The 144,179-nt window shown below is 48.2% G+C and overlaps 1 pseudogene; it reads right to left on the bottom strand.

Moving 5' to 3' along the window:
* Positions 1-57,651: 57,651 nt before the first annotated feature.
* Positions 57,652-108,831, bottom strand: LOC147707514 (uncharacterized; annotated as a pseudogene).
* Positions 108,832-144,179: the final 35,348 nt, after the last annotated feature.

The following is a 144,179-nucleotide window of genomic DNA, read 5'->3' as shown; positions in this document are numbered from 1 at the left end:
TTCTGCAAGACATCTCCGCCTTTCTGACTATAGCCAGAATATCGTCTAATTTTGAATCCCCATTAATCCAAAGTAAGGGTGGGCGTAAAATCCGTTTCGCGGGCGAATTTGCAGATTTTCCACGATTTCGCGATCCGCGAATCTCGCGAAATCGCGGTAAAATCCCCGAATCAGCGGGGACGAATTTTCAGCCAAGCAAGGGTTACAGCAGCAGGTGCAAAAGTTTGAAACTAATTTCTTTGTAACCTTTTACAAAAGGGTTACAAACAAATTAACTTCAACTTGGACACCTGCTGCTAATTGCTTCCTGGCGCCTCGTTGCCTACTTGCAACTATTCTCTGACCCTGCTCTGACCCTTGAAGCAGGGTCAGAGAATAGTTACAAGTAGGCAACGAGGCACCTGTCCAATGAATTAAACCTCATCAGGAAGCACTTACAGATATAAAATACAGGAAGCAGGGAGAGGATGGCAAATACACCCATTTTGAGTTGTCAGGAGGGGTTAAACTAAAAGAGACCTTTACAGCACAATTTTCATATGCATTTTGCTAAAAATAAAAAGCTGTATGTTCTGTAGGGGCAACTCAGGAATCTGGCCCTTCAGAGATCCGGCCTCTCTTTCTTTCTCTCGTTCTCTCTCTCCCTCTCTCTTTCTCTCTCTTTGTATCTATCTAATAATCTATCTATCTATCTATCTATCTATCTATCTATCTATCTATCTATCTATCTATCTATCTATCTATCTATCTATCTATCTCTCTATCTATCGCTCTCTCCCTCTCCCATAAACGACTGCATGGGTAACTTCCCTATGCAAGCGACTCGCAAAGATGCAAAAATCCCCGCGAACACGCAAAAAACCCCGCGAACACGCAAAAAACCCTGCGAACGCGCAAAAAAACCAAAGATCCGCAAATTCGCACAAATTCGCGAATTTTGCGGATCGCGAATTTGCAAAATTGCAAATTCGCAGATTGCGAATTCGCAAAATTCGCCCATGCTTAATCCAAAGTCTATCTTGAATAGATGAGTCTTTTACATGCATAACGAGTTGATCTCTTATTAAATCCTCTTGTAATGTGCCAAATTGACAGTCCAAAGATAATGTCCTTAGAGCAGAAACGTAATTATCCACAGACTAATCTGAATTTTGTTTCCTTTGAAAAAATGGATATCGCAAAATGCCAATACACACTTTTGGTGCAAAATAACGATCGAAATCATCAACGGCAGCTGTAAAAATATTCTGATCACTGCCTCCACTGACTCTTGGCATTTGGTTATACGCTTTAAGTCCTTCAGGACCAACTGAATGCAAGAAAATACCTTTCTTTTCTGCTGCGGACATTTTACCTTTAGCATCCAAAGTGTCTATATAGTTAATAAAATAAGCCTTCCATTCTGGCCATTGCATACATGGTGTGCCTCCAGCAGGCCAAAAACACTGAGGTGGAGCCAAATTGTAGTTTTGCGCAGTTGGCATTCTTGATATATAAAAAAAATGGAATGAAGAATAGTTACTCAGGATAAAAGCAACCTATAGTACTCCAGTTTGGAAAAGGAAAAAAAAAATATATGTTGCTCTTCCACAATCGTAGTTGAAATAGCTCACGATTAAAACAATATCATCATAGTATAAATAATTTATGCTCACCAATTGTTGAAATAACTCATTAACTGTCGTTCGATAATTTGTTAAATCACATAAATTACCTTAAACGAAGTATCACGGTCACGAAACTCAGTACAGTTACAGCAGTGAGTTGATAAACAAAACAAACTGGTGGCACGTCTTGCACGTTAATAAAAACGTGCGTAATGACAAAAGCGGAAACTCAGCCCCGAGAATTTGTGACGTGTAGGCTATTTCCAAGAAGAATGAAGGAGAACTCACAGAAGACTGCACATTCCAAATGCCGAAGATTCCAGTGACGTTCTCGCCTTCTTTAAAACGTTGCGGTGAGCATTTATCAAACTACGATTCCAAACGATCAAGTGGGCTGCTCCAAAATTATAAATAATTCACCATAAGAAAAAATACAAGAATGACGGATGTCCAAAACGATGTTTCCTCATATGATCGATCCTATTCTTTAAAGTTGAAATCCAAATCAACAAAATGAGAAATACATGAAAAATAAATATTCTCCAAATCAGCGTAGGTTCATGGAGGTGATGCTGCTTCCCGTCGTCGCCAATATTGTTATGAAGAGTCGTAGACAAATGTAGATTAAAGGTAGTTTATTCCTTAATAAGGCAGCATCACGAACTGGCATCCATCAGCGCAGAACAGGCTCGGACTCGGATTCTAGAACACCTGTGGAGAACCGAGGTCCAAGGTCCGTGCCATGACTATATTGAAAGTAAACACCAAACACATGTACAAATGATACATAACACACAGGCAAACACTGTTGGTGTTACTCCCCATGCAGACCTCTGAGATAACCCATTGTTGTGAGCTAAATGTCCCATCATTAATTACAATCTTTCAGGAAGCCCAATAATATTTTTTGCAGGTCAGGAAGGGCAATCCTCCTACGTTATGTTGTTATGTTAGTTAATTTATAAAGCGCATCTGTTACCCGAAGGTGTCCTGGTGCTATCTGCTATCTCTACTGGAAGAAAAGGGTTGCTGGATAAAAAGAAGATCTAAAACAACCAGGTTTTAAGCATTTTTCTGAAAGGGAGTAATTCAGTACGGCTCCTCAGATGGGCGGGGAGCTGATTCCAAAGTCTTGCTGCACCTACCACAAAGCTCTTACCACCCCACCGAGCCTTTTTCACTGGTGGTACTCTTATTAATTTGTGAGCTGATGAGCACAGGGTTCTAGAATGTAAATACCATTGAAATCGGTCCTGAAGATAGTGGGGGCCCTGATTGTGAAGTGACCTAAAAACAAGGCACAATGATTTGAAATGTATCCGTTGTCTCACCGGTAACCAATGAACTTTCCGAATCTCACTAGAGATGGGGGAAAATGTAGGCAGGCCGGAAATTAGCCTGGCAGCTGTGTTCTGCAGCAGCTGAAGCCTCCGCAACAGCCTCTCTTGGATGTTTAGATAGAGGCTGTTGCAATAATCAAGTCTTGACATGACCCGTGCCTTGACCACTGTCTGTCGGCTCTCCTTGGGCAGGAAAGGGAGAATTTTCTTAGTAGTTCTAATGGTAAACATAGTGGAGGAGACCACCGCATTAATTTGTTTCCTCATGTCCAGTCTCTCATCCAGATAAACCCCCAGATTTTTCACCTGTGTGGAGGGGACAGGTAGGGGTCCCAAGGAGACTGGCCAACATTTTGGGGTCCAGATATTTATATCATTACCAAATAAGATAACCTCAGTTTTGTCTGAGTTTAATTTTAGACAATTACTGGCCATCCAAAGTCCAACTGCTTCATTGCAATCGTGTAAATTGTGGCTAACTGCCCCTTCTAGTCCAGGAAGGAGGGATACCACAATCTGTGTATCCCCCGCATAAAATGTAAGCTGGAACTCATAAGATCTTATCAATGGTGCCAGGGATGATACATACACATTGAATAAGGTTGGACTCAGTGATGATCCCTGAGGGACCCCACAAGACAGATGAAAAGGAGCTGAGCAGAAGTCTCCAAGGGCTACTATCTGCCTACGTGCCGTAAGGAATGAATTTACGACCTTCCAGGCAAAAAATTTTATTCCGCAGGCAGACAAACGATCCATCAAAAGTGCATGATGGACCATGTCAAACGCTGCAGAAAGGTCAAGCATAATCATTGCTGCTTTACCCCCCTGATCTAGCGTTTTCCTAATCTTATCAGTCGATTTTATGAGAGCAGTTTCCGTACTATGACCCTCTTGAAATCCATATTGTGTACAGTCAAGTACCTCAGCCTCATACAAATAGCTGCTCAGATGTCTATTTATCCATTTTTCCAGCATTTTCGCTGGGAAGGGTAGGCGAGAGATAGGCCTAAAGTTAAGGACATCTGTAGAGTCCAAATTTGGTTTCTTTAGCAGCGGAATCAAGGAAGCCGTCTTCCAATCTACTGGGAAGATGCCCTCCCCCAATTCCCTGTTAAAAAGGGGAGTCAGTGCTGAGGTAATTACACGAGGAATCATTTTGGCTATTTTGACAGGACAGGGGTCCTGATGATCCTCTATACAGATTCACCTTTGTAATTCTATCACTGTCACCAGCCTATTAAAAGACTCCAGTCACATTTTTCTACTTTTTACTATCTAGTATTATATAAGATGTGTTCTGGAGCATGCAAATAATCTTAGGAGTGCTATAATTGTGTAGAAAGCTGCCCTCCGCATAAGGGAGATATGCAGCATTCACCAGTGACTTACATCAGATTAATAAATGTTCAGTAGGGTTATCAGATTCTGGTTTATAAAGCTGGCCCTATCCTTGGGTATATGACGAAGTACATGTAACAATTTGAAATTCTCCATGACAAGCATTGACAGGCATTTCATTTGGGGTTGGGGCCATGAATCTGTAAGCAGGAGCGTCATCGATTTCTGTTGAAATGATATACATGAATGTGATGAGTTCTGTGAATGCATCTTTCATGCTCTTGGTGACAGAGTGTGTCTATCTTCCGTTAAAGATCCTGGAAGCCTTAGAAGTGTACTCCTGTGTATGTTTAGGCACCAAAAAAATGTGATAAATTTAAAAAACTTTTCCTATGCCTCTCTAGTTAGAACCACAGGAAAAAGAATCAGTCCGGCAGTTCCACGGCATCTCACAGAATTTCAGCTTCGTCTGGCTCCCATTCTGTGTTGAAACTTGGAAAACTGTCAAAGAAATCTCTAAAGTTATAGATGTCCAGTGGGATCAACCTGCATTAAGGAATTTTTACTTCAGTTCCACTGCAGTGGCTACATTTTCATTAGTGGCCCACCCAGGGAAGATTATTATACTCACAAAGTGACACGTCTCCTTCTCGGTTGGGACATTGAAAAAATGTCAACCCTTCATTTAAAAGCAGAATAAAGTACCTTTCTGGAATGGGATTTTGAGATTTTTTCATTTTTTTTATTCAGGGACCAGTCCACTTGCTGTATCCAACCTGGGATCAATGATGGTAAGCCATAATTCATGCCTAAGTCCTGGTCCACCACTACAACAGAATATATTTGGCTCTTTGTTCTTTTGGTTGGTATTGCAACTTAAAAATTCACATCTCCAATTGGATTTTTGTTGTTTTGTTTCATTTTGTTTATTACATTTTCCTTTTGGGTTTGGGTTTTTATTGCTGTGTATTTCTCAACTTCATTACTGTGTTGGCACTGAACAGATACTTTACACGAATATGTGACGTTATTCCGCAAACTATAATCCCGAATACCATGACTCCGCATTTATTACAACGCATGAGACATTACTCCGCAGTACTATTACTCCTCAATCTTTTACCCCGCATATAACTTTACCACGCATGCCTTTACAATGCAAAGGCATGTGTGGTGAAGTTATAAACTTAGTAAATATACTTACCACATATATATACCTAATAATGCATATGTATATAAATAAATATATATTTTACATTTTTTACAAATATTTTTAAATATATATATTTTTTCAATTACTCTTTTTACCCTAAATACTAATTCCACCCTGCTCCCTTAAAAGACCCCAGCACCCCAAAATCATAACCCATCCTCACAATACCCCAGCACCCTTAACCACTAACCCATCCTGACCCTAGAAATACCCCAGTACCCCAAAACCTAGCCCTGAACCCTAAAAATACTCCTGTACCCCAAAACTCAAACCTAGCCCTGAACCCTAAAAATACCCCTCTACCCCAAAATTCAAACCTAGCCCTGAACCCTAAAAATACCCCTGTACCCCAAAACCCAAACCTAGCCCTGAACCCTAAAAATACCCCTGTACCCCAAACCCAAACCTATCCCTGAAATCTAAATTACCCCTGTACCCCTACCCTACCCCTGAACCCTAAAAATACCCCGGGACCCCCAAACCTAGCCCTGAACTCTAATACCCCTGAACCCCAAAACCCAAACTTAGCACTGAACCCTAAAATACCCCATCACCCCAAAACTCAAACATACTCCTGAACCCTAAAAATACCCCTGAACCCAAACATACCCCTGAACCCTAAAAATACCCCTGTACCCCAAAACCCAAACATAGCCCTGAACCCTAAAAATACACCTGTACCCCAAAACCCAAACCTAGCCCTTAACCCTAAAAATACCCCTGTACCCCAAACCCCAAACCTAGCCCTGAACCCTAAAAATACCCCTGTGCCCCAAAAACCCAAACCTAGCCCTGAACCCTAAAAATAGCCCTATACCCCAGAACCCAAACTTAGCCATGTACCCTAAAAATGCCCCTGTACCCCAAGACCCAAACCTAGCCCCGAAGCCTAAAAATACCCATGTACCCCAATACCCAAACCTATCCCTTAACCCTTAAATACCCCTGTACCCCATAACCCAAACCCACCCTTAAAATACCCCTGAACCCCTAAACATATACCCCAACACCCCCAAACTAAAACCATATACTTGCCTTACACTTAAATATTAAAAATATATGCTTTTACCATTCATTCTTTTACAATGAATTTTGTTGTAAAAGCATGCGTGGTAAAAGCATATAAGATGTAATGGCATGCGTTGTAATATTTTGCGGAGTAAAGGTACTTGCGTTGTAATGGAATGAGGAGTGAAGATATGTGGAGTGAAAGTTGCGGAGTGAAGGTGTTTTACCGTTACCAACAGAAACAAATGTCCAACTCATCAGCACATGTTACTTTTATGAACTGTTGTTGCTCCAATAAGCTAAAGTTCCCCCAAGCCATTGTACGTTTGATGCATCAGCACATGATTAGCATGTATTTAAAACCCTTTATCCAACTATACTATAGTAGCGTATGCTTTAATCTTTCACACATTCCCTGAGATCACCCTCATATCACATTATCTAAGTATATGATCCTAAATATATCAGCAAGCCTGTTTTCCACATATGAACTCATGTTACCTGCAAAGGCCTCTGACCTTTCTCTCAAACATTGATTTGTCATTGGATAAAGTGATCAGACTTAGACACTATGCCTGAATCATGTAATGAATATTCATCTCTTTTATGGCCCAAAAGTGTGTAAGTTGAAAAAAGAGATTGCCTTCTATTGCACACTCATGATATGCAGATAGGTAACTAGCTATGTGATGAACATTTAAAAACAATTATGTTTCTGTTCCAGTTAAAACAAACATGTGTTTGGGTATGTAAGGCTAATGTTCTATATTAGCAACATGCAAACACATGGGCACACATGGCCTTCAGTTTTGCAATGGACTTTCTATTAAGAAAAATGCATCTCAAGATGGATGCTGATGTGTATGCGGGTGTTATAACACATGCATGCATATGCATAGTGGGTTTGTTATTTCCTGATTTAGCATGGGCGATGACCACTGTTGGAAATGTGGTTTCTGGAAGTCAGAGTAGGCACCCTGTACAAGCAGGCACCACCACTCTAGTCAGGGTAAGATAGATACACACTAAAAGATAAACTGTGCTCCCCCTTTGCTAACTTGGGACAGAGCAGTTATACGTATCTAAAGAGGCAAAGTGTAAATTGTTTGCTCAACGCCCACACACAAGAACACTATGAAAACACCACAAAAATACTCCTCAAAGGGTTAGAAGAATAGATGATATTTGTATGAGTAAAACAAGACCACAATTATAACAATCCAATAAATAGAACCGGAGTTATCTATTTTCAAAGTTTAAATCAAAATGTAGTGCTTAGAAGCAAATAGCACTTAGGAGTTACTTAAGGTTGTGCTGGACCAGGGTAACTCCAAAGTTCAGGCCGACTGTGATGGAGAGCAGGCCAGCTACAAGACTCACTCAGATTCCACTGAAAATTGGATGCATGATGCATCGACGTCCAAACTCAATGCATCAGTTCTGATCTGTGCAGGCGATGAAGGCTTCATCAACAAACACCTTTACAATGCGGGCGATGCATTGTCTTCGAGCATCGCTTGATGTCATTGAGCCATGCTGTCCATCGAACTCAATGTCGTCAATCAGTTCCTGCATTGGCATCGAAGGGCAAGACGTCAGTCTAGATTGGTGCAAAGTCCTCACTGCATTGATTTGTATTGTTCTGCACGGCAGAAGCTCACTTTTAGGGGCCCTGGCCTGATAGGCCCCACTTGGCAAGGCAGGACTAATTAATGACAAAGTTTAAGTGTTGTTGCAAAGTTGAAGGAAGTATTTGATGGCCCTGAGACCTCAGAACAGGTGGTAAGCAAGCAAACCCTTGTATTCACTCTGGATTCAAGTGAAATGGGTCCAGCTCTTGTCCTCAGCAGGGCATAGATCAGCAGGCAGCAGGACAGCACAACAAGCAGAAAAGCAGATTTTTCACAGCAGCAGTAAAACACAGTGGCAATCCTTGCATGAAGCAGCAGCATTTACTCCTGCCAGAGGTCTTCACAGGTTAAGTAGTGTACTGTATTGGTAGAGCCAGAGCCCCAGTACACATACCCAGTTGTGCCTTTGAAATGGGGGTGACTTCAAAGCAGGCCCTTCAAGTGCACAGATCCCCCTTTCTCCCCAGCCTTGGCTCCAAACTATCAGTAGGCAGGTAATAGGCCCTTTGTGAGGGAAACATGACACTGCCTATTTGGGGGAGTCGTGTCGGCCCCTCTCCCTCTGAATGCAGATGAGTTCTTTGTCACACCTACTCTTTCTGTGTTTGTGGCTCTCTAAAGTGAATGCACAAAAGGCATTTCTAAAATAGTAATGGTAAATCCAACTTTACCTTTAAAGAGGATTTATCATTACCATTTCAAAGATACGAGACAAGATGGAGCCACTCTCTAAGCATCAGGAATTACGGCTTAAAGGGGTATTAAGGAATTCCCAATGTTAACCTGTGAGAGGATTAGGCATCACAGTAGTGAAAAATTAATTTGAGTGTTTGTCACTACCAGGACCTGCAAAAATTTTAAGGACTTGTCCAACCTTTTACTTACACTGCAGGCTGCCCTAGGAGATATCTGGGGCCTACCATAGTGGTGACCTATGTGTAATAAAAGGAGAGTTTAAGGCTTGGCAAATAAATGCCACATTTAAGTGGCAATAAACTGCACACACAGGCCCTTCAATAGCAGACATGCAACAGGTTTGGAAGGCTACTTGTGTGGGTGGCACTATCAGTGATGCAAGCCTAATAGTAGCATTTAATTCACAAGCAATGGGTATAGGGTATGTCCCTTTATAAGGAGCCTACAAGTAAATTAAATATGCCAAACAGGTGTAAACAGTTATTCCATGTTTAGAGGCAAAATCACTTACACTTTAGCACTGGTTAACAGTGGTAAAGTGCTCAGAGTCCTAAATCCAACAAAAAGAAGGTCAGAAAAAGCAGAAGAGGAAGTCAAAAAGTTTGGGCTGACCTATCAGAGAGGGACATTTTCCAACCGCCATGTTAGACCAGCAAGTTAAAAGTAAAAAAAAACATGAAAGTATGAAAGTGCTAAAAAGAAAGCATGGCAGCACAATGCAGCTGCTGAGCCCTTGTAAAATAAAAAGTAGGGTAAAAAATGAAAGCGGCAGAGGGAGTGAGGAGGAGGAGAAAATAGAACACGTGTATGGGGCTACAAAAAAAGGATATGAAAGAGCAGCATATTAAAATAAAGGAAGGAATTGCCCATTAGCACTGTGTAGCTGATTGACTCACAAAAAATAATTAAATAAAAACATGTAAAGCAGGCAGCCTACTCTTCACCCTCTGAGGCAGAAGCCGGAGGTTCTCTCGCTCTGTTTTTTTCCCTATACTGCCAGCAGAACTACGCTTGACTAAAAAGGCATTTTAGGACTGTTTTAATAGTTACTCGTGTAATACTTTCCGCTTGATTTAAAAAAGGGTTTTAACTACGAATCGACTCCTCCTACCTCCCTCTACCGCCTGGGCCACTCTCAGCTGAGTGTTGACGCTGAGAGTTGGTCCCGGGGAGGCGAGGGTGTGACAGCGGCCATATTGGATGTGGGTCTGCCCTGACGCGCTCTAGCTGCCTACAAAAGGGGGCTTGTTTCACGCACGCTGAACTCTACTCTTCACCCTCTGAGGCGGAAGCCGGAGGTTCTCTCGCTCTGTCTTTTTCCCTATACTGCCAGCAGAACTACGCTTGACTAAAAAGGCATTTTAGGACTGTTTTAATAGTTACTCGTGTAATACTTGCCGCTTGATTTAAAAAAGCGTTTTAACTACGAATCGACTCCTCCTACCTCCCTCTACCGCCTGGGCCACTCTCAGTTGAGTGTTGACGCTGAGAGTTGGTCCCGGGGAGGTGAGGGTGTGACAGCGGCCATATTGGATGTGGGTCCGCCCTGACGCGCTCTAGCTGCCTACAAAAGGGGGCTTGTTTCACGCGCTCTGAACTCTACTCTTCACCCTTTGAGGGGGAAGCCGGAGGTTCTCTCGCTCTGTCTTTTTCCCTATAATGCCAGCAGAACTACGCTTGACTAAAAAGGCATTTTAGGACTGTTTTAATAGTTACTCGTGTAATACTTTCCGCTTGATTTTAAAAAGCGTTTTAACTACGAATCGACTCCTCCTACCTCCCTCTACCGCCTGGGCCACTCTCAGCTGAGTGTTGACGCTGATAGTTGGTCCCGGGGAGGCGAGGGTGTGACATCGGCCATATTGGATGTGGGTCCGCCCTGACGCGCTCTAGCTGCCTACAAAAGGGGGCTTGTTTCACGCGCGCTGAACTCTACTATTCACCCTCTGAGGCGGAAGCCGGAGGTTCTCTCGCTCTGTCTTTTTCCCTATGCTGCCAGCAGAACTACGCTTGACTAAAAAGGCATTTTAGGACTGTTTTAATAGTTACTCGTGTAATACTTTCCGCTTGATTTAAAAAAGCGTTTTAACTACGAATCGACTCCTCCTACCTCCCTCTACCACCTGGGCCACTCTCAGCTGAGTGTTGATGCTGAGAGTTGGTCCCGGGGAGGCGAGGGTGTGACAGCGGCCATATTGGATTTGGGTCCGCCCTGACGCGCTCTAGCTGCCTACAAAAGGGGGCTTGTTTCACGCGCGCTGAACTCTACTCTTCACCCTCTGAGGGGGAAGCCGGAGGTTCTCTCGCTCTGTCTTTTTCCCTATACTGCCAGCAGAACTACGCTTGACTAAAAAGGCATTTTAGGATTGTTTTAATAGTTACTCGTGTAATACTTTCCGCTTGATTTAAAAAAGCGTTTTAACTACGAATTGACTCCTCCTACCTCCCTCTACTGCCTGGGCCACTCTCAGCTGAGTGTTGACGCTGAGAGTTGGTCCCGGGGAGGCGAGGGTGTGACAGCGGCCATATTGGATGTGGGTCCGCCCTGACGCGCTCTAGCTGCCTACAAAAGGGGGCTTGTTTCACGCGCGCTGAACTCTACTCTTCACCCTCTGAAGCGGAAGCCGGATGTTCTCTCGCTCTGTCTTTTTCCCTATACTGCAAGCAGAACTACGCTTGACTAAAAAGGCATTTTAGGACTGTTTTAATAGTTACTCGTGTAATACTTTCCGCTTGATTTAAAAAAGCATTTTAACTACGAATCGACTCCTCCTACCCCCCTCTACCGCCTGGGCCACTCTCAGCTGAGTGTTGACGCTGAGAGTTGGTCCCGGGGAGGCGGGGGTGTGACAGCGGCCATATTGGATGTGGGGCCGCCCTGACGCGCTCTAGCTGCCTACAAAAGGGGGCTTGTTTCACGCGCGCTGAACTCTACTCTTCACCCTCTGAGGCGGAAGCCGGAGGTTCTCTCGCTCTGTCTTTTTCCCTATACTGCCAGCAGAACTACGCTTGACTAAAAAGGCATTTTAGGACTGTTTTAATAGTTACTCGTGTAATACTTTCCGCTTGATTTAAAAAAGCGTTTTAACTACGAATCGACTCCTCCTACCTCCCTCTACCGCCTGGGCCACTCTCAGCTGAGTGTTGACGCTGAGAGTTGGTCCCGGGGAGGCGGGGGTGTGACAGCGGCCATATTGGATGTGGGGCCGCCCTGACGCGCTCTAGCTGCCTACAAAAGGGGGCTTGTTTCACGCGCGCTGAACTCTACTCTTCACCCTCTGAGGCGGAAGCCGGAGGTTCTCTCGCTCTGTCTTTTTCCCTATACTGCCAGCAGAACTACGCTTGACTAAAAAGGCATTTTAGGACTGTTTTAATAGTTACTCGTGTAATACTTTCCGCTTGATTTAAAAAAGCGTTTTAACTACGAATCGACTCCTCCTACCTCCCTCTACCGCCTGGGCCACTCTCAGCTGAGTGTTGACGCTGAGAGTTGGTCCCGGGGAGGGGAGGGTGTGACAGCGGCCATATTGGATGTGGGTCCGTCCTGACGCGCTCTAGCTGCCTACAAAAGGGGGCTTGTTTCACGCGCGCTGAACTCTACTATTCGCCCTCTGAGGCGGAAGCCGGAGGTTCTCTCGCTCTGTCTTTTTCCCTATGCTGCCAGCAGAACTACGCTTGACTAAAAAGGCATTTTAGGACTGTTTTAATAGTTACTCGTGTAATACTTTCCGCTTGATTTAAAAATGTGTTTTAACTACGAATCGACTCCTCCTACCTCCCTCTACCGCCTGGGCCACTCTCAGCTGAGTGTTGACGCTGAGAGTTGGTCCCGGGGAGGCGAGGGTGTGACATCGGCCATATTGGATGTGGGTCCGCCCTGACGCGCTCTAGCTGCCTACAAAAGGGGGCTTGTTTCACGCGCGCTGAACTCTACTATTCACCCTCTGAGGGGGAAGCCGGAGGTTCTCTCGCTCTGTCTTTTTCCCTATACTGCCAGCAGAACTACGCTTGACTAAAAAGGCATTTTAGGACTGTTTTAATAGTTACTCGTGTAATACTTTCCGCTTGATTTAAAAAAGCGTTTTAACTACGAATCGACTCCTCCTACCTCCCTTTACCGCCTGGGCCACTCTCAGCTGAGTGTTGATGCTGAGAGTTGGTCCCGGGGAGGAGAAGGTGGGACAGCGGCCATATTGGATGTGGGTCCGCCCTGACGCGCTCTAGCTGCCTACAAAAGGGGGCTTGTTTCACGCGCGCTGAACTCTACTCTTCACCCTCTGAGGGGGAAGCCGGAGGTTTTCTCGCTCTGTCTTTTTCCCTATACTGCCAGCAGAACTACGCTTGACTAAAAAGGCATTTTAGGACTGTTTTAATAGTTACTCGTGTAATACTTTCCGCTTGATTTAAAAAAGCATTTTAACTACGAATCGACTCCTCCTACCCCCCTCTACCGCCTGGGCCACTCTCAGCTGAGTGTTGACGCTGAGAGTTGGTCCCGGGGAGGCGAGGGTGTGACAGCGGCCATATTGGATGTGGGTCCGCCCTGACGCGCTCTAGCTGCCTACAAAAGGGGGCTTGTTTCACGCGCGCTGAGCTCTACTTTTCACCCTCTGAGGCGGAAGCCGGAGGTTCTCTCGCTCTGTCTTTTTCCCTACACTGCCAGCAGAACTACGCTTGACTAAAAAGGCATTTTAGGACTGTTTTAATAGTTACTCGTGTAATACTTTCCGCTTGATTTAAAAAAGCGTTTTAACTACGAATCGACTCCTCCTACCTCCCTCTACCGCCTGGGCCACTCTCAGCTGAGTGTTGACGCTGAGAGTTGGTCCCGGGGAGGCGAGGGTGTGACAGCGGCCATATTGGATGTGGGTCCACCCTGACGCGCTCTAGCTGCCTACAAAAGGGGGCTTGTTTCACGCACGCTGAACTCTACTATTCGCCCTCTGAGGCGGAAGCCGGAGGTTCTCTCGCTCTGTCTTTTTCCCTATGCTGCCAGCAGAACTACGCTTGACTAAAAAGGCATTTTAGGACTGTTTTAATAGTTACTCGTGTAATACTTTCCGCTTGATTTAAAAAAGTGTTTTAACTACAAATCGACTCCTCCTACCTCCCTCTACCGCCTGAGCCACTCTCAGCTGAGTGTTGACGCTGAGCGTTGGTCCCGGGGAGGCGAGGGTGTGACATCGGCCATATTGGATGTGGGTCCGCCCTGACGCGCTCTAGCTGCCTACAAAAGGGGGCTTGTTTCACGCGCGCTGAACTCTACTCTTCACCCTCTGAGGGGGAAGCCGGAGGTTCTCTCGCTCTGTCTTTTTCCCTATACTGCAAGCAGAACTACGCTTGACTAAAAAGGCATTTTAGGACTGTTTTAATAGTTACTCGTGTAATACTTTCCGCTTGATTTAAAAAAGCATTTTAACTACGAATCGACTCCTCCTACCCCCCTCTACCGCCTGGGCCACTCTCAGCTGAGTGTTGACGCTGAGAGTTGGTCCCGGGGAGGCGAGGGTGTGACAGCGGCCATATTGGATGTGGGTCCGCCCTGACGCGCTCTAGCTGCCTACAAAAGGGGGCTTGTTTCACGCGCGCTGAACTCTACTCTTCACCCTCTGAGGCGGAAGCCGGAGGTTCTCTCGCTCTGTCTTTTTCCCTATACTACCAGCAGAACTACGCTTGACTAAAAAGGCATTTTAGGACTGTTTTAATAGTTACTCGTGTAATACTTTCCGCTTGATTTAAAAAAGCGTTTTAACTATGAATCGACTCCTCCTACCTCCCTCTACCGCCTGGGCCACTCTCAGCTGAGTGTTGACGCTGAGAGTTGGTCCCGGGGAGGCGAGGGTGTGACAGCGGCCATATTGGATGTGGGTCCGCCCTGACGCGCTCTAGCTGCCTACAAAAGGGGGCTTGTTTCACGCGCGCTGAACTCTACTATTCACCCTCTGAGGCGGAAGCCGGAGGTTCTCTCGCTCTGTCTTTTTCCCTATGCTGCCAGCAGAACTACGCTTGACTAAAAAGGCATTTTAGGACTGTTTTAATAGTTACTCGTGTAATACTTTCCGCTTGATTTAAAAAAGTGTTTTAACTACGAATCGACTCCTCCTACCGCCCTCTACCGCCTGGGCCACTCTCAGCTGAGTGTTGACGCTGAGAGTTGGTCCCGGGGAGGCGAGGGTGTGACATTGGCCATATTGGATGTGGGTCCGCCCTGACGCGCTCTAGCTGCCTACAAAAGGGGGCTTGTTTCACGCGCGCTGAACTCTACTATTCACCCTCTGAGGGGGAAGCCGGAGGTTCTCTCGCTCTGTCTTTTTCCCTATACTGTTAGCAGAACTACGCTTGACTAAAAAGGCATTTTAGGACTGTTTTAATAGTTACTCGTGTAATACTTTCCGCTTGATTTAAAAAAGCGTTTTAACTACGAATCGACTCCTCCTACCTCCCTCTACCGCCTGAGCCACTCTCAGCTGAGTGTTGACGCTGAGCGTTGGTCCCGGGGAGGCGAGGGTGTGACATCGGCCATATTGGATGTGGGTCCGCCCTGACGCGCTCTAGCTGCCTACAAAAGGGGGCTTGTTTCACGCGCGCTGAACTCTACTCTTCACCCTCTGAGGGGGAAGCCGGAGGTTCTCTCGCTCTGTCTTTTTCCCTATACTGCAAGCAGAACTACGCTTGACTAAAAAGGCATTTTAGGACTGTTTTAATAGTTACTCGTGTAATACTTTCCGCTTGATTTAAAAAAGCATTTTAACTACGAATCGACTCCTCCTACCCCCCTCTACCGCCTGGGCCACTCTCAGCTGAGTGTTGACGCTGAGAGTTGGTCCCGGGGAGGCGAGGGTGTGACAGCGGCCATATTGGATGTGGGTCCGCCCTGACGCGCTCTAGCTGCCTACAAAAGGGGGCTTGTTTCACGCGCGCTGAACTCTACTATTCACCCTCTGAGGCGGAAGCCGGAGGTTCTCTCGCTGAGTGTTGACGCTGAGAGTTGGTCCCGGGGAGGCGGGGGTGTGACAGCGGCCATATTGGATGTGGGGCCGCCCTGACGCGCTCTAGCTGCCTACAAAAGGGGGCTTGTTTCACGCGCGCTGAACTCTACTCTTCACCCTCTGAGGCGGAAGCCGGAGGTTCTCTCGCTCTGTCTTTTTCCCTATACTGCCAGCAGAACTACGCTTGACTAAAAAGGCATTTTAGGACTGTTTTAATAGTTACTCGTGTAATACTTTCCGCTTGATTTAAAAAAGCGTTTTAACTACGAATCGACTCCTCCTACCTCCCTCTACCGCCTGGGCCACTCTCAGCTGTGTGTTGACGCTGAGAGTTGGTCCCGGGGAGGCGGGGGTGTGACAGCGGCCATATTGGATGTGGGGCCGCCCTGACGCGCTCTAGCTGCCTACAAAAGGGGGCTTGTTTCACGCGCGCTGAACTCTACTCTTCACCCTCTGAGGCGGAAGCCGGAGGTTCTCTCGCTCTGTCTTTTTCCCTATACTGCCAGCAGAACTACGCTTGACTAAAAAGGCATTTTAGGACTGTTTTAATAGTTACTCGTGTAATACTTTCCGCTTGATTTAAAAAAGCGTTTTAACTACGAATCGACTCCTCCTACCTCCCTCTACCGCCTGGGCCACTCTCAGCTGAGTGTTGACGCTGAGAGTTGGTCCCGGGGAGCCGAGGGTGTGACAGCGGCCATATTGGATGTGGGTCCGTCCTGACGCGCTCTAGCTGCCTACAAAAGGGGGCTTGTTTCACGCGCGCTGAACTCTACTATTCGCCCTCTGAGGCGGAAGCCGGAGGTTCTCTCGCTCTGTCTTTTTCCCTATGCTGCCAGCAGAACTACGCTTGACTAAAAAGGCATTTTAGGACTGTTTTAATAGTTACTCGTGTAATACTTTCCGCTTGATTTAAAAAAGTGTTTTAACTACGAATCGACTCCTCCTACCTCCCTCTACCGCCTGGGCCACTCTCAGCTGAGTGTTGACGCTGAGAGTTGGTCCCGGGGAGGCGAGGGTGTGACATCGGCCATATTGGATGTGGGTCCGCCCTGACGCGCTCTAGCTGCCTACAAAAGGGGGCTTGTTTCACGCGCGCTGAACTCTACTATTCACCCTCTGAGGGGGAAGCCGGAGGTTCTCTCGCTCTGTCTTTTTCCCTATACTGCAAGCAGAACTACGCTTGACTAAAAAGGCATTTTAGGACTGTTTTAATAGTTACTCGTGTAATACTTTCCGCTTGATTTAAAAAAGCATTTTAACTACGAATCGACTCCTCCTACCCCCCTCTACCGCCTGGGCCACTCTCAGCTGAGTGTTGACGCTGAGAGTTGGTCCCGGGGAGGCGAGGGTGTGACAGCGGCCATATTGGATGTGGGTCCGCCCTGACGCGCTCTAGCTGCCTACAAAAGGGGGCTTGTTTCACGCGCGCTGAACTCTACTATTCACCCTCTGAGGCGGAAGCCGGAGGTTCTCTCGCTGAGTGTTGATGCTGAGAGTTGGTCCCGGGGAGGCGGGGGTGTGACAGCGGCCATATTGGATGTGGGGCCGCCCTGACGCGCTCTAGCTGCCTACAAAAGGGGGCTTGTTTCACGCGCGCTGAACTCTACTCTTCACCCTCTGAGGCGGAAGCCGGAGGTTCTCTCGCTCTGTCTTTTTCCCTATACTGCCAGCAGAACTACGCTTGACTAAAAAGGCATTTTAGGACTGTTTTAATAGTTACTCGTGTAATACTTTCCGCTTGATTTAAAAAAGCGTTTTAACTACGAATCGACTCCTCCTACCTCCCTCTACCGCCTGGGCCACTCTCAGCTGAGTGTTGACGCTGAGAGTTGGTCCCGGGGAGGCGGGGGTGTGACAGCGGCCATATTGGATGTGGGGCCGCCCTGACGCGCTCTAGCTGCCTACAAAAGGGGGCTTGTTTCACGCGCGCTGAACTCTACTCTTCACCCTCTGAGGCGGAAGCCGGAGGTTCTCTCGCTCTGTCTTTTTCCCTATACTGCCAGCAGAACTACGCTTGACTAAAAAGGCATTTTAGGACTGTTTTAATAGTTACTCGTGTAATACTTTCCGCTTGATTTAAAAAAGCGTTTTAACTACGAATCGACTCCTCCTACCTCCCTCTACCGCCTGGGCCACTCTCAGCTGAGTGTTGACGCTGAGAGTTGGTCCCGGGGAGGCGAGGGTGTGACAGCGGCCATATTGGATGTGGGTCCGTCCTGACGCGCTCTAGCTGCCTACAAAAGGGGGCTTGTTTCACGCGCGCTGAACTCTACTATTCGCCCTCTGAGGCGGAAGCCGGAGGTTCTCTCGCTCTGTCTTTTTCCCTATGCTGCCAGCAGAACTACGCTTGACTAAAAAGGCATTTTAGGACTGTTTTAATAGTTACTCGTGTAATACTTTCCGCTTGATTTAAAAAAGTGTTTTAACTACGAATCGACTCCTCCTACCTCCCTCTACCGCCTGGGCCACTCTCAGCTGAGTGTTGACGCTGAGAGTTGGTCCCGGGGAGGCGAGGGTGTGACATCGGCCATATTGGATGTGGGTCCGCCCTGACGCGCTCTAGCTGCCTACAAAAGGGGGCTTGTTTCACGCGCGCTGAACTCTACTATTCACCCTCTGAGGGGGAAGCCGGAGGTTCTCTCGCTCTGTCTTTTTCCCTATACTGCCAGCAGAACTACGCTTGACTAAAAAGGCATTTTAGGACTGTTTTAATAGTTACTCGTGTAATACTTTCCGCTTGATTTAAAAAAGCGTTTTAACTACGAATCGACTCCTCCTACCTCCCTTTACCGCCTGGGCCACTCTCAGCTGAGTGTTGATGCTGAGAGTTGGTCCCGGGGAGGAGAAGGTGGGACAGCGGCCATATTGGATGTGGGTCCGCCCTGACGCGCTCTAGCTGCCTACAAAAGGGGGCTTGTTTCACGCGCGCTGAACTCTACTCTTCACCCTCTGAGGGGGAAGCCGGAGGTTTTCTCGCTCTGTCTTTTTCCCTATACTGCCAGCAGAACTACGCTTGACTAAAAAGGCATTTTAGGACTGTTTTAATAGTTACTCGTGTAATACTTTCCGCTTGATTTAAAAAAGCATTTTAACTACGAATCGACTCCTCCTACCCCCCTCTACCGCCTGGGCCACTCTCAGCTGAGTGTTGACGCTGAGAGTTGGTCCCGGGGAGGCGAGGGTGTGACAGCGGCCATATTGGATGTGGGTCCGCCCTGACGCGCTCTAGCTGCCTACAAAAGGGGGCTTGTTTCACGCGCGCTGAGCTCTACTTTTCACCCTCTGAGGCGGAAGCCGGAGGTTCTCTCGCTCTGTCTTTTTCCCTACACTGCCAGCAGAACTACGCTTGACTAAAAAGGCATTTTAGGACTGTTTTAATAGTTACTCGTGTAATACTTTCCGCTTGATTTAAAAAAGCGTTTTAACTACGAATCGACTCCTCCTACCTCCCTCTACCGCCTGGGCCACTCTCAGCTGAGTGTTGACGCTGAGAGTTGGTCCCGGGGAGGCGAGGGTGTGACAGCGGCCATATTGGATGTGGGTCCACCCTGACGCGCTCTAGCTGCCTACAAAAGGGGGCTTGTTTCACGCACGCTGAACTCTACTATTCGCCCTCTGAGGCGGAAGCCGGAGGTTCTCTCGCTCTGTCTTTTTCCCTATGCTGCCAGCAGAACTACGCTTGACTAAAAAGGCATTTTAGGACTGTTTTAATAGTTACTCGTGTAATACTTTCCGCTTGATTTAAAAAAGTGTTTTAACTACAAATCGACTCCTCCTACCTCCCTCTACCGCCTGAGCCACTCTCAGCTGAGTGTTGACGCTGAGCGTTGGTCCCGGGGAGGCGAGGGTGTGACATCGGCCATATTGGATGTGGGTCCGCCCTGACGCGCTCTAGCTGCCTACAAAAGGGGGCTTGTTTCACGCGCGCTGAACTCTACTCTTCACCCTCTGAGGGGGAAGCCGGAGGTTCTCTCGCTCTGTCTTTTTCCCTATACTGCAAGCAGAACTACGCTTGACTAAAAAGGCATTTTAGGACTGTTTTAATAGTTACTCGTGTAATACTTTCCGCTTGATTTAAAAAAGCATTTTAACTACGAATCGACTCCTCCTACCCCCCTCTACCGCCTGGGCCACTCTCAGCTGAGTGTTGACGCTGAGAGTTGGTCCCGGGGAGGCGAGGGTGTGACAGCGGCCATATTGGATGTGGGTCCGCCCTGACGCGCTCTAGCTGCCTACAAAAGGGGGCTTGTTTCACGCGCGCTGAACTCTACTCTTCACCCTCTGAGGCGGAAGCCGGAGGTTCTCTCGCTCTGTCTTTTTCCCTATACTACCAGCAGAACTACGCTTGACTAAAAAGGCATTTTAGGACTGTTTTAATAGTTACTCGTGTAATACTTTCCGCTTGATTTAAAAAAGCGTTTTAACTATGAATCGACTCCTCCTACCTCCCTCTACCGCCTGGGCCACTCTCAGCTGAGTGTTGACGCTGAGAGTTGGTCCCGGGGAGGCGAGGGTGTGACAGCGGCCATATTGGATGTGGGTCCGCCCTGACGCGCTCTAGCTGCCTACAAAAGGGGGCTTGTTTCACGCGCGCTGAACTCTACTATTCACCCTCTGAGGCGGAAGCCGGAGGTTCTCTCGCTCTGTCTTTTTCCCTATGCTGCCAGCAGAACTACGCTTGACTAAAAAGGCATTTTAGGACTGTTTTAATAGTTACTCGTGTAATACTTTCCGCTTGATTTAAAAAAGTGTTTTAACTACGAATCGACTCCTCCTACCTCCCTCTACCGCCTGGGCCACTCTCAGCTGAGTGTTGACGCTGAGAGTTGGTCCCGGGGAGGCGAGGGTGTGACATCGGCCATATTGGATGTGGGTCCGCCCTGACGCGCTCTAGCTGCCTACAAAAGGGGGCTTGTTTCACGCGCGCTGAACTCTACTATTCACCCTCTGAGGGGGAAGCCGGAGGTTCTCTCGCTCTGTCTTTTTCCCTATACTGTTAGCAGAACTACGCTTGACTAAAAAGGCATTTTAGGACTGTTTTAATAGTTACTCGTGTAATACTTTCCGCTTGATTTAAAAAAGCGTTTTAACTACGAATCGACTCCTCCTACCTCCCTTTACCGCCTGGGCCACTCTCAGCTGAGTGTTGATGCTGAGAGTTGGTCCCGGGGAGGAGAAGGTGGGACAGCGGCCATATTGGATGTGGGTCCGCCCTGACGCGCTCTAGCTGCCTACAAAAGGGGGCTTGTTTCACGCGCGCTGAACTCTACTCTTCACCCTCTGAGGGGGAAGCCGGAGGTTCTCTCGCTCTGTCTTTTTCCCTATACTGCCAGCAGATCTACGCTTGACTAAAAAGGCATTTTAGGACTGTTTTAATAGTTACTCGTGTAATACTTTCCGCTTGATTTAAAAAAGCGTTTTAACTACGAATTGACTCCTCCTACCTCCCTCTACTGCCTGGGCCACTCTCAGCTGAGTGTTGACGCTGAGAGTTGGTCCCGGGGAGGCGAGGGTGTGACAGCGGCCATATTGGATGTGGGTCCGCCCTGACGCGCTCTAGCTGCCTACAAAAGGGGGCTTGTTTCACGCGCGCTGAACTCTACTCTTCACCCTCTGAAGCGGAAGCCGGAGGTTCTCTCGCTCTGTCTTTTTCCCTATACTGCAAGCAGAACTACGCTTGACTAAAAAGGCATTTTAGGACTGTTTTAATAGTTACTCGTGTAATACTTTCTGCTTGATTTAAAAAAGCATTTTAACTACGAATCGACTCCTCCTACCCCCCTCTACCGCCTGGGCCACTCTCAGCTGAGTGTTGACGCTGAGAGTTGGTCCCGGGGAGGCGAGGGTGTGACAGCGGCCATATTGGATGTGGGTCCGCCCTGACGCGCTCTAGCTGCCTACAAAAGGGGGCTTGTTTCATGCGCGCTGAACTCTACTCTTCACCCTCTGAGGCGGAAGCCGGAGGTTCTCTCGCTCTGTCTTTTTCCCTATACTGCCAGCAGAACTACGCTTGACTAAAAAGGCATTTTAGGACTGTTTTAATAGTTACTCGTGTAATACTTTCCGCTTGATTTAAAAAAGTGTTTTAACTACAAATCGACTCCTCCTACCTCCCTCTACCGCCTGGGCCACTCTCAGCTGAGTGTTGACGCTGAGCGTTGGTCCCGGGGAGGCGAGGGTGTGACATCGGCCATATTGGATGTGGGTCCGCCCTGACGCGCTCTAGCTGCCTACAAAAGGGGGCTTGTTTCACGCGCGCTGAACTCTACTATTCACCCTCTGAGGGGGAAGCCGGAGGTTCTCTCGCTCTCTCTTTTTCCCTATACTGCCAGCAGAACTACGCTTGACTAAAAAGGCATTTTGGGACTGTTTTAATAGTTACTTGTGTAATACTTTCCGCTTGATTTAAAAAAGCGTTTTAACTACGAATCGACACCTCCTACCTCCCTCTACTGCCTGGGCCACTCTCAGCTGAGTGTTGACGCTGAGAGTTGGTCCCGGGGAGGCAAGGGTGTGACAGCGGCCATATTGGATGTGGGTCCGCCCTGACGCGCTCTAGCTGCCTACAAAAGGGGGCTTGTTTCACGCGCGCTGAACTCTACTATTCACCCTCTGAGGGGGAAGCCGGAGGTTCTCTCGCTCTGTCTTTTTCCCTATACTGCCAGCAGAACTACGCTTGACTAAAAAGGCATTTTAGGACTGTTTTAATAGTTACTCGTGTAATACTTTCCGCTTGATTTAAAAAAGCGTTTTAACTACGAATCGACTCCTCCTACCTCCCTCTACTGCCTGGGCCACTCTCAGCTGAGTGTTGACGCTGAGAGTTGGTCCCGGGGAGGCGAGGTGTAGTTAAAACGCTTTTTTAAATCAAGCGGAAAGTATTACACGAGTAACTATTAAAACAGTCCTAAAATGCGGCCATATTGGATGTGGGTCCGCCCTGACGCGCTCTAGCTGCCTACAAAAAGGGACGGACATACTCCGCGTAGCGGACGCGTTTGCGGACGCGCCGGATGCCCGCCGGAGTCACGCCAGAGTCCAGCCCGTCTGCGCCCGTCCGCGCTGAGGACGGGCTGGACAGCTGGACGTCTGGCCAAGCTACCTCCAACCCCCCATATCTGAAATATGCCCCTCAGACTCTGCTCGCATTTAAACCCCTGAGTCTCATATGCTCGCACACCTACTCCCCTGAGGACCTGCTACGCCCACTCACCTGTAGCTGCAGGACTCTTAACGCGGGTAGCCCTATCCCTTTTCCACCTAGGTTCCGACCCAAAGCATTTAATACTAATTCGGTAAACCCGTTCGAGACAGAAAGGGGTGTCCTTCTGAATGCCCGCTCACTTATCAAAAATAATGTTATATTTAAAGAATTTGTTTCCCTTAGAAAGCCCTCTATGGTCTTCATCACCGAAACTTGGGCCAAGGAATCCTCTGGTCCGGATCTTATCGAAGCAATACCTGAAGGTTATTGCCTGTCCCGTTACGACAGATCTGGTCGGGTGGGTGGAGGACTCGCCATTCTATGTAGGGACCATCTCCACTGCCACACGGTCGCCATCACGGACCCTAAAGACAGCTTTCAGGCCCTCTCCTTTGCCATAAAAAGTGGCCACAGAACCCTCCTAAATGGTATCTTGGTATACCGCCCCCCAGGCCCCTGTACCAATTTCGGACAACAGCTGTTCCAAGTCCTTGAACCCTTCTTCGGCCGAAAAGATTTCACCATACTAGGAGACTTTAATTTTCATTTAGAAAGGTCCGATAATAAAGATACTATTTCACTGCTGGATAGTATGTCAGCCTGCGGCTTTAACCAGTTGGTCAAAGGCACCATTCACCGAGCTGGTCATACGCTCGACGGCATTTTTACCAATGATGAGAGGATATCGATTGAGGAATCCATCCATCTGTCTTGGTCTGATCATATGGCCGTCCCTTTCCTACTTAGGTATCCTAGTACACCTTTGCCCCCTAACATACCGAGCAAACAGGAACTTCGTAGGAACTACAAAGCCATTTCGAATAGCTCCCTCTCCAAGTGGGCATCTAAATGGTGCCCCTCTCAGGAAGAAAGTGCCCCCTCAGCCGCAACACAGTTTGATAGTACCCTGACAGAAGCCTTAGACGAACTAGCCCCCCTTCAACTCTGCCGACGTACCAGAAAAAGGCTCTCAGCTCCTTGGTTCTCGGAACATCTGAGACGCCTCATACAGGAGGTCAGGAGACAGGAGCGCCTCAGGCATACAGGATGGAACCTAAAAGATAAGGAAGCTCATAAGATCTTGCTTAGAAAATACAAGGCCGAAATTATCAAAGCCAAACAAGAACACTTCACGACTCTGACCACCTCATTGTCCTCCCCTAAATAGCTCTTTAGGGTTGTAGATTCCCTCATAACCCTTCAATCCCCTGATCCTGTAATGGCGTCCCAAGAGCTCTGCAATAACATCGCCTCTTTCTTTCAGACCAAAATATCTGTTATATACACAGCTCTGGAACTACAAAAATCGCTTATGAGTGGGCCCCCCTCTCTAGGGCCTATAGACCCCGCCCGACAGTATCAACTCTCTCGAGTACCTTAGACTCTTTTCCCCCTCTCTCCGTGGACACGCTTGATTGTCTACTCAATAAGACCAAGTCTGGCTCACCTCTGGATGTATGTCCCCTAAGGATCCTTAAACAGTGCAGGGAAACCCTCCTGCCTCCTCTGGTGGACATCATGAACAGAGCCATGAGAGATGGGGTTTTTCCCACTCAGTGGAAAAGAGCGGTTGTAAAACCCCTCCTAAAAAAGGCCTCCCTGGATCCATTGGTCTTAAAAAATTTCCGGCCAATCTCCCTATTCCCTGCCCCAGCAAAGATGCTAGAGGCGCACCTCAACTCGCACCTTGCCGCTTTCATTGAAAGCTCGGAATGCCTCGATTTCTCCCAACACGGCTTCAGGAGGGATCACAACACTGAGTCAGCCCTCACCATTGTGTTGGATAACATACGCACACGGGTTGATGAGGGCCAGACCACCCTCCTGATCCTCCTAGATCTGACAGCGGCTTTCGATACCCTCTCTCCCTCAGTACTAACAACTCGGCTGAGGGAGATTGGGGTGCATGGAGCAGCCCTGGATCTTCTCACGTCTTTTCTCACCCACCGAGTACAAAGAGTGAAGCTGGGGGAGTATCTGTCTCCATCCCTGCCTGTGCAATGTGGGGTCCCTCAGGGGTCGGCTTTAAGCCCGACCCTATTTAACATTTATGTGACCCCACTTGCCAGGCTTATTAGATCTTATGGGATGGAGATAGTTTCCTATGCAGACGACACCCAGATCCTTGTCTCTCTCTCCCATGCTAGCGCCCCGACTGCCTCCAATTTTAGATCCTGTATGGAGGCGGTCGGTAAATGGATGATCACAAACTCGCTTAAACTAAATGGAGAGAAGACAAAGGTGATGGTGATCGGAGGGAAAGAGGAAATATGGTCTTCCAGCTGGTGGCCAGACTCACTAGGAGCCTGTCCCACCCCCACCGCCTCCGCCAAAAACCTGGGGGTCATGATAGACCCTGCCCTTGACATGAGCAAGCAGGTCAGCCGTACCATCTCTACCTGCTGGGGTATTATCCATATCCTGAGAAGGATTAGGAACTACCTCTCCCCTCAGGCCAGGAAACAACTAGCAGTTGCCCTTATAGGCTCAAGAATAGACTACTGCAATGCGCTGTATGCGGGCCTGAAAAAGAGCCTACTGCAGCGCTTGCAGGTAGTCCAAAATGCCGCTGCCAGGTTCGTCCTGGACCTTCCCAAGCGCTCCTCAACCACAGCGGCCAGAAAGCTGCTACACTGGCTCCCTGTCGAGGCACGGATTCATTTTAAGATCGTATGCTTGACATACAAGGCCTTGGCCAGAAATAGCCCCTCTGGTCTAGGCTCTATCCTGTCCCGCTACTCTCCCACTAGGAATCTACGGTCCTCCAGCAGACTCCTGCTAGCGACCCCCCATTTCAGGAGAGCAAAATGGGGTGGCAGGGCCTTTTCCACCCTGGCCCCTACGTGGTGGAATGCTCTTCCCCTGGAAATAAGATCACTGCCTACCCTTCAGGCTTTCAAAAGGGCCCTGAAAACTCACCTTTTTACGCAAGCGTACCTGTAGCGATGTAGCAAATTTCTTTTTGAGTTGTTCTGTTAGGCGCCTTGATACCTTTGGGTTATTGTCTGCGCATTATACATTTTACTCATTCATTCATTCATTCATTCATTCAAAGAGAAGGTAAAGCACATCCACTTCCCTTTTATACTAAATGCAGACTAAGAAAGTAGTGACATCAAGTCAGCAGTAGAAGGATACAACGTATGCAATCAGAGCACTGTCAGATTGGAATGCTCATTGGCAGGCAAACCACAGGAAAGGAGATAAAAGCAACGGAATCAGAAACAGACACCAGAGAGTGACAACAAAGAAATCCAATCACGAAGAAGGGGCTGCCCGAAGTCCATTCTATGTATATGTTATCTATTGGAAACAACAGGTCTTGCCAACAGTCAGCTAAAGCCATGTCCAACAGCTTTAGGCATGTAGCACCGTCTCATGACCCACAGAGAGAGCACTGGGTCTGTGTGATGTGAAGAGCAATGCCGGGAGAGCTTTCTTAGAGGGCCCATGAGGCTAATAAAGGCTTTGCAGATTTTCTATCATTTAACATTTCCACTATGGTACTGGTATCAGCAAGGATTCCATTCCCTCTAGTACGCCAAAAATCCAATTTTCCATTTTGATTCAGATATGTAGCAGTGAATTCCTGAAGTACAGAGTTGTCACGTTGTGACATTTTTGACAGCAGTTGAGCCAGCAATACATCTCACTACACTTGAAGTGTTTTTGCCATTTTCACAGGCTCTTTTAGCAAGCAAAGCCCACTGCGTTTCCCTTGGCCCGGCTGTACAACAGTTCTAATTTCAATTTCGATTGAATCTAGCCTTAGGGAATTTGCAGCATACGGAGTGAAATGGGAACTTTTAACACTTCTACCCTGATGTTGTGTACACTTTGCCAATTCAAAGAAATAAACAACAGGTTTATTTCAATCCAAGCTAACAACAAAACTTTGCTTTTCGAGCTGCGTAGAGAAAAGCAAGTCTCAAAGATTTGGATTCTGCATTTATCAGTATGATTAATTTGTAACTTGATTTACCTCACATGCACGCAATAAATAAAGCACGTGAAATGTCACCGTAATGAAGAACGGCAAATAGACGTCCCCTCTCTCAATGGCCTCACTAACATTGGTAGATAGAAACAATCCACTTTTGGCTCAGTGGGCCTCTCCATATCAACAGAAAGGTGCATAATAGTGACAAATGTTTATTAGGAAGTGTGTGCCTTATCATGAAACCAGTTATCTCTAGGGATGTTTAACGAGTAAACATATGTTAATTAGTAAACATGTGATACAGCATTCAACTACAACAGGCAAATCATGAAGCTAATGAAACACAGTCATAAGCATGTGAATTATAATTGGGAGACAGTGAATAACTGTAAATTTCACTTATGTGCTTTCCCATAATTGAGTACTCTCAGGACACCAGTTTTTTGCATATGTATTAGCAGAGCTCTATCCAGTGGTATCACGCAAAATGAAGGGCGACCCATCAGAATGCGGCGAGGTGCTCTTGAGACTCCCATATCTCCTGGATATTCATAGGTGGCAGACTGAATGGGGGACCTGGAATGGTGGGGGCTACCGGTGCCAAATGTGCTACCTGGCCTTTTTTATGTCCCTGGCTCTAAGCAACACTACGATCTCATGCCGACCTCATGCTCTCATATATCAGGCGGATTTCGTTGTTAAGACCGGTGATATGTTACACAAAATCCACAATTGCCTTTTCTTAATAAAGTTTTAAAAATATCATAGTCAAGGTGGATGCAGCACACTCCTTCAACTTGTTCAATTAAAACCCATTTCATGTCACTTTTGAGTGATCCGATTGTAATCTGTCATTTAGGTGGTGATGCAGCTACTTTCTAGAGTGTGGCTTGCTCCAGGAAAGGGGTCTCTCTTGACTTCATTGGTTGTCATTTCAATATAGTTCATATTGCTAGGGCACAAGGGTCATATAAATGGCATTGTCTCCATTGAAACAAGTGTGCCAAGGTGACCTAAGGCGCAGTCCTAAATCATGTTTTTTTTACTGTGACCCCATAAAGACTCCATAAAGACTTCAATAACCACAATAAAAGTGACCACTTGCAAAGGTTAACACCATTAGTTGTTGACAACTTGCTCTTAGACATCTGAGTCTTGTGTTGATCAGCATATAGCATATGTTATTACCTATTTTAAATGTGAACAGGGTTTGTCACATTTCTTTGGTACAAGAGTAAAATTCCTCAGTTCTTATTAATCACTCTCTTAACTTCATTTGATACTTAAGAAAATGAGTAACCCAAATGATTAATTTCTGTTTAAGCTTACAGTGTTTAGCTAGAAGTTCTGCTCGGGCCAGTTGTTTAATGTCCAGTTTAACCTCCTCGAGAATCAAGTGGTCGTCCAGCTCTGCAAGGGCTTGAGAAGGGGGTCTCAATAGATCCCAGATAGGTGGAGATCGCCTTTTGGTCCATTACCACTGGGGTTTGGTTTAGTGCCCTGTAGTAGGCCTCAAATTCCCCATTAATAGCTAACTGAGAGTTCACCATTTGGCCTTTCGTCGAGTGGATTGGCCCAATAGGGGTGGACGGGGGTTCAGATTCCAACAACCAGGCAAATGGTCCACTGGCCTTGTCCCCCAGCTCATATTGACATTTAACATATTCTTTATAATCTAAGGTAGATAAACATATTGATGCTTCCGTGTAGTCTATATCAATGTCCTCCAGTGAATGAAACAAAGCTGGTTTGGATGCCCATTCTCTTTCTGCTGTTTTCAATCTACCTTCCAGATCCAACATTTCTGCCTATAGAACCCGTTTCATGCCATACTGTGTAGTTTGACATACACCTTGCACAACCATTTTGAATGCATCCTACTTCACCACTGCATCCATGGCAGAACCTTCATTTCAGGTAAAGTATGTATTCATGTGTTCCCCCACGTGTTCGAAATGGTGTGACTGCCAGTTCCAATGTCAGTTGTTGTAAGTACCATGTGGGTATCACTGGGATGGCTGCCCCCACTTTAAAAAGTTACCATCAAGGGGGTATGGTCAGACAATGTCCTACCTAAATACTCTGCTCTCTTACAATTACTCGCAAATACCCACTTCTATATATCAGCTCAATCCTCATGTGGCGAGCGTGTAGTGCAGAATAGTCAGAGTGCTCTCATTGGTGTGGGTGCAAGGTGCAACAAACATCTATTGCATATATATTATGGGCCCACTGTCGTAAATGCCTGGCAGTGGTGTGCAACTGCGCCCCTGTTACAGGAAGTGTAGATATATCACCCACCAAGTCTGGAATGCAATTGAAATCCCTGCACCAATAAATTGGGGACAGCGCGAATCGGAGGAGATCCAGCTTCAGTGAGGTAAGAAAAAGAGGTTGACCAACATTTGGAACATACAACACCACCAACGTGAGGGACTCACCATCCAAAGAACCTTCTGATATACAATAATGGTCCTCTGGGTCTACCAAGTTGTGCTCTGTCACAAATGGGACCCCGGGAGCCACCCACAGCAAGACACCCCTGGCATAAGCAGAATAAGTAGTGCCAAATAGTGAGCCATGACAGCTCTTGTGTAACTTAGAGAGTTCCCCCATGCCGTCAGGTGCATCTCCTGAAGGCAGGCAAACTAGACCCAGTTCCATTTTAGGTATGAATGAATCCTGTACCATTTACTATATGTGCCCACACCCCTCACAGTCCACGTCACTATGTGTTATTCAGGTGTTGTCATGTGAGCAGCATGCATCATGGAGCCCCCATATCTACATCAACGATGGGGGCTGGTGTAGGAGAGAGCAGGATGAGCAAAGAGAAACCAAACAGGGAAACATTGTGAACAATCCCCAACAAACTCACAACCCAGGTTGCACTCTTAATCGGTCACAGCCAACCAATGCCATCATCGATTCGGCAACTAGTACATAGTCTACTCAGTAACGCGGGTGGTCCAAGTTAGCCTGCATCTTACATTGCTGTCTGGTTCAACGCTGACATTACTGCAAAGTTTTCACCCATCAAAAGTGCTACCCCCCCCCCCCCCCCCCCCCTCCTGACAGGCAGTCATGCAATAGAACCATCAGAAAAAGGGCCCACGTTTAAAGTTTGGCGCTCTTCTTTTTCAGCAAAGTGCAGAGCATTCAACATTCTTCTAGGGAGGCTGGGTGGGGCGGACTCTCTCAGCTTATCACCCACCTGTTACCATCAGTTTCTGAGGACTTTACTACTACAGACACCACTCCTGCCCACCAGACACTGGACGCTTATGATGCCCTGGACCTGCCTTTATTTGTGTCCCTGGCACAAGCCACGAGATCGGGCTCTCCCAAAGACCCTCTTACCCCAGCCAAGCACTGCCTCCTGAATCCTGACATCATGCTTCTTTTTGTAAGACTCCTCAACTGTTTATTAGAGGAGGGGTCATACCTCAGCCTTAGAAGCATGCCATGGTCCTTCCCCTTTTAAAAAAACCCAATCTGGATCCTTTCATTTGGTCCAATTATAGACTAATTTCTCGTGTCCCCATCCCGACTAAAATCATAAAATAAACGTGTTTGTAAATAACTGCACAGCACTGAATCCACCCTCATCGGGGTCACAGAACATCTCAGTTGGCTCCTAGATGAGGGTGAGACAGCAGTGCTGATTTTAATTGATCTAAGCGCTGCCTTCGATACTGTGTTCTTTGATATGCTGTTTTTGAGACTGACACAGCTGGGGCTCCAGGCAATGGCTCTTGCCTAATTGTCCTCTTTCTTAAAGGGCAGAACCTTCCAGGTCTCCTCAGGCAGCTCCTCCTCCACGTGTCATGCACTGAACTCAAGGGCCCTGTAAAGATCTGCTCTAAGTCAGGCACTTTTCAACATCTATAATTGTCACCATACCAACTTTGTGGAACACTGTGATCTCAAACTATTCTCCTATGCAGATGATACTTAAATCATCTTTTGCCTATCATTCTCTCAGGACCACAACTCTGGGTCACTGAAGTCCTGCCTGGCTTATGTAACCTCAAGGTGCACAATGCATTGAAACTGTACGGAGAGAATACAGAGGTACTGGTACTTGGAAAGAACCCGTCCCTTCCTGTACCACAACACTGGCCAGATTCTCTGAGCTAATACTACTTTCCCTGCCCTCAAAGTAAATAATCTTGGCATTTTATGGGACACTAAGGTCTCAATCAAGCCTCAGGTATCTGCAAAATGTTTCCTGACCCAAAAAAGGAAACAGGAATTTATCTGGATTCTTCCTGTATCTACCCAAAGAATTGTCACCCAGGCACTTATGTTGTCCCAACTGGAGTATGGCACCATCCTTTACCTGGAGGTTGATAAAGCCATCATGAGACCTATGCAGGTGGTGCAGAACACAGCCACCAGGTTGATTCATAGACTGCCTAAAAATGCATCAGTTAAGTTTCTCCTCTGTGGGCTTGGCTGGTTAAGGGTGGAAAAGCATATACAATTCAAGGCTCTTTGCTATGTCTTCAAAGCAAGGCCAGAGGTTGTCCCCCACCATATCAATGGCCTTATAAAACTGCACCAGCCTGCTTGTCACTTGTGCTCCAGCAACCTCTCCCTGCGCACTGTATCCACAGTCAAACAGACTCACATGGGAAGTCACTCCTTTGTGTACCTCAGCCCTAAGCCATGGAACACTTTACCAGAATATCTGAGATCCTGCTCTTCATTGATCACCTTTAGCAGACCGTTGAAAACATTGCTGTTCTGAGCTAGTTGGACCTAAGTAACCTTATCTGTTGCTAAAGCACCTGGAAACAACGAGTGGGAATCTGCCGTGCTACATAAGCACCATAACATAACATAACATATTATAATATGACATAACATGACATAACATAACATAACCTTCAAGTGCACACTAATAGTTCCGCTGTCATTGGAGTGACCAGTGGGCCATCCCGCAGCTCCTCTGGGAGCTTGATCACCTGTGAGGCATCCACCAGTGCCCTTGCATCCTCCTCAGATTCCCAGCTATACAGATCGGCCAAGGCAAATTGGTCCACAGCATCCAGCACCTCTGCTCTGCCTAGGGCTGCCTGCACCTTTGTTGGTTTGCTACAAATGTTCCCAGCAGATCCCCATGGGGTCCACTGAGCTGTCCATTGTCCTCCCCGTTCATGTGGGGATGTGCATTGAAAATCTACCCATGTCTCAAGGCAGGACTACACTTCCTTCAGTGACAAGAAGAAAAGAGTCTTGTTACCTGAGATGACCCTTAGTTTTGCTGGGTATAACAGCGCATAATTGATGTCCATGGTGCGGAGAAGCTGTTTTACGTGCTGAAATGATTCCCATTGTTTGCCCACATTAAAGGTGTAGTTTGGTAAGATTGTGACAGTATTGTTGTTAACTGTCCATGGGCCCCTAGCACTTGCAATCTGTAGTTTATTTTCTCTTTCTCTAAAGTTGAACAGTCTTGCCACTTACAAGTGATGTGGGGCCCCCGGTTCAGGAGGGCGGCCAGACTCTCTACACCTACTCTCTACTGAGAAGAACATGGAGGTCTTTCCCCCAGCACTGGCTCAGCCAGGGATGTTTCCATGTATAAGTCCATGCTCAGCTCTTCTACACTTTCATGCAGCCTCACCACCCTGAGGTTACCCATAACACTGCCACCTCTTTTTGAAGGGGGTGTTGTTCCCAGTTGAGACCCAGTCTGATTCTCTATTGTCTGTTTAGGTGTGTGTGCTGTTCAGAAGCATGCTCACTGGCATCATGTCTCAGTATCCTTATAGGCCGATCATCTCACCCCCGTGCAGCCCAGGGTCACAATCAATGGTGACGCACTAGGTGTTGTGTCACATGGGTATATCCTAGTGTAGTGCTACTCCTCAAGCTCGGGTCTCAAGGCCCCCATGACCTTCTCTTGCGCATCTGTCCACATGGGCACTGGCATGAGTGCTAGTGGGGCGTGGTTCCAGCATCCCTGTGTTCATGGTCTCCCGCAGAGACAGTGGGGACCACCTCTTAGGTCTACCAAATGGTGAGGGCTGCAACACTCAGGTTAGCGCCACCCACAGGGCACGTTCCACAAAACATCTACTGCCTTGTCAGTGTGGGGCTAGTGGTAGCCAACGATTGCACTCGGGTCACGCTCGTTATGCCCCTATGTTGCCAATACCATGCCTCGCCCGGTTGAGCGAGAGGTAAGTAATTCACATTAAACAGGGATATTTGTTGGTCGCAAGGTGTGGTGCACCGCCCCCCTCTGTGCTAAGGCATTGTCAAGGAGAGTCTCTACTCACCCCCACAGCTTCAATTGCTCACTAAGGGATAGATGTAGGTAATTTAAATTTACTGGTTCTAAAATACCAAATTTTACCGATTCGGTATTTTAGAATCGGTAATTGAGATGTTGGTAAAAAAATCTGTATTTTTTTCCGATTCAGTAAAATTCGGTATCTGCCATTCGGAATTTACCAAATCGGTATTTACCGATTCGGTATTGATTAGATATTTACCGAATCGGTACTTGCCATTCAATCCTATGGGCCTTTTGGACTATAGGAATGAATGGGAATGAATGGGAAATTCCGATTCGGTAAATACCGAATCGGTAAATACCGATTTGGTAAATACCGAATCGGAAAGAAAAGAAAAGTGAAACTTAGGAGTCAGCCAATCAAGTGCTAACACCCACCCCCTCCCAACCAGGAAGTGGCTACACCCAGGCAGCTGGAAGTAATTAGAAGCTTCTGGAGAGGATGTGAAAGCAGAGCTGAGTCCCTGAGCCACAGGAAAACATTTGTGCTTTTAAAGTTTGAAAATGGCAAGCAGCAGTGAAAAGGAACTTACAGAGAGGAAGCAAAAAATAAAATTTAGCACCATGGAGCTGCAGGTCCTCGTGGAGGAGGTGGTTAAACAACACCAGAAATTGTTTGAAAAGCAGTCTCTGACTGTGGCTGAATCTGCCAAAAGAAAGATTTGGCTGGAAATACAGTCGAAGGTGAATGCTGTAGGAGTGACTCCAAGGGACATAGATGACCTGAAAAAGAGGTGGTATGACCTCAGGAGCATGACTAAGAAGAAAATTGCAGAGCTCCACAAAGAGGCAAACAAAACTGGAGGAGTAAAGAACCGTGCACCTCCTCTGACTGAGCTGGAGGAGCTGGTGGGGTCCACCATTGAACCAGAGAGCGTCTGTGGACTGGGAGATGCAGACAGCTCAGCCAGAGCTGCCACCAGAAAAGGTAAGAAGCATGCACAGCAATCATCCCCACCCCATCACCTCCCCTTTTTCCCTAGGTGGCAAAGTTTACCCCACTCCAGTAGAGGTAGCACTATACAGGAGCAATGCATTATGGGACATGTAGTCATTGAAAGACCTACCATGTCATACAGCAAAGCAAGCAACAAGTTAGGCAAAACATATCAGTCATAGTCAAGCTGAGGCAATATGTACAGTGTTTCAGTGAGAATAATTTAATTGTAGAAGCAGTGAGGCAGGAGCACAGAGCTAATGTGAGCTTTTATGTCCACAGGCGAGACATCTCGCAGGCGTACCAGGGAGAAGGAAGGCACTGCACCACAGAGGGATGACAGCCAGGAGGCAGGCACAAGTGTAGACAATGTCACAGAGGATACTGGTGCATCAACACCACTGTCCTAACCTGAACTGCCTGCACCACTGCCGCAAACAACACCTGCACCTCAAAAGAGCAGGAGGCATGCAGGAACTCCACTGGAAATGGAAACTTCAGCAGGTGAAATGGAGGGGGATTACACTGAAACCTTGGACACGGAGGAGCAGCAGGCACCATGGTGAGCCAACAGCCCAAACACCCAGTGAAGACAGCCAGCCACTTTCATCTGGCACTGGTAGGCATGGCCGTAAATGACTTGTACAGCCCACACTCCATGACCTTAAATGGGGAAGTGAGCCAGGACTACCATTATTAAATGGATGACATTTGTGTTGCACATTTGTGCTTTTGGGTACCGGCGTAGTGCCAAATATTAAACTACGTTGGGTGCATACTCCACCTGTCTGTGTCTCTTTACTTACTCAAAAAAGGTTCCATGTGATCTCTGCCCGTCTCTGTCTGCCATCTGTTGGTGTCGCAACCCCTGCTGTGTTTGGTTCAGGCAGTGCATGTTCATCATCGTGGTCCTCATAGTCGCTCAATTCCACCTATGTGCCCTTCTTTGTAGCAAGGTTGTGCAACATTGCACAAGTTGCAATTATCTTACAGCAGATGATTGGTGAGTACTGCCGTGCCCCTCCACTTTTTGGGAGGCAGCAGAACCTGCTTTTTAACACCCCAAAGGTGCGCTCCACAATGTTCCTAGTGGATTTGTGTGCCACGTTGTATCGTCTCTGGCTGGGGTTTGAACGGTTGAGGTAGGGTGTCATGATGAATGAGCGGACGGCATATGCACTATCCCCTTTTTGTAAATGAGAAAGCCATTACTCACAGGCACACATACACATGCATCTGCAATATCTATCAGGGTGTGTCACAGTGTTTTACCTAGCAGGTATCCTTCACCAAATTCCCCCGCTGTCAGGCGTGTGTAGATCCCACTGTTCTGAAATATGTGGGAGTCGTGGGTACTTCCTAGGACCTTGGCCACAATATCTGTGATTATGTAGTTGGCATCACAGATTCCCTGTACATTGATAGAGTGGGTTGACTTCCTGTTTCTGTAAATGTACTCTGTGGCAGCAGGTGGGCATATAAGGATGTGGGTGCTATCAATTTGATAAAAGTCAGTCTTGGTCTTCAGCAGTTCCACGTGTGTTTTAGGGAAGTAGATGTAATGATGCATCCTCTGCATCATGGCCTCTAGGAACTTCCTGAAGAAACGGGATGGGACAGGCAGCTCTGAGACATCCCAACTACCACAGCAATTACCCCCTGTTAACTCCCAGATGCAATCAGGTGTAAGCTACAGAGCACCTGCCTATGGGGTGGGATGGCATGTGCCCTTGGGGCTGGGTGGTCCAAAAGTGGGTGCAGGTCCCTGATCAAGTCCAGGATGGTTTAGGTGTATAGCCTGTACCTTTGCAATATCTCTGGCTCAGTGAGTTGAAATTGCTTTATCTTCTCTCTGTAGACTTGCTCCTCCCTTCTCCAGACCCTCTTTCCTGTTGCCTGTAGCCGTAGCCGCCTTGCTATCACATAGAATGCCGCCATTCTGGTCACACTGTTGCAGGACTCCTAAATACAGAATTTCAGGAAATTTGGTATTTTAGTAGTTTCCTACATCTCAAAATTCATTTTTTACCATTTCTTATTCGCCGATTCGGTAAATAAGTATTCGGTAATTTCTGAATCGGTAAATACCAAATCGGAAAATTCCGATTCGGTAAATTCTGATTCGGTAAATTACCGTCTCGTATTTACCGAATCAGTCTTTTTTGGGCCCCTACATCTCAATATCGAAATACCTGTAGGTAACGGCCAACATTCGGTATTTTCGGCCATTACCGACCGGTATTTGGCTACCTACATCTGGCCCTATGTGTGGTAGGGGCCCTCCTCGGTCCCACAGGATGATGAAGGCCGATCTCATGTAGGCCAGGATCACCTCACAAGTTGATCACACTCTCACTCTCTGATCACACTGGCAACGAGATCCCACCAGAGCTGCCGGTGTGGTGGGAAAGCCAGATGGGGTGCGCCTGTCCCTGTTGCTCCCCACTCATCAAATCACTAGTGTGCGAGAGGACGGAACCGGATAAAAAATTGTGTTGGTTCAGAGCTCGCAATCAGGCAATTTTCCAATCCGCCTTCTTGGACAAGCTCCCTACCATGAGCTATATATGTCCGCAAATATGACAAGATTATTAACACTCTATGGTAATGTCTTAATTACATCAGCCGAAAAACTGCTTAAAAAAACACGGGCATGCTGCTATATCTTCTACATTTTTTCTGGCAAATGATTACTTTTTCAAGATTCAGCGGCAAAAATATTTGCTTCTTGCAATCTATGCACAAAATCAGAAGAGGCAGACGCACTTTTCGAAAAAAAACTAGACTCAAGATGCTGAAAGTTGATAAACAGCTTAACTTTGTGCATGTAATGTATTTCCATGTCTTAAGATTTGACAGCCACCCTTCACGTTTAGTTAAATTGCCCTATTTATAGTTTCTACTCAACTTATCATCCAACAAAACTGCTGACGTCCGGCAACAACTTAATTCTAATTGAGAATTTATCACTTTCTTATAACCGCATGGAAACCGGTGCTTGATGTTCTGTTGTATCCTACGATCGACCCTCCACGATGCAAAGGAAGATTCACTCCATGGTGGGACCGAACATGATACTAGAGGGCAACAGTGCGTACTCAATTCAATACCCACCTAATCTGTCGAAAACTGCCTCTAAAACCTTCAGGCACAATCTACTCCGAAAAAACCCTGATACCTTTTTACTAGATCTCTCCTTCAATGTAAAAAACAGGCACCATACTCAATAACCTCATATTTTTCACAAGAAAAATTGCTAAATGGCGTCTGACCTTTTCCAAGTTATTAAACATCCAGGAACATAAAAATATCCCTTACGGAACTAGGATTACTACGACTACCTCGCAAAACATCGGAGCTACACTGAACATTACATCCTACAAAAATGGCACTGTGCTCATTCAAGCATCTAACAAGGATCTAGAACTATTTGATAATTACTTCCTCACCCTAAAAACTCACACCACCACCACTCATAGGGGCCGATTCCGATCCGGGAAAAAACGCTTCGAATTTCCGCACGGAGCATTTTTCCCCGTGCGAATTGTACACGTACACGTCTCCGTACGAATCTGCAAGTACGATCACAACTCAAAGCATCACTCCGTACGACTCGTAACAAACTCCGTACAAATCGAAAGTCGACACGAATGGCATTCGGCTGACGCTTCACGCTACATCCGAATGTAAATATACCGCGTCATCCGTACCAGGAAGTACGTTCCGTGTTGAAGACACTCCGTACGGCTTTTTTGCTACGAGAGTCAAAAACTGCCGTAAAAGCAGAGACAAAGTCCAACATACCTGTACGTGGTGCCACACGCGCACATCTCCATTGCACGCCTGTAATGTCGGGGTACGTTGCGCCACACGCACCACAAATCACCTGTGTAATAGTGAGAAGTGCCGCACCTACGTCATCGATCTCGGGGTGCGGGACGGTACCGCATATCAACAGTGAAATAGTGAAACGTGCCGCACCTACGTCCTCGACCTCGGGAAACGGTACGGTACCGCATATCACCAGTGCAATAGTGAGACGTGCCGCACCTACGCCATCAGCCTCGGGGTACGGTACGGTACCGCATATCACCAGTGTAATAGTGAGACGTGCCGCACCTACGTCATCGACCTCGGGGTACGGTACGCTACCGCATATCACCAGTGTAATAGTGAGACGTGCCGCACCTACGTCATCGACCTCGGGGTATGGTACACTACCGCATATCACTAGTGTAATAGTGAGATGTGCCACACCTACGTCATCGACCTCGGGGTACGGTACGCTATCGCATGTCACCAGTGTAATAGTGAGACATGCCGCACCTACGTCATCGATTCAGAAAAGGGGGTGGTGATGGACAGAGTATCTGAATTAAACAGAACACTCGTACCCAGTCAACAGATCAGGGCTTGATCCATCACCGTTTTTTAGCTCACTGCACCATCCCAGCTCAGAACCTGGCTACATGCAAATTAGTCTGTCCCTGGCCCAGTGCATCATGGGAACAGGGCAGACCAAACTACCAAGCCAATTCTTATACTGGAAAGGAAACAAGCTTCCGGGGACCGGTTTCTGGCATTACAGCCGTCTTCGGCGCGGCTTGCTTGAATCCTGATGGTGCAGTGAGCAAGGGACTCACATCTGAGTATACCCTTCCACGCTTATGGTGGACAAAACGATTCAGAAAAGGGGGTGGTGATTGACAGAGTATCTGAATTAAACAGAACACTCGTACCCAGTCAACAGATCAGGGCTTCATCCATCACCGTTTTTTAGCTCACTGCACCATCCCAGCTCAGAACCTGACTACATGCAAATTAGTCTGTCCCTGGCCCAGTGCATCATGGGAACAGGGCAGACCAAACTACCAAGCCAATTCTTATACTGGAAAGGAAACAAGCTTCCGGGGACCGGTTTCTGGCATTACAGCCGTCTTCGGCCCGGCTTGCTTGAATCCTGATGGTGCAGTGAGCAAGGGACACACACCTGAGTATACCCTTCCACGCTTATGGTGGACAAAACGATTCAGAAAAGGGGGTGGTGATGGACAGAGTATCTGAATTAAACAGAACACTTGTACCCAGTCAACAGATCAGGGCTTGATCCATCACCGTTTTTTAGCTCACTGCACCATCCCAGCTCAGAACCTGGCTACAATCAAATTAGTCTGTCCCTGGCCCAGTGCATCATGGGAACAGGGCAGACAAAACTACCAAGCCAATTCTTATACTGGAAAGGAAACAAGCTTCCGGGGACCGGTTTCTGGCATTACAGCCGTCTTCGGCCCGGCTTGCTTGAATCCTGATGGTGCAGTGAGCAAGGGACTCACATCTGAGTATACCCTTCCACGCTTATGGTGGACAAAACGATTCAGAAAAGGGGGTGGTGATGGACAGAGTATCTGAATTAAACAGAACACTCGTACCCAGTCAACAGATCAGGGCTTGATCCATCACCGTTTTTTAGCTCACTGCACCATCCCAGCTCAGAACCTGGCTACATGTAAATTAGTCTGTCCCTGGCCCAGTGCATCATTGGAACAGGGCAGACCAAACTACCAAGCCAATTCTTATACTGGAAAGGAAACAAGCTTCCGGGGGGCGGTTTCTGGCATTACAGTCGTCTTCGGCCCGGCTTGCTTGAATCCTGATGGTGCAGTGAGCAAGGGACACACATCTGAGTATAGCCTTCCACGCTTATGGTGGACAAAACAATTCAGAAAAGTGGGTGGTGATGAACAGAGTATCTGAATTAAACAGAACACTCGTACCCAATGAACAGATCAGGGCTTGATCCATCACCGTTTTTTAGCTCACTGCACCATCCCAGCTCAGAACCTGGCTACATGCAAATTAGTCTGTCCCTGGCCCATTGCATCATGGGAACAGGGCAGACCAAACTACCAAGCCAATTCTTATACTGGAAAGGAAACAAGCTTCCGGGGACCGGTTTCTGGCATTACAGCCGTCTTCGGCCCGGCTTGCTTGAATCCTGATGGTGCAGTGAGCAAGGGACACACATCTGAGTATAGCCTTCCACGCTTATGGTGGACAAAACGATTCAGAAAAGGGGGTGGTGATGGACAGAGTATCTAAATTAAACAGAACACTCGTACCCAGTCAACAGATCAGGGCTTGATCCATCACCGTTTTTTAGCTCACTGCACCATCCCAGCTCAGAACCTGGCTACATGCAAATTAGTCTGTCCCTGGCTCAGTGCATCATGGGAACAGGGCAGACCAAACTACCAAGCCAATTCTTATACTGGAAAGGAAACAAGCTTCCGGGGACCGGTTTCTGGCATTACAGCCGTCTTCGGCCTGGCTTGCTTGAATCCTGATGTTGCAGTGAGCAAGGGACTCACATCTGAGTATACCCTTCCATGTTTATGGTGGACAAAACGATTCAGAAAAGGGGGTGGTGATGGACAGAGTATCTGAATTAAACAGAACACTCGTACCCAGTCAACAGATCAGGGCTTGATCCATCACGTTTTTTAGCTCACTGCACCATCCCAGCTCAGAGCCTGGCTACATGCAAATTAGTCTGTCCCTGGCCCAGTGCATCATGGGAACAGGGCAGACCAAACTACCAAGCCAATTCTTATACTGGAAAGGAAACAAGCTTCCGGGGACCGGTTTCTGGCATTACAGCCGTCTTCGGCCCGGCTTGCTTGAATCCTGATGGTGCAGTGAGCAAGGGACTCACATCTGAGTATACCCTTCCACGCTTATGGTGGACAAAACGATTCAGAAAAGGGGGTGGTGATGGACAGAGTATCTGAATTAAACAGAACACTCTTACCCAGTCAACAGATCAGGGCGTGATCCATCACCGTTTTTTAGCTCACTGCACCATCCCAGCTCAGAACCTGGCTACATGCAAATTAGTCTGTCCCTGGCCCAGTGCATCATGGGAACAGGGCAGACCAAACTACCAAGCCAATTCTTATACTGGAAAGGAAACAAGCTTCCGGGGACCGGTTTCTGGCATTACAGCCGTCTACGGCCCGGCTTGCTTGAATCCTGATGGTGCAGTGAGCAAGGGACTCACATCTGAGTATACCCTTCCACGCTTATGGTGGACAAAACGATTCAGAAAAGGGGGTAGTGATGGACAGAGTATCTGAATTAAACAGAACACTCGTACCCAGTCAACAGATCAGGGCTTGATCCGTCACCGTTTTTTAGCTCACTGCACCATCCCTGCTCAGAACCTGGCTACATGCAAATTAGTCTGTCCCTGGCCCAGTGCATCATGGGAACAGGGCAGACCAAACTACCAAGCCAATTCTTATACTGGAAAGGAAACAAGCTTCCGGGGACCGGTTTCTGGCATTACAGCCGTCTTCGGCCCGGCTTGCTTGAATCCTGATGGTGCAGTGAGCAAGGGACTCACATCTGAGTATACCCTTCCACGCTTATGGTGGACAAAACGATTCAGAAAAGGGGGTGGTGATGGACAGAGTATCTGAATTAAACAGAACACTCGTACCCAGTCAACAGATCAGGGCTTGATCCATCACCGTTTTTTAGCACACTGCACCATCCCAGCTCAGAACCTGGCTACATGCAAATTAGTCAGTCCCTGGCCCTACGTCATCGACCTCAGGGTACGGTACGCTACCGCATATCACCAGTGTAATAGTGAGACATGCCGCACCTATGTCATCGACCTCGGGGTGCGGTACGGTACCGCATATCACCTGTGTAACAGTGAGACGTGTGGGACATACGTCTGCAATGTCTGTGTAAGTCTTTGTGATGTGTAGAAAAAACACCCAGCAGTGCCCAGCAGCATAGGGTGTGTGGCCTAGACCCCCACCAGTGCCCAGCAGTGCCCAGCATTAGAGTGTGTGTGTGGCTAAGACCCCCACCAGTGTGCCCAGCAGCACATACCATTGTTAACCTCATTACCATCAGGAAATAGACACATGTTACTATACCCAAATTTGAACATCACACCAGCTCCCAGGCACACAGCAGTCAAAGCCATTATCAGACAAACTAAAGTGCAGGATCAAAAATAAATAGCTTTATTCAGCTGGATCCAAATTTAAAACGCAAATAAGAGTCCTTGCTCACAGAATGCCAATGGCCAGTCCAAACAAGTGAGAAAAACAGTTTGTGCTACATGGATGTTGTCACACCAAAACTTGCCTGCACAATGATTTCAATCCACAGTGGAAACAGTGGGGGCATCATCTGTGGATTACTCTGGCACCTCATGGACAGGAGAGGGAAGGACAGGTGTAGTGGGTGCAGGTGGTGTGGATTCATCCACACTGGCCGGTGCATCGCAAAAAGTTGCTTGATAAACTTGGCTGCACACTTCAGCCAGTTTTGAAAAACTACCACCTGAACCCGGGGACACATTGGGGGTGGAGGTAGAGGGTTGTGAGCCTGTTGTTGTGGGTCTGTGGATGCGTGTGTTATGTCTGTCCCCTCTCCCTTGGGTGTGCCTACATCCTCTTGAGATTGGGTGCGTGGTGATTTGTGCTTCGCCTGCCGTGTGGGTGTGCTGGGTGTGTCTGTTGTGGTGTCTGACCTGTGGCGTCTGCGTGTACGTTGGGAAGGTATGGGAGAGGCTGAGGTGGATGGGTCTGAAGGATGGGGGGGCAAATGCTGCTGGGTGGACAGAGCACAGTGTTGACTCTATGGCAGCCACACTCCGATGTAGATCAGACATGCCAGATGACATGCCCTCCATGAACGACAACAACTGTGTAATTAGTTGTGTATGTCCATGGAGGACAGTCAACATGGATGTCTGAGCTACTACAATCTGCCGGAGTAGGTCCACAGACTCTGCACTGAGGGCAGCAGGGGACACAGAGGCAGGTGCTGCGGTGCCAGGAACAAAGGAGACACGGGAGCTAGCACGGACCCTAGGGACCCTAACAACTGGGAGGGTGAAGATGGTACTGGAGGAGGAGAGGCCAGCCAAAGATGAAGAAGAGGCCATTTCTGCATATTCCCCCTCCTCCTGAGAGTCTGATTCCGAGCCGTCTGCATGGTAGGAGGTGTCGTGCACATGGGGTCCGTCCCGTAGACTCTCCTCACCCTCCGTGCCACTGCCTCCCTCTGACTCCTCAAAGCAGGTGGCACTGTCGCTGGGTCCCTCTGTTTGGTCCGGGCCTGTGTCTCCTCCAGATTGTGGTGATGATGCTGTTGGCAAGGAGAATAAGAAAAACATATCAGTCACCTGTACACATCTGACATTTCACCTAGAAATCATATGGCCACATTTCTAAACATGGCATGCATCATGAGTCACAAGCCACTGAACTCTGCACAATGCTAAGCCTAGTCTTGGCCAATTGGAATAGAAACTATGTTCAATGTATAGTAGGATAGAAGTAACAGGCAAGGCAACAACTTGTATGAGAGACACATTGATGAGCCACTGCCTGACAACCGGATAGCTGATGATGATTCACTGTTCATTTGCCCACCCTGCCACACAAAACCAGACCTGGTCATGTTTGAACTGCTGTGACCCTGTGCCACATGGGAAAAGTCCTTCATGAACTGCCATGTGATGCCATCCTGGGACCTGGACCAAGTGTACCGTCACCTCACACTGGCATTACAGCTGTCTACACCCAAAGTCACATTGTGTGGCTGACCATCATTAAGATTTTCAAACAACATGCAACATATTTTGAGTATATGCACACACACACTGCACAGTGTGTGTATGCACAAGCCAAAATTAGTTTACATGTACAGTGTGCACCTGTAGCTAACACATGACAATTAGAAAGTACACCATGGACAAAGGCCACTGAGGCTGACTCGTGCAGACAACACATGTTGAGGCTACTGATCAGTGCAAAAATATGAAGAAGGGCAAACACAGTGCACATGTGGTGCTACATGTAAGGTACCAACAGGTGTCACAGACCTCCCTCCAACATGATGATGTGCTAAGGAATATGCATACTAAGACATTGCACCTTAGGAGTACCTGTGAAAGAAAATGTGTTGGCAAAGCGCTGGGCAAATATTGAGTAGGGCAAGGCATGTAAACAAGCATCTGCTGAAACTTGGCCATTCTCATGCCAATGCATTAAGTGCCTGTCTGACAACACCACTCCAACTGTGGAAGTGTTAGCATGCCTTGGAGCACTGCAGGTAGCATGTGACACACATGACAACAAACGGACATGTACCTACCCCCTTCTTGCTGCTCTCTCCCCTGCAACTGCCCATGGAGGTCTAGGAACACCACTTCCAGGACCTGGAGCATGTGGGGGGTGAGGTGGCGGTTGCCGCCATGCCGGCGTGGAGCTTCCAGCTTCAGCTGTACCCTGGCGATGCGGCGGGTCCAGCACCGGATGTCCTGCCACCTCTTCTGATGTTACTGAGCCTCCTGCGAGGCCCGTCCTCATTCCTGACAGCCCTGGCGATGGCCAGCCAGATGTCACCCTTCTCATAGGCAGATACCTGTCATAAATGTAAAGTTAAAGAACATCAGTACACCTGGTCCATTTCCCAAAGACACACATTTGCACAAAATACTTGAGGACAACAGGGCATAGGATGTTCAACACACTTGCATCATTGTCCAGTAGTATGTGGCCTGTGAGCAAACAGAAATGCACTACATGCCATTGAAAGCCTACAGATGACATAAGGGGTGCAAACCACTCTTTGAGCATGGCACTCACTGAGCAATATATGCTACATCAGGGTTCACAGCAGCACGTGACATGCTGTCACACACCCCACTACAACAAATAACCCTCTTCAGACTTCACACTGTACACACCGGCACTCACTCCCAACAACATAGCATCTCTCAACTATACATACACAATGGCTGTAGTGTCACACACACAACAGGTGCACACTCCAAGGTAGTGCACACATCACTCACCTGCTCCTCTGGTCTCCCATACAGCTTGCTGTAGTTAGGCAGGAGGGCATCCAGCACGGCCTTGTTTTCACCATCACTGAATGCAGGTGCCCTCTCCATGCTCAGCTAATCAGGGTCCAGAGGATACAGAGACAGCAGCTGTGTTTTCCACTCTAATGTTGTGCAGGCAAGTGCTGTCCCACAGCCACATGCTGCCTTATATCTGTGCTGCAGAGGGTCTGTGAGTCCAAGGAGTAGTGTGTGATAGGCCACAATAGTTTGCATCCTATGTTTCATTCAATCCCATGACACATAAGACCATGACACACATATGCATGGTTTGAAAACTGAGCCAGAGCTGAACAACAACTTTTGCAACATTGTATACTTTTGCCCAACTGAATTTTCCAGAAGACCTGTAGGACACTCTAAAATCTCTGTGTCCATGACAACCTGGCTGCATTCTAATCATTCCACTGTTCCCCTAGATGTTCCCCATTTATTTTTTTGAATCCCCACACAATTATGGTGCGATTGCAGTCGCAAATGCAACTCATTCAATGGTGAAACGACCCGTAAACACGCACGTACCATTGGGGTACGCTGTGCTCGCGTATGTCTACAATGCAATAGGGAAACAAGGCGAACACACTCACGTACCATTGGGGTGCGCTATGCTCGCGTATGTCTACAATGCAATAGGGAACGACCCGTACACACGCACGTACCATTGGGGTACGCTATGCTCGCGTATGTCTACAATGCAATAGTGAAACGAGGCGTACACACGCAGATACCATTGGGGTATACTCTGCTCGTGTATGTCTACAATGCAATAGTGAAACGACCCGTACACACGCACGTACCATTGGGGTACGCTATGCTCACGTATGTCTACAATGCAATAGGGAAACAAGGCGTACACACGCACGTACCATTGGGGTACGCTATGCTCGCGTATGTCTACAATGCAATAGGGAAATGAGGCGTACATACGCACGTACCATTGGGGTATGCACTGCTCGCGTATGGCTACAATGCAATAGGGAAATGTCCCGTACACACGCACGTTCACTTGGGGTACAGTGCGTTAGGTGTGGCAGACAGTGAAGAAGCACAGGTACTGTGATCTTGTGGCTCAGTTGATGTGTGAAGAGCTGTTGAGACATGCCATTAATCATGGTGCACATGTGTTTCACATACTTTCAACACTTCTCACCTGAGTAACGTCTTCAACATATTGTGATGCACATCAACACTGGAATGGCACACCATTCAGTACAGGGAACTGTCACATGATGACAGCAACATGCCCACTGTCACAGATGTCTAATTGTCGCACAGCATGACCCTGTGTAACCACGTCATGTGTGTGCCATGTGCGACATTGTGCATGCTGTTTGTATATAAAAAAAACAGGTCAGTATTATATTCCTCACATTGGAATATCCCCAAGCGTCAGAATGGATCTGCCAATTTGTGCTTAGCAGTACCTTTGTGCGTCGGTAGGCGTCCTCTGCGGCTCCTCGTGTGTCGTTGGCGTTGTGTGCGCCGTGATGATGTTGTCTGAGTACTTAGACGCCGCCGCCGCGTGCTGACGTCAGGTCCTCTTTTTTCACACCAGCAGCGCAGTTCCCGTATAAGTGTTACCGTAGTCATTTTGTTTCAAAACTTTGTACGATCCCTTTTGATCATTTTACGTGAGTCTTCGACTCTGGACGGTGCCAATAGGGATGGCTGTTTTCAAGCCTGTGAGGATTGCGACCGACTGATGTCGGTGACTGACCCTCAACGACGGTGTCTCCACTGTCTCGACGTCAACCACGACAACAAGAGCTGCTCCAACAGCCGGGCCCTGACTTTGGAAGCTAGGCGGGAGTGGTCCCACAAGCGGCTCGGACTCCAGCAGTTGGCCCTGCACCGCAAGAGATCATGGTCTGGAAGGAGGTTAAGGGACCGGGCGCGGGGTTTGAGCCCACAGAGTTCCGGGAGTCGACATCACTCCTCTGGGGCAAAGTCGTCAGGTAACCACAAGAAGTCAAAGAGACGTCATCGCTCTTCCAAGTCCCCACGATGCACGTGCAATGCGGCAGGGGATTTGGGTGACACCGCCCACGCGGCTCCGTCAGAGTCGCGGGCGTCGTAGCCTGCCCCACAACCTCCGATCCCTGGGCAGCATGCGATGCAGAAGGAGTTAGAGCGCTTCCTCATGGCCATGATGTCCCTAACTCCTGCGACGGGCTATGCCATGGCTCTGGGCCCAGCGGACCCGTCTGGGGGCCCTAGCGGATCTGGTGCTTCGGCCCCAATGCTGTCTGGTGCTTTGGCTCATACGCCGCCGGCGCCTTCGGGCCAGCACCGCTGGGCCACACTGGATCCAAGTGCTGATCCTGTCCTCGCTGGTTGACCTCACGACCTCACCGGCAACAGTCCACCAGGTGTCACCCTCACTGCTGTCCTCGGGTGGTGCCGTCCCCGATACCACACTCTATACGGCTCCGGTGTGGGAACAGCGCTGCTGAACGCCGCATTTGATGCCGCATGGGGAGTTTAACTTCAACGAGCCGGGCACATCTTTTGACAACCCTGATTATCAGGGAATGGGTGATAAGGAGTATTGGAAGGGGTCTGAAGACCCTCAGACACCTGCGTGTCAGTCCCAAGACGACTGGACAGGTGGACTGGACACCTCGCCAGACACTGGTTATGTCTCAAATCCAACCGTGTTTTTGGAGAAGGGGGCAACCTACAGTGTGGTGTTGACGCGGGCGGCCAAAGCCTTGCCCCTTCATCTCCCCGTCGCGGCCGTGAGGACCAACCTCCTCACTGAGGTCCTTAAACTGCAGTCAAGCTCGGCTGGGCCTCTGCAGCCGTTTCATGAGGCATTGACTGACGCTATTTTGGCCACTAGGTCCAGGCCCGCTGCAGGTTTGGCTGTAGATAGGCACGTGGCCAGACGCCCACACCCGTCCCCGGATGACCCATGTTTCCTGTCCTCCCACCCCACCCCAGAGAGCCTGGGCAACCAGGCCTCCAATTCACAGACCGCATTCCCATTTGGTCCGCCGGACAGTGTAACCAAGAGGTATGAGCAGTACGGCAAGATGTTATCATCCTCCCTGAGTCTGGGACTGCGGTCTTCCAACATCACATGCCTCTCCGCTAGACACACTCTCTGTGGGACACGGTTGCAGAACTGCTGCCAGAGTGCCTGTTGTAGGTATGGGCAAAACTTGGCCAAGCCCTTGTAGAAGGCCGAGCTGTGGCACAGTATTTGATCCGGTGTGGGCTGGATAGCACCGACTCACTGGGCAGAGCGATGGCAACCACGGAGGCGATTTGTTGCAAAGCCTGGTTGAAGTCCACCCAATTTTTTGCCGATGTCCAGAATACACTCATGGACATGCCGTTTGATGTCCGTTGCCTTTTTGGCTACAAGGCAGACCAAGCGCTTGAGCACATTAAGGACTCCAGGGCTACGGCCAGGTCCATGGGCCTGTCGGCCCCGCACCAGCAAACTGGTACCTTTTGCTCATTTCGTGGCCAAGGAAGTGGCACATACACACATGTTCTGCCAGCCAAGCAACGCTGACTAACATCCAACACGGTGGCGGCGGTGGTAACCGCCGTGGCGGCGGTCAGGGACAACGGCGAGGTCAGTCCACACCTTCCCCTGCAACATCTGCCTACAAACCCTCCTAGTCTGTGCTTTCAGGGCCATGTGACGCCAGTGGGGGGCAGGGTTCGCCATCACCTCCACCACTGGCGTACTGTCACATTGGACAGGAGGGTGCTGCAAATCGTCCCAAGGGGCTATTCCCTCACCCTTGAGGCGACCCCTCAAGCCATGCCAACACAATACCAACGCGTATCGGGGATCATTTGCAACTTCAGCATGCAGAAGTTATAGCCCTCTTGGCCAAGGGGGTCATTGTGCCCGTTACTGGGCCAGAAATAGGGTGTGGTTGTTACCCCCACTACTTACTGCTACCCAAGAAGGCCAATGGGGGCCTACGCCCTATCTTGCACACAAGGAACGTCATTGGCTTCCTCCGGAAGGAGAAGCTCAAAATGCCAACAGTGGCTCAGGTCCTACCTACCCTGGACCAAGGACACTGGATGGTAGCGTTGGACTTGCAGGATGGTAATTTCCACATTGCCGTCCTGCCGGCCCACCGGCACTACCCGGGCTTCACGTTCGGCCACAAGCACTTTCACTTTACCCTGCTCCAATTCGGCCTTACCAGCGCACCACGGATGTTCACCTAGGTACTGGTATCCTGAGTTCATCATTATGTCAGTTGATCCCCCTTCTGGAGGACCTTATGTCGCAGCTGCAGGGGACGGTCCTCCACCCGTACCTGTACAGTCTCCACCTCCATGCTTAGAGATTGAGAGGCGACAGTAGAGGCCATTTGCCTTTCATCCTGAAGTCTGTAATATCATCCATATTGCCAGGCGTCCCTCCACAAAGTCGGTATACTCCTGCAGGTGGAGCAGATTTGTGGCATGGTGCACACACTGAAGGCTGTGGACCCTCTTTCTGCACCTCTTCATGAATTTCATCTCTTCCTTCTTTCTCATGCCCAGCAGGGCTCTGCTCTGGGCACTATCAAGGGCTACGTTCCTGCCCTTTCAGCCTTACCAAGGCTGCCTGATCAACCTTCTTTGTTCTAGTCCCCTATTGTGACTCGTTTTTTGAAAGGCATCAGACACACTTTTTCACATGTTCCGTATGTGATGCCTCAGTGGGACTTGAACCTGGTTCTTACATATCTGATGTGTGCTCCCTTTGACCGACTTCACAATTTTCCTCTCCGCCTTCTTACTTAGAAGACTGCTTTCCTGTTTGCCATCACCTCTGCCAGGAGAGTGAGTGAGCTCCAGGCTCTTTCTCCATGACCTCCTGACATTTCAGTCCATCCGGACAAGTTTGCGTTGAGGACAATACCCTATTTCCGGCACAAGTTTGACACGCACTTCCACATCGGGCACACTTTCACCTTCTCCACCTAATTTCCGCATACGCATCCCTCAAAGGAGATAGAGCAGCTACACCGTCTGTACCCAAAACGTGCCCTCTCATACTATCTGGATCGCACACGCCAGTTCCGGGTGGATGAACAACTTTTAGTTGGTTACATGGCCGCTTAAACGGGAAGGCCGGTACACAAGCAGACCATCTCTCTGTGTGTTGTCTTGTGTATGAAGGCTTGGTCCCCCCTGCCAAAGAAGGAGCCTCCTGTTGGCCTGAGGGCCCATTCCACTCGGGCCACGGTGGCTACTACTGCCCTAGGTCAGGGAGTCCCCTTGCAGGACATTTGTCAGGCAGCTACGTGGGCCTCGATGCACACGTTTGCAAGATACTAGTGCCTGGACAGCCAAGTCCAGAGGGATGTCTTCTTTGGACGTTCCGTCCTCCAGGACTTTCTGGTGTGATTATTGGTTTGAAGACCCACCACAGGGCTTGGTCTTGCTGGGGTATGTATTCCAAGGTAGGAATATGGTACTAACTACTGTTTCTTACAGATATTTCATTACAAAAGGTAAGTAACTTGTTCATACTGTTAAGTATATCTGCTGTAGGAGCATCTATGATGGGTCCTTGCCGTGATGACAGGGTTTCACATGTACGCACACCATGCCATTTGTGCAAATGAACCGCTCATATGTGTGATGGCATCATAGACCATTTGTCACAAATCAAAAATTTCTGCTGTCTGATGATGTCCATGTATTAGTATTTGAAATAACACACCACAATAAGAATATGTCATATCTGTGCAAATGATGGCACATGTGATGTGGGTGTGTGCATTGCTGTCAGCTGTCTGGATGTGCAGGCAACCTCCTAATGCAAGTCACGTGACGTGTGTCACTGACGTGATACGTTGTCCTGCTCACTCAGACCTTCCTATCAGATCATTTGTATGCATGTCATATCCATTCCACAGACCACAGGTCTTTTACTTTTCATGGAGGAGTGGCTGCCAGCTGGCACATGTTTCCTCAGTGTGTAGCCCACGCCACGCTCAAAATTGTATAGATATGTTGAAGCAGTGTTGCTTGTGCCATGTACATTGTAATTGTCTTTGTCTGACAGTTGTACACATTTTCTCCTATATATGTTTTGCAGGGCACCCCCTCTGCCAAGGCCGTTGCCAGACTTGGATGCCATGAGGGAACGTGATTGCATACGGCGTTACCGCTTCATGCAACAGTTGATTCAGGACCTGACGGACAGGCTGGAACCACATCTGAAACCACGACACAGGTATCCAGCTGCACTGACACCCAAGGTAAAGGTGATGGCAGCCGTACATTTCTTTGCCACAGGTACGTTCCAATTTACCATAGGTGATGTGGGAGGGATGTCACAAACCATGTTTAGCCGGGTATTAAGTGATGTATTGGGTGCTATGTTGCTGCACATTGATGAATTCATTACATTCCCTACTCCAGAACAGTTGACAGATGTCAAGGGGGAATTCTATGCCCTGGGACCCATGCCACATGTAATTGGTGCAATTGATGGTACACATGTTACTCTGGTGCCACCACAGGCTCAGGAGCAAGCGTACGGCAACAGGAAACATTACCACTCGATAAATGCCCTGGTGGTGTGTCTTGCCAACATGCTTATCTCACATGTTTGTGCACGTTTTCCAGGAACGTGCCAGGATGCATTCATCATGAGGCGTAGCAGGGTACCACAGATGATGCTGCAGCTGCACAACCATTGGGCATGTCTTGTTGGTGGGTAAACTCTGTTAGCCATGTATGCCAGTATGTCATTACCTCATGAACTGCATCATATTACACACTCATTTCCATGATGTCAATTTGCAGGAGACGCAGGATATCCAAACATGCTGTGGCTAATGACTCCGCTACGCAACCCCAGGACAGCTGCAGACCAGCGGTACAACAATGCTCATGGGAAGACCAGGCGGGTGATCGAGCGAACATTTGAACTCCTGAAGAGCCGGTTCAGGTGCCTGGACAGGACAGGCGGAGCCCTCCAATACACCCCACTCAAGGTGTGTAACATCTTCATGGTGTGCTGCATGCTACACAACATGGCAGTGGAGAAGGCCGTGCCACTCATCCTTGATCCTGATGAGCTGGAACATCCGCCCGTTGAGGAGGAAGGCCTTGCCCAGGATGCCAGTGATGAGGAGGTTGAAGATGATATCCGGAGTCACCTCATCCGCATCTTTTTTTCATAATGGTGAGTCATAGGTGCATTTTGTTCAAACATGTACTATAGAGTTGCATGGGTAGCATGCTGTGTATGCAGCTGACTGTATGCAATGTCACTTTGATGTTTGTTGTGCAGTGTCACACAGGTGCAGATGTAATGCAACACACATACGTGCTATGTGTGTACTTGGAATGTACAAGTGTACTACAACATCAGGCTATTCAACATGTCAAAGTCAGAATGACATTATACGGAACTTGACCCCTTGTGTGCCTCTCATCCTCAGCTCGCCCTGCCTTTTGTCCGTTGGTGTCATCTTGGTCAGCCTGCTATTGCTCATTATGATTGCAACGTCAGCCAAACCAACGGAGCATGCATGGACATGTGGAAAAGTCACTTTGGGTAAGGACTCCTATGAGGCTGTTTAGCGTTGGTATGCTTTCAATTGTGTGGTACATGTTCATGCGCATGTTGTTAGACCATGCATACATGCAACAACATCATGTTTCTCATTACATGTAGGCCCACTCCCATGACAGGATAGTCACCCCATCTGACAGTCATCTGTTGTAGTTTTAGACTCTGGTGAATGCATCAATGTGTGTAGACATTGACACTGAAACATTGCATATACCATGGTTTGACATTGTGTTTGAGGTCACAACCACAGACTCTGTGGGGGATTGCAGCCTCACTGTGTGCATTAGAATGTGTCTGGATCATCACCTCCACCTTGTGGGCCACTCCAGTTTTGTTACCAAAGAACCATGTCGTGTAGGTGTGGCCCTGTGTATGTTCCACATGTTAAGACAACTGTCCTGTGATTCTGTTCGCATGGATGCATTGCCCCTTGTTGCAGTATGTCACGTCACTGTCATGTCGTTACCTCAGTGCAGGTTGAGAATACCGCTACGCCAGCCTTCACAGTGAGTAGAAGTTCTGTTTTCATTGACATGATGCCACGTATGTTTTGCTGAAGACATCACAATGGTGGGATAATGCATGTGTAAATTATTCTGTGGCACCAGTGGAGTGCCGTCATTCACATGATTCTCTTGTCCCGTGCAGCATTTCTGAGCGACATTAGGGTTCTTTATGTGGCTTGGCTCCTTATTACTTGCTCTTGACTTATTTTCAACCTGCTTGTCATGTTTAGCATATTGAGGCGCAGTTGCTAGAGCAAAAGACTGGCTACAGAGTGTCTTCATTGCATTTAGGTCATTAGCTTCCTCTTCATATGTGATGCTTACAGCTGTTATGGGTGATGTCAAGTTTGCCTTCATGGCCCTTACCGGTACACATAAACAAATACAGATATTACACTTTGCATAAGTAGCACTTCCATATATTTTCATTTGTTTGTAGGGTACACATCATCATACACTGTGAATTAGTTATTGTCCACATGGATCTCATTGCATAGTAGCAGACTTATGAGCGTTACACAAGACTCAAATAGGTAACAGACTGTCCAAGTCAAGTCAAGTCATAAAATTTATATAGTGCACTACATACCCAGAGGGTTTCAAGGCGCTTAGGAAGGGGAGGAGGATTATTTGTCAAATATCCACGTTTTAAGCTGCTTTCTGAACGCTAGGTGATTCTGGGTGAGGCGAAGGTAAGCGGGGAGTGAGTTCCATGTTTTGGCAGCCAGGTATGAGAAGGATCTGCCTCCCATGGTGGTCTTGTTGATCAAAGGTACAGTGGCGAAGGCTTGGCTGGAAGAGCGAAGTTGGCGGGAGGGGGTGTAGAAGGACAGTCGAGAGTTGAGGCAATCTGGTCCGATGTCGTAGAGTGATTTGTGTGCGTGGGTAAGCAGTCGGAAAGTAATCCTCTTGTTGACGGGTAGCCAGTGGAGGTCTTTAAGGTGACCAGAGATGTGTTCGTTGCGTGGGATGTCTAATATCAACCTGGCTGAGGCGTTTTGGATTCGTTGTAGTTTCTTCTGGAGTTTAGCGGTGGTACCTGCGTAGAGGGTGTTTCCGTAGTCCAGTCGGCTCGTGACTAGAGCGTGGGTGACTGTTTTCCTTGTTTCGGTGGGGATCCAGCGAAATGTTTTTCTGAGCATGCGAAGAATGTTAAAGCAGGAAGAGGATACGGCGCTGACTTGTCTGTTCATTGAGAGTGAAGAATCCAGGATGACGCCAAGGTTCCGTGCGTGGTCTGTCGGGATGGGTGCATTTCCGAGGGCTTCCGGCCACCACAGCATCTGATCTTATGTGATAGCATAATCAGTGATCTCAAATTGGCTACAGTCGTTACACTTCACAGGTGTGACTGGTACAGTGTATCTCATGAGGTATTTGTACTGTCAGTGACATGAGAAAGTACTCCTAATGCTTGTTTGCCTCTGTTTCAGGTCTCCCTCCCTGCAGTTCCCATCCTCTCCTTCCCTCGCCTGATCACCCTTTTGTTTCTGTCATTTGTACTCAGACCAAGGGGCTATTTGGAGGGGGAACCCTTTGAGCACCACACCACTCTGATGAAGAAAGGTACGGCCAGTCCCTGGCAGTCTTGTTGCGAAGCTTTCTGCTGCATTACAGGTGACATCATTCAATGACTTGTTTTGTTTTCTGGCCAATGCCACTGACCATGTATGTTTGATAATGCTCCATGGCCTCCAAAGGTAAATCATCATGTTGTGCATGACGTGTGATTCCCACAGAACATTGTGCCTCCTTGATGTCAACGCACATGTCCTTCTAATGTGCATGTGTTATATATGAATGAATGAATGAGTACGCTCTTGTGTAGCGCATGGCTACCCTGAGGCATCCCAGCGCTGCAAGACCATAGGCAGAAGAAGACACTCAGTGAAACAAAAATGTCTTCAATCGCTTCCTGAATACGAGATGGTTCATTTCCAGCCTGATGTTATCTGGGAGTTGGTTCCAGCCCTTGGCTACATGAAAGGAGAGCTGGCGGCCACCCATCCGGGCTCGCTTCACCCTGGGTACCACCAACAGATTTTGCTGATTAGATCTCAAGGATCTAGAGGCATGATGCCGGTGAAACAAGGGCTGGAGGATGGTAGAACCAACATTAATTATTGACTTATGCGCCATACAGAATGTTTTAAACATTATCCTTTCCTGGATCAGAAGCCAGTGAAGGGACCGAAGTGCCTCCTTTGCCGAGCAGCTTCTGGGAAGATTCATAAGCAGCCGAGCTGCACAGTTTTGTACTGATTAGAGAATCTGGATAGGGCCAACTGGAGCTCCCAGATAAACGGCATTTGCATAATCCAGACGCGATAAAATCAGCGACTGGACCAGCACGCGTCTGGCCTTAAAAGGTAGGAGAGACAGGACTTTCCTAAGGACCCTAAGCAGTCCATAACAAGTCACCGCCACCTTCTTGGCCTGAACCTGAAACCCCAAGGTGGTATCTAGCCAGACCCCCAGACTCTTTATTTGTGTCTTTGGGGTGGGAGGGGGGCCCAGACACTGCGGCCACCATGGGTCGAGGTTAATGGGAGCTTTATTCCCCAGGAGCATGATGTCAGTTTTTGCCCTGTTTAGCTTTAAAAATGATGTCGTCATCCACTCCGAAACCTTGGTGAGACAGGGGGTCAAGTTTTTACTCCCCTGATCTCCGGCGTAATCGCTAGCCAGAGAGACGACCAACTGCGTGTCATCGGCGTAGGTAATAAGCTGAATTCCCCAGGGACGCACCACCTCAGCCAAAGCACTCATGTAGATGTTAAATAAGGTTAATATGGCCTAAAGTAAGGTCATTGTTGATAGGTGTTTACGTGTAAAGTGACAACGTGCATGGTGTTGGTTAAGGCTAAAGTAATATATTGTGTGGGAGGTAGATGGCTGTGTAGCTGCTGTTTAGCTTGGAACGCACTACCTGTAGACTACACCTGCTGACGCTGTGTGTCCTGTGCCCCACTTGTCCCTAAGGGGCCGGATCCTGTGACCTTGATCTTTGGTGATTACTGTGCCATTTTATTTGCAGTGACCCTGAGTGAAGCAGACACTCCTGCATTCACATACACATGTCAGTTTGTGGCTTGCCAATGCCCTTGTGGTATGTGCTTGTTTAGCAAGTTGTCACATCCCTTCTGCCGTCATGTCTTCACTCATTCCTGCTGCTGCATACACAGCCACTATGCAGCACAGACTAGCCAGATCCAGGACCACACACGCCTACAGGATACCCCTCCTTCCATCCATTTGTAGAGCATGCTCCAGCCATCCTACACACAGAGAACACCAGACAATCATCCACCTGTTATCACGATACCTCAAACTCACCCATAACAGCTTCTATGCCTGTGTGTGCAACACATACTGGCAAGACTATGCTGAGCCACATGACAGTGTGTCTACGTACCACCAGGTCATGTGCCTCGTACAGCACACACACACCTTCCATAAGCACAATATTGTACAGCGTTACCTTGTCAACACCACAGCAGCACACCTTGCCTTCCTTACAGTAACGTGGCAGTACACAACCTTGTCACACCACTTCAACATAGCCGTCACAGTCAGTCAAGTAGCCACCAGGGACACACACCATTACCACCTCTCTTGGGTGTGGTGTAATGTGGCTGTTCTGGTGAAGATCATTGTCAGACATGGCTAGGTGTTCTGGATGCGTTGCACCCATCACAGGAGTTTTGTACTTGTAGCTCCATAGGGGGAGGTCACGTAATCAGGTGAGCTTGTGTAGAGTGCTACAGCCCATTGCCCACAGTCTGCCCTGCGACCCTTGGCCTGTGCGCCATTCATCACTTCCACAGTACAGCAGCATGATGATGATATTTCACATACCTGTGGACACAGATGTAGGTACTCCCTACGTGGACACCTAGCTTTTTACCCCTGATCTATACACCTCCAAGTGACTATCCTGTGCCTGTCTGAAATTGCAGTTTGTCAGCCAAACCCCCCTCCAGCATTTACTAACCATCACAGGTGTGTATTTCCATCCATGTATCTAGATGTTAGAATATTGTGACCTATGTGTGTCCTCACCCGGACTCAGATCCAAGTGTGTGGATGGCTGCAGTTTGTTAAATACTCTTGCATTTCATACATTTGCACACACATATTTCTTATACTGTGAGTACAAGATGACTACACAAATGCGTATGATGTTTCTTATATTTATTAGGTGATCTTGTGCAGGAAACGTGAGTAGGTGCTGTACAGAAAGGGGGGGAATCCAAAGTTCACTGCTGGAGATGAGATGCCTTACAGTTTGAGTCAACAGAGTCCAGGCCACAGTGCTTGGCATTATTGGAAGACTGTGACCAGCAAGTCCATGTGGGAGAGTCTAATAGGGGATGCTGTTGCACCCAAGGGAAATATGCCAGGTCAGGTGTCCTGGGAGTTGTGCATGACCCACTGCCTCTCAACGTCTTAGCCGTGGACGACCCTTCTTCCTTGGGGGACCCTCACGTGCAGGCATGGGCGATGCATGGGACGCTACGTCAGACAGTTCCTCCTCCTCCTCCTCCCTCCCTGTGGCTGGTGTTTTACTTTGCTTTGATGTTTCTGGCCTGGTGACACAGGGAGGGTGCTGCATGTTGCCAGCAATCTGATGTAGTGATTGGCTCATATCCCGATGCACTGTCAAGAGCTCAGCCAGTATTGCCTCCACCCGTCCATAATGTCGTTCTTGCCGGGCATGTTGCTCAGCCTGCTGTTGTTTCATCTCATTGAGGGCCTCCACTACCTGGCTTACATCCCTTGTGTCCCGCCGGTATGCCTCCAGGATGGTACTCAGTTCAGTCATACCGGGCCCTGCAGCTGACTGGCCAGAATCTCGCCTCCGCCTTACACCACTACCACCACCCTAACCCACACGAGCATGGCCTGCGCTTGTGGGCACATCCGATCGACGGGACCCCGGAGTGCTGGTAGGGTGGATGTTGTCTGCCACCTCAAGGGTGCCCGCCAAAGGCTGTCCCTCATTTTCAGACTGGCTCTCGGGTGGATCATGGGCAGGGCTCTGACCTGTTTGCTGGGATGTGGTGGGATTGGGTCCAGTGGTTGGCACAGATGTAGCTGGTACAGTTGCTGCAGGGGTATGGGATCCAGAGGGGCCAGGTTGGTTGGGGTCATCCACAGTGCATTGAGTGGCGTCGCAGTTAGTGGGGTCAGGGTCCTGCTGAGCCTGGGACTGGGATCCTTCTCCCCCCTGGTTGGGGGTGGTGTCCACACGTTGCCCTGTGTGTGTGAGGGAGAGACACTGTTAATGCACTATCAAGAACCATCTTAATTTGGTATCCATTATCAGCATCACAGTTCCACCAGCTTAACATTGTTGTCATTGTTCAGTTGTGTATGTAGAGGTAGCAAATTGACATGTACTCAGGGGTATTTTCCTTCTTCCATTCTCTTGATAATGAGTGACACAGCCATTGCTCTGTCTTGTCTTGCTGGCACAACACATATAAGGCAGTGCTCTGTTTCACGCAACATTCAGGATACAGTGTTGATCCTTATTCCTGCGTCAAGCATGCACAGAGTTTAGATGCAGCATGTTCATGTAAGAGACAGAGCGGAATTGTAAAGGATAAATTCATCTACTTTGGATAGGTGTCCCTGTTTCGTGATGGCCAACCAATGGCAACCCCCCAGGACCTGTACACCCACTTCTAGATCATGGCTTTAGGACGTGGCACTTCTCCAAGATGCATCACCTTGTCAATACCCATGTCCATGTTGGTACTTAAGTGCATCCACAACGTTCATAAGATGGGGCAAGTGCATTGTGTGAGAGGCACAATGGACTGGAGCATCTGCACTGTGCATGTTAAAGTTGTATGTGTATTCATATGAGTGAGTGTTTAGTTGTGGTACATGACAATTGTGACAGTGTTGCACTCCATTGCCTGTCCCCAGGGGATAAGTTTCTGTAAGGGGTGTGTGTGACAGGTCATGCTAGTGGTTTGAGTGTGATTTGCAAGCTTCCATCCTTCGTGGTTTGGCTTTGCCCTCATGAACCATGTTGCCATGATCGTGGTTGTGGGTTCCTCCACAGGATGTCTGACCTTGTCCTGGTGTTTGTGTTTGCAATGATCACAGGAGGGCCTTGTTCTGCCTACACCAGGGTCCATTGTCTACTACAGAGCTTGACAGTACTGTGTCACCTGCAAATGCTGGGTGTGTCGCAGGCACTTACAGCCTGATTCATCATTCTCCCGTTTTGCGAGCCCCTAATAGCGATTCATATTAAGGACTCGCAAAACGGGATTCATGTAGAAATTGCATAAAGAAATGCGATTCCTACATATTCCTTATTTGCGATTAGCAAATTGCTAATCGCAAATAAGGAATAACTCGCCATTCATTCCAATGGGCCAAAAGGCCCATAGGAATGAATGGGGAGTATTCCTTATTTGCGATTAGCAATTTGCTAATCGCAAATAAGATAGCGATTTGAAGGGTGCCAGGGGTGTCCAAAGTACACCCTGTAGCACCCCTCAAATGAAATTTTACACAGGTGTTGCACACACACATGTCCAAAGGACATGTGTGTGTGTAACATGCAACTCAGAAAAATGCATTTAAATGCATTTTTCTGAGTTTTCGCAATTTACCACGAGGTCTGACCTCGCGGTAAATTGCGGCCAGAAATTGCGAATTCGCAAAAAAAAAATTGGATGATGAATTGCATTTAAGGAATCTCAAATAGAGATTCCTTAAATGTAATTCATCGCTAAATAGCGAAATCGCTATTACCTATTTTTGCTTTTGGGATGCTGAATCCCAAATGCAAAAATCGCACTCGCAAAGGGCCAGATTCTCAGAATCTGGCCCTTTGCGAGCGCAATTTTGTTTGATGAATCAGGCGGTTAGCACATAACTGCTGGTAATTAAGAGACATCCCTAGACACTCTGTTCTATGGTCTTTAATAGACCGGTGGAGTGCTCGGGTGCAACTGTGTGTGTGCCCAGGGAGCTGGGGTGAGGTGACAGAGGCAGGAAAACTGAGGGTGGGACACAGAGGGAGGAGGGTGACAGGGGGAGGGAGCCAGACCTAGGGAGAGAGACAGACAGAGGGAGACCGAGGGGGACGGAAATAGAGGGGGACGGAGACAGAGGGACGGAGACAGTGGGTGACAGACAGAGGGAGACAGTCAGAGGGAGGGAGACAGGTGGTTTGGGCTTGCTCGCTTGCTACACTGCCTTACTGTGTCACCAAATGATGCATCTACAAAACGTGTGTCAACAACATGAAAAGTTAGGAAAGCTGTGGTCTACTATCTTGTCTGTAATTTCACACTGCCTGTGCATTGAGCATGGTGCTTGGGTGTGTACCTGGGACATATGGGATGAGAGCAGCCTCCTACCCTACAAATTCCACCCTTTCAGCCTCCCCCTTGCAACTACCCCCATACTGTTGGGTACTGCTGGGACTCATGGCCACCCACACCCATACTGTTGGGCACTGCTGGGACTCATGGCCACCCACCCCCGTACTGCTGGGCACTGTTGTAAGTTCCACCATATTACATGTTTTTTTGTGTACTCATCAGGCTCAATGACTCCTTCTATTCCGTGTGCTCCCACCGGTGGCAGCAGGGTCATGACTTTCTCCTCCCAGGGATGGTATACTGGAGGTCTGCGGGGACCACCACCGCCAGTGTGGTGTGCAGCGGCGTAGTCCTGGTCCATCTTCTTCTTGACCATCCTCCGCAGATCATACCACCTGGACTGCGCCTGATGGGTGCAACAGCATTGACCTTGTCAATGATCCTCTCTCACATGCGAGTTTTTTCAGCTATGCTGGTCTGTCTGACCAATGCGCCAAACAGCTGTGGTCGACTCTGATGACTTCATCTGTAAGGATCTCATTTTCCAGGTTAGTGAACTTTGGATTCTTTGGTGTGGTCATGGTGTGGGGTGTATGTGATTTAGGGGGTGATGGTGTGTATGGAAGAGGGTGTGTGGGTCTGATTGTGAAGGGGGTGGTGTGGGTGTAGATGTGATAGGTTGTATGTGTGAAGGTTAATGGGTGCAGTTGTTGATGTGCTGGCAGGCTATTCTTTTTGCAAATAGGTATGTTGCAAAGGATGTTGGGTTGTATGTGTGGACCCTTTTATTGGTCCATTTGTGGGTGTGGCTTAGTTTGAATTGGTGGTGTGTGTGTTATATGGGGTGGGTGTGACTTTTTCCCTCTGTTTACCAGTTTGGATATGGCCAGGAGTTTGTTTCTCAATGGTGTGTACCAGGAGACATGTTTAGTGGTGTTGTGCGACTCGTTTGCAAATTCCTTGTGCTGGTTTAGGGGTTTGCGTTATGTGTGCGGGTCATACTTGTTTGTGCGAGTGACTTGTACGGGCCATTGGGGGTGTGGGGGGGTTCACGTAGGCTTGATCGGGGTGTGTGCGTGTCGTATTTGTGCATGCGGGTGACTTGTATGGGCCGTTGGGGGTGTGGGAGGGTTCGCGGAGGCTTGATCGGGGTGTGGGCGTGTCGTACTTGTGCGTGCGGGTGACTTGTACGGGCCGTTGGTTAGGGGTGTGGGGGGGTTCGTTTACGCTTGATGGGGGGGTGTGCATATCGTATTTGTGTGTGCGGGTGACTTGTACGGGTCGTTGGCGGGTGGGGGGTTCGCGGTCGCTTGAGGGGGGGTGAGCGTGTCGTATTTGTGCGTGTGGGTGACTTGTACGGGCCATTGGCAGGTGGGGGGGTTCGAGGTCGCTTGAGGGGGGGTATGCGTGTCATATTTGTGCGTGCGGGTGACTTGTACAGGAGTTGGCAGGTGGGGGGGTTCGCCATCGCTTGAGGGGGTGTGCGTGTCGGATTTTTGCGTGCGGGTGACTTGTACGGGCCGTTGGTGGGTGGGGGGGGGTTCGCGTAGGCTTGATCGGGGTGTGTGCGTGTCGTACTTGTGCGTGCGGGTGACTTGTACGGGCCGTTGGTGGGTGGGGGGTTTCGCGGTCGCTTGAGGGGGGGTGCATGTCGTATTTGTGCGTGCAGGTGACTTGTACAAGCCGTTAGCGGGTGGGGGGGTTTGCGGGCGCTTGAGGGTGTGTGTGCGTGTCGTATTTGTGCGTGCGGGTGACTTGTATGGGCCTTTGGCGGGTGGGGGGGGGTTCGCGGTCGCTTGAGGGTGGGTGTTCGTGTCATACTTGTGCGTGCGGGTGACTTGTACGGGTCGTTGGCGGGTGGGGGGTTCGCGGTCGCTTGAGGGGGGGTGAGCGTGTCGTATTTGTGCGTGTGGGTGACTTGTACGGGCCATTGGCAGGTGGGGGGGTTCGAGGTCGCTTGAGGGGGGGTATGCGTGTCATATTTGTGCGTGCGGGTGACTTGTACAGGAGTTGGCAGGTGGGGGGGTTCGCCATCGCTTGAGGGGGTGTGCGTGTCGGATTTTTGCGTGCGGGTGACTTGTACGGGCCGTTGGTGGGTGGGGGGGTTCGCGGTCGCTTAAAGGGGGGTGTGCGTGTCATACTTGTGCGTGCGGGTGACTTTTACGGGCCGTTGTGGGTGTGGGGGGGTTCGCGTAGGCTTGATCGGGGTGTGTGCGTGTCGTACTTGTGCGTGCGGGTGACTTGTACGGGCCGTTGGTGGGTGGGGGGGTTCGCGGTCGCTTGAGGGGGGGTGCATGTCGTATTTGTGCGTGCAGATGACTTGTACAAGCCGTTAGCGGGTGGGGGGGTTTGCGGGCGCTTGAGGGTGTGTGTGCGTGTCGTATTTGTGCGTGCGGGTGACTTGTATGGGCCTTTGGCGGGTGGGGGGGGGTTCGCGGTCGCTTGAGGGTGGGTGTTCGTGTCATACTTGTGCGTGCGGGTGACTTGTACGGGCCGTTGGGGGTGTGGGGGGGTTTGCGTAGGCTTGATCGGGGTATGTGCGTGTTGTACTTGTGCATGCCGGTGACTTGTACGGGCCATTGGCGCGTAGGGAGGTTCGCGGTCGCTTGAGGGGGGTGCGTGTCGTATTTGTGTGTGCGGGTGACTTGTACAGGCCGTTGGCAGGTGGGGGGGTTCGCGGTGGCTTGAGGGAGGGTGTGCGTGTCTTATTTGTGCGTGCAGCTGACTTGTACGGGCCGTTGGCGGGTGGGGGGTTTCGCGGTTGCTTGAGGGGGGTGTGCGTGTCATACTTGTGCGTGCGAGAGACTTGTATGGGCCCTTGGTGGGTGGGGGGGTCACGTACGCTTCATTGAGGGGTACACGGGTGGTATGTGTTGATGCCGCTTGCTGTGAGGCGATAATTTCTGTATAAATCATTCTTCATGCGCGACTACTTTGGGCCGTACGAATCGCGTACAGGCTTTCCAAACCGGATCGTACTAGTGTGGTTGTACGGCATGTTAACAAATCGTACGGTAGGATTTCAGATGCTAATTCGTACGGTTCTTCGACTGTGGTTCGTATGGTTCGCTGATATTCGTACGGAAATCGACGGGAATGGATCGTACTACGCAGGTCGGACGGTAGTTTCCCATTTTTACGGATTCGGCTACAAATACGAATCGTACGGCGAATTTTTTTACCGGATCGGAATCGAGCCCTTAGTGTCTCGAGGACCTTACCACACTTACTACGTTTTCATCTACGGATGATCAACGACCCCCTACTCTACTCAGAACTAAGCATGGGCGAATTTTGTGAATCTGGCGTTTGCGAATGTGCGTATTTACGAACTCGCAATCCGCAAAAACCGCAAATTCTCACGAATTTGCGGATTTTTTTTTGTGTTCGCAAGGGTTTCTGCCAGTTCGCGAGGGTTTGGTACCAGTTCGCAATTGCGAACTTACTTGTCGCCTCGCAACGGTTGCGACTATGTTGTTTCTATGTCTGGTTCATCATCACAGGTTCCCAGCACCCTCTGTTTCACCACTGCCATCCTCTGTTTCACCCATGCCACCCTCTGTTACATCAATGCCACCCTCTGGTTCATCATCACTGTAGATTATGGGGGCGAAAAGCAAGCACACCTGCCCTGCTTCAACTGACATGAATTAATTTGGGGTTAGTTTATTAATGTGTCACTGTTTTAAAATTCCAGGTCTGGCACCTGCTTCCTTATCAGTAATTTGCTTTCTGTTGCAGTGCAATTCTTTTTTTCCAGGACCTTAGTGGCCTACTTGTAGCTATTCTATGAGCCTGCTGTGAGGGTCAGAGCAGGGTCATACAATTGTTGCAACTAGCAACTGAACTCTGGAGGGGCCCCAGTCAGGAAGCACTACAGGGAATGGTTACTAATGATGAGTTTGAACTCTTGCACCTGCTGAGTGCTTTCAGTTTTGCAAAACTCGTTTTTCTGCAATTTCGCGGGATTCGCGGGGCGCAAACTTGCGCGAGATCGGATTCGGAAGCCGCAAATTCGTGCGAATATACGATTTATTTTTTTGCAGCGTGTTAGTTCGCAAGGTTTTGTGCATTTTAGCGAGCCGCTTGTAGCGCAAGGCGCGAAGTTACCCTCGCGGTCGTTCAAGGGCGCGGCCATCTTGTTTGCACGACGTATTTCCGTTTCCGGACGCGAAGTATAATCTCTCAAAGTGTGCGGCTCGCTAGTACAATTTCGCGGGTGTTCGCGAGGAAAATCTCGCGCCAACTTACCCGCGCCGTTGTGAACGGGCGCAGCCATCTTGTTTCTCATTCATTGCTATGGTTCTGGGCATGCTTTTGGTATCCTCTCTGTATCTCTGCCATCCTTTGCTTGTTTGAAGTTTTTTTTAATCTATTTTACTTATCTCTCTATTTTTCTTGCTCTATATTTTTGTGTTTTCTGCTACTTTTGGTTAATTTACTTTTTTCAACTCTTTACTTTTCTTCTCTTCCCTATTCTATTTTCTTTATTATTTAGCTTCCTTTCTGCCCAGACCATGGTGAAGGGAGCAGGGAAGCATCCTGAGAAGGGGAAGGGTCCCGCACCCCGTGCCCGGCTCCTGTGTGGGCGTTTGAGGGGTTAGCAGGTTGTACCCCGGGAGATCTTCAGCCCGGAGGAGGTGGCCGCACTAATTTTTTATGTTTAGCACCGCCTCCCCAGGACCATCATGGCAGGCGGCAGGATCAGTAGCGGGTACGGGATCCGGGAGCGCCGGAAGCGGTGGGAGAAGGTGTGCCGGGCCATGTACCACCACTCTCGGGTCCGGCGCACCTACAACCAGGCCACCCACCACTGGACGGATGTCCTGGACCGTGAACGCGATCTGCTCGACATGCTTGGCCTTGAGATCCCCGGGCTTGGTGAGTAATAGTAGCTATTTCTTTACTACTCTGTTTTCTCCTGCTGTGTGTTATTATATTGCAAATTTTTGTTTTTTCCCAAGAGCAATAATGCTGCTCATTACATTGTAGGTAAATTATATTTCATACAGGTGCACTGCTCTCCTTCTCAGTAGTGTTGCTACTATGCTTATTGGTTTTCGATTTTGTGTTCATTTCATTGGCCTGTGAAATTATGTATGAGTGTAGTTTAAAGAACTGCATAATGCTAGACACTAAGGTTCAGATTTTTAATTACTGGCGCATCCCTGCAAAGTAGCAGTGATGCGCCAGTAATTGTGCGCCATGCCACCATCACCCATGGTGCGCCGTACTTACAATGCGGCGCACCATGGGCCCAAAACGTCACCAAAGCGTTACGCATCTGTGCCGTAAAGGCGGCGCATTGCTGGAGTTGCGTTGCAACGATGGCGCAGCTCCATCAATGCTCTGGGGTGCCCTATCTCCCCAATGCTGCGTCAAGCCGTACATCTGCTTCAAGCAGGCGCAGGGTTTGAGTCACGCATCATTGTAGTTAAAGTGAGTGATTGAAATCTTGTAGATTTCCCTCAGCCACTTTTAGGATGCGTTCCTGTGCAGGAACGCCCTCCCTTGCGCAAGAACGCCCCCTGATGGCGCAGGGCTTTACAACGTGATGCATCTCCCATATGCGTCACGTTGTTAATATACGCCGCACCATTGCGCCTCTTTTGTTCTGCCGCTGCGTCACAAAAGTCACGCAACAATGGAGCAAAAGAGCCGCAAGGGGCTACTAAATCAGCCCCTACAGACTCAAGTCCAGTCCTTCCTTTGTACACATGGCGATAAGAAGAAATAGTGGTGGTAGATTGATAGTTTGAGTATTTTAATGACTGGTTAATGTAGTAGTAGGAAACTTTAGTGTTGTCGCTAATCTGCAATCACGATGGACTTTGTCTGTCACTTCGCGTGCTGCGGACTGCTGCCTGCCAATCCCTTTCTCACTGCACCATCAGGATTCAAGCAAGCCGGGCCGAAGACGGCTGAAATGCCAGAAACCGGTCCCCGGTAGCTTGTCTCCTTTCTGGTGAAGAATTGGCTTGGTAGTTTAGTCTGCCCTGTTCCCATGATGCACTGGGCCAGGGACAGACTGATTTGCATATAGCCAGGTTCTGAGCTGGGATGGTGCAGTGAGATAAATAACGGTGATGGATCAAGCCCTGATCTTTGGACTGGGTAAGAGTGGTCTGCTTAATTCAGACACTCTGTTCATCACCACCCCCTTTTCTGAATCGTTTTTGGCCACTATAAGTGTGGCAGGGTATACTCAGACATGAGTCCCTTTCTCACTGCACCATCAGGATTCAAGCAAGCCGGGCCGAAGACGGCTGAAATGCCAGAAACCGGTCCCCAGTAGCTTGTCTCCTTTCAGGTGAAGAATTGGCTTGGTAGTTTAGTCTGCCCTGTTCCCATGATGCACTGGGCCAGGGACAGACTGATTTGCATATAGCCAGGTTCTGAGCTGAGATGGTGCAGTGAGATAAATAATGGTGATGGATCAAGCCCTGATCTTTGGACTGGGTAAGAGTGGTCTGCTTAATTCAGACACTCTGTTCATCACCACCCCCTTTTCTGAATCGTTTTTGGCCACTATAGGTGTGGCAGGGTATACTCAGACATGAGTCCCTTTCTCACTGCACCATCAGGATTCAAGCAAGCCGGGCCGAAGACGGCTGAAATGCCAGAAACCGGTCCCCGGTAGCTTGTCTCCTTTCAGGTGAAGAATTGGCTTGGTAGTTTAGTCTGCCCTGTTCCCATGATGCACTGGGCCAGGGACAGACTGATTTGCATATAGCCAGATTCTGAGCTGGGATGGTGCAGTGAGATAAATAACGGTGATGGATCAAGCCCTGATCTTTGGACTGGGTAAGAGTGGTCTGCTTAATTCAGACACTCTGTTCATCAACACCCCCTTTTCTGAATCGTTTTTGGCCACTATAGGTGTGGCAGGGTATACTCAGACATGAGTCCCTTTCTCACTGCACCATCAGGATTCAAGCAAGCCGGGCCGAAGACGGCTGAAATGCCAGAAACCGGTCCCCGGTAGCTTGTCTCCTTTCTGGTGAAGAATTGGCTTGGTAGTTTAGTCTGTGTTCCCATGATACACTGGGCCAGGGACAGACTGATTTGCATATAGCCAGGTTCTGAGCTGGGATGGTGCAGTGAGATAAATAACGGTGATGGATCAAGCCCTGATCTTTGGACTGGGTAAGAGTGGTCTGCCTAATTCAGACACTCTGTTCATCACCACCCCCCTTTTCTGAATCACCTGCCAATCCTAGGCAAACCTTTTTAGTACTTTGTTTAGTGAGTTACATAAGAAGTTTCCAATTCGACGGTCCGCAAATCAAGCAATACAAATAACGTAGTAGACTACATGAGAGCGGTCAATATATCCAGTGGAATAGTTGTCTATTTGCTATTTCGCCAAAATATTTTGTTATTGTTCTTTTGAAATGTTTGATTTGGTTGACAAATATCATCCATGTTTTCTAGTCTTTCTTTCTTTCATGTTGTACATCAGCTCCCCCCAGGGGCAAGAGGACACAGGAGGAGGAGGAGGAGGGTGCTGTTCAGGATGCAGGCCAGGATCGGGCAGGCGAGGGCTCCTTTCCTGGCCCCAGGAAGTTTTAATTTTAATATAGAGTACTTATTTTTTCCTAGCGTTCCTCATTCGATTTTTTCTAAATCGTCTTTGATCTTCTTGTAGACTGGATCTAAATTCTTATCCTGCCTCAACTATGACTCCCTGTGGTATTACTAGATTATTCTTATTAGTCTGTCTGTGTAGCTAACTAAGATTGCACATTTGGCAATTCCATTGGACTCCCATTCTAGTCAGCAATAGCTCTATGCACTGAGTGCAGTGCTCTGGGATTGTCCATAATGTCTTTTCAAGTCTTCTAAATGTTTATGCTTTGACAATTGCCAACAATAAAAAGGTGAATGACCACCAAGACAGAATAAGATACTACTTTACTTTTGGTTTGGATAGTAGGACAATCCATTCTACTACTGTTGCAGGGACAAATCTGCACAAACAGAACTATGGACACTAAATAAGGCATTGCTTAGCTTATCAATTATAATAGGTGCTGTTAGACTTTCCACATACCTCAGTGATAACAGACTTTGTAGTTGAACCCCCAATCTCCTTACTGACTAGATAGTGTGGCAGAGTCATTTAGCTCCCAAAGTCACCGATGATTGATCCCCAATGATGTCAGAGGTACGGACTCATGCTTGCAAAAATTCTAAAACCTTTAGCTCATCCACTCTAGTCTGGAGGACCAAAAACCACAGAGTCTATTTAAGTTTAAAAGCTTTATTAAAAGTAAACACATTTATTAAAATCAAGTTTGTCATAAAAGTAAACGTTTACCTGAAAATGGAAAAGGGCTTAGTGCTGACGATTAATTGGACACATTTCTTGTGGTCGAGCCGAGCTCTCACCTGGTTTGAACTTGATCCTGCTCGTGTTCTTAGAAGTCAAGCTTCTGTCTGTTAGGAGAAAAAGTGGTGCGTGTTAAAAATAAAAAGAAAGCATTCATCACTTGTGCCAAAAAGGTGCAGCAAGACAACACCCTTCCCTGGAAAAAGGGACATTTTTACTAGAGAGTAGACAGTCACAAATTATTACATTGTATTCTGTTTTTTTCACATTTCTTTCTTCCTCCTAGACCAAATATTATATAGTAGTGAGTGGTGTATTCTAACATTCTTAAATGTACTTTGTAGGTGGAACATCTGGAGGCGGGGCCAGTGCGGAGGTGCTGGTATTGGACGAGGGGAACAACTCTGGGGAGGAGGCGGTGCAAGTGCCGGACAATCCTGTGAGGGATAACACGGTGGTGGCGGGCAGAGGTAAGCTATATATTCCTTACTTATTGAGATTGAAGACTGCAGAGTGTGCTTTCTGCACGGGTGTATTATAAATCAACCAGGTAGTAGCCTCCTCTAAATGTACTTCAACTTAGCTGTGAAGTTCAGATCTGAGATGAACTTGATGGATGGGATGAACGAAAAGTGAAAGAAGGGTGTAAGTAAGTGTGGAATGACGAGAAATGTAATGATGACTGGCAAAGAAGAATGATATGTGTTTGCTTGGTCCCCGAGGTGGCTGGGAAGGAAAGAATATGGTATGGTGAATGGCTGGGTGGATGATGAAGCAAGGATGGGTGGAAGGAGAACAGCCTGGGTGGGTGAAACAGAAACTGTATGTGTGCATATACTTTGAATGGATGGATGCCTGGATCATGGTACTATCTGACTCTTAGATAGCATATGTGTATCTAGAGAGAGTAGACGGTCACTGGATGAACTAAGTGTTACTTTGAAGAGCATGTAACACCGCACCCGCACGTCCGTTCCAGTGTAGGAAAGGCAAGGAAAAGAAGTTGTAATTTTGTTCAAATACTACCATGAATAGTAGCAGTAGTTTGTATTGCAACTGCAAGCACAGCATATATCCGGTTATTACGGTGGACACTCCCTACCTTTCTTAATAACTTTAGTTTAGTAGTAGTACGTCATTCATGTATGGGTGTATCACTGTTCACTCAATAATAGGCAAAGCACCTAAAGTCATCCCATATGTCATCAAATACATCCCATGTGAAGTGATAGATAATCAGAGTATTTAGCTACTTCATTTTCCTTTTCTAGTACTCATTTGCACTGTAGGGTGAAAGCTAAATTAATTAAGCAGTAGCCCTTTTAACAGAGTATTCTCAGTGCCACCCGTAATAGAAAAATAAGAGCTTCACCACCTGCATGTACTCGACCGGTACAGTAACGCAAGTCTGTCTCACTCATCATGGTGTGCGTCTGTTTTTCTCGGGTGCAAGTTCACTGCGCTGGCATTATGCCGGCTTGCATAAGATAACGTACCAATTTTCCTAAACAAGAGAGAAGAAAAAGAATAAGACTGGTGTACTGTCATAGTCGACTGTAATGGAAGTCCATAGTGCTCGTAGAATTTGTTCCTTAAACTCCCACTAATGTTAGAGCAAGGATGAAGAAGTCGGAGGTTACATAGATACTGTCCTCAATAGTTATGTACTGTGCTTTCAATTTGCAGGAGGTCCTAACCTATAAGAACTTGGTGGAGGGCCTCCGCTTCGACCATGCTACCCTCCGCAAGGAGCATGATACCCTGGCCGCTAAAGTCAACAGCACCCTGCCGTAGTGTCCCTTGCCCCTTTTTTAGAGACTTTTGGGGGGTGGGAATTGGGAGTTGGGTTGTTTTTGGGACTTTTGAAGGACAATCGTTGGGGTTAGGGAGGGTCTTGCGGGAGATTATTTTGTTAGGGCTACAAAAGTATACTTTTTGAAACTTTATCTGACCATACCTGTTTTTTACTGCTTTTGAGTCTGGTGGGTGGGGGTTTAACAGTAAGTTTGTTTTCCTGAATAGTCCTAGGACTTTAGTAGTACTACTGTCAATCTCTCGTCTCTCCTAATACTCCATTATACTACCTCCAACCAAACGCTTATCTTACCTGTAATTTGTGTTTGAAAGTAGGGCTAGGCCCAGGGCTGGCTCCACGGGAAATGGCGATTAAGGTTGGCAATCCAGGGCGGATGAAATTTCCTCCTCATTGCGGTGGTACTAGTGGTGTGACACAGTGGCAGTTGCATGCCTATGGAAAAAAAGAAAATGAAACCTGGTTTGTCCTTACTGTAGCATTACAACGGTACAATAGAGAATATAGCAGGTGACAGTACACTAGAACAGTGCCACAATGTAGCCTAACAAATGGTAAAGTATTGAAAGTATAACTTGTACTTGTGTTGGATTTCTTTGACATTGGCCACTACTACAAGAAATAGTACTGAAGCTGAGTAAGTCTAGAATATATCCTCGGATTCCTTCACCAGCCTGTTGCTATGACCTTATCCTCCCCAGCAAGTGTGTGGAATTATTGATGTCATTTAGTCACACATCAAGCAAAACCACACAGCCCGGGGGAAGAGGGTTAGGGTTTGGAAAATGGATGGGAATGGGGGTTTCTTTTTGGGTAGGTTTTGTTGAGAAAAAAAAAAAGCACAGCATGGACAAACAATAATTGAACATAAAGAAATTTTTGGGTACAAAGCTAACCATAAATCTTTTACGTGACATAAAGGAAGTGCATGCACTACTGAATGCATTGTTACTGAAAAGTAAGTAGTACTTTCGACAACCGTGAATGACAGAATGCAACAGTACAGGGCTACATTAAATTAGGTTTAAAAAATAGCTGAAGTAAAACCTATAGAATGGCTGTAGGGATCAATTTAGAAGCAGAGAGAGATCCAAGAAATGCAGTCACACTCATAGAAGAAAACAATGGATACTGTATCTGTATGTTGTTTTAGTTGTCCTGTTGAATTTGGTAAGTAAGTTGCATGCAGCAAACAATTCCTCTTATTAGCGGCACTCCTCCATTCCAGCTGACGCTTCGTCCATCAATGTTGGTGACCAGAAGACACCCTGTCCACTGCCTGCCTGGCGGATGCTGAATTGCGGCTCGCTAATGTGAAGCCTGACTCCATCCTTTTTTCCCCATTGCACAGAGTGAAACCCGGCCTCTAATTATTGAACAAAAACAGGAAGTGATATAATATTACAACACCACTGATAGATAAATATAAGGTATGTACGCTGTGTAGTGCAAAAAGTCACACTTTGATTTTCCTAATAGACAGTACAATATTTTTGAAAGTGCGTACGCTGTCTGAGTCACCTTTTGAAGGATAAATAAGTATGGGCAAATTAATTTAGCGGATCTTTCCCCTCAAGCTAGGTGTACTGTAAACTGTGTTTTAGAAAAAAATTAGACCTTCCCAGCAGTGCTCCCACCCAGACCCTTACTAAAGCCTGTCGCAAAAATGTAGAAGACCCCCAATCAGATTTCAAAAAACGAGGCCTACCAGAAAACTGGTGACAAAACGTACTTTGAAAGTAAAAGTAGGCCCAAATACCCCCTTTCCCACTGTGGATTGTATTCAAACCACTTGCAAGCAAGCAAAAGTATCCATTGCCAGCATCGCTCCAAGACTCAAAAACCCCCACACCCAAACACATGCAATAGAAATACTGCTAACCCTAACGAGCCCTAAGTTAAGAATAGTGGCAAAGGCTTTCTTTAACTATTCCAAATCCCCCCTTTCCCACCATGGATTTTCTTCAAATGACTTGCAACCAAAATTACACATTCTCACGAGTGCTCTAAGACCCCAGAACTCAGTTGCAAAAATCTAGAACACCCCGAAACACATACAATCCTGCTGCTAGGGCTAACCCTAACGAACCCTAAGTTACAAAAAGTGCCAAAAGGCTTTTCCTTATGGATTTTGTCCCAACCACTTCTATCCGGTATTAGACCTTCCCAGGAATGCCCCAAGACCCGCCAACCCACCCGCCAAAAAGCACAACACCCCCAAACAGCCAAAAAGGAAAATCTCATACTTATATTTCTCGGCCTTCGGTCCAAACACGCTGTGCAGCTAGTTCATAACTCCCGTTTTCCACCACGGATTTCCTGAAAAGCAAATGCAATCAAGATTAGACTGTCCCAGCAGTGCTCCCAGACCCCAAAACTCACTCACAAACACTCGGAACCCCCCCAAAGAGCACCTCAAAGGCAAGCAAGTCCGCAAAAACACACAAAAAATTCTGCCTCCGATTTGGTCCAAACCACTTTTATCCGGTATTAGAGCTTCCCAGCAATGGCCCCAGAGCCGTCAACCCAGGAGAAAACTAGTAGAAGACCCCCAAACAGCCAAAAAGCAAAAGTAGAAAAATGGGGACTTAGTCATTTTCTTGCCAATTTCCCAAATCACTCCGCGCACGCTCTGCAGCTAGGCCCTAACTCCCCTCTGCCACCATGGATTTGCTTCAAACCTCTTGCAAACTAAAGTATCCATAGCCAGCAGTGCTCCCAGACCCCGAAACCCACCCACAAACACCAGGAAGCCCCCCAAACAGGCCCCCAAAAACGCTACACTGAGCAAAATGTCAGAAATAGCAAAAAAATATTCTGCATGGATTTTGTCCCAACCACTTCTATCCGGTATTAGACCTTCCCAGGAATGCCCCAAGACCCGCCAACCCACCCACCAAAAAGCACAACACCCCCAAACAGCCAAAAAGGAAAATCTCATACTTACAATATTTCTCGGCCTTCGGTCCAAACGCACTGTGCAGCTAGGCCATAACTCCCGTTTTCCACCACGGATTTCCTGAAAAGCAAATGCAATCAAGATTAGACTGTCCCAGCAGTGCTCCCAGACCCCAAAACTCACCCGCAAACACCCGGAACCCCCCAAAGAGCATCTCAAAGGCAAGCAAGTCAGCAAAAACACAAAAAAATTCCGCCTCCGATTTGGTCCAAACCACTTTTATCCGGTATTAGAGCTTCCCAGCAATGGCCCCAGAGCCGTCAACTCACCCGCAAAGAAGTAGAACACCCCCACAAGTGCTGAGTCTTTCTTCATTGGGCATAATCCAGCCCTCTGCTTTGAGGGAAATAGGAGTCTGGAGGAAGAGGATAGAGGAGCATGTTCTTCTGAACCTGTGAACCTGAGGAATGCAGACTGCAGCACCTTCAAATCAATAAGCAAACAAGTGAAGACAGTTCTGCTGATGGGCTTGTTTTTGTGATTAGGTGATTAAAGTTTGAATTATATTAACTGTGCACAACAAAGAAAGACAGACACACAGGAATAAAAGTGAATAAGGACGAAAAAGAAAGTTATTGATTCATTGTCTCATTTTCAGGGCTCGGTGTCAGGGTTCAGGAATAAGAATAAGGCTTAGTCATCATACTCTGCGAATTCAGGCAGGATGAGCTCAGTGTCACCTAACAGAGAAGAAATTCCCTCATCTACGTTGCTGTCCACCTCGTCTTCATCCGGCGTGCTTTCTCGTACTTTGTAATCTGGTGGTATGAGGTGCTGATTTATCTTGATCATTGTTAACCTCTCTACATTTTTGGGCGAGAGGCGGCTCCGTTTGGTAGTTACAATGCAACCAGCAGCACTGAAAACACGTTCAGAAGACACGCTTGCGAGTGGGCAAGACAAGTAGTTTAAAGCAAGGTTGGAGAGCTGTGGCCACAATTATTTTTTCCCATGCCAATACGCCAATGGGTCAGCATTAACATAGACCTCTGTTGAGTCATTCAGATATTCCTGCACCATCGACTCAAGGTCCTCCAAGGTTCCTCCACTTTGCTTAGCTGTTGCTGTGACCTTTTGAGAACCAAACCCAAGCAGAGTTAGCCAATCCTCTTCAGCATCCAATGTTACTGTTGTGTCTGGTGCAGATGATCCGGTTGCCGGTGTCTTTAACGGCTGAGAGGTCACTTGTGCCACAGCCACAAGTGCAGAAGTGGATTGTTTTGACTGGGGATGGCCTGCTGATGCTGATGCTGATGTACTGCCTTTTCCTTCAATGAGCTGCCGTTCTCTTTCAAACCTCTTGGCTGACAAGGCTAGCCAACGTATCCGACCATAATGCGCTGACCTTCATCTTCGATACTGCCAGTTTGCTTAAGCCAATAACCCAATGGACTTTTGATAGGAGGTTACTGGTTAATCAGGAATATATAACCTATATTAAATCATGGGCCCAGTCTTTTTTTGATTGTAACCATTTTAGTGCGTCCCGTTTAATAGTATGGGACTGTTTTAAAGCAGCATTGAGGGGAGAAACTATTTCATTTGTAGCTAATAAACGAAAGAAGGAAAAGCATACTAACATACAACTTATGCAAGAACTCTCTAATCTCGAGACTCATCATGCCTCCCAAATAAATCAGGTTTAAAGAGGTCAAGTAGATTCTACCTCAGATCCTGGAAAAACTTTAAACAAAATAATGATCTTAAAAAATGAGATCAACAGTATGCTCATTCAAAAAGCTGCTGAAACTTATCAGGCTAATAAGACTAGACTGTATGAATCAGGAGAAAACGTGGGGAAGCAGCTAGCATTACGTACTTGACAAAAACAATCACTGGGCAGAATTAAGAAGATTGAATTCGAGGGTAATGAGCACACAACTCCTAAAGAGATTGTTAAAGTATTCCAAAAGTATTATCAAAAACTTTACGGCAGCGATATTTCACACTCTAATAACGAAATAACAACATTCTTAAACAATTGGCTCCCAGACCAGGCTTTACATAAAGCTATTGATGATGAGACCAAGGCTAATCTGGATAGAGAAATTACGCTCATTGAAGTTGAGATTGCTTTAGCTGAGCTGGCCAATGGTAAAGCGGCGGGTCCGGATAAAATCCCATTGGATCTATATAAAAATTCTTGGTGATCAAATAACCCCTTTTTTGCTTGATTTGTTTCTTGTAGTGCAATACCATACAACTCCTCCAGAGTCATGGAAGCAAACAAATATAATAATTTTTCATAAAAAAGGCAAACCACCTCACCTTCCTTCTTCATATAGGCCCATATCCTTGATCAACTCCGACTCAAAACTATATGCTAAAATACTTGCAAACCGACTGAGTGGGGTCGTCGAACATCTTGTCTCCCCGTGGCAACATGGCTTCATCCCCGGCAAGGGTACTACAGACCATACTCGGAGAGCCATAACCCTGTTTGACATCATGGGCGCCACGGGGGGTGAGATGTTGATGATCCTCCTCGATGCCGAAAAGGCATTCGATCGAGTATCATGGAAGTTTCTTTGGAACATCTTGAAAAATAAAAATTTTGGAAACAACTTTATTAAAGCCATTAAAGCCATTTACATCAACCCCACGGCCAAAATCTCCATAGCCGGCGATGAGTCGGAGTTTATCAAGGTACAAAGAGGCACAAGGCAGGGCTGCCCATGTTCCCCGGTTTTATTTGCCCTCTATCCGTCCAGAGGTGTCAGGGAACAACACCCAAAGACCCCGGAGTTCCACCTGCCTTGGTGCACAAATGAACAGAAACACGGGCTTCTCGATGGTGGCGTCAAAGACCAAAGGTTTATTACTGCAGGGACACAGAAGTCACAGAAACTACGCATGGGCAGTAACCAGGAGCCTGTTCAATTTGTACAAAGAGGGTTGCTCCTTATATACTAAATTTTGGCCTTCAGGCGAATTCTTCACATGTTAGTACATTCCCAAACCTTTGTGTCATAAAAAATAAATATTTGGCGTACACAGGAATCGTCGACAATATCTGATGTCAAAACATTACGAACGAGGGGTTCCCACTTTTCCATCATAATCTCATGTCAGCTTTTCATTCAAGACCTGGACCGCCTCATCGTAAATTTCGTTACCTCCCCCTAATAAAGGCCCAGAAGGAAAGGAGCAGAGCCAGGTGCAGAAGATAGAAAAGCAGGATAAGGGATGTTTGTAGGTTGTAAATGGGCAAGGCTACCGGCTTCGGCCGCCTAATCGTGATCAGGACAATGGACACGAAGACCAGTTTAGCAGGACTGGCCCTGGGCAGAGGGGGGCAGCCTTTGTCGAGTCATGCAGCTACAGCGTGATCTGGTTTAAGGTGCACGTGTCATGTAAGAGGTGAATCTCCGGCTAAGGCTACGTGTCCTTAATCGAGATGAAGTGATCAGAGGTTATTGCGTATGTGAGGGCAAGAAACACAAAATGGCGGCCATGATTTAAGATGGATGCCGTGGGTAGATCAGAAATGTGTTTATAAAAGGAGTGCTCTTGCTCGTAGCGTAGCGAAAACACCAGGATATGCTAAATGGATCATTTGCGGTTCGCTGATACCAATATTATGTATTTCCGACAATATTGAAAACACGGGTTCAAATCGTCACGGAACCTCAGACCCTCCTTTTGCCCTTACATAGGCAATTACTCAGTCTATGTCAGAGTCTAATTCTATGCTCATCAGGTCAGTGACATGCTGTTGTATCATCATCCTTTCTCGTGCCTTTTCTCCAAACGCAGGTGGTTTCCTAAAACAAGTTGCAGCACAAAGACTACACAGAGCAGGACCACACTGGATAATCAGGCAACATGAGAACAGAAATACTAAGATGACACCAATGACCATTTGAACCTTCCATCCCCACGCTGAGATCAGAGTCCAAAACCACTCCATGAAGGACCAGTTTCCCTTGTCTACGTGAATAGAGTCGGAAATCTTGTGTAGCTTCGAGATCGCCTCATAGACTGTTGGAGCATTATTAGGAATAAAGACACAGCAGCTCGATTGGATTGGAGTTGAGCTTTTACGCTTGCTTTCTCCTAAACTAAGGCGATACTCTGAAGTATCCCAACTTAAATACACTCGCAATTCGTCTCTAGGGTATGATGGAGTATTATTGACGTCTTTGATCATGTCAATAATTCCCTGGACTAAAGCTTTGTTGGCAGAGTTATATTTAGTGGAACGTGGTGGACGTGGAGGATAGGTTTCAAGGGCATAAGCAAAGATGGTTTGAAGGGCCTGAAATGATCCATTGTAGCTGAAAGGCAAAACCAGATAAGGAATACCTTTATCCATAGTGTGGGGTATCAAGCCACACACCCAGCAGTCTGTAGTGTTAACTACTAGTTGGTGTTGGTGCAAGAGCTGTACAAAAGTGTTGTTAATGAACTCTGAGCGTCGGGCTTGCTCATGTTCGGGAAACAAATGAAAAGAGTGAATAGAAGAAACAGTAGAAGTAGCAGAATCAAGGGGAGGTACTGTAGTAACTGGCACAAAAATCAAATTTATACTGAAGACGATTCCACCCACCAATGTTATCAAAACAATCAAGAATGTAATGGCACATTGCATCAAAAAGCATTTGCTGTGAAGGATTCTGCAAAGTCTGTTTCTGCGAACATAAATCACATTTTCTCGTTGCAGCGCAGGAAGCTCCATCTTCTACAATCCGCTCGCGACCACTGATGATGTGTACGTAGATGAAAATGCCTCTATCAGCCCTGGGAGTTCCCAGAACCAACAGAAAGATCGACCTTGTGTCAGACCCCTGCAAATTCAACTAGGCACACAGCCACGACCCTACGGCTACCCAGACGGCAAGGCAATTTTAAAAACAATAAAACAATAGCAAACTTCCTGGCTGAAGGCAAAAGTTCAAAATTTCAAAATATCACAATAGGCAGTTGCCTGCTTTATTTGTCCATTTTACGGTTTCGTAGGTTATATCTTTGCTTCGCAGGTACTGTCTGATCAGCAAATAGCGTTTCACTGGTAGCTGTTGCAGTGTTCAAGTTCGCAGATGACAGAGTTCTTTCTGATGCAGGGGACAAATGTTCAGTGTTCAAAAGAGTCTTTTCTGAAGGAGAGTCAGAGCTTGGAGTGTCATTGATCAATTCGGCATCGCTGAAAGGGATGAATTTTGGCGTGCTTTCAAATTCGGAGGAACCAATTCCCTTCTTCACCCAGTCGTCGTAAGGAAGTGGCAAAGGTACACGCTTTACATGGGATGCATGCACCCAATGCTTGCGTCCAGCCACACGAACTGCTGTTCTCGTTGCAAGTAGGACTTGAAAGGGGCCGACGAATCTCGGCTGAAGGTTCTTCGTCCTCGCGAAATTTCTGATAACCACAAAATCTCCTGGTTTCAGCTGATGCCCTGGACTCTCCGGAGGCTTTGGCAAAGCATCGAAAACCTGTTGGTGAATAAGACTCAATTTAGCAGTCAAGTCGTAAAGGTAGTCTATCAACATAGGATATTCTAGAGAACAAAACTCTTTAGGCCTCGGCACACCCCAAATATTTGCCGGGCGGCCAAAAACGATTTCGTAGGGGCTAAGCCCCACTCTAGAATGTACAGTTGCTCTCGTTGATAACAAAGCCAAAGGAAGTGCGTCTGGCCAGGCCAAACCTGTGGATGCTTGTATTTTAGCTAGTTTCAGCTTAAGGGTACCATTGTAACCCTCCACTAAACCAGCAGACTGGGGATGGTTCGCACTGTGGAACTTTTGTTTCAGACCTAGGCCGGCACACACACTCTGCATAACTTTCCCTATAAACTCACTTCCGTTATCTGACCATACAATCCGTGGCATTCCATACCTAGGGAAATATTCTTTGAGAAGAATCTTGGCAGTTGATAGGGCAGTATTGTCCTTTAGTGGATATGCTTCGATCCACCTGGAAAAAGCACAAACTACCACCAGGACATATTTCAAATTATTACAGCGATCCATGTGAATGAAGTCTAACTGAATCACTTCAAAGGGGCAGGAAGGAGGAGCGAAGTGACCAGCTGGAGTTGGAGTTCCCTTGCCAGGATTATGCATCAGGCATATCATACAATTTTTCACCACTCTCTCTGCACACTTACTGATCCCATCATTCTTCCAGACCGGAGCCAACATCTTACAGATTCCTTTAGAACTTATATGCGCTACTCCATGCGCCATTGTCACCACTGCAAGCACATACGCATCAGGCAACATCCAACGCTGCTGTTCTGTCAAATCAATCCAACATCCATTCGAATCTAATTTGCCCGTACTTTCTTTCCATACACGTTTTTCCTCCTCAGTTGCTTCTTTCTGAATCTCTTTCACACTTTCCATAGTATCCTCACACATTCCAGACTCAGCGATCCATCTTGCAGACGTAGCAACATACATTCTGCTCATCGTGTCTCTAGCTGTCTGTTTAGCAATTTCATCAGCAAAAGCATTCCCACGACCAACATCATCCGTGATTGCTTTATGAGCACTGCACTTTACAATCGCAACTTCAGTCGGCAAGGTTAGAGATTCCAACAAGTCGTTAACTAGCTGATCATGTTGAATCTTAGTCTCATGGGACGTAATGAAACCTCTTTCTCTCCACAAACGGCCAAAACTATGGGCCACGCCAAATGCGTACTGACTATCTGTAAAGACATTCACTCTCTTTCCCTTAGCTAAAACACACGCTCTTGTTAAAGCTATTAATTCTGCAGCTTGGGCAGAATTCTGACTCACTCTTGCAGTCTCCACAATCGTCTTCAAAGTCGTTACTGCGTAAGCAGCAGTCACATCACCATTCTCCAATTTAAAACATGACCCGTCCACATACAGCGTGCCATCTGGATCGGATAGCGGAGTATCCTTTAAGTCAATGCGTCCTTTTGTCTCTTCCTCCGTTTTAAAACAACAATCATGGGGCTCGGAATCACTCGACTCTTGATCAGTCGGCAACAGCGTTGCTGGATTCAATACATTACATCTTTTGATCTGAATATGACTCGCTAGTAATGTCAGCTCGTAACCAGATAGTCTCGCACTGGTAAGGTGTTGTGTCTTCGTTCGATTCATGAGTGTATCCACCGCATGAGGAACCATGACCACTAGCATGTTGTTCATCACCAAACCAGCAGATTGTCGAATGGAAGCCGCAGCTGCCGCTGTAGCTCTCAAACAACTAGGCAACGCTCTAGCTACCGGATCTAATGTTGATGAAAAATACGCGCAAGGGCGTTGTTTGTCACCAAACTTCTGTGTCAGAACACTCAACGCGCAACCTTCTCTCTCATGAACATAGAGCGTGAATGGCTTACTGTAATCAGGTGTACCCAATACAGGAGCTGAACACAATGCTTTTCGTAATTCAGAAAAACTTTCTTGACATTCATCAGACCATGGCACCGGACTCGGAACATTTTTCCCAGTCAAAGCTACCAACGGTTTTGCTAAAAGAGAAAAATTTGGGATCCACTGCCTACAGTAAGAGGTAATACCTAGGAAGGCACGTACTTCTCTCTGTGTGCGTGGAACACTCATTTGCGTAATTGCTTTTATTCTCTCTGGGGTCAACTTCCTTCCCTCCTTTGACAAGAGATGACCTAGGTAGGTCACTTCTTGGCAGCAGTATTGCATTTTCGAAGGTGACACCTTGTGATTCGAATTAGACAAATGATGCAATAATGAAATTGTAGCTGCTTTGCAAGTTTCCTTGTCATCGGCAGCCACTAGAAGATCGTCTACATACTGTACTAGAGCAGAACCTGGAGGAAGGACAAAGGAATCTAACTGGCTTTTTAGTGCTTGACTGTAAATGGATGGGCTCTCACAATAGCCTTGTGGAGCGCGTTTAAATCTGAAACTTCGACCTCCTAGACAGAAGCCGAAAATATCTCTGCTTTCCTCGGCTATCGGAATGCTGAAAAAGGCATTTTTCAAGTCGATGACTGAGAACCAAGTGGCTGTAGCAGGAATCAGTGTTAACAAGGCAGTAATGTCTGGGACTACAGGAAACTGTGGGACTACAATCTTATTAACTTCTCTAAGGTCGATAACAAACCTATAAACTGGAGGCTTTGTAGGATCAGTTCGTTTCAAAATCGGTAGTACAGGACTGTTACAGACATTTCCTCTCGTTTCTTCAACCACACCTTTCTTAATCAAATCTTGCACAATCAATAAAAGTGCACGCTCACCTTCACTAGATATTTTGTATTGAGGAATTCTTGGAAATTTTACATTCGCTTTTAAAGTAACTACATATGGTGGTATTTCTAAAAGCCCTACATCATTAGGACCAGTCGCCCAAAGAGAATCAGGGAGTGAACGCAGCTCTGGCGGGAGTGCATCCATTGACAAGTACATCGGAGAAGTGATATTTTTACCCAACGTAAGCTGTACTCCTTCCGGAGAACAGTACAATGTCGCATATAGTCGTTTTAACAAATCTAAACCAAGCAGATTTTCATTACAACCTGTCGTCAAAATCAGAGGTGCTTTTAATTGACACGGTCCAACAGAAATAGACAAAGGACCAGATATCGGGTTGTAAACAGGGGCGCCTGAAAAACCTACAGAAACATTTGTTGAGCCGGACAAAGGTGCGCCAGGGAGTTTCGCATGAATGATAGAACTTTTTGCGGCACCAGTATCCAACAGAAACGGTTCGACTACACCTGATGTTGCTACTGCAACATAAGGCCCACTCTGATCCACTGGAACTGATACTACTCCCTCTCTCTGTCCATGGCTGTCCTAGTACCCATTTTGCTGAAATCCCTCATCTACTTCACAATAGTCTTCAACAAGATATTGTTGAGATCTATTTTGCTGAGTAGACTGTCCATTTCGTTGATCAAAGTGATTTGAAGGACGATCATTCGTTTGTGGAGGCATAGCACCTCGCCCTCGACCTCTAGAATTTTGCACAAAACCACCACGACCTCTCTGAGCTGCTGCTGCATTATTTTGCGCTAAGATTGGACATTCATTTTTGTAGTGACCCTCTTTCTTACAGTACGCACACTGGTTCCACTGATATTGAGGTCTCGATGTACTATAATCTGTTCTTTGATATGACCCTTGTTGCGTATTAGTCTGATTCGTGCGAGGCGGATACGCCTGCTGCAAAAGAACTTTAGTCTTTAAATCCTTCGTTTTCTTCTCTGATTTCTCCTTTTCCTCTTTATCCCTGTTTTCGTAGTACTGTGCAGTCACAAGTATTTGCGCAGTTGTGGATACAGCCCACGCACTTTCTGAATCCTTTAATTTATTGCATAATTCAGGTAACAAATTATGCACAAATTTATCGACAAACAGTCTTTGCCCTCCTTCTGTGCTCATGTCCTGACCACTATGATCTACAAAAGTCTCTTCGAACCTCGTGAAGAAGTCGGAGACACTTTCGTCTTTCTTCTGCCTGCATGCTGATAACTTGTCCCAATTAACACGCAATGCGGGCATCAGAGTCTTCATTAGATCAATTATTCTACCTGGAAGGTTAGCAATTAGGGGTTCGGGTTTTGCACCACCTACTTGCTGACCATCCGCTGCAGTGATAGCTGCCCAGTCACCACCTAAGGCAACTTGATGATCCTCTCTACGAATTTTAGCCCACACTGGTTGCGGAACTACATTGCCAAATAACATATCGATGTCTGCTAAGTTCATTATACAAGCCTCAACTGTCTGTGTTAATTCCTTATAGTATCCAGCAGGATTCTTACGCGGATCTGGCAAGGCCTGTTTCACTGCTAATACTTCAGCTCGCTTCCACGGAATGTGTATCCACACTCTTTGAAATTGGGCCGGAGCGGCTACTATTCCATTATTTTGATCGGCTTGCACAGCTTCGCGCCAAATAGGAGGAACCTCCCTCATTGGATATTGGCGACTTAATTTCGTCTTGCTTTTCTCTAAATCTCTTGGTGAACGAAGTGATGGATCATTCCTATAACTTAAAATCAGTTCCATCGCTTCTTCTATATTATCACCCACTATCATTCCTGCAGCAAACTCTTTCTGAACCTTAATTAAGTCTTCTAAATTTGATTCAACATCGTCTTCTTCTATCTCCTCACGTAACAACGAGCACATCTCGTCAAAGACATACCGTTGCGTTGGTTCTTTCCACTGCATAAACGTGTCTAGCACATCTCTCGTACTATATCTCCTACTCTTCGAAATCCATCTGAGAGCCGTGGAATCTAAAATTCCCCGTTCCTCAGTACTTGGAAGCTGACTACGTCTCTGAACAGAGTCGGAAGTGGGAGTCTTGATTAGGGTTTTATAGAAAGGGGACAGCATGTTAGACACAGAATCAGTGATTCTCCGACGAACAGAAAGTGGAGTCAACATACTCGCAGATGCAGAGAACACAGTAGAGGTAGGAACAGATAATGGAACAGTAGAAGTATCGAGGAAGATAGTTTGTGGAACAGTAGGTGTAAGCGAGACAGATACAGGTATAGAAGTTGGCAACCCAGGAGGAGGAGGAGCCGTAGGAACATTTACATTGACCACAGGAGGTACAGGAACCTGATTCTGAGGGACAGGAGCAGGAACACCAGGTTGTCCAGCAACCGGCAATTGTACATTCGGTAAAGGTGGAGCCGTAGCACCTTGTGCATACGGTGGAGGTGACCGTAACAAATAAGATAGCAGAGGATCGTTTTCAGAGTCCTCCAGTATCTTAGCTGTTTTCGATGGCAAGGCAGGATAGCACTTGTCGATCGCTAAATTGTGCTCTCTAATGGCCACCTCTATGGCTTTCTCTGACTCGTTAACTTGCAGCTGCTTAGCCGCTTGCTCCAGAGTCAACTCTTCTTGCTCTTTTTGTTCTTTCTTTAACCTTTTCATTTCTCTCTGTTTGGATTCTTTTCGCCAGTAACGGAAAGAATCAAACATTGCCGGCCGGGCTTTCTTCCTAAACAATTTCGCTTCTAAATTGTCGAGAATTTCGGGTTCAAAACTACCATGCAGTGGCCAACTAAGGACACCATCCTTCTCAGTGTATCGGACCCACACCTCATTATAGGATATAGGACCCACACCATATTTACAATACAAGTCATACAGGGGAGTCCCAATCGGAGGAACCAGACATGAGTCCTCCAATCGTGAGTCACTGTTGCAACCGAAACAAGACAACATACAGTTTTTCCGACTTACCATTTTCAGTCCGGAACACAAAACAAACAAAACACGAAACAGATATGTGCACTCGAACCAAGAACTTAGGCCTACCAAAACGAACTGATGTATCGATACCCAAACTAAACCAAATAGATTATCGTAACCAGAACAACCAGTGATAATCTTACGAGACCAAACCAAACCAAGAACCAAAAAGGATTTTAACAACCCTCACAAAGTAACCAGCTAGCTATCACTAAATACTTAACTGAGGCACTGAAGACGTCACCACGGAGAAACCCGTCACGTTTCGCTGTACTAAGGACTGCACCTCGGGTCCAAGACAGGGCGACGGTCAAGGCAACGGCCCACTGCAGCCGTCCTGAACGGGAACCCTCGTGGAAGAGAACGTCGGGCCACTTTTGCGATATGCCGGGATCGATGAAGTGGGGCGCCTCCCTCAGGAATCTTCACACGAAGCTTCTCGAACTCTTCAGGCTTTTGGACCGATACCGAATGACGTCGCCCCACGTGGGGCGCCAATTGGAGTTCTGGACTTTTTGGTTCCGTCCAGAGGTGTCAGGGAACAACACCCAAAGACCCCGGAGTTCCACCTGCCTTGGTGCACAAATGAACAGAAACACGGGCTTCTCGATGGTGGCGTCAAAGACCAAAGGTTTATTACTGCAGGGACACAGAAGTCACAGAAACTACGCATGGGCAGTAACCAGGAGCCTGTTCAATTTGTACAAAGAGGGTTGCTCCTTATATACTAAATTTTGGCCTTCAGGCGAATTCTTCACATGTTAGTACATTCCCAAACCTTTGTGTCATAAAAAATAAATATTTGGCGTACACAGGAATCGTCGACAATATCTGATGTCAAAACATTACGAACGAGGGGTTCCCACTTTTCCATCATAATCTCATGTCAGCTTTTCATTCAAGACCCGGACCGCCTCATCGTAAATTTCGTTACCTCCCCCTAATAAAGGCCCAGAAGGAAAGGAGCAGAGCCAGGTGCAGAAGATAGAAAAGCAGGATAAGGGATGTTTGTAGGTTGTAAATGGGCAAGGCTACCGGCTTCGGCCGCCTAATCGTGATCAGGACAATGGACACGAAGACCAGTTTAGCAGGACTGGCCCTGGGCAGAGGGGGGCAGCCTTTGTCGAGTCATGCAGCTACAGCGTGATCTGGTTTAAGGTGCACGTGTCATGTAAGAGGTGAATCTCCGGCTAAGGCTACGTGTCCTTAATCGAGATGAAGTGATCAGAGGTTATTGCGTATGTGAGGGCAAGAAACACAAAATGGCGGCCATGATTTAAGATGGATGCCGTGGGTAGATCAGAAATGTGTTTATAAAAGGAGTGCTCTTGCTCGTAGCGTAGCGAAAACACCAGGATATGCTAAATGGATCATTTGCGGTTCGCTGATACCAATATTATGTATTTCCGACAATATTGAAAACACGGGTTCAAATCGTCACGGAACCTCATCCCCTTATTCAGAAGTTATTAACCTCACCTGCAATCCAACCAGTTATCACTGGGTCTTTCTCCGCTAAAGTCATGGCATATGCAGACGATGTCGCTGTTATAACCACCAATCCGTCTGAAGCAATTTCTGAAATTGAGACAATCACTCAGGCATTTGGGTTGTATTCAGGGTACTCTTTGAATAGGGACAAAACAGTGGTATTAGCCACTAATAACACTCATTATGAAAGCATACTTAGGGTTAAACAGGCTACATACCTAGGAGTATGCCTCTCTGCGGAGGTAAGCAAGATTAGCAATTTAAATTATTCTCCCCTTATTGATAAAATCAAAGGTGATTTTAGAAGGATAGATAGCTTGCACCTGTCGATAATAGGTAGGGCCAATTATGTTAAAATGAATATATTTCCACGGGTTTTATATTTTTTTAGAGCAATCCCTTTACTGCCTGGAGAACACTTTATTAAGACTATTGATTCCCTTATTTCAAAGTTTATGTGGAGTTATGGTAAAATAAGACGGGCCCTCCCCCTGCTGGCGCTTCCTCAAGATAGAGGTGGCTTAGCTTTACCGAATTTAAGATTATATCTTTGGGCAACACTAGTACAATATATGGACCCTCTCCTGACTGTTAAACCTGGAGTTTTAACCTCTATAGTTCCATATATTCCCTCGGTATACGAGCTTAGCTTGGGTGATGAATACAAGGGACTGTTTTTAAGACAGGTAGAGCCATCATACTACAAAACAATTTAATTAAAGACAGTTTTAGACGCACGTGTGGTATGAAAAGCTATCTGTAAACATCTGGATATTCCTACAATTACGAAATATACACCACTATGGCAATGCAAAATCTTCTCCCCCATTCTTAACGACATTAGATTTCAGAGGTGGGAGCTCTTAGGTATTAATACAATAGGCAATTGTTTTGGCAACAGCATCCCATCATCTTTTGAGTCTTTCCAAGAAAGATATAACATTCCCGCTCGCGATTTTCTAAAATTCTATCAAATATCGTCCAGTATCTGCAATACTACACCAAAAATTCTACTAGATAATATACCATTACTGGACATTATAGGGAAAAACTCTACAAGAATCGGGGTTTTATATCAGATGTTTATGGCCAACGCCCCTGACGACCTTGAACGCACGGAACAATCTTGGGCCTCGAAATTAGTCAACCCCAATGTAGATATAGATCTCTCGCTAGCTCTCTCAGAAAAATACGTCATAGCTTCTAATTTAAAGGCCCAATATTACAGAACCATATATAACCTATACTATACGCCAGCCAAATTGTTTGCTTGGGGGCTCAGGATTGATGACAATTGTCCTAGATGTAATCAGCCACTTGCAAATCTCTTGCATATGTTCTATGAATGTCCTGCATTGGCAACAGTCATGGCTATGATACTGGAATACTGGGCCCAAATCTTTGGGCATCGGATAAGAGACTCTATAACATTGCACCTATTAGGCCATGACGATTCCTTGGATCACAATAGTGAAGAACAGGCGGTACTTTTTCTGGGATATGCTGTGCTTCGAATAATTTTGGCAGCTAGATGGAAAGATGTAGAGCCCCCTACCTTTCATATGTGGCTTAGTCGATTTATTGCCATCTATAAACAGGAAATCGCAATTTATGCCACAAGAGGTAGGAAAATGAGGGCAATAGGTAAACAGCTGTGGGAGCCCATCACTAGGTGGTATAATATTGAAAGTGGAAATCAAGTTTTGGATATATGATTATGTATTTTGATACTTTGTTTCTTTTCGTCTCCCGTCCTTATCACCTTTTTTCCTTATTAACTATTTGATCTTCCGTGCTTCTGACTTTGCATTATGACATTGCTCGTTATGTTTAAAATGTATATGTTTTTGGTTGCTTTTACTTTCAATCCATTAGTATATCTTTAATTCACGGATCTTCCATATTCTTCAGGTATTATATTGGTTATTCACTTCAACATATGACTTGCTCCTACGTTGTACTCCATGCATATTTTACTCATCTGTATTGTTTACTTTAGTAACTTGTTTTTCTTGTCTGAATTTGCCAATGAATAAAAAAAAAAAAAAAAAAAAAAAAAAGAAAGACTAGGCACATGCACCACTCAGTACCCCTGGTGAAAAGGCCACAACAACAGCCCAAAAAAACGAAAATCACAGAAAAATCAGCACAATCCCAAGCCCTCCATGATGTTTGAATTCAAGACACCCCACAGAAAGACTAGGCCTATGCACCACTCACTACCCCTGGGCATAAAGGTTGAAAGCTAGGCAAAATGGTTGCAGACCTAAGAACACTGCCTGCATTCAAAATGGCCCCCTCCTTCCCAGCACATTGCCAGGGCCTGTAGGGCCTGTAGCAGCACTCAAAATGGCCCGCACCCACATGGCCTGTCCCCATGAACACCCCAAAAAATCGAAAAACACAGAAAAATCTGCACAATCCCAAGCCATCCAGGCTCTCCATGATGTTTAAATTCAAGACACCCCGCAGAAAGACTAGGCACATGCACCACTCAGTACCCCTGGTGAAAAGGCCACAACAACAGCCAAAAAAAAACGAAAATCACAGAAAAATCAGCAAAATCCCAAGCCCTCCATGATGTTTAAATTCAAGACACCCCACAGAAAGACTAGGCCTATGCACCACTCACTACCCCTGGGCATAAAGGTTGAAAGCTAGGCAAAATGGTTGCAGACCTAAGAACACTGCCTGCATTCAAAATGGCCCCCTCCCTCCCAGCACATGGCCAGGACCTGTAGCAGCACTCAAAATGGCCCCCACCCACATGGCCTGTCCCCATGAACACCCCAAAAAAGCGAAAAACACAGAATAATCAGCACAATCCCATGCCATCCAGGCCCTCCATGATGTTTAAATTCAAGACACCCCGCAGAAAGACTAGGCACATGCACCACTCAGTACCCCTGGTGAAAAGGCCACAACAACAGCCCAAAAAAAACGAAAATCACAGAAAAATCAGCACAATCCCAAGCCCTCCATGATGTTTAAATTCAAGACACCCCACAGAAAGACTAGGCCTATGCACCACTCACTACCCCTGGGCATAAAGGTTGAAAGCTAGGCAAAATGGTTGCAGACCTAAGAACACTGCCTGCATTCAAAATGGCCCCCTCCCTCCCAGCACATGGCCAGGGCCTGTAGCAGCACTCAAAATGGCCCCCACCCACATGTCCTGTCCCCACGAACACCCCAAAAAAGCGAAAAACACAGAAAACTCAGCATAATCCCATGCCATCCAGGCCCTCCATGATGTTTAAATTCAAGACACCCCACAGAAAGACTAGGCACATGCACCACTCAGTACCCCTGGTGAAAAGGCCACAACAACAGCCCAAAAAAACGAAAATCACAGAAAAATCAGCACAATCCCAAGCCATCCAGGCCCTCCATGATGTTTGTATTAAAGAGACCCCATAGAAAGACTCAGTCCACCCACCACTGAGTACCCCTGGGCAAAAGGCCCCAACAACATCCCAAAAATCGAAAATTACAAAATTGTAGTTGCAGCAACTGTAATGCCCAAAAGAAACTTACTTGTGAAATTTCTAATCCAAAGAAAGTCAAAAAGGCCTCAAATCCAAATATCCAGCAGCATCCACAAAAAGTAATCCTTCCAGGTGAAGAATCCGAATGAAAGTGACCAGCACATGAAGAAAGCACTGGGAGGAGCCTGCTGGACAGGAACAGGAAGTTGGAGACTGTGGGGCACTTCCTTCCTCCCACCCCTGCCCCCAAAAATGGACTCTTTGCAAAAAAAAGTGCAGGCAAATGTCAACTTGAGGAGTTATTCTGATAAAAATCATCATTTTCAGAAGGTTTATGCTGCTTGCTGGTGGATTTCTTGTGCAGAATTGCAAATTTTGTATTTTCGAGAGTGCGAGATTGTTGCTGCCCGCCGCATGTACGGGTTCGCGATTGCGAACTCCCGCGATTCGTGATCACGGCGTACTCGCGTTGACAAACTCTTGCTTTGCAAGGTGGCGAGCGCGATGACGTAATCTCGCAGCAAGATCCAAAATGGCGCAGCACTCGCAAAATATTGAGAAAAACAACTCAAATTTACCGAAAGTCCGCAAAATCCGCGAGCGGAACGGATTTTCCGCCCACGCTTACTCAGAACTGCGGCTAGTAGCATTAGCATTAGCACTAGCAACCATCATCATCGCAGTGTTTTAAATTGCCAGGCCAGCAACCCTCTGTCTGCTCCGCAGGGTCCAACCTCCACCCCTTTAGCCTACCATGAAGACCACCGCCCGACTACCCCACCCGACTACCCCACCCAAAACCGCTGTTAATAGCACTAACATTTCCCATCAACGCAGTGCTTTAAAAAGCCAGCCCGTCAATCCACCCAAATTAACTCTTAATCTAACTCCCTCCATCAGCACCTTCGGAGGAACTTCCGCCTGTGCCTCCTCCTACATTTGCTGAAAATTGTGGAAGCAACTCCCCACGCATCGCACACACCTTACCACCTCCCTCCTCTAGAATTAGCAAGAACAACCACATTTATGCCCCTCTATCAAACCCCTATCTCAGCTCCCCCCGCCCCATCAAGATTCTCTTAAAACACAGACTGACGTCACCGTCCGAAACTTACAAAACGTTATCCTTGAAATTAGAAACATCCTACACCTCGCTGTAAACTCTCTGTCCACAGTTAAACAGCTCGAAAAATCCCTAGGAACAAGCGAGAAGGGGATACAAACTATCCCACTACCTCTATCGGATCGATTCTTGCGCACTTGCAGACCCTACAATAACATATCTGACAGTAATATCCTATCATATGATACCGTGGCCAGTCCTACTTCTAATAAAGAAGCCGTACTGTGGTAATTTTAAAGCCTTCACCTAGTCTTTCGAGGCTTTAAAATTACCACAGTACGGCGCTCAGGAGTTCCACAAACTGGACATGCGTTAGCAGTTTTTCAGTAGCGCTCCCCGCCACATGCGCAGTTGATAGTAATTGCCAGAGTCCGTATCCCGTTGAATGCGCATGCGCGGTACTTTACCTCTCGTCTCTCGCGCATGCGCATTTTACATTCAGGCAATGCGGAAGACGGCTTTCAGATGGCAGGACCCTGTAAACACAGCTGCTGTCCATAAACACCGAGTCTTCCTGCCGAGCAACGAGGTAGCGACGGACAGGTAAGACTGCTGATACTCTACCTACTCCTTTACCACTTTTAAGGGCTCTTGTTAGTTTGGTAATGTAGTAAGGGCTTTGTTGCTTTGGTTAATCTAGATATAGCCAACCAATTTCTTACAGCTTTTAACTTTGTAATTAATTGCTCACCTTTGAGCATTTATCTTGGGACAGTACCAAGTGCACCTAGAGGGAACTCTGTGGCCTAGCCTTTTCTTGGGTACTTAGTTTTGGAAGTTTTTTTGTATGGTGTACTCTATTAGACACCTATATATTTTCTCCCCATAGCGCAGGGCCTCCTCCCAGAGCAGCCAGCCAGGTAGAGGTGAGGCAGGATTTTCCTACTATTGAGGGTAAGTCCTATTCAGTGTAAAAAATTATTACACTGGTAAAACCAGCTACAAACTTTCCTTGTTTGTCACTGAATACGTATGTAAACTAAACAATGTGTATATGTGTTTCTCTCCCTTTCCTTCTGTTTGCTACTTGTTATTACAGATACCTGGGTATGACCTGATCATAAAATATAAGACAGGAATACAGGTGGAGTATATATAAAAAATCACTTTATTTTGTACTTTCTAGTGTGTTGTCACGTATTATCGCAGCAGCAGTTTCACATATTTTTGATCTGGTCCTGAAGAAAGCCGTTGATACTGAATGGATCCGTAGGCTGAAACATGTTGACCATCAAGTGACAGTGGTTCAATATCTATACCACTGAGCTGTTTCTTTTAACCCTGACAAGCGGAACACAACAATAAAGGATTATAGTGTATCCACTTAGATAGTTTTAGAATTCACTCATCTATCCTTCACACAGCGCTGCATACCTCACTACACCAATTTCCTCACATATGAGATTACCATCCTTACGTCAAAAAACATCTCTGAGCTCCTCCCTTAATCACCGGAGTAGTAGCTCCCAGTGTTGACTAGGTTTTCTACACTGGTAAGGAGGACCCATATGATGAAGCATGTCACCCTTGGGTGAGTGAGGGTTCTTATCCTTAAGAGATGTCTTCCCCAGTCATTTTTTTGTAGAATAACGTTGGTTTGAGTGAGGTAACTTAGCACATTGGTTACATACATATGGTTCAGACCACAGTTGTGCAGTTTTGTGTAGTGTTTTGTAGTTGGGAACGCACACTGAGTGGTCTATAATACATCCCCACAGACCCCCAATCTACGGTATTTTTTTCATAGCACAGAAACAGCCATTCTACATATAGTGGATGATGCCTTGCAAGCCCTGGACCGCAACAAAACCTGTCTGCTACTTTTACTCGACCTCTCCTCAGCCTTCGATACGGTCAACAACGACAAACTACTAAAAAGACTAGAACACAGGATGGGTTTCTCTGGTAAAGTCCTTCAGTGGTTCAAATCCTTCCTGGAAAACAGAACGCAATCCTACTTGATCAACAACAAGCTCTCAGCTTCCTCCCTTAACTTACTGGGAGTTCCTCATAGGCTCCACACTATTGCCCATGCTATTCAACCTATACGTAGAACCACTCACCGAGCTACTTCAACAGAAGAACATATCCTTCCACATTTACGCGGATGACACCAAACTGTATATCAAGATCTCCTCTATTGAAGATATAAGGTCAACGAATACAGCTCTTGAAAAGACAGTCTATTGGCTATCGACCAACTTCCTCAAGCTAAACTCCCAAAAAACAGAGTTTCTCCTAATCTCCCCACCTGAGAACGCCACTGAGACAAAGGAATGGATCAAAACAATCACGGTGTTGAACTGTACGCCAACAGTAGTGGACTCCTCCATATCACTAGGAGTCACTCTAGACAAGAACCTGAATATGCACAACCATGTCAATTACTGGCTAAAAATGCCTGCTTCCATCTCAGCTATCTCAGAAAAATGAAACCATTTCTTGAGAATGCGGACCTCAAAGCTGCTGTCCAATCCTTAGTTATTTCCCGCTTTTTTTTTTTTTTAACTTTATTTTTCTCGCAGGAAGAAGACGGCTGTCGCCAGCCCATACACTACATTGCCCAGCTGCAAATTATACATTGATACATATTATAGTTTGTATCAAGGCCCTTCAGCCCACATCCCGGAGGCCGGGCGGCGCCACTTCAATCAATCAGCTAAACATTATTTAGGCATTATCATTCCGGGCTGTCAATGTCAAGTCGGAAACCTGCATTTTATTTTGTTTAATATCTTCCCTCCCCCCCCAACTGTGTCCATTGTAACTGAGACAACATTCCCCAACAAGCTTAATGCCACATCATGTCCTTATTGCAGCACGGTATTTGTTATACCTGCCCCATGGCAGTAATTTCGCACCACGCCACCCCCCCCTCCCAGCACTTCCCCTCAGAACATTGCGAGTCCAGTCTTTTCTTTTAAATGTTCCCTCGATATTGTACACCACCACCCTCGTGTCTGTACCCGATCACCTTTGGTCACAATTCTATCGTTGGCCCTCCCTGCTTGGCCTCGTACCCTTCACTGCCCTCCCTCAAGACCATGGTATTGCCTCCATTTTGCCCATACTCTCCTAAACTTCTTTGGGCATGCTCTCGCCTTATATGTTACCCTTTCTGCCACCATGTAGAGATCTAGGCCCCTTCTCCATTCCTCTATGTCTGGTGTCTCCGTGGCCCCCCAGTATTTTGCTATGTCCCTCTTGGCCACCACTAGTGCTAGGACCAGAAATATAAGTTGATTGCGCGGTAGGTCTACTTCATTCGTCATGCCCAACAATGCCAATTTCGGGTCTGGCTCTAATTCTATCCCTAGGACTTCCCCCAATTCCGTGAAGATGTGTGTCCAGTACATTTGGATTTTGTCGCACGACCATATAGTGTGGTAAAAGTCTCCTGGTTGTTGTTTACATCTAAGACACATGGGGTCAGGTATTTTCCCTGTTTTGAGGAGACGTACTCTGTCGAAGTATGTCCTGTGGAGCACGTTTAGTTGAATGTGCCTCAGCCTTGACTTAATCGCTACCTCGCGTGGGTGCATCAGGACTATCTCTCAATCTAAATCTTCCATCCCGCCCACTTCCGCCTCCCATAAGCCTCTTAGTTTCGTTAAGTCCCCCAGCATATTATTTGTCAGTGTCTTGTATGTGAGCGAGACCGCCTGATGTGTCAACTGTTCCTGCAGGAGCCTACCTTCCAGTGGTGCATATTCTGGCATGTCCGTGAGTGGGATGTTTTGAGCCCTCCATGCATGTGCTAATTGTGTATGTTTGAAGAGCTGCGAGCGGTGTAGCCTGTATTCCATTTGTAACCTGTTGAACGACTTCAGTTCCCCTTTATATATGATATCTCCAATATGTGAGATGCCAATGTCGTCCCATCTTTGGAAACCCTTCAGCTTGTTTAATTCCTTCAGCCAATGGCAATGCCACAACGGCGTCTGCCTGGTCGGTCTCCCATCCCACCCCATACGTTTTGTTGCTCGTGTCCAGGCCCGAATTGTGATCAGCGTCACTGGTAGGAGCGACCTCCGCTTCTTTCCCCCATACAGATAATGGTACACATTATGTGGTGCCAACTTTTGCCGTTCCAGTGCGTATGTCGGGTGGTCAGCCGGGGCATGAATCCACTCGCTTATTGGCGTTAGATGTTCCGCCCAATAGTACGCTTCTAGGTTGGGCAGGCAAATCCCCCCGTTGTTCTGGTGACGTTGGAGCGTCTGAAGGGCAATACGTGGCTGTTTCCCCAACCACAGGAAAGAACGTAGGTCGGCGTGGGCTTTGGGCAGTGCATTGGCCGGGAGTGGGTAATACTCATTTTGAAGTGCATAAAGGAATTTGGGGAGGGTAATCATTTTATGCATTGCTGCCCTTCCTAACAGGGTGAGCGGCAGGTGCCTCCATCTATTCATGTCCTCTATCGCTTCGGTCATGACTCGCTCTACATTTCTATGGAACGAAAGCGCCCTGTCCAGTGTAACATATAAGTATTGAAACCCCTCGGTGGTGGTGAGCAGTTGGTTAGGCAGGCTCCCCCACTCATCGGCCCCTTGTGGATCGTATAGCACTGATTTATTCCAGTTAATAGTGTGACCCGCTCTTGCGCCAAAGCCCTCCAATTCCCTGAATAACTCCGGGACCGAGACCTCTGGTTTGGTAATGTACAACAGCACGTCGTCTGCATACAACAATATTTTTTCCTGTGTGTCGCTAGTAGCCTCCCCAGAGAATCCGTGGATTTCGGGGTTTTGTCTAACCTTGGCCGCCAGGACCTCAATTGTGAGCGTGAATAGTAGGGGGGACAGTGGGCACCCCTGTCTCATGCCTCTGGACACCCAGAATTCTCTGGACAGCCTGCCATTCACTCGGACACGGGCTTTCGGTGCTGTATAAAGTAGCTCTATCCATCCCTGGAACTTTGGGCCTAGGCCGAACCGTTGTAGCACTGCCCAAAGAAAAGGCCAGTGCACTGCATCAAACGCCTTTTCCGCGTCTAAGGATAAAAACCAGTGGGGTTCCACCCTATCTTTGACCTCTTGCAACCAATTGAATCTCTATATTCCCGCTGCTTGTCCAATAAGCATCGGAGCACCCCTTCGTCCTTGCGCGTCTGGTATTTCTCCTCTAAATGCAATATTTTGGCCTCCAGTTCCGCTATCTCTGCCTGTTGTTTCCTGCGGTCTTCACGTAGCCTACTCTGCGCCCTATCTCTCTGAACCGTTTTCATGGCCTCCCAGAAAGTTACTCCGGAGTCAACCGTGCCTTCATTTTCTGTCACGTAGACTTTGACGTCTGTCCTGAGACCTCTCATTATCTCCGGTTTCTGGAGATCCCAGGCTGCCAGTCGCCATTCTGAGCCAGTCTTACCCCTGTCTGCCCCTACCTTTGCATATAATGGCGAGTGATCCGAGATTCCCCTCGCCTTATATGTCACTTCGTCCCCAGTAGTAAGGTATTGCCTAGCTATGAAAATATAGTCCAGTCTCGAGAACACTCTATGTGCCCCGGAGTAAAAGGAGTATTCCTCTCGGGTAGGGTGTCGCCACCTCCATATGTCTGTGAGACCCAGGCTGGCCATGTGTTGTGATAGCGTTGTCCTCGCCCCTCCCCTACGTGTTGGCCCTGTGCGGTCTAGCTCCTCCGACATCACATCGTTGAAGTCACCCCCCACTATTTGTATTGTATCAGCCGTGTCCATGAGGATCGCCGCTATCGCTTTGTGTGTGCACGCCTGTATTTTCGGTGGGGCATAGACCGAGAGAATTGTGTATCTTTGCCTTCTCCACATCCTTGTACACCCGCGTAGGTCCCCTGTGGGTCACTCCAGGTACGTGTTGTTTTAAACGGGAATGCTTTGTTAATCAATATCGCAACCCCTCTCGAGTCCTGGGTATACCCTGCATGCGCAAGGACTGCATATCTCCCTCTTGCTATGAATGTACATTTTTCGCCTCTAAGTTGTGTCTCTTGCAGGAGGGCTAAGTCCGGCGCCACCCTCTTAATGTACGCATTCACTAGACCCCTCTTTATTCTGGAACCCAAGCCATTTACATTCCATGTAAGGATCGAGATCCCCCTGCCATCCTGTATTGGTGTATTCAGTGTACCTGCCATGGTGTAGAATGGTGCTCATGTTCTGTTAGCGTCAGTGCTGTACGCCAGTGGTGGTGCCGTGACTCATCTGATTGTAGCTGTCCCCCCTCCTCTCTCCCCCCCCCCACCCCAACTCGTGCAACTTTTCCCCCCCGGAACTCCCCCCCCCCTCCCCACCACCCTCCCCATCCGGCCTCATCCTCTCAAAGGACCGAGCTTTCAGTAGGAGTCGGTCTGTCGCCCACCCTCGCCCACCCACTAACTAGTTATGTTGCGCTGTTCCAGCCGCTGCAGGATGCGATATAACCATACAGCTGGGCTGTACACCCAGACGTAACCCTGTCTCGTACTTTGAAACTTGAAGAAGACTGTAAAACTGTGAATAACTCCCCAAACAATAAGAATACAAGAGTAAAGAAAAACAAAAGGGGTGTAGACAACTTGCGTGCTGCCGTGTGCCCCGGCCGGCTTCCGATCAGTTCCACATCAGCTATGTTCAGGAGTGGGAGTCTTGTGTAGCTACTTCCGACCCACTATTCTTGTCAGAGTTTTCTTGTTCCATGTCTCGTATCACAGTCACTAAGGGATGAACGGAGCTCTCACGATTGTCTCTGTCATCTTCCTCTACTTCAGAGTCTCTAGGGTCGGCTTCATCCTCGCCATCACCTTCTGAACAAGTCTGTTTGTGGGTCACCTGTAGTAGTGGGTCAGCTACGCTGGATGACCCCTGTGACTCCGATCTCCCCCTCCTACTTCCGGTCACTGTGCGTGCTCGGTATGGGGTTTGGAGTTCTGGACTTTTTGGTTCCGTCCAGAGGTGTCAGGGATAACACCCGAAGACCCCGGAGTTCTACCTGTCTCGGTGCACAAGTAAACAGAAACACGGGCTTCTCGATGGTGGCGTCAAAGACCAAAGGTTTATTACTGCAGGGACACAGAAGTCACAGAAACTACACACGGGCAGAATCTAGGAGCCTGTTCAATTTGTACAAAAAGGGTTGCTCCTTATATACTAAAAATTGGGCTTCGGGCAAATTCTTTACATGTTAGTACATTCCCAAACCTTTGTGTCCTAAACAATAAATATTTGGCGTTGCACAGGAATCGTCAACAATATCTGATGTCAAAACATTTCGAACGAGGGGTTCCCACTATTCCATCATAATCCCATGTCAACTTTTCATTCAAGAGCCGGACCGCCTCATCGTAAATTTTGTTACCTCCCCCTAATAAAGGCCCAGAAGGAAAGGAGCAGAGCCAGGTGTAGAAGATAGAAAAGCAGGATAAGAGATGTTTGTGGGTCGTAAATGGGCAAGGCTACCAGCTTCGGCTGCCTAATCATGATTAGGCCAACGAACACGAGAACCAGTATAGCAGGACTGGCCTCGGGCAGAGGAGGCAGTTTCTGTCGAGTCATGCAGCCATGGCGTGTTCTGTTCTAAGGTGCACGTGTCACTAGAGAGGTGAATCGCCAGCCAAGCCTACGTGTCCTTAATCGAAATGAAGTAATCAGAGGTCATTGCGTGTCCATTGTCTATGTGAGGGCAAGAAACACAAAATGGCTGCCATAATCTAAGATGGATGCCATGGGTAGATCAGAAATGTGTTTGTAACAGGAGTACTCTTGCTCGTAGCATAGCGAAAACACCAGGATATGCTAAATGGATCATTTGCGGTTCGCCGATACCAAAATTATGTATTTACGACAATGTTGAAAACACGGGTTCAAATCGTCACGGAACCTCAGACCCTCCTTTTGCCCTTACATAGGCAATTACTCAGTCTATGTCAGAGTCTAACTCTATGCTCATCAGGTCAGTGACATGTTGTTGTATCATCATCCTTTCTCGCGCCTTTTCTCCAAACGCAGGTGGTTTTCTGAAACAGGTTGCAGCACAGAGACTACACAAAGCGGGGCCACACTGGATAATCAGGCAGCATGAGAACAGGAATTCTAGGATGACACCAATGACCATCAGAACCTTCCATCCCCACGCTGATAGCAGAGTCCAAAACCACTCCATGAAGGACCAGTTTCCCTTGTCTACGTGTATAGAGTCGGAAATCTTGTGTAGTTTAGAGATCGCTTCATAGACAGTTGGAGCATTATTGGGAATAAAGACACAGCAGCTTGATTGGATCATTCTGCATACCCCACCTCGATCTGCAAGTATTGCGTCTAGAACCATACGGTTCTGCAACGTCATGAGACGATCCGCCTGAAGCTCAGCTGTTAAATTACTAAGGGCACCAGCAGTTTCCGTAATAGTAGATTCAACTACCCGTGTTAGCTGACGTAGATTTCTACTATTGGCCATAGGCCCCCAAAACGGAAGGAAACCTTTGAAGAAGTCTCCAGCTTCCTGACCAGCGGTATCTTCCTTGCTGAAGACACCTCTTGCTACTCTGATCTTGTGATAATCAGAAGAAGCAGTGTATGTTGGAGGCAACAATCGAGCAATATAACACGAACCTGCGAAGTCAGCAGGCAACCATGTATACGCTCTGTCTTGACAGATGAAGTAGGTACCCCTAGCAGTAAGAAAAGCAGGGGAAGAGTTGGACGGAAACACGTAAGTCTCAACGCACTCACTCCTCCCTAGCTGAGCTCTCGGATTTCTCCCATTTCCTTGCAAACAGACCTGACCTCGGTGAGGTACGACCCAGACTGGAGTTGAGCTTTTACGCTTGCTTTCTCCCAAACTAAGGCGATACTCTGTAGAATTCCAACTCAAATATACCCGTAGTTCATCTCTAGGGTAAGATGGAGTATTATTGACGTCTTTAATCATGTCAATAATTCCCTGGACTAAAGCTTTGTTGGCTGAGTTGTATTTAGTGGAACGTGGTGGACGCGGAGGATAGGTCTCAAGGGCATAGGCAAAAATGGTCTGAAAGGCCTGAAATGATCCATTATAGCTAAAAGGCAAAACTAGATAGGGAATGCCTTTATCCATAGTGTGGGGTATCAAGCCACACACCCAGCAGTCTGTAGTGTTAACTACCAGTTGGTGTTGATGCAAGAGCTGTACAAATGTGTTGTTAATGAATTCTGAGCGTCGAGCTTGTTCGTGTTCAGGAAACGAGTGAAAAGAATGCATAGAAGAAACAGTAGAAGTAACAGGGTCAAGGGGAGGTACTGTAGTTGTTACCGGTGTAAAAATCAAATGCACACCAAAGACGATTCCACCCACCAACGTTATCAAAACAATCAAAAACGTAACTGCACATTGCATTAGAAAGCATTTGCTGTGAAGAATTTTGTACAGTCTATTTCTGCGAACATAAATTACATTCTCTCGTTGCAGCTCAGGAAGCTCCATCTTCTACAATCCGCTCGCAACCACTGATGATGTGTACGTAGATGAAAATGCCTCTATCAGCCCTGGGAGTTCCCAGAACTAACAGAAAGATCGACCTTGTGTCTGACCCCCGCAGATTCAACTAGGCACACAGCCACGACCCTACGGCTACCCAGACGGCAAGGCAATTTTAAAACAACAAAACAATAGCAAACTTCCTGGCAGGAGGCAATGTATCAAAATTCAAATGTGTAAAATAGGCAGTTTCCTGCTTTATTTGTCCATATTGCGAGATCGTAAATTGTATCTCAGTTTTTGCAGCAGCTGTTTGATCTGGAAACAGTGTATTTTCAGTAGAGGTTGCAATGTTCAAGTTCGCAGATGGCAAATGTTCTTTTGATGCAGATGACAAATGTTCAGAGTTCAAAGGAGTAGTTTCAGGCGGAGAGTCAGAGTTCGATGTATCAGTGATTAGTTCTGCATCGCTGAAAGGGATAAACCTGGGTATTTGCTCTGTTTCGGAGGCACCGATTCCTTTCTTCACCCAGCTGTCGTAAGGAAGTGGCAGGGGCACACGTTTGACGTGTGTCGTGTGTATCCAATTCTTTCGTCCAGCCACACGAATAGCAGTTCTCGTTGCTAGCAGCACCTGGTATGGGCAGACGAATCTGGGTTGAAGATTCTTCGTCCTTGCAAAATTGCGAACGACGACTTGATCTCCAGGTTTCAGCTGATGACCTGGACTCTCCGGTGGCTTTGGCAATGCATCGAAAACCTGTTGGTGAATAAGACTCAATTTAGCAGTCAAGTCGTAAAGGTAATCAATCAACATTGGATATTCCAGAGAACAGAATTCTTTTGGCCTTGGCACTCCCCAAACATTAGCGGGACGACCAAAAACTATTTCGTATGGACTAAGCCCTACTCTAGAATGCACAGTCGCTCTTGTGGATAACAAAGCCAAGGGTAGTGCATCTGGCCAGGACAACCCCGTGGATGCTTGTATTTTAGCAAGTTTTAGCTTGAGGGTGCCATTGTAACCCTCAACTAAACCAGCAGACTGGGGATGGTTCGCACTGTGAAACTTCTGCTTGATCCCTAAACCGGCACACACACTCTGCATAACTTTCCCTACGAACTCACTTCCGTTATCTGACCATACAATCCGTGGCATACCATACCTAGGGAAGTATTCTTTGAGAAGAATTTTGGCAGTGGACAGGGCAGTGTTGTCCTTCAGTGGATATGCTTCGATCCATCTGGAAAAAGCACAGACTACCACTAGGACGTACTTTAGGTTGTTGCAGCGATCCATGTGAATGAAGTCTAACTGAATCACTTCAAAGGGGCAAGAAGGAGGAGCGAAGTGACCAGCGGGTGTGGGGACTCCCTTGCCAGGATTATGCATCAGGCATACCATACAATTTTTCACCACTCTCTCTGCACACTTACTAATCCCATCATTCTTCCAGACTGGAGCCAACATCTTACAAATCCCTTTAGAACTGATGTGCGCTGCTCCATGCGCCATCGTTACCACTGCAAGCACGTAAGCATCAGGCAACATCCAACGCTGTTGTTCTGACAAATCAATCCAACATCCACTCGAGTCCAATTTACCCGTACTCTCTTTCCATGCAAGCTTTTCTTCCTCAGTCGCCTCTTTCTGAATTTCTTTCACACTTTCCACTGTGTCCTCACACATTCCAGACTCGGAAATCCATCTTGCAGACGTTGCAACATACATTCTACTCATCATATTCCTAGCTGTCTGTTTAGCGGTCTCATCAGCAAAAGCTTTTCCACGACCAACATCATCCGTGATTGCTTTATGAGCACTGCATTTCACAATCGCAACTTCAGTCGGCAAGGTTAGAAATTCCAACAAGTCGTTAACTAGCTGACCATGTTGAATCTTAGTCCCATGGGACGTAATGAAACCTCTCTCTTTCCACAAACGGCCAAAACTATGGGCCACGCCGAACGCGTACTGACTATCTGTGAACACATTCACTCTCTTTCCCTTAGCTAAAACACACGCTCTCGTTAGTGCAATCAATTCCGCAGCTTGGGCAGAATTCTGACTCACTCTTGCAGTCTCCACAATCGTACTCAAAGTCGTTACTGCGTAAGCGGCAGTCACATCGCCATTCTCCAGTTTAAAACACGACCCATCAACATACAACGTGTCTTTTAAATCAATTCGTCCTTTTGTCTCTTCCTCGGTTCTGAAACAGCAATCATGGGGTTCAGAATCACTCGACTCCTGATTAGTCGGCAACAATGTTGCTGGATTCAATACATTGCATCTTTTGATCTGAATATGACTCGCTAACAGTGTCAGCTCATAGCCTGATAATCTAGCACTGGTAAGATGCTGCATCTTGGTTCGGTTCATGAGTGTATCCACGGCATGAGGAACCATGACCACTAGCATGTTGTTCATCACCAAACCAGCAGATTGTCGAATGGAAGCCGCAGCTGCCGCTGTAGCTCTCAAACAACTAGGCAACGCTCTAGCTACCGGATCTAATGTTGATGAAAAATACGCGCAAGGGCGTTGTTTATCACCAAATCTCTGTGTCAGAACACTCAACGCGCAACCTTCTCTCTCATGAACATAGAGCGTGAATGGCTTACTGTAATCGGGTGTACCCAACACTGGAGCTGAACACAGTGCATTTCGTAACTCAGAAAAACTCTCCTGACATTCAGCAGACCATGGCACCGGACTCGGAACATTTTTCCCAGTCAAAGCTACCAATGGTTTTGCCAAAAGAGAAAAATTTGGAATCCACTGCCTACAGTACGAGGTAATACCTAAAAAGGCACGTACTTCTCTCTGTGTGCGGGGAACATTCATCTGCGTAATTGCTTTTATTCTCTCTGGGGTCAACTTCCTTCCCTCCTTTGACAAGAGATGACCTAGGTAGGTCACTTCTTGGCAACAATATTGCATTTTCGAAGGTGATACCTTGTGATTCAAACTAGACAAATGATGCAATAAGGAAATTGTAGCTGCTTTGCAAGTTTCCTTGTCATCGGCAGCCACTAGAAGATCATCTACGTATTGCACTAGGGCAGAACCAGGAGGAAGTACAAAGGAATCTAACTGACTTTTTAATGCCTGGCTGTAAATGGACGGACTCTCACAATACCCTTGTGGAGAACGTTTAAACCTGAAGCTTCGACCTCCTAGAGAGAAGCCGAAAATATCTCTGCTTTCTTCGGCTATTGGAATGCTGAAAAAGGCATTCTTCAAGTCGATAACTGAAAACCATGTGGCTGTAGCAGGAATCAACGTTAACAGTGCAGTAATGTCTGGAACCACAGGAAACTGCGGAACCACAATTTTATTAACCTCTCTGAGATCGATAACAAACCTATACACTGGAGGCTTTGAAGGATCAGTACGTTTCAAAATTGGTAATACAGGACTGTTACAGACATTTCCTCTAGTTTCCTCAACCACGCCTTTCTTAATCAAATCTTGCACAATCAATAAAAGTGCACGTTCACCTTCACTAGAGATTTTGTATTGTGGGATTTGTGGAAATTTGACATTCATTTTCAAAGTAACTACATATGGTGGAATTTCCAAAAGGCCTACATCGTTAGGACCAGTCGCCCAAAGAGTATCAGGGAGTGAATGCAGCTCTGGCGGGAGTGCATCCATTGACAAGTACATCGGAGAGGTGATTCTTTTACCCAATGTAAGCTGCACTCCTTCCGGAGAACAGTACAATGTCGCATATAGGCGTTTTAACAAGTCTAAACCAAGCAGATTTTCATTACAACCTGTCGTCAAAATCAAGGGTGCTTTTAATTGACGGGGTCCAACAGAAATAGACAAAGGACCAGATACGGGGTTGTAAACAGGGGCGCCTGAAAAACCTACTGAAACATTTGTTAAGCCGGACAAAGGTGCGCCAGGGAGTTTCGCATGAATGATAGAACTTTTTTGCGGCACCAGTATCCAACAGAAACGGTTCGACTACACCTGATGTTGCTACTGCGACATAAGGCCCACTCTGATCCACTGGAACTGATACTACTCCCTCTCTCTGTCCATGGCTGTCCTAGTATTCAGTTTGTTGAAATCCCTCATCAACTTCACAATAGTCCTCGACATGATACTGTTGAGACCTATTTTGTTGGGCAGACTGTCCATTTCGCTGATCAAAGTGATTAGAAGGGCGATCATTCGTTTGTGGAGGCATAGCACCTCGTCCTCGACCTCTAGAATTCTGCATGGAACCACCACGACCTCTCTGAGCTGCTGCAGCATTATTCTGCGCTAAGACTGGACATTCATTTTTATAATGACCCTCTTTCTTACAGTATGCACACTGGTTCCACTGATATTGCGGCCTCGGTGAACTATAATCTGTCCTTTGATATGACCCTTGCTGTGTATTAGTCTGATTCGTACGAGGCGGATACGCTTGCTGCAAAAGAACTTTAGTTTTTAAGTCTTTCGTCTTCTTGTCTGATTTCTCTTTCTCCTCTTTATCCCTATTTTCATAATACTGGGCAGTTGCAAGTATTTGCGCAGTTGTAGAGACAGCCCATGCACTCTCGGAATCTTTCAATTTATTACTAAGCTCTGGCAGCAGATTGTGTACAAATTTAGCGACAAACAGTCTCTGCCCTCCTTCTGTGCTCATATCCTGACCACTGTGATCTACAAAAGTCTCTTCGAACCTTGTGAAAAAGTCGGAGACACTTTCGTCTTTCTTCTGCCTGCATGCGGACAACTTGTCCCAGTTAACACGCAATGCTGGCATCAGAGTCTTCATTAAGTCAATTATTCTACCTGGTAAGTTAGCAATTAGAGGTTCGGGTTTGGAACCACCTATTTGCTGACCATCTGCCGCAATGATAGCTGCCCAATCACCACCTAGGGCAACTGGATGATTCTCTTTACGAATTTTAGCCCAAATTGGTTGCGGAACTACATTCCCAAATAACATGTCAATGTCCGCTAAATTCATCACGCAAGCTTCAACTGTCTGTGCTAACTCTTTATAGTATCCGGCAGGATTCTTACGTGGATCTGGCAAGGCCTGTTTCACTGCTAACACTTCGGCTCGCTTCCACAGAATGTGTATCCATACCATTCGGTACGTCAGCTTGTACAGCTTCGCGCCAAATTGGAGGAACCTCCCTCATTGGATATTGGCGATTCTGCTTCGTACTATGTTTCTCTAACTCCCTAGGTGAACAAAGGGATGGATCATTCCTATAACTTAAAAAGAGCTCCATCGCTTCTTTTATATTCTGACCAACTATCGTACCAGCAGCAAATTCTTTCTGAACATTAATTAATTCTTCCAAATTTGAGTCAGTGTCCTCCTCTTCCAATTCCTCTCGTAAAAGGGAGCACATTTCGTCGAACACATATCGTTGTGTCGGTTCATTCCATTGCATAAATGTATCTAATACATCTCTAGTACTATATCTCCTACTTTTCGAGATCCATCTAAGGGCTGTGGAATCTAATATTCCCCGTTCCTCAGTACTTGGAAGTTGACTACGTCTCTGTACAGAGTCAGAGGTAGGAGTCCTAATTAAAGTTTTATAGAAAGGAGACAGAATATTAGAGACAGAATCAGTGATTCTCCGACGAACAGAAAGTGGAGTCATAATACTAGCAGAAGTAGAAAACACAGTAGCAGTTGGAACAGATAGAACAGGAACAGTAGGAGCATCGGGCAAAGTAGCTTGTGAAACAGTAGGTATAAGCGATACAGGTATAGGCAAAGAAGCCGGCAACCCTGGAAGAGGGGGTACCGAAGGAACATTAACATTGACCACAGGAGGTACAGGAGCTTGATTCAGGGGAGCAGGAGCAGGAATACCAGGTTGTCCAGCAACCGGTAATTGAACATTCGGTAAAGGTGGAGCCGTAGCACCCTGTGCATACGGTGGGGGTGATCTCAACAGGTAAGACAACAGAGGATCATTTTCGGGGTCCTCTACTGTCTTAGCTGTACTTGATGGTAAGGCAGGATAGCACTTGTCTATCGCTAAATTACGCTCTCCAGTAGCCACCTCCATTGCCTTCTCAGATTCGTTGAGTTGCAACTGCTTAGCAGCCTGTTCTAAAGTCAACTCTTGCTCTTTCTGTTCTTTCTTCAACCTTTTAATTTCTCTCTGTTTAGATTATTTTCGCCAGTACCGGAAAGAATCAAACATTGCCGGCCGGGCTTTCTTCTTAAACAATTTCACTTCTAAATTATCAAGGACTTCGGGTTCAAAACTACCATGCAGTGGCCAACTAAGGACACCGTCTTTCTCCGTATATCGGACCCACACCTCATTATAAGATATAGGACCCACTCCAAACTTACAGTACAGATCATAAAGAGGAGTTCCGATCGGAGGAACCAGACATGAGTCCTCCAACCGGGAATCACTGTTGCAACCAAAACACGACAACATGCAATTTTTCCTACTTACCATTTTTTAATCCGGAACACAGAACGAACAAAAACACAAACAGAAATGTGCACTCGAACCAAGAACTTAGGCCTACCAAAGCGAACCAATGTATCGATACCCAAACTAAACCAAAAGATTATCGTAACCAGAACAACCAGTGATAATCTTACGAAACCAAACCAAACCAAGAACTAAAAGGATTTTATCCGAACAGGAACAACCCTTACGAAGTAACCAACTAGCAACCACTTAATACTTAACTGAGGCACTGAAGACGTCACCAAGGAGAAACCCGTCTTGTCTCGCCGTACTAAGGACTGCACCTCGGGTCCAAGACAGGGCGACGGTCAAGGCAACGGACCACTGCAGCCGTCCTGAACGGGAACCCTCGTGGAAGAGAACGTCGGGCCACTTTTGCGATATGCCGGGATCGATGAAGTGGGGCGCCTCCCTCAGGAATCTTCACACGAAGCTTCTCGAACTCTTCAGGCTTTTGGACCGGTACCGAATGACGTCGCCCCACGTTGGGCGCCAATTGGAGTTCTGGACTTTTTGGTTCCGTCCAGAGGTGTCAGGGATAACACCCGAAGACCCCGGAGTTCTACCTGTCTCGGTGCACAAGTAAACAGAAACACGGGCTTCTCGATGGTGGCGTCAAAGACAAAAGGTTTATTACTGCAGGGACACAGAAGTCACAGAAACTACACACGGGCAGAATCTAGGAGCCTGTTCAATTTGTACAAAAAGGGTTGCTCCTTATATACTAAAAATTGGGCTTCGGGCAAATTCTTTACATGTTAGTACATTCCCAAACCTTTGTGTCCTAAACAATAAATATTTGGCGTTGCACAGGAATCGTCAACAATATCTGATGTCAAAACATTACGAACGAGGGGTTCCCACTATTCCATCATAATCCCATGTCAACTTTTCATTCAAGAGCCGGACCGCCTCATCGTAAATTTTGTTACCTCCCCCTAATAAAGGCCCAGAAGGAAAGGAGCAGAGCCAGGTGTAGAAGATAGAAAAGCAGGATAAGAGATGTTTGTGGGTCGTAAATGGGCAAGGCTACCAGCTTCGGCTGCCTAATCATGATTAGGCCAACGAACACGAGAACCAGTGTAGCAGGACTGGCCTCGGGCAGAGGAGGCAGTTTCTGTCGAGTCATGCAGCCATGGCGTGTTCTGTTCTAAGGTGCACGTGTCACTAGAGAGGTGAATCGCCAGCCAAGCCTACGTGTCCTTAATCGAAATGAAGTAATCAGAGGTCATTGCATGTCCATTGTCTATGTGAGGGCAAGAAACACAAAATGGCTGCCATAATCTAAGATGGATGCCATGGGTAGATCAGAAATGTGTTTGTAACAGGAGTACTCTTGCTCGTAGCATAGCGAAAACACCAGGATATGCTAAATGGATCATTTGCGGTTCGCCGATACCAAAATTATGTATTTACGACAATGTTGAAAACACGGGTTCAAATCGTCACAGAACCTCAGGTTCCTGAGGTACGAGAGAATAACCTTCTGGATTTCCTCCTTTGTGGTTTCGGCAGGCCCCATTGTGACTTTTCTCTTACTGTTCTTTCCAGTTCCTCACGCCCCGCTGCTTCCCTGCCGTTCAGGATCGATCTTTCTTCGAGCCATTGCCATGCCTCCTCCGGATGGTTAAAGAAGATAGCTTTCTCCTTGTAGAGGACTTTAAGTTTCGCTGGGAAGAGCAACATGTAGGTGATGTTCATGGCTCTGAGCTTGGTCTTCACTGAGTCAAAGGACCGTCTTTGCTTCTGTACCTCTTGGCTATAATCTGGGAAGATCATGATGTGGATATTTTCCAGCCGTATGTCGCCAAGCTTCCTTGCCTCCCTTAGAATCAAATCCCTGTCCGCGAAGTTGAGGAACCGTGCTATCACAGGCCTTGGTCTTGCACCCTCCGGAGGTTTCACCAGGAGTGCTCTGTGGGCTCTTTCAATTACAAAGCATGCCGAGAATTGTGCCTCTGGGAATGTCTCCTTGAGCCAAGTGTGCAGGAACGCCGCCATGTTGTTCCCTTCAATTCCTTCTCTAAATCCAACGAATCATAGGTTGTTGCGGCGCGCCCTATTTTCGGCATCATCGACCTTCCACAGCAGTTGACTATGCGACGCTTGAAGTTCCGCCATATCTTTCCGGATCGTTGTGATCGAGTCCTCGGCCTCCCCAATTTGTGATTCCGTCTCCGTTACTCTGGCTTAGAGGTTCCTGAAATCCTGGCGCAGGAGGGTGACCTCAGAACCTACCTCTCCAATTTTCACTTCCAGTGCCGCCCGTGATTCTTGAATATCCGTTCTCGATGCCTGGATTGCTGCGAGCAGTGTCCCTGCGTCTATGTGCCCTTCTGCCGGAGGGTCTGGGTTCCCTCTGGCCTGTCGTGGGGCTGCAAAGCTGTCCATCAGGCCTCTTTGGGGTGGTTTAGTCAGCGGGTCTTTTTTCCCCGTACTTGCTGGTGTAGATCTCTGTCCCCCGGCCGCGGCCGTGTGCGTTCCGCTATGTAGTGCAGTCGTGGATGTCCTCCTCCGCCCGGACCCTCCAATCTCGGGGTACGTCCGGTGTGTTTCCCGGGTTCCCGTACCTATGGACTCCTTGCACACGTTCTCTCACTAATGCCAGCCACAGTGTGGGGGGCTGGCGATGTGCCACCTCTGCTCCGACTGGTATAGGTCGTGTAGCACCCGGACTGGCTGGACCGACCCTCCACGCGTCTCAGGTGCCTGCGGAGAGCAGTCACCGCCCGCTATGCTTGGTCTCTGCCCGGGCTGTCTGGGGGAGCCCCTCGTGCCCCTGCTCAGTTAGTGTTGGGGGCCTGGCCCAGCCTCTCCCACAGGTGATTGCGGATCCATACCTCCGTATGCCTGTTGTAGTCTCTCCCCTGCCGTTACTTGCTGCCACCGGGTCTTTCCACCCCGCAACTGTGGCTGGATCTTGTGCGTGTGCCTGTGTGATTCAGCCCCGGTTTCAACTGCCCGTGTCTCCGGGGTGGCGTGCACCACTCACTTGCGTCGTCGTGACTGTGGCTCTGTTGAGTGCTTCCCGCTGCTTGTACACCGTCTGCAGCTTCCCCCTTCACCCGTAGGGTCTCCCCCACCGCCGGTCGCCTGTTGATCGTTCAGGGGCCTGCGATGCGCCGCCTCTGCTCTGGCTGTGTTGAATCACCGCTGCTTAGGACGTACTGCAGGCCGCAGGTCAGGCTCTCCCTCCACTCGTGGTCAGTCTTCTGTGGGGCTCCGCTACCGCTGTCTTGATGTGGACCTGCCCAACAGTCCCTGAGGGGCGGCTCCCCACCCGCCGTCGACGTTAGTTACTCACACCCTAGCTTAGGGGGGGGAATGTGGGAGTCCCACCTACGCGGTGCTGACTCGGTGTCTTTTCCGTCTCTGTTGTAGGGTCTCCCCACCGTTCTTGCGGCGATCAGATCAGGCCGCCATCTTGGTGCAGTAGTCCGTGCTATTAGTGGGTGTGTTAGGGGTCAGCGCGTTCCCGGAGACATTCAATGTGTTTTGTGGCACCCCTTATGTGCATCTCAGGCAGTCCGCCAACCGCTGTCCGGTTCCGCGACCCCCGGTGAAGCCTCCGTTACCTTCCGTTCTGCCGGGTCTGGGCGTCCAGTCAGTCCGCCATATTGGTGCAGTGCTCTCCGGGCTCCGGCTCCACACCCCACCGGGGGATTCCGCTTCTCTAAGCCTTCTTACTCCGGTGTTGTGGCGCCGATCGGCTCCTGTCCGGGCGCACAGATCAATGCCGCCACACACCTGCCGCTGCTCCTCGGACGCCGATCTCACAGTGCGGCCGCCATGTTGCCTCCTCGGGTCTCCCCACCACCGCTGGTCAAACTCCCTTTTTCCGTGCTCCGAGGACGTCGGAGCCTCCGCCCGCCCTGCACAATGGACTCCTGGCGGTCAGCTGCACGTTTCAGTGGTTTTCTGCGCTTCGTGGTAGAGTGTAAAGGCGGATTTTGCGTTGGCCGGCCGGGAGCTCTCGCGCCACACGTCTAGCCCGGCATGCTATTGGCCACGCCCCCCCTAGTTATTTCCAGACTTGAGTACGGTTGTTCCACCCTCGCGGGACTTCCCAAACTTTCAACCGCTCCTCTAAAAGCCTGTCTCAACGCTGCAGCAAGACTTATAACAGGATCCAGGAAATTTGACCACATATCGCCACACCTGAAAGCACTCAACTGGCTACCCTACGATACTCGAATTCACCTAAAGATGGCTTGCATCACACACAAGGCGCTGAACCACAACACCCCTCAGTACCTAGCCCAAAAACTCAGCCTATCCGGAGGAAACAGAAATTCTAGGAGTTGGAATAATATACTTCTGAAACCCTCACGCTTCAAAAAGTCTAAAACCTCCAACAGAGCATTCTCGGGGGCAGCCCCAAGAATTTGGAACTCCCTTCCAACACACATCAGAAAAATCTCCTCTATCCCTCTCTTCTAAAAGGAAACAAAATCATTCCTGATGAGCAAATTCCTTCCTTAAACCTTTTTTTCTTGTTGGTTGAACACTCTAATCATTGCTGCCACAAGAACATATGACCGACACGAACTTGAATGATCTTTGTAATGTTTTTCAGAATACGCTTTCTCATTGTTGTTACTCCTTTTTACTTATTTTGAATGTTCCCATTTTCATTGTTTCTCAGTACGCCCTATGTAAAGCGCTCTGATACCCTAGCGTGGGTCTGGTTCGCGCTATATAAAACTCTAAAAATAAATAAATAAATAAACAACAAAAAACAAAACAAAGAATGATTTATCGGAATAACAGCTTCAGGACAAGATAATATTAGAAGGTATAAATCATGCTTGACAAGAGCGAAAAGGGGAGTAAGTAAACAATAGCAAAACATGAGACAGCATTCACTTTAATAAGCAAATTCCCACAAAAGGGATAAGGCATGGGTAAGTCCCAGGTTATTGCAATCTTTGACAAAGTGCCACACAGACAACTCAATGGTGTGAAATGAACGTGCAAGCCGTGATTTTAGTTCAGAAAGGAGTTTATAACTAGTACAGATATTTCAGGTGCACTGACGGGCACCACCCCACCTAGGGGGCGTGATGCCTTTAGTGGCAACAAGGGGCAGGAACGCAGTAGGAGCTCTTCCGGGTCAAGTGACCCGGAAGGGAAAAAGGCGGGCACCCCAGGGACCCCCGGATGCGCGTCATACGGGGGGCACTGGAAACCCCAAGCTGGTGGGGGGTTTAAAAGGCCAGGGGTAAATAGCAATGCCCTCTTTGTCCGCTCGCCATTGGAAGAACGAGATCAGAGTGTCCTGGAAAGTTAGCTGCGGGGGAGGCCACGGTGAAACAGTATCGGGTGCACGAGCAGTTCAGCCAGGTGAGAAGGCCTCACAATAGCGTACGAACTGGATGTTGTAAGCGTTTAGTGGCTTGTAGTCAAGAGAGGAAAGGCAGTTTTACACGCGGGTTCAAAACGCGTTACAATGTCTCAATGTTGCAATGTTTTATTCTTGGGAAGTGACCTCTTGGGGAGCGCACGAAGTGGTAGACGTGCTGTCCCTGCTACAATGTTGCGAGTAGGCACAAGCTCGGTGGGGGTCACATTTAAATTCGGGCAGGCGGAAGCTGGCGTAGACCGAGAGCCGCTGGAGGCCTCTCCCCCCCATGTAAATCGCGGTGCGGGTCTGAGATCGCGCCACCTCTCACTGCAAAAAGGATTCTTGGAACTCTCACTAGAAATCTGGGTTCAGTTGCACTTGGTGTGGGGTTACGAAAAATTGAGCAATTTTTTGGGTCGAAGGCACGCGGCTTATGGTAGGAAGCTTGTGTAGCTGGGGTGTGACCGAGGCCTCTGCAGGGCACCCCTCCCCTTGTTTTTTATTTGCGGTGCGGGCGCGGGTTTAAGATCGCGACCGCTCCCTGAAAGAGGATTCCTTGAGCTCTCATGAATAATCTGTGTTATGCAAATTTCAACGTCTTTCGTGTTGAAAGCGCACAGCTTACGGCAGCTTGCCCCTGCAGATGGTAATGCTGGCCTCTTCGTTTAAAGAGGCAAATAGAGTGATAAATACAGGAAAGCTAGTCGGTAAGTGGTGCCCTATTAGTAGTGCAAGTACCGGGAAAGGGGCACTGGGGTAGTGAGTTTCTCAGCGCCCATTGCTGCTGCATGTTTGACTTTGGGCAAGAAAGGGGCTATGGGATAGCATGATGGTTGCACGGTTGCATGTGGGGGGGTATTGAGCTATGATCTGCATGTCGTGACAAATAGGGCAGCGCTGGCTTAGCAAGTATTGTCAGCGCCGCGGCCAATGCATGTATTAAAGTTAATGGCATGTTTTTTCTGGAGTGTGGGGTGTATTGAGGGGACAACGGGGCAGTGAGTATCCCGGTGGCCCAGGTTAAGGATGCGGGAGATAAAAGGAACAATGGCTCATTATTATTTGTTTTCTTTAGTGCGGAATGCCTCCAAAACGGGCATAAAAGGGCAAGGGCGCCCCGGCCACCAAGGACAATTTTCACTCACTGGCAGAATTATGGGAGGTCACTAAGAAAGGGGGCATCGATTGGGTGCTTTTGACGTTGTCGCAAGGGGCCGGGACGAGCGCGCAACAGGACACAACGAGGGCCAAGCGGGCACGGCAGACGCCGGAGCGGTTTAAAGATGCGCAACCAGACAAACGCAATAGGTCTATGGACTCTCAGGACATTACCTCAGGTGAGGCAGTGGTGATGGACCAAACAGTCATGGTGGAGGACACATTGCAACCCACAAACGCGGCTCCTTTGGGCCAATCAAGTGTGCCAATTACGCAAGCGGCAGAAACCCCAACGATAACCAATATAGCACATGCCGTAGGGCTCCCAGTGGCAATGGGAGTAGGGCCCTCAACGCTCCCCACCGTGCATGCTACTCCCCCGGTGGTAGTACACCAAGGCAGCGGTATGGCACAAGTTTGGGTTCAATCAGGAGGTGTGGCACAATCATCAGTTGTAGTGGTGGCAACATCGCAGGGGCCAGCCAACAGTAATGGGTCACCAGGGCCGGTGGTCCCCTTAACAGCAGCTCCCTTAGCCATGGGATCAGTATTCACAGGGCAGCCAATCCTCTCACACAGCCCACTGATTTACGGGTCTGCATCATTGACCGTGGCCCCATTAGCGGGGATTATTTGGCACCTACCAGTGGAGACCAAAGGAAAAACATTCAGAGGAGAGTTTGTCGATGTCTTTGGCATTATTGGCACAGGGGTAGTCCCAGGAAAAAGCAGGACAGGGAAAGAACCAGAGATGAAACAAAAGAGAGTATGGGTGGACTGGTCCATTAAGAATTGGGTCACAGGGTTCGCCATTTATGCGGCAATCATGGTAGAAAGGTATCCCTCAATGGCAGCCCAGTTAATCAGTTACAAGTCCATGAACCACAGGGAAGCATCAGAATTCCCAGGTACAGGTTGCTAACAGTATGACAACAAATTCCGGCAAATGAAAGCAGTCCATCCCGAGGTAGCCTGGAACCAACGTGAGATAAACATATGGCATGCTGTGTTTTATTCAACCATACCAGTTAATAAAACTAATCAGCCCTTTCGAGTGACCAAAGTGTCAGGGGATAAAAAACAGGCTTGCTGGCAGTTCAATAAGAACGAGTGCAACTGAGGCACAGCATGCAAGTTTAAGCATTTGTGTTCCTTCTCTGGTATGCAGGGACACCCAGAGAGTAAGTGCTACAAAGAGGTGGGAAGACCAAAAGAACAGCCTACACATACCCAACCCCAGGGCAAGGGACGCAAGGCTCAAGCATCCTAGAAACTTACTCACTCCTATTCAGCTCCATGTCCTGACACACCTCCTTAGTAAATATGACAAGATACAAGAAGCTCAGTTTCTACACTCTGGGTTTAAATTTGGCTTTCGCATCCCTTCTGTTGCTACTCCTTCCACGACTCCGACGCGCAAACCAATTCTCAGTCCTGAGAAATCCAGAGGTGACTAGACAAAAGATCATGAAGCAAGTGTCCCTGGGGAGGGTGGCGGGCCCCTTCCAACAGTTACCAAGGCCGACTTAGTGTGCTCACCATTGGGCCTAGTACCTAAGAAAGAGAAAGGCAAATTTCGGCTGATACATAACCTGTTGAGTCCACCAGGGTTTTTGGTCAATGACAAAATTTACCCAGGACTGTGCATGGTGCGTTATACTACCTTTGATACGGCAATTTAAAAACTACAGGCGTTAGGAGAAGGAGCGCTAATAGAAAAATCTGACATTGAGTCTGCCTTTCGCCTCCTGCCAGTCCATCCAGACAACACCAGGCTTCTGGGGTTCTCGTTTGAAGGAGAGTTCTTCATTGATCTCTCCATGCCAATGGGGTGCTCTGGCGCATGTGTGGTGTTTGAAACGTTTAGCAGGTTTCTAGAATGGGCAGTGCAGCAACTTTTACCATCAGCTGAGGTGGTACACTATTTAGATGACTTTCTGTTTCGAGGACCAATGGGCTTGCTGGCGTGCAGGAGGCCCTGCTGGGCTTCCAACATCTGGCATGCATTGGGGGTACCTTTGGCAGAAGAAAAGACTGAAGGGCCAGCTACACAGTTAACTTTCCTAGGCATTGAAATTGACACCATCGAGGGAGTATGCATACTCCCCCCGGAGAAAGTAGCGGCCTTTGGTCCCGCCATTGAGGCATGTTTGGTGGAACGCAAGGAGACGCTACAAGTCCTGGTGGGGCAACTTAATTTTGCGCTCAGGGTGATACCGATGGGCAGGGCCTTCTCTAGAAGAATAGTGCAGGAAATGCCTGGCTTACGGGCCAAGCATCATCAGGCTTTCTTGTGAGGTCAGAAACGACTTAGCCATCTGGAAAAAATTTCGGGGAGATTTCAATGGAGCAGTAATATGGCAACATCCTAGTCAAGCAAATGTGGAGTTGGAATCATACACTGACGCCGAAAGGCAGCGTGGGTTTTGGGGCGGCGTTGGGCACCAGGTGGTGCATGCAGCATTGGCCGGAAGGGTATGCGGAACCGCGCTCACCCGCAACATTACCTTCCTAGAACTGTTCCCAATCATTGTGGCACTGCATTTGTGGGTTGACATTTTGAAAAACAGGCAAATTGTATTTTGGTCTGACAGCATGTCAGTGGTAATGGCCATTAACAACCAGAGGGCAAAATGCCCCTGGGTTCTGCGCCTACTGAAAGAATTAGTGCTGGGATGTTTGCTGGTTTTCATTGTTCACCAGAGAGAGAGCGGCAAACCATTGCCCATGGTTAGAAGACAATTGTCGGCGATACCCTTTTACGTGGGTCTAAGGGGCTTAACGGAACCGACAAAAGACCCAATAGTCAAAAGAGCGATGAGAGGGTGGGAACGTCTGGCACCAGGGGTAAAAGACAATAGGAGGCCCATCGATGCTAGCAGACTCGCCAACATCTTGGAGGTACTGCCGCAAATCTGCCTCTCACCTTACGAAACGCAATTGCTAAGATTAGCTTAGTCATTAGCCTTCTTCTGGGCCTTTAGAATTTCGGAGCTAGTACCGGCTTCAAAGACACATATGGAAGGGGGCATATGCTTGGAGGATTTAATTTTGACTGGGGAAATGCTTCAGGTTAAAGTGCGGAGGTCGAAGACAGACCCATTGGGTAAGGGGACATGGGTCCAGTTGGGGTCTGTTGCAGGGGCCACATGTTGTCCAGTAACCTTGGCCACCAGTTTTTTGCAGATTAGACCCGGGGGAGGGGACGGCAGAGTGCTATTGCATGCGGATGGCATCCCTCTCACAAGATTTCAGTTCACCAGGATATGTAAGCGTGCATTGTGAGGTTTGGGGGTGGAGTCAACAAATTTCACATCTCACTCGTTCCGCATCGGCGCAGCCACAACGGCTGCAGCATTAGGGCTTCCCGCTGACACTATTAAGAGGGTGGGGCGATGGAAGTCATTGTGTTTTGAACATTACGTACGCCGCCAATTAGCATGAATCACCAGACTGTTACTATTCTCTCCTTTTCTCAGCCGCTAATTCCATCTATTTCTAAATTTGATCCAGGTGTCACGAGTCAGAGAAGACAGGTATGCTGGTGCGGCCATTCATTCATACGCAGAGCAGGGCACTTCTTCAACAAGGCTTGGGAAGACAGAGAACAGAGTGTGAAGGGAATCAATCACCATTGTGTAGGGGTAGGCGGACAGCAGTTAGCAGACGTGCCAAAATGAACTGCCGGCACCCTGGCCAGGAGTATGCCAGTCCCAGATGTGCTGGTGATTCATGCAGGTGGCAATGATATGATCCCAGTGGGAAGGAGGGGAGTGAAAGAAGCTCTGTTCTCCGCTCTTCCAGTGGTTAGGAACATGCTACCAAGCACAAAAATACTATGGTCAGAAGTGATCCCGCGTCAAGTATGGGCGAATGGAGCTCCGGCCAAGTCAGTTAATAAATCAGTGAGAAGATTGAATCAGGCAGTGGCGGAAATCTTAAGGAAGTCTTGCATCCGTACCAAGCTAATTCAGGTGTCAAGGACAGAATTGTATGCTCCAGATGGGGTACACCTGTCCAATGCAAGGATGCAGTTGTTCATACATACCATTTTAGGTTATGTTACGTTATGTTATCAGCCCTTTTATAGCGCACAGCTGCCCCAGCAAAGGGGTGTCCCGGCGCTTTGGACAGGCATAAAAGACATAACACAAAAGACATCAGAGAATCAGAGAGTAGGAAAGCGGAATGCTAAAGTACAGAATGGAACAAATGGATTTTAATAGCCCTCCTGAAGTCAAGCAACTCATCCAGTGCACGCATTTGGGATGGAAGTGAGTTCCATAATTTAGCAGCTAAAACACGGAAGGATCGTCCTCCGGCTCGGCAGAGCTTGAACCGCGGGACCACAACCAGGTTTTGACCCAAAGACCTCAGGGAACGAGAAGGAACATAGGGAATGAGAAGATTCTCAAGAATCTGGGGGGAGGACAATTTGAGGATCTTAAAAGACAGACATAAGGTCTTAAAGTCAATCCGTTGCACCATGGGCAGCAAGTGTAGCGTCCGGAAAGTTTCTTTCATGGAGCAGAACCTCGGTAGACCCACCAGGGCTCTGGCAGCAGCATTTTGAACACGCTGCATCCGGGCAACTTCCGCCTGATTGGCCCCCAACAGGAGCGAACTGGCGTAGTTAAGCCATGATAAAATAGTAGCCTACATAATCAGCTGCCTAATAGGGGCATCAACAAATTTCAGGATGGACCTAAGCCCTCGCAAAATCCCGAAACAAGTAGCTGCCACTTTTTTTGTGTGGCTGCAGAAGCTGAGGGCAGAGTCTAGCCAAACACCTAAGTTTTTAACCTCCGAAACCGGAGTTGGAGTGACACCTAGCTCTGAAGGCCACCCCACATACGGGACACCATCAACGCCTCCTTCGACACCGCAACCTTCCCTGAGAGCTGGAAGCACGCCGAACTAAGCGCTCTACTAAAGAAACCAACAGCAGACCCCACCGAACTCAAGAACAACCGCCCCATCTCGCTCCTCCCGTTTCCAGCCAAAGTCATTGAGAAGACAGTCAACAAGCAGCTGGCCGCCTTCCTCGAGACGAATGGATCCCTCGACCCCTCACAGTTGGGCTTCAGGGCCAACCACAGCACCGAGACTGCCCTCATCGCTGCCACCGATGACATCCGTGCCCTGCTTGACAACGGAGAAACAGCGGCCCTCATCCTCCTAGACCTCTCCGCGGCATTCAACACTGTCTGCCACCGCACCCTAGTGCAGCGCCTCAGGAACGTCAGAATCCAGGAAAAGGAACTGGAATGGATCATCTCCTTCCTTGCTGGAAGAACACAGAGAGTCCAGCTACCCCCGTTCAGGTCAGAGGCCACCAAAGTCATCTGCGGCGTCCCTCAGGGCTCCTCTCTCAGCCCCACCCTCTTCAATGTCTACATGAGCCCCCTTGCGGCCATCGCACGCCAACACAACCTCAACATCATCTCCTACGCCAATGACACACAGCTGATCCTCTCCCTGACCAATGACCCCGCCGCCGCCAGAGCCAACCTACACGAAGGGATGAAACACTTAGCCGAATGGATGATGACCAGCCGCCTGAAACTGAACTCGGACAAGACGGAAGTTCTCATCCTGGGCTCCTCGCCCTCCGCCTGGGACGACTCCTGGTGGCCACCCGCCCTGGGCTCCGCACCCAAACCAACAGACCACGCACGCAACCTGGGCTTCATCCTGGACTCCTCCCTCTCCATGACCAGACAAGTCAACGCCGTCTCCTCGTCTTGTTTCAACATCCTGCGCATGCTACGTAAGATCTTCCGGTGGATCCCCACCGAGACCAGGAAGACGGTCACCCAGGCCCTCGTCACCAGCCGTCTGGACTACGGCAACGCCCTCTACGCCGGAACCACCGCCAAGCTCCAGAAGAGACTCCAGCGAATCCAGAACGCCTCAGCAAGACTCATCCTCGACATCCCCAGACGAAGCCACATCTCCAGACACCAGAGAGACCTGCACTGGCTCCCGGTCAACAAGAGAATCACCTTCCGCCTCCTCACCCACGCACACAAAGCCCTGCACAACCAAGGCCCGAGTTACCTCAACAGCCGCCTCAACTTATACGCTCCCACACGCCACCTTCGATCGACCAGCCACGCCCTTGCCGCCGTCCCCCGCATCCGAAGAGCCACAACAGGAGGAAGATCCTTCTCCCACCTGGCCGCCAAGACTTGGAACTCCCTCCCGACCCACCTCCGCCTGACCCAAGACCACCTCGCCTTCAGGAAGCAGTTCAAGACCTGGCTGTTCGAGCTGTAGCGGACCCCCCCCTCCCCAAGCGTCTTGAGACCCTCCGGGTGAGTAGTGCGCTATATAAATGCTATGATTGATTGATTGATTAACTTTTCACCCCAAAGGTTACTATGTTTGTCCACGATCAGGACCTCCGTCTTCTTAGCATTGAGCTGAAGACAGTTAGCTGTCATCCAGCCCGCTACTGCTAAGAGCCCGTCCCGAAACCTGGGGGCATCAAGGTGCCCTCGAGCTGGAGCTAGAAGGCACAGTGGGGAGAGGGCGAGTCTGCCAGTAAACACCTCGCCCTGTGGCGGGGTCCTGGGCAAGAGAAATGACAGGGACTCCGTTGGGCGGCGACTCCTTGGATCCAGAACAGAGCGGGCAGTCATTTAGGGGCTCCAGGCTGGCGGGAGAGGAGACTGACCTGCTGGTGGCCCTGGACTCTCTGGCCCTACCCAGGAAGCCGGCGCTAGTCATAAGCAGTGGCGAATTTACTTGCGGCTCTGTTGGCCGGTGGGCGGCCAGCACAAAAGAGAGCAGGGTATCTTGATTGTGGCCTGCTGGCACAACCCGAGGCAAAGGACCTGCGGAGAGACAATTTTAAATACAAATACAAAATGTATAACCCTGATATATATCCATTTTCCATTTATAAACTTTATTTCGGCCGTAAAAGACCATAAAAGTCACATAATAGCACATCACAAAGATAAAAATGCATTAAAAATGTAAAAAGGAATTATTTACAAAGTGCATCAGCTAACAGAAGCTCATTACATTAAAAATAGGGGTATACAAAGATTGGTTGCACAATTACAATTGTTTTTTCAACACCTTTTGACGCCTTTTCCACATTGAAAGAAGAAAGCGAGAGACGGCAAATACCACAATAAATTTTGTTTCAGTTCTTAAAATTCAATAAGACGCAGTACATTGAGTGAACCCCATGTTTTTACAGAGTGGGATGAGCCAATAGTTTCTTATTGATCTGTACCCAGGGCAAAAAAATAGTACATGTATCACTGACTCAGGGGGTCATTACATGCTGGGCATATGTTTACAGAAGGGTTTGCCCAGTTCTTTGTGAAATCAAATAAAGGAAGGGTGCCCAGCCTAACTTGTATTAATAGCTTCCTCGCCAGTGCTGGTTAGATTTCATCCATATAAGGTTCAAACATGTATTGATCTTTAAGATTTAAAAAGTCTATTGTAAGTTGAGTATTGTTTTCCTGCATGACCCTAAGCCTGTACTGTCTATAGGATTTCACCAGCTCAAGACGGGAAACTTGCGTGCAATAAACTTCTGGGCTCGACAAGTGGTCAAAATGACCAATTTTGGCACTAAGATCTTTAATATAGGCAAGCCAAGGAAATGTCATTACCCCTGTGAGCTCCAGGATCGAGCAAAGCTCAGACCTAAATGAAGCTAACTCAGGGGTCAGCCAAATTCTACGCCAAAAAGTCAATGGACGCAGTCCCACTTCTTCAGAAAGGGGTCTATTGCCCAGATCAAGATGGAGAGGAACAAGGGGAGTGCTTGGCGGAAGATTCAGAAGATGTCTCATAAACTTATTCTCAGCTAGAGTCAGGCCCTTCATAGGACAATGACCCCAAAGCTCTGCCCCAAATAATGCAGAGTTTCTTGTATGCTCTTTATATATATCTCTGTGCAGGGCGAGGGACCATAGATCTTGAAGACTTGGCAACTTTCATAATGCCACCAGACAACTGCACCAGCCTTAAAGCCACTTTTTCCATTTGAGGTCCCCATGAAAAAGACTCAGGGATAGTAACCCCAAGATAGTCGAAGAGTGAAACCTTTTCTAATGGGATGCCGTTTAGCGTAGGATTGGGGCGAGATGATTTTACTGGATTAAACACCATAAACTTTGTCTTGGTTGTGTTTATTTCCAAGCCCCTGTTTACGCAGAATAGAGCAAAACTATCTAGAATTGACTGTATCCCCAATGGGGACTTAGATAGCAACAAGGTGTTGTCCGCAAACAACAATACGGGCACCTTCCTTTGATCTAATTTCTGGGCATCACTATACTCGACCTGGCTTAGTTGGGAGACCAGGACGTTGACATAAAGGCAGAACAGGGTGGGAGCCAGGATGCAGCCCTGTCTTACCTCCCTGTCAACCAGGAAACGTGATGTCAATTCCCCTGATTTATCCTCTTTTAAATAATTGTCACATGGTAGAAACTAGGTGCCCCTATGCCTGAACCTGCTATACGGCCTCATTAAAGTTTTGGGACAGTTCTGGCGCTTCTGGGCCGTATACTTCTGCATGAGAGTCTTCACCGGACCCAGCGCTGGAGCAGCGGGAGGCGTGGTAAGCGGAGCCCTGAGGCAGGAAAGACCGCGGCTCGCTGCGCGGAGAGTAGGCCCGCCCATCTACGGCGGGCGGACCTGTTCCGGAGCATTGCGGCCTGACGGAGATCAGAGCTGACTGGGGAGGGCTGCACGTGAGGGCCCCTATATTGGAATGAGGAGCGGTGACGCGGCGCCCCGGAGCGGTGAATGTCACCCGGATTGTCCCCGATTCCTGTGAGGCGGGTGTAAGAGCGTGCGGCTAAGAAGATGGTGGTGCCCCTGTGCTGAGATCCCGGCCGCGGCGTAGACTAGCCCGCGAAGGAGCTGGGACTTCTTAGCGCTGTTGGGTGCGTGGAAAGTCAGTGACTTTTGCGGTCGTTCTGTGGTGACCGCACTGGAATGCTTGCTGGCTCCCCCAACTATATAGTGCTGCACTGGCTGGGGACTTAAAGTGCGTGACCCGTGGACTGGCTGAATAGCGCCTACATATGGTATCCTACTGTTTGGAGCCCTAGATCAGGAAGCGAGTGGAGGTGGCAGACGGGTGAAGCTGTGACTGCGGCTGTTACAGTGACAACAAGCTCCTATGGACTTTGAGGTAGGGGGTTGCCCTACTGCTTGCTCCTTCATACAGTTGACCTCTCGACTGGCATCTGCTGAGCAACGTGCTCCCCTGGCACATATGCATGGTGGTCGGGGCTGCCACACGCCGCCTTCATACCTGAAATCGCAGGAGACCTCCCCAACCCAGTACTGGGGTGATACCCTAGGCTGCCGCCGACTTGGCACCGGAGGACAGACTGTGATATTGGTTCTTCATTGGCACCATGGTGAAACAAGACAATCGCCAGCCAAAATGGTCCTTTGATGCACCCAAACGAGGGCCTAAATCTGCCTCATCGGTGGCTGGCTCCCATACCGCGGCAATGGCGGGCGGCGGGGCGCCGTCTCCAGAGTTGGATATGCACCAATTATTGCAGGAAATGTGCAAAGGCTTGACAAGATGGATGCATTAGTGCACAAAGTGGACCAACATGAGGAACGACTGAAAGAAGCAGAAAGACATATTTTTGATGCTGATGAGGCGACAGCCAGTCATGCGACGCAATTAGCGAGGATGGATAACTTGCTAGGGGTAATTGCGAGGAAGAATGAGTATTTAGAAGCCCGTAGTAGGCCGAATAACATCTGCATGACTAACATTTCAGAGTCCACCAATACGGGACGCATGGAGGACTATATTGAAAAGCTGCTCCTGACCGCCATAGACGCAGAGGCCTTTTCCACACAACTAATAGTGGAGAGGGAACACAGGTCTTTAGGGCCACGGCCTAAGCTGGGGCAACTACCGTGACCCATAATTGCGCGTTTGCTAAACTACTGCAATCATGATGTGGCCCTATGAGCAGCGCGAGCAAAGCAAGATTTGGTACATGAAGGTGTACCCTTTTCGATTTACCCAGACTTCATTCCATTAGTGCAGGAAGAGCGTTGCAAGTTTCTCGATGTAAAAAAGAAACTACGGGCTGCGCAGATTGATTATGCCTTACTTTACCCTGCAAGACTCCGCGTGACCCACCAAGCCAAATGTTTTTTTACAAATTCGCAGCAAGTGGAGGACTATTTGCGAAATCTGAAGCGGAAACAACGGGGAGCGGATGACTGAGATCTGGAGCACCGCGAAGACATGCAAGATGGCAATGAGAATGCCTGAATTAACGTACCTATGATTGGGACACTTGCTTGTAGCTGGCACGAATGGCGCTTGTGTGACTTGAGACGGCAGAGAGGCCGAGGACACTTCATGCTCATCTTACATGGGACGCTTACAGTGCTTCTAGTGGTAATGTATTCCGGGCCCCACCACCCTTCTCCTCACATAGCCCGGTGGCCGTACAGATTCCAGAGCCTGAAGTAGGACGGTGGTTGTGTGGCCATCTAATGCTGACCCCCTATGGGTGTTCCCCTCTGTTGAAATGTGTCATTGCGTTGATGGCGGTTTTTTGGTTGGGAGGGTGGGGGAGGAGGTGGGCGAATGATTCTGGCAAGTTGGGGATGCTTCAGTGGGAGGGGGGGGGTGGATGGTAGTGGGAGTATTGGACCATGGCTGCTTTCTCACTGTCAATATACGGGAAGGGTCAGGATGGTGGCTGTATGACTGGCTATTACTGCCCCCTGCGGATATTGCCCAATGTTGCTGTTTCTCAATGGGGTAATTGTGTTGAAGTTGTTGGGAGGGCCGGGCGGAGGGTGGGTAGATGATTCTAGCAAGTTGGGGCTGCTTCAGTGGGAGGGGGGTTGGATAGAGCGACAATATGTACAATTTTACTGTGGTTGTGTTGCGAATGGGGAGTGGGGGGTGGCAGAGCTGTTAGATAGATCCATAAGGTTGGGGGTTTTTACGATGGTACACTCGGAGTTTGCCGATAATACATGTGCTGTGGCGATTTTGTATGCTGCTTACCATGACAAAGGTTGCTGTGAGCTTGCAGTATGGCATGGATATACGGCTATGTGGCCTATGTTACGGCAGGGCCGCTTTTTTTGGGTTGACTTCTCTATGGCAGTGAACGCTTTGAATGTACTTACTTGGAATGTAAGGGGGTTGGGGGACCCACGAAAAAGACGCCAGGTATTGTCATATTTAGATAGGCGCAATGTCCATGTCATCTTCTTACAGGAAACACACTTTAAGACTGGTGCCTCACTACCTTTGCAAGCCGATGGGCTGCGTACCGGATTTCCTCCTCCTACTCGTCTTATGCCAGGGGGACTATGATACTTGTGAAAAAGGACACACCCTTTGTCTTGGCAGGTGAAAAAAGTGATACACAGGGACAGTACTGTATTGCATGGGGCAGTTTAGGACACTTGCCAACCACGCTGGTGACCTGCTATGGTCCCAACGTGGACCTCAGTTTTTTGTTGAGCTCTGGGCAGATAAAGCCAGCACCAGCCCTGATCATATAATCTGGGGCGGGGACTTCAATACGTTGCATCACCCGAATATGGATAGATCACATCCGGCCCCCCACCACTACACCAAGGCGCGGACCGAGTTGCATAACATAGTTGGGGAGTGCGGTCTGATAGATGCTTGGAGACACCATCACCCGAACACACGTGAGGGCGCACACTTCACAGCAGTGCTGCATCATGGGCGCCATTGGATTACATATTCCTGTCCCCTGCTCTGTGTCCTACGATAACTGCTGTGAGACACCTGCCTCGCACTTACTCTGATAATGCGCCGGTACACCTGGCACTGATTGCTGAGGATCTTGGCCCGCCGCGTCCCAGCTGGCACATGCAACCGACTATGCAGCTTGATGCTGCGTTTCAGGAGGAACTGATGGAAGAGGCTCTTGCCTTCTTTGAGCGCAACAAAGGCACTGTTGCCAATGTCAAAACCATATGGGAGGCCTTTAAGGTCACCTTGCGAGGGATTTGTATAGCGAAGGGTTCTGGGGTGTTAAAGAGTATTCAGACTACGCTACGTGATCTGGACGCCCAACTTAAATCCCTTGAGAATTCTCTGGCAGTATGTCCAGATGGAGCAGTCCAGACAGTAATACTTGAAAAGCTGACGGCCTATGTGAAGACAGCTGATAGGGAGCCTAAGTTTAAAGGGCGCTACTGGACGGCTCGCCGCTATGGTGAGGGTGAAAGACCGGGAAGGGCGCTGGCTGCCAAGACCAAAATGACGAGGTGGACAAAAGTTATTTTAGAAATTGAGGGACTGGACAGTATGGTGTACAGAGATACTGCTTCTATCTTGAATACATTTGTTTCACACTACACTACAGTATGTACTACAACTCGTACAGGCAGGCTAGAATTAGATGACTATCTGGACGATATCTCACTGCCCTGGTTAAGTGATGCGCAGCAAAGCTTCCTTAGCACCCCGTTTGAAATAGACAAAGTGCAAGACGCTATTATGCACATGCAATCAGGCAAGGCTACCGGTCTAGATGGGATCCCAATCGAATTCTACAAAACTTACATTGATTTTATGGCCCCCCCATGCTGAGGGAGGTCTACGAGGATGCACTAGAAGTAGGCCACCTACCTCCATCCATGAGAGTAGCTTTAATTATGTCCCCTTTGAAACCCTGGAAACAACTGCAGAGCTGTGAGTCTTCTTTTTTTCTTCTTTTCCTTCCTTCCTCCTTTTTTTTAAAAACTTTTTTTTCCTTTCTTTTTTTCCCTCTTTTTCTTTTTTGTCCTCATTTGCCTGTACCTCATAACCAGAAACTATATAGCCAACCACCTATTTGTGCAACGGGAATGGAGAGCACTCTCCCCCACCATAACCTTGTACACCAGCCTGGCGGGTGACTAGATCTGGGTTAACTGAGGCATTGATGACGAGTGGCAACCTGCCAAACCCATTCAAGACTCCGTCAAGGTAAAAACTACCACCAGGCCCGGCTCATATCTATCAAAACCACCACAATGGACCCTGGAGTTTGGAGGCATAATCATAGGACCCGGGGGGGGGGAAAAAAAAAACCCGGTGTTTGACACTTGACCACTAACTCCAAGAAATCAAAAGATTCCAACAGGTGAGGTTGTTACTACTACAAGTTCTGGCCAGATCGACTTTTGATGTTTCATATAGGGATGATAACCAGCAGGCATGTGTTGGCGCCTTAGAGTGACCCAAAATTTACATATCTGTCGTCGCGCAAGTAAGATTGCATAAAACAACAGCGGCCTCGCTTGGCCAGTGACATTGTCATCCATCCCAGAGATTACCAGTGTTAATGTGCAGGGTAAGGTTACTTTAAGTATTGAGCCCAGCGTAAACAGGACTTCTGCCCAGAAAGCCTTGATTGGGGGACATTCCATGAACATGTGAACATCTGAGGCGCCCTGGAGACTACACTTGTTGCAGCATTTTCCGGGTTGAAGCTTCGCAAGCCTTTGTGGTGACCAATAGGCTCGATGAACCGAGAACAGGTGATTCCGCCTCAACCAAGCAGGCTTGACAGTTTTATAAAGAAGAGAGAATGATCTTATCCACCAGTCCTCCCCTCGAAGACCCATATCCTGAGCCCACAGTTGATCCGGGAGGTCAAAGTCCCCATCCACCTCCTCCAGGATTGCCCAATACCAGAGCGCCACCTCCTTACCCCCCGGAGGTTTCGCCACAAGCTGTTGTTCTGGGACACTACACCTCCCCACTAGGGCGTTCTTTTGAAGGAGCTCCCTAGACCAGCTTACAAGTTGTATGTATTTAAACCTTGATAATGTTGGGCCAACCCTTTCATACAATTTGTCCCACTGTATTAGTACCCCACCTGCCATTAAGTCACCCCATCTCAGTATCCCCCCTCTCTTATGGGTATCGAGAGGTAGTCACCCAGGCACTGGGGGAGCCCCGGAGACCCCCAGATTGGAGCCAGATTTGAATAGTAGGCCAGCCCTGCCGTCCTCTTAATCCTTGTCCAGGCTCTGGACAGCGACTGCAAGACCTTCAGCCTCACCTTTTTGAAGAACTTCTGTTCCCCAAATTTAAATACAAAACCGTCCATTGGCAAGCCTGTTCCAGTTAACATGGCCTTGTACATTCTCCCTGCTGATGAGTCTGTTGGAGTTTTCAGCAACATTCTGGAAAATGACAGCTGAAAGGCCCAAGCGTAATACTGTATGTCTGGAAGAGAGAGCCCGCCCTTTTCCCTCCTCCTCCTCAGTTTCTTCCAAGCTATCCTGGTGGACTTGTAGTTCCAAATAAATGAATTGATCTCCTGTTGACATTTCATGATTTGCTTTGGCTCAAAGGCTAGAGGAATGCTGTTAAAAATGAATGTGAGCTTGGGTAAAATTGACATTTTTATTAGACTCACTCTCCCATAGATGGTCAAAGGGAGAAAGATCCATGCTTTTAAAAGCGCCCGACATTCTCGGGAAACCCGGTCCAAATTGACCTGTGCTATATTCCCAACCTCCTGGGTGATCTTAATTCCCAAGTAGCGCATTGAGGAGGTTAGGTCCAGTTGTGTGTTGTTGATATTCCACACCATTATTTCCGTTTTCCCCGCATTTATCTCATATCCCGAAATCTGCCCAAATTCTTCTGCTCTCCTGATTACTGTCGGGAAGGCCTGAACGGGGTCTGACGTATATATAAGTATGTAATCTGCATACATACCCAGACACTTCACCCATCCGCTATACTCAAAAGGAGTGATATTATGTTCCTCCCTCAGTGTCTGCTCAAAAGGCTCTAGATATAGGTTAAACAGGAGTGGGGAAAGGGGACAGCCCTGCCTGGTTCCCCGTGATATTTTAAATGGCTCTGTGAGTGTACTGTTGACTAAAAGCTTAGCTGTGGGTGCTCTGTACAGGAGCTGGATGGTTCGAAAGAAGTTCTCGCCTAGCTGAAACTTCCTTAATACTGCCGCCAGGTAGGGCCATTTGACCCTATCGAAGGCCTTAGTGGCGTCTAGGGTTAATGTAGCCAAGGGTAAGGTAAAAGTTGTGGCGATATCTATCGCCGCAACCAGGTCCCGGGTTAAGTCTGCCAACTGGCGCCCCCTAATGAAGCCCTTTTGGTCTTCATGAATTATCGAGCCGATCTCACTTACCAGCCGCGCTGATAACACTGCGGCGAAGATCTTATAATCATTATTTAAAAGTGAGATCGGCTGATAGGACCCGCAATCAGTTGGGTCCTTACCCAGTTTCGGTATAAGGACTATGGTTGCTTCACTCCACGAGTGCGGAGGCACTAACCCATTTATAAAAATGTCATTGAATAGCGCAGTCAATGTTGTTACTAGGACCGGACACAAAACCCGGCATAATTCCCCGGGTAGGCCCTCTGGCCCTGCCGCCTTCCCTTGCTTCGGTTGACCTATCACCTTACTTACTTCAACCTCCGTTATATCCCTGTCGAGGCGTTCTGTCTGATCACCTGTAAGGGTGGGCAGTTGGATCCTGCCTAGCCATGAGTTTCTTGCCAGGGGGTCATCTTCGATGTCCTCAGTGTAAATATTTTGAAAGAACTCCTGAAAAGCGCTACCAATCTCAGTATTGGTAGTCTTGACCGTCGGGTCCCCCTCTGTTGGACTTGGCCCTTAAGGCAGGTTCACCCCTAATCTTTTTGCTTTTAATCTGTGATATGTGTGGATGATTTTCTGGTCTGTGCGCACTTTTTCTCTGTGTCCCAGAGTAAAGTGCGTGCATGTAGTTAGGCTGGCCTGCTCTCCCATAGGGATGCATGGGGAATGTCTGTGCCCCTAGAAGTTCCTGATGCGTGGGGAGTGCATGCTCGAATTTGGTATGTGCGAGTTCGTGGGAATGAATGCTTCGCAATGGTGTATGTGGTATGTGTGTGTCATGTGTAGAAATGCTATTTCTAGGACTTGGCATATTACTGTAAAATATGCCTGCAGTGTGATTGGCTGGAACTGGCTGGTGAGCCTGGCTCCAAGAAGGCTGGATGGGTCTGCCCGGTGGTGAGTGGGCGATTAGCATGCTTGATGGCTTGGGAGGAGTGTACCTGGTCCCTGATGGGCCTGGACTTTCCCCAGACAATGCTGGCTCCACCCCTGTAGTGCGGCTGATGTCCCTAGCCCTGCCAGTGAATAGAGAGGGTGGTTGAGGTAAACAGAGTACTTCAAAACCAGCTGCGACTGGTTTTCCCCCACCCTGCACCCTGAGACAAAGGGGTTTTGCTGTATAAGAAGGGGCTGTGTCCCCACACAAGTTGTTCTTTGGTTTTCTTCCAGGATCCTTGCCAGAGGGGGCTGTTGCTGCTGCTGGGGCCAAGAGGACCTCCACTTGGCTGTCTCCCTGCCTGGAGACCCAGTGTGCTGGCTCTGGCCCTGCCTTGCCCCTCTGCCTGCCTCCAGACCCTGCTGGAGCTTTGCTGTGCCTGGAGGCGCTCTGACTTTGATTTATAGCGCTAGGCGCGCTTTTATTTCCTTGAAGCGCTGAGCGCGCTTCTCCTTTGCTCCCAGAGCACTTGGGAGCGCTTTATTGACCTTGCCGGTGCCCACCCGGCATTGGAGCCGATTTGCCGATTTTCGGCGTAGCGAGTGCCACCTCGCTTTGTCTTTATTTTTTAGGCCGGTGCCCACCCGGCATTGCCCCGTTGTGCTTATATTATTTACGAGCCGGTGCCCACCTGGCATTGCCCCGAGGTCACCGCCGCAGCCCAGGAGCGTTGGAATCCGTTGCCGGGCCGCTGCCTAGTGCGGCCCGGAAGTCCCGCCTCCTGACCCCCAGGGCCGCGCTGCCATTGGCGGCCCCAGCGGAAGTCAGGCGGCGTGCAGCAAGACGAGGCCAGGCGGGAGGCGAAGGAAGCAGTCGGCCCCGTCCTCGAGTCTCCCCGAGTGAAGGAGAGCCCCGCACCGACCAGCCGAGGAGACGCCTCCAGCCGCCAGACCCGGTGAGTGCCTGCAAGAGGAGAGGGGCGTCGGGACACATTGCCGGTGTCCGCCCCTCCCCCCGTAGCGCGATCTCGCCCCCCCCAGTGCGCTCTGTGAGGGCAGATTCCTTGTACTTACGAGCGGCCCCAGTTGGCAGAGGGCCGCTCCGACGATCCCGGGCACATTTTATTAGTTGAGCCCACGAGGCTCCAAGGGGCATTTTCATCGTTGTAGAGCACAGAAGCTCTACGGTGCCACTTTTGTTTCACGAGTCCTGAGAGGCTCCCGCCCAGTAGTTGTTGTAGAGCCCCGTGGCTCTGAGGCGCCAGTTGTTTGCCGAGCCCCGAGGCTCGAGGGGGCAGTTGATTTACGAGCCCTGAGAGGCTCCTTGGCCACATTTGTTCAGCGAGCCCTGAGAGGCTCTAGGGGGACACTGGCAGCTAGTTGGTTGTAGCCCCGAGGCTCCCACGCTGTGTCTCCCCACCTTGTTCTTGAGCCCTCCTGGCTCCAACGTTTGCTCAGCTCAGAATTACAACTGTCCAGCACTTAGTGGACAGTTGCTACGTTTAGGCTTGGTGTTTGTGCTGCCTGCGCAGACCCCCTGACACTGAGACTCAGGGCATTCCGCCCCTTTCGAGGCCAGTTGGCCTGAGGGACCTTTTGAGTGTTGTGCTACGTGCACCCCGCGTATTGTGATCTCTGTGTATGTGATTCTTGCGCAAAATGTTCTAATCTGCACCTCTGTGTTTAATACCTCATGTGCAATTGTTGACGTCCCACTTTATGTTTATCCCCTTTGTTAGGTGTGCCCTGCATAGAGGATTGTTGACGTCCCACTTTATGTTTAGGCTTCCTTCCCTTTGCTAAGAGTGAATTGCTTAGGTGTTGGTATTCCTTCCTTAGGTCCTGATGAGAAGGTCCTAGTTACCTGCGTGATTTCCTACAGTGTTTTAGGGTTGCGTAGGAGGTCTTTACTCTGTTCCAGTGATTACTGGATGTGTGTTGCATTTACAATTTTGGTGCTAATCATTATATGTTTATGTCCTAAGTGTATACCTACCAGTATTATTTTCTAACAAGTGCCTACCCCTGACAGGGGTCCATGTGGCCCTGTTCTGTACATAATTCCCCTTGTAAATTCTGCCCGTGCCCCTGGCACATTGTAAAGTTTGCGTGTGTTATCTAATGTGTTTTTATTACAATACAAAGGCTAGACCCACAGTTGTTAATTTTTGTATACAGTATTTTTTATATATAACCTTGTGTGGAGTCTCCTTTGTGGTGGGCCTTGGGTGTTGTTGCTGGGGTGCGTGCGCAAATACTTAACTCATACCGCCTCCAAGTTTAGCCTAGACTGCTCGCGCCACGTTACCTAGAGGGTGAGCAGGGGTTACCTTGGTGTGTGACTCCCTTGCCCTGACCTTAGGAATCGTGATCCCTGACTGACCTTGACGCGAGTCTTGGCCAGCCAGGGTCCCGTTTCTAACATTGGCGGCAAGCGGTGAGGATAAGGATTTGTGTTTGCGCTGTACCACAGTGGCGACAGGCCACACTTCAAAGCTCTGCCTTTTTTTAGATAACCGCATTTTGGGGATTATTGTTTTTTAGGGAAGTTCAGTTTTGCTTCTCCTGAAAGTTGGCATTTTGTATTTTGTCCAGTACCTTGTTCCCCGCCCTGCTCCCAGAGTTTGGTACCTGTGTCGCTAGTGGTCAGGTTGAGAAAATCAGGGGTGGTAGAAACTGCCTTACCAGTCCGAGGGGAGGGTTGTGTGTGAATGAGTGTGTGTTACGCTGGATAGTGGAGTGCAAGTTCTGAGATAGGAATCTTGCTGAATTTTGTGATTGTATTCTCCTGTTTAGCTCAGACCCCCAGGTTCCCTGTGTCAAACTTTTCCTGAGAACGTCTGCCAAAATGGAGCCAGTTTTTGATCTCCGTAGTCTGTTTAGGTACAGTAGATTAGAGCTGGTCAGATTCTGCGAAAAGGGAGGCATAGAGGTGAGTGAGTTGGTTACTCAGTCCCAGCTTAGGGACAGCCTGATCCTGTGGCAAAAGGATCAGTGGGATCGTGAGCACAGAGAGAGAGATAGGGCCCGGGCCGCACGCCATGAGGGTGGTGAGTCTGTGGGGAGCCCTGAAGATTCTGTTGATGAATGTGAGTTGGATGGTGATGACAGTGGATGGATGTCAGCAGAGAGTGAGGACCCCATAGATAGGGAGTCCCTTGCTGGGTCCAGTGTCAGTACCAGCGCCCCATCCCTTTCCCTGTCCCCAGAGGAGTGGTTGGATAGGAAGGAAGAAAGGGAGCATCAGCTAGCGATGGAACAGCTCAGGTTGGAGCATGCCAAGCTAGTGGCTGAGAGGGCCTTGTTCAGGGAGAAGGTAGCCCAAGAGAGTAGGTTACCCCCTGAGTGTCGTTGTATCTGTCTGGATTCCCCAGGGAGGGTGGAGTCCAGTGGTGGCAGCTTTTTAAATGTAAGTGTAGACAGTCCCACTCCCAGTTCCCAGAGTACGGTTCCTGTTTCTCCAGAGGAGGAGAATAGGTTGAGGTTTAGGAACCTTAGGAAACCGTCTCACCAGAAATGGAAGTATTTTGTGGATGACTGTTCTGATGCAATGTGTGATTGGCTGAGGGCTAACTCGGACCATGAGCTGGACGGTGTGGTAAATATGTTCCTCAAAGAGCAGTTGCTCAGTGTTGTTTGTCCAGAGTTGCATCAGCACCTGCTGAAGTTGAAGTGTTTTTGTCCTTGGGACCTTGCAGATGAAGCAGAGCGCTGGGAGAGTGCGAGAGGTTCCTTAGCGCCACTAGTGAGAGATTCCAATAATAGTGGGTCAGGTTTTCTCCAACCCAGCGTGGTGGAGGAGGGTGAGAGTAGCCCAGCTAGGTCTCAGTATAGTGAGGAGGGTGTAGGGGCTTGCTGTCTGTCTCAGTGGAGCGGAAGTGAGTGTGAGACCGAGAGTCCCCAGATGCCCGAAGCCCTGCCTCAGAGCCTGGATGGTTTCTTTAGGGAACACCAGGGAGGGGACCTATGCTTACCTGTTAGTCCACTTGAGGGAGATCTCCTAGTGTGTGGAGGACCTGGAGCATCTGTGAGCGGAGCTTCTGTAGTTGTGGAGTCTGGCAGTACTGCTCCAGTAGGGAGAGTACAGAAGTCCAGTGAAAGGAGTGATTGGGGGATAGGATGTGAGTCCCCAGAAGTCCTGGAGTGCCAGGCAATGATTCCACCAAAGGTTCTAGACCGGAGGTTGGAGGTCCAGGTTCAGGGTTTGCCTGACCTGAAGGGTGGGAGTACTGCAATCAGTGTCCTGACCAGTTCTTTCTCCAGAGGTACCGCCCCGGTTGGGAGGGAGCAGGACTCTGGAAGGGGGTGCAGAGGGTGGGAAAGCCCACCTCTGACCCCGGTACCACCTGAGGGGTCAAACCCTAGGTTGGGAGAGTGGTGTTTAGAGGGTACCCCTCGCAGGAGGAGGAGGAACCCTAGGAGAAGAGGTAATGTTAATGTTAATGTTAACAATTTGTTGAAGCGCAAAACAGCTGCCCCGGCAACGGAGCGTCCCGGCGCTGAACCTAAACAGTACCTGAGGTGGAGGGGGAAAGTCGCAGAAGAATTAGATTACAGAGAAAAGGTGGGTTTTTAGTTCCTTTCGAAAGGTAGTCAGGTTGGTCAGGGTGCGGATATGCAGAGGCAGGGAGTTCCAAAGTTTTGCCCCTAAAACATTGAAGGAGCGGCCGCCCATTCTGCAAAGCTTGGTTCGAGGAACTATCACCAGGTGCTGACCCAGCGAGCGCAGGGTGCGCTGGGGAGTGTAGGGTACTAGAAGCGGGCGCAGGAGTTCAGGACCGTCTGAATTAAGAATTTTGAATGCAGTGGTGAGAGTTTTGAATTGAATGCGGGATTCAATTGGCAGCCAGTGTAATTTCCTGATGGTGGCTCTGGCGGAGCACCTGCGCGGAAGGCCAACCACAGCCCTGGCGGCCGAGTTCTGAACTCGTTGCAGACGTGCTAGTTCTGTTTTATTCGCCCCTAGGAATAGGACGTTGGCATAGTCCAGCCGAGCAAGGATAATGGATTGGATGATAAGTTGGCGGGTTCTGGAGTCGAAGAAACCGAGTATCGGACTGAGACTTCTCAGTAGACCCACACACGTAGCTGCCACTTTCTTTGTGTGGGACTGGAAGTTGAGTGAGGAGTCCAGCCAGACGCCTAGGTTCTTCACCACATTTTTGGGCACGGGAGTGGGGCCAAGCAGAGAGGGCCACCAATGATCGCTCCAGTGACCGGGGTTTTTACCGAGGAGAAGCACCTAGTCTTCCCAGCGTTCAGTTGAAGGCAGTTGCGCGTCATCCACTGCGCAACTGCTGCTAAGCCATCCCTGAATTTAGCAGCCGAAGTAGATGGGCCCTCAGAAAGAGTGATGACCAGCTGTGTGTCGTCGGCGTACGACACCAGCGTGAGGTCCCACTCTTTTGCCACTACTGCAAGAGGCTGGACGTAAAGGTTAAAAAGGGATGGACTTAGCGCCGAGCCCTGAGGGACTCCCTGTTCGATGGAATGGGGTTGGGAGATGTATGGAGGGGCAGAAACTCGAAAGGACCTGTCCTTCAGGAAGGACCGGAACCACTCGAGGGCAAGCTCATCGATCCCTATGGCCTCAAGTCGTTTCAGCAGGATATTGTGTGAGACCGTGTCAAAGGCCGTGCTGAGATCCAGCAGGATCAGCGTGGCACTTTGACCGGCGTCCAGAACGCCCCGGAGGTGTTCCGTGGTGGTCAGCAGGGCCGACTCAGTGCTGTGACCCGGCCTGAAACCATTTTGGGATGGGTCCAGGACGTTATTTTGCACCATGTGTTGGGATAGTACTTTGTTCACATGGGCTTCTGCCAGTTTAGACGCCCATGGGAGCAGCGAGATGGGTCTGAAGTTTTCTGGCTTTGTGGGATCCAGTGTGGGTTTTTTAATGATAGGGGAGACCCATGCTAGTTTCCAACAGGTGGGAACCACAGCTGAGGAAAAAGAAAGATTGAGTAGACTGGCGAGGAGGGGGAGAAAGAAATCAAGTGAGTCCAAGAATTTGGCTGGTCTCATGGGATCTGTGGGGGAGCCAGACTTAACCTGTCTGCACAGTGTGGCAAGGTCGTCGAGGGATATGTCAGGTATTCTTGTCAGTCTCGACATGCCAACCGCAGGGTTGGGAGTGTTTAATGAAGCAGGCTCATCTTGTGGGAAAGTGACGTAGATCTTCCTCACTTTTTCAATGAAAAAGGTGGCAAGGTCTTCGCACTGTGTGGAAGAGGTGATACAGGAGACTGGGTTTGAAGCATTTTGGAGGTTTTGAACGAGTTTGAAGATCGTTTTAGTGGGATTAGGGCTTAATTTGATTTCTTTTGCATAAAAGGAAGCGCGGGTGGTGCGAATCGCTTTATGATACATTCGTAGTTTTGATAGGTAGAGAACTTTATCGCTATCTAGATAGTTTTTTCTCCATCCGCGTTCAGCTTTTTTGCATTCCTTCCGCATGGATTTGAGCGTCTCATTGTACCATGGGTTAGTAGGGAAGCTGCAGGTTTTGGTCCATGAGGCCGGGATTAAGGTGTCAAGCCCTGTGACGATCCAGTCGTGGAAAGCAGCATAGGCTGTATTAATGTCACCGTTCTCGTCAGGGGGGTGGAACTTTCCTAGGTTTTTAATTAGGTCCTCTGATGAGAGTTTATGCTATGGCCTTTTGTAGCAGGGGTTAGCAGCAGGTTTAGTGGGCATTTTTTTCGCCGTAAGGATGAGTCTGATAAGGAAATGGTCGGTCCAGCCCATTGGTTCAGGGGGATCAGCCGTAGCTTCTAAGATGTTGGTAAAAACGGGGTCTAGTATATGTCCAGCAATGTGAGTAGAGGAATGGACAAGAGAGTTTAGCTGAAGGGCCGTAAGATCGGCCAACAGGCTTTTAATGGTGGGGTCAGTAGTGGAATCAAAATGGAGATAAGATCGCCCAATATGGAGAAGTTGGGAGAGGAGACTACCAGAATGTGGGATATTTCTAGAAGTTCCTCAATGAACCTAGCAGAGGGACCAGGTGGTCGGTAGATATAGAGCCCAGAAAGGGCAAATTGAGGGCATATAGAGATCTTAAATGGTGCGCATTCGCATCCCCAAATTGCTTCTTCCGTAAAGGAGCAATTATATATAGTTCGGTATATAACAGCTATCCCGCCACCCCTAGAGTCTCTGTTTATCAATTTTATGGAGAAGCCATTGGGCAACGTGAGGTTCTGGATGCTAGTCTGGTCATCATGGAGCCAGGTTTCGCATAGAATCAGAATGTCAGGGTTTTCGTCCGTTAGAAGAGTGTGGACTTCCGCATGGTGTTTAGCAAGGGATCTGACATTCAGTTGGAGGACCAGAAGGGGAGAAAGATTAGGCGCCGTCGTTATGCAGCTAGATAAGCTAGGCTTAGGTGTAGTGAATTTACAGGACTCACAGTGAAGTGCTGTTTGCCCGAGGCAGCCTCCGAGCTTGTCGCATCTGGTGCTGGGATTCAATGCGAGGAGACATTCTCTGTCATAGCAGATTTTCAGCTGAGGATTTTGTGCAGGGGGACTGGCGAGAGGCGATGTCTTGGCGATGACGGGCGCAGACGGGCTTGCCTTAGGCGCGCCTTCGGCGCGCAAACGGTGCTCCCGCTGCGCTTCCTCCAGATGCACATGTTTTATAGGGGGAGAGAAGGGAGGGGGTCGTGGCCTCGAGGAGGCATGGCCTCAATAACTGCCAGGTAATGGCGTCAGCTGTTTTGAAGGCGAGTGAAACGCGTCTGCGCTAAGCTCCGCTGCGCGAAGGAAAGTTAAAACACAAATCAATTAGGTGACACTCAAGTGGTTTTAAAAAGAGCAACAAATACAAGCAGTAACGCTCCCAGCTTCCGCCTCAGGAGTAAAGGTGTAGGCAGGTCGCTAGTGGTCAGCGCCTACTTATACCATGGGAGGGGGTGTGGCCTCGAGGGGGCGTGGCCTCAGTAACTGCCAGGTAATGGCGTCAGCTGTTTTGAAGGCGAGTGAAACGCGTCTGCGCTAAGCTCCACAGCGCAAAGGAAAGTTAAAACACAAATCAATTAGGTGACACTCAAGTGGTTTTAAAAAGAGCAACAAATATAAGCAGTAACGCTCCCGGCTTCCGCCTCAGGAGTAAAGGTGTAGGCAGGTCGCTAGTGGTCAGCGCCTACTTATACCATGGGAGGGGGGGCGTGGCCTCGAGGGGGCGTGGCCTCAGTAACTGCCAGGTAATGGTGTCAGCTGTTTTGAAGGCGAGTGAAACGCGTCTGCGCTAAGCTCCGCAGCGCGAAGGAAAGTTAAAACACAAATCAATTAGGTGACACTCAAGTGGTTTTAAAAAGAGCAACAAATACAAGCAGTAACGCTCCCGGCTTCGGCGCGCAAACGGCACTCCCGCTGCGCTTCCTCCAGATGCACATGTTTTATAGGGGGAGAGAAGGGAGGGGGTCGTGGCCTCGAGGGGGCATGGCCTCAGTAACTGCCAGGTAATGGCGTCAGCTGTTTTGAAGGCGAGTGAAACGCGTCTGCGCTAAGCTCCGCTGCGCGAAGGAAAGTTAAAACACAAATCAATTAGGTGACACTCAAGTGGTTTTAAAAAGAGCAACAAATACAAGCAGTAACGCTCCCGGCTTCCGCCTCAGGAGTAAAGGTGTAGGCAGGTCGCTAGTGGTCAGCGCCTACTTATACCATGGGAGGGGGGCGTGGCCTCGAGGGGGCGTTACCTCAGTAACTGCCAGGTAATGGCGTCAGCTGTTTTGAAGGCGAGTGAAGCGCGTCTGCGCTAAGCTCCGCAGCGCGAAGGAAAGTTAAAACACAAATCAAGGGGAGGAGAGCCTTCCCTGAGACTCCTGGTCCACCTAAGGTTGTAGACCCTAGGCTGGAGAACCAGTGGCCATCTAGCCCTGTCTTGCAGACAGGAAGAGTGGAGCATGGCTGTTATGTGCCAGGGGTTACTACCCCCCACTTGGTGAGTTGGCAGGAACCAGTGGCACCTGGGTGGCCTAGGGCCTGGTCCTGGCCGAGGGCAGCTGGAGAGTACCATTGGGGTAATCCAGTGAGTCCCTACCATAGTTTTAGAAAGAACCCCAGGGGTTCACAGTGGCGTAAAACAGGAGGGTGTCCCTGCAGTTGCGGGCCCGCGTCTGTGTTTTATCGCCCCAAGCAGGGAAGTCCATCACGGTGGTGATTGGTCTGCCCTGCGTTTTGGCTGGAAGGGGGTTGTGTTGGACTTGGCCCTTAAGGCAGGTTCACCCCTAATCTTTTTGCTTTTAATCTGTGATATGTGTGGATGATTTTCTGGTCTGTGCGCACTTTTTCTCTGTGTCCCAGAGTAAAGTGCGTGCATGTAGTTAGGCTGGCCTGCTCTCCCATAGGGATGCATGGGGAATGTCTGTGTCCCTAGAAGTTCCTGATGCGTGGGGAGTGCATGCTCGAATTTGGTATGTGCGAGTTCGTGGGAATGAATGCTTTGCAATGGTGTATGTGGTATGTGTGTGTCATGTGTAGAAATGCCATTTCTAGGACTTGGCATATTACTGTAAAATATGCCTGCAGTGTGATTGGCTGGAGCTGGCTGGTGAGCCTGGCTCCAGGAAGGCTGGATGGGTCTGCCCGGTGGTGAGTGGGAGATTAGCATGCTTGATGGCTTGGGAGGAGTGTACCTGGTCCCTGATGGGCCTAGACTTTCCCCAGACAATGCTGGCTCCACCCCTGTAGTGCGGCTGATGTCCCTAGCCCTGCCAGTGAATAGAGGGGGTGGTTGAGGTAAACAGAGTACTTCAAAACCAGCTGCGACTGGTTTTCCCCCACCCTGCACCCTGAGACAAAGGGGTTTTGCTGTATAAGAAGGGGCTGTGTCCCCACACAAGTTGTTCTTTGGTTTTCTTCCAGGATCCTTGCCAGAGGGGGCTGTTGCTGCTGCTGGGGCCAAGAGGACCGCCACTTGGCTGTCTCCCTGCCTGGAGACCCAGTGTGCTGGCTCTGGCCCTGCCTTGCCCCTCTGCCTGCCTCCAGACCCTGCTGGAGCTTTGCTGTGCCTGGAGGCGCTCTGACTTTGATTTATAGCGCTAGGCACGCTTTTATTTCCTTGAAGCGCTGAGCGCGCTTCTCCTTTGCTCCCAGAGCGCTGGGGAGCGCTTTATTGACCTTGCCGGTGCCCACCCGGCATTGGAGCCGATTTGCCGATATTCGGCGTAGATAGTGCCACCTCGCTTTGTCTTTATTTTTGAGGCCGGTGCCCACCCGGCATTGCCCCGTTGTGCTTATATTATTTACGAGCCGGTGCCCACACGGCATTGCCCCAAGGTCACCGCCGCAGCCCAGGAGCATTGGAATCCATTGCCGGGCCGCTGCCTATTGCGACCCGGAAGTCCCGCCTCCTGACCCCCAGGGCCGCGCTGCCATTGGCGGCCCCAGCGGAAGTCAGGCGGCGTGCAGCAAGACGAGGCAAGGCGGGAGGCGAAGGAAGCAGCCGACCCCGTCCTCGAGGCTCCCCGAGTGAAGGAGAGCCCCGCACCGACCAGCTGAGGAGACGCCTCCAGCCGCCGGACCCGGTGAGTGCCTGCAAGAGGAGAGGGGCATCGGGACACATTGCCGGTGTCTGCCCCTCCCCCCGTAGCGCAATCTTGCCCCCCCCCCCAGTGCGCTCCGTGAGGGCAGATTCCTTGTACTTACGAGCGGCCCCAGTTGGCAGAGGGCCGCTCCGACGATCCCGGGCACATTTTATTAGTTGAGCCCACGAGGCTCCAAGGGGCATTTTCATCGTTGTAGAGCACAGAAGCTCTACGGTGCCACTTTTGTTTCACGAGCCCTGAGAGGCTCCCGCCCAGTAGTTGTTGTAGAGCCCCGTGGCTCTGAGGCGCCAGTTGTTTGCCGAGGCTCGAGGGGGCAGTTGATTTACGAGCCCTGAGAGGCTACTTGGCCACATTTGTTCAGCGAGCCCTGAGAGGCTCTAGGGGGACACAGGCAGCTAGTTGGTTGTAGCCCCGAGGCTCCCACGCTGTGTCTCCCCACCTTGTTCTTGAGCCCTCCTGGCTCCAACGTTTGCTCAGCTCAGAATTACAACTGTCCAGCACTTAGTGGACAGTTGCTACGTTTAGGCTTGGTGTTTGTGCTGCCTGCGCAGACCCCCTGACACTGAGACTCAGGGCATTCCGCCCCTTTCGAGGCCAGTTGGCCTGAGGGACCTTTTGAGTGTTGTGCTACGTGCACCCCGCGTATTGTGATCTCTGTGTATGTGATTCTTGCGCAAAATGTTCTAATCTGCACCTCTGTGTTTAATACCTCATGTGCAATTGTTGACGTCCCACTTTATGTTTATCCCCTTTGTTAGGTGTGCCCTGCATAGAGGATTGTTGACGTCCCACTTTATGTTTAGGTTTCCTTCCCTTTGCTAAGAGTGAATTGCTTAGGTGTTGGTATTCCTTCCTTAGGTCCTGATGAGAAGGTCCTAGTTACTTGCGTGATTTCCTACAGTGTTTTAGGGTTGCGTAGGAGATCTTTACTCTGTTCCAGTGATTACTGGATGTGTGTTGCATTTACAATTTTGGTGCTAATCATTATATGTTTATGTCCTAAGTGTATACCTACCAGTATTATTTTCTAACAAGTGCCTACCCCTGACAGTGGTCCATGTGGCCCTGTCCTGTACATAATTCCCCTTGTAAATTCTGCCCGTGCCCCTGGCACATTGTAAAGTTTGCGTGTGTTATCTAATGTGTTTTTATTACAATACAAAGGCTATTTTTTATATATAACCTTGTGTGGAGTCTCCTTTGTGGTGGGCCTTGGGTGTTGTTGCTGGGGTGCGTGCGCAAATACTTAACTCATACCGCCTCCAAGTTTAGCCTAGACAGCTCGCACCACGTTACCTAGAGGGTGAGCGGGGGTTACCTTGGTGTGTGACTCCCTTGGCCTGACCATAGGAATGGTGATCCCTGACTGACCTTGACGCGAGTCTTGGCCAGCCAGGGTCCCGTTTCTAACACCCTCCTTTCGAATTCCCCTTATAAACTTTTTTGCTTGGTCTGCTTTTGTCTTCCAAGCCAAGACCTTACCAGCTGCTTCCCCATATTCGAAATTCGAGATCTTACTTGCCGTCCACCTCCTCTCCACTCTTTCCTGTAATACTTTATCCAACTCTGACTTCACCTTTGCCCGCTCTTCTTGCTCGACAGAGGTTCCCCCTGAGTTCCTATCTAAGCTATCCAATTCTCGTTCTAAAATCCTAATTCTCTCTCTATAAGCCTTTCCTCTATATGAAGCTCGATTCGTAATATACCCTCTTAAAAAAGCTTTAAGGGTTTCCCATACAGTGCTGATTCTCGCTGAGTCTAAATTGATTTCTAGGAATTCAGACACCTCTTCTGAAAGCAAGTTGGTCTCCACCTGATCTAACAGTATCGTCCGATCAAATGACCACGACGAAAAAAAATTCTGTTGAGTGACTGTCAGGGAGAAGACTATCGCTGAGTGGTCTGAGAGATGGGGGGGTAGATACTGCAACCCATTACCTCCTCTCTAATATTATAGCTAAAAAAAGAATAGTCAATCCTTGAGCTGTGTCTATACTTAAGGTTCCGGAAGGAGACCCCGGGAGAGATACCCGCCCTTTCTCTCCAAACGTCTGCCAACCCCAAAGATGACATAATGGACAGCAGAATGGGCCTTGACTTGGATGATGCCATCGCTCTGGAATTAGAGGACTTATCGAGCTTGGGGTTCAAAACGATATTAAAGTCCCCCACCCATATAAGAAGGTTGTTCAGAGTGACTAAGGCCCCTTGGATTTTGAGAAGGTAGGACGGGTCATCTTGGTTTGGACCGTAATAACCTACCAGTATATATGGTTGACCATCTAACGTCATTTTACACATCAGCCAACTCCCACTAAGGTCCTCCTCATAAGCCAAAATCTGTGCCTTTGCTGATTTTTTAACCATAATAAGTATCATACGGATGTTAGCGGTCTGATTTGTGCAAATGAATTTATCAACCCACCTCTGCGTTTTCATGATTGTTTCAACTTCCTGTTTGAGTAGGTGTGTCTCCTGTAACACTATGACCTGCGCTGGGGAGTCCCTAAAATATTGCATGATTCTATGCCTCCTCCCCTTCACTCTCAGACCATTAATGTTCCAGGATAAAAATTGCACTTCCGTCATGCTTCATTCCTTCTACTACCTCTCCACACCTCTTTATGCCCCCTGCCTTTAACTTGATGAAACTCTCTCAGAAAGTGGTTACGGTGGTTGGAAACTAACTTACAATGAAAAAAATTAGGAACCGGCTTATGAGGACTTTTTTTTCTTTGCACCCTCCTTCCCTCCCCCCTTCCTTGGAAAACCCCCCTCATTTCTCCTGGCATGTTGGTTCGCCAGGTTTACATAGGTGTTTTGGTCTCTAGCCCCATCTACGCCATATAGAAACCCTATTTACCTGCTATTCTTTATATTTTTATGTATTCACTTGTCCCCTTATTACAGGTGTGGAGGGGGAAAAAAAATAAGCAAACAGTATCCCCTATTTTTATTTAATTTTAATTTTCTCCTTGTTTTTAAGTGTTGCCAATTTTATTGTATTTTTCTTTCTCCTTTTCCTACTCTTCTCTTTCTTTCCCCTTCTCCTTCCTCGTTTTTTTCCTTTTTTTCCTTCTCCTCCCCCCTCCCTCCACCCCCACCAAGGATGAACATTTTAGCCCACTAAGTGTGAAGGCCAATAGACTTTATTCCTCCTGTGTTTTTTTTAAAGATATTTTTCTTATATTTAATTTTTTTTTCCTGCTCTTTGTCTGTTAACTGCCTGACCCAAATCAGACTAACTTGTCATTGATTCTTATGTGTTAATACATCACCCCCTACCTTCCTTTGGCTGGGAAATGTGTTACAGTTACTGGGGCTTTATTGCCCCCCTTGTGAGTGCTCAGAAATGGAGATAATTAGCTCATCCGCTTCCCGAGGGGAACGAATGTTGTACATCTTGTTGTTGTACATTACTTTTAGGAAAGCGGGAAACCTCATTTGTACTGTTGCCCCCGCTGCCCTAAATGTATCCATTTTTTGCCCCAACTCCCATTGCCTTTCGAGGGTGACCTTCAAAAGGTCCGACCGAACCTCAAAGGAAAATTCTGGGGCTTTCAATGATTTCGCCTTCAGGGCAAGATTAAGAATCTTCTCTTTCAGGGAGTATGTCAAAAAGTTCAAGAGTATTTTCCTTGGCTTTACTCTCCCAGGATTGAGGCGGAACGGATCCCTGTGGATTCTCTGAATATCTTTGGCTAACTCTTCCTCTGTTTCTTCCAGGTTGAGGGCACTTTTTAATAAAGACACCACAAAAGTCTTAAGGTCTCCCCCTTCTTTTGCCTCTTGGATCTTTAAGAGACGTAAGTTATTTCTTCTAGAAAAAAACTTCCAGAGACTCGACCCTGTCCCCCATCTCGTCCCCCTCCTTCCTTAGGGATTGAATCCGGGAATTTGCTGCCTCCAGGCTAGCTTTTATATCCCCAACAGATCCTTCCAGACTTTCAGTTCACTCCAAGAGCCCGTCTACTTTCCGCTCCAAGGTGTCACAGGCTATCCTAATCTCACTCTGGTTTTGTTTGGATTCCGCAAAGCCCATCTTTATCTCCTCTCTCATGGCGATTAGCAGATCCTCCAAGGGGGTCCCTCCCTGCTCATTCTCACTATACATTATGCACCCCTCTGCTCTGCCTCCTGCGCACTCTTCGGCCAGCCCCCCGGGAGCCTCTGTTGGCAATGTAGTCGCCACAGGTGCATCTAACGGAGTCCCACCTGGGGTCCCCAGACCTGCCATCTTCTGTGTGGAACAACCTGCAGGCTCTAGACTTTGTAA

This window comes from Lissotriton vulgaris, chromosome 6 (genome assembly GCF_964263255.1).
Source record: "Lissotriton vulgaris chromosome 6, aLisVul1.2, whole genome shotgun sequence".
Classification (NCBI taxonomy): Eukaryota; Metazoa; Chordata; class Amphibia; order Caudata; family Salamandridae; genus Lissotriton; species Lissotriton vulgaris.
This window is presented reverse-complemented; position numbering and strand designations above follow the sequence as displayed.